The sequence below is a fragment of the Channa argus genome, chromosome 23 (assembly GCF_033026475.1).
Source record: "Channa argus isolate prfri chromosome 23, Channa argus male v1.0, whole genome shotgun sequence".
In the NCBI taxonomy this organism is placed as follows: Eukaryota; Metazoa; Chordata; class Actinopteri; order Anabantiformes; family Channidae; genus Channa; species Channa argus.
This window is the reverse complement of record NC_090219.1, coordinates 1100771-1230341: the sequence shown is the minus strand read 5'-3', so window position 1 is coordinate 1230341 and position 129571 is coordinate 1100771. Positions and strand designations below refer to the sequence as shown.

Sequence of the window (129571 nt, the reverse complement as noted above, 5' to 3'; positions counted from 1 at the left end):
TTTAACGTTTAACTTTTTCATTGACAACATCCTGCGGCCGGACTTCAGCAGCAGGAAGGAGCCGAACAGGAGCAAACGACAACCCGCACGCTGGCAGCCTCTGCCTGGACTCCAACTGCAGCAACAACAGCACCTCATCGTCACCCTCCCCCTCATCGTACACGTCCTCTTCGCCTTCAGGCTTTAGAGTATGTAGATCTTATTGAAACGCATATACCGAGCACTTCAAAGATAGCGCAATGTCTCACTGCTTCACTGGTTCTGAAAATGGATAAAAGCCATTAACATGAATGCTACATCTTATAATAACATAAGTGTACCCTGGACAAAACAATGTTTGCTCAGAAACTCCTATTTTTACTTTACTGTAGTTTTTTTACTTATTCTGTTATACATCATTACAACATACACGCTTATTCTGTTATCATGAAAAACTTGTTTTAACATCATTTCATCATGTATATAAGGTGTTCTCATTGTTTCATATACGTCCAACATACCGTATATCACTAGATATTACTTATTCTTCTACTTCTCTATATCATCACGCAAAGTCGATTTCCAAAAATGCTGAGATACTGTGGAAAATGGAAATAAAAAGAGGATGTAATGATTTGCAAATGACTTGAATGTTGTTTTTTATTTTAAATAGTGCATAGCTAACATGTCAAGTTGAAACTGAGAAACATAGCCCCATAAACAACAAGCTTGGCTGCACTGTGTGTCATCATTACATCTTCCTGATGCTGACCTCTGTGTATCAAATTTGAACCACAAGGTGCACTGGTTTATTGTTCAATAAATGAGAATTTATCATTCCTTTAATAGAATGTAGCCTCAAACAATCAGATGTGATTTTCTACAATACAACATACAAGATGATAATCTAGACAAGTTGTGTAATAAGGCTGTGGATCACTTTAATTCAGTCTGAGTGCTGGTGTGAAATCACTGAGTGTATATTTAGTATCACTATGACTCAGTACCAGTCAGTGCAGTGTTGGTATATCAGTTCACAAATTAATCAGACAATAATAATCATCTACTTTCATACCACCACCTCATCTTAAATGTTTATTACTATATGTCTGTTCACTTATGTGTTATGCTCGTGGAAAAGTGTTATAATAAAATTATAATTCCAGAAGTTTGTCATTTTACAGAATAAGGTGGTCTCTAACAAAAACACATAATAAATATCTTATTAATTAGATATTATGATAGCATAAAAATTAAATGGTAAATGGTCTACACTAATATAACGCTTTTCTACCTATTGGCACTCAAAGCGCTTTACACTGCTTCTTATTCACCCATTCACACTCACAATCTCACACACTCATTCACTGATGGAGGAGCTATGCAGCTGGCCAGCGCTGTCAGGATCACCAACTTCACTTCCCCATTCAAGACTTGACCACTTTCTGTTCTTGGTTCCGTCACATTTTTCCCCGCTTTACTAAACACCTGCTCTCACCACTCTGTTTATAACCCTCCTCAGTTCCCTCGCCAAGCTGCCACATCGTCTGCTTTCATCTAAATCATCTTTGCTATCCACGGTTTGGACCTTGCTACGTTTTTGACCTGACTTTTGTGATGTGAGTAACCTCTCCCATTGACTCTCTGTTGTCAACCTAATGAATGACCAGGATTATGAGTACTGTTATCTGCCCATGAGGGATCAAGTTATTCACAAGCCCTTGTAACCAAGGTGAAGACTAACCACATCATGTCTACGTTTTGATCATGCCATGTTACGTGTTTACCAAGTTATGTGATTATCCATTACTACGCTAATACGAAACTCAGAGGAGTATCCATCATATGTTCAATTTACCTGTATCAAGGACTTCACCAATGAATATCCACTGAAGGTTTTTCATGTGTACCATTTGTGGACCAAGACATTATCAAGTATCAAGGACTCGGCCAAGTAAATATCCACTGTAAGAATTCTTGTGTTAAGAACCATGTTTGTGTCATGTAAGAGATTTATGGAATCCAGAACTATGAGCTAGAACTAGAGCACTGTATCACTAAAGGTATTTTTGGAGTTTGCATATACTGTCAAGGATTGGATATTCACCAGGGCTATGTTCCAAACGCTCACTACCAGGCCTGCCTCTGTTAGGGAACCAGACCACTACATCTTCCACGCCGGTCCCTCCTCCCACCAGTTCCCTACCTTATCTTCAAGTTACTCAACCCCACCGTATTTCAAGATTTGTCTACTCTACCAGGACCACACTTCCCCCTTCCCCATAAGAACCTTGCGTCTCCTCTAGACTCCGCTCATCCTCCCACTGATTCTAGTAAGTTTTGTTGTCATGTTCAGACACCATATCCCACAAGTCACTGTCAAGATACTCATCTTCGTGTCCTCTCAGATTGGAGTTCAGTACCATCTAGCGAGTGGGAGGACTTGCTAAATCTCCATCATGTTTTGTCAACTATTATATTTTATAATAAACCTTATTTAAACTGAGTGATGGTGTCAAGCACCTTATCGGGTAGAACCCACAAACTAGTTTAATACAAACGGTCACAGAGACCAACTAAGTTGGGGTTCAGTGTCTTCCTCAAGGACACTGACATGTAATTGGAGGAGCTGGGGATTGAACCAACAATTGCTCTACCTTCCTGCACCACAGTCGCATCAAATTAAGAAATCTGATATTAGTTTTATTTGTGGTGGCGTTTGCAAAACACTATGTAGCCTTGCTGTCTAAAACATATTATCTGTTTATTTTCACAGTAATAAAAACAATATGAACCATGATGTTTTAATTCCCTATACACTTATACTGGTAAAATATTCAGCACAGTAGCTCCAGCAGCAGAAGGTTAATCAGATTAGGTTTTGTCTCAGGTTGAAAATTTACCTCTTCATATTTACTGAGACAGTTTAACGGGAACCTAATTTAACAGAACTACCAAGAAAGTTCGATAAGAAAACATGAGTGAGGTTTACACAATAGATCACTGACATGAACCTGACATAGATTTCTAAATTCAAACAACTAGTCAACTTGTTCAATAAACTAACTGATCTGAGTCAACCAAACTAAAGTTTAAAATGCAAGCACTATAAAAGGTCTGCACTTATATAGTGCTTTTCAACCTACTCAAAGCCCTTTACACTGCTTCTTATTTACCCATTCGCACTCACAATCACGCACTGATGGGGGAGCTGCTATGCAGCTGGCCAACACTCACTGCGAGCAACTAAGTTGGGGTTCAGAGTCTTGCTCAAGGACACTTGTCCCTGGCAAACATTCAACCCTATACTATTCAAGATGATATTAAACATTGTTCTGACTTGTCTTAAATTAATAGGGCAGCTCCACAATAAAACAAATGTAGACATTTTTCACACAATCCAGAGATTGTATAGAAAATTATTTCAGAAAATATAGATTCTTTTAAAAGGTTAGATCATCAGTAAATTATAAAAACAGTGAATGCCTCATAAACCAGTATTGTATGCAACACAAACACAGTTTGGACATCTTTCCTTGCTTCTTAACTTAAAAAAAATAAAAATTAGTGGACAAAGGAATGTTAGCTCACTTATTCTGTTACAGTCTTTAGCACATTCTTTATTGTCAGAGAACTGAAATATGTTCAGTCTGTCCATTACTAGAGTGGGGCTTTATATCCATGACAGCTTAGACAGTTTACTGTTGAACACCATTTAACATAAGACTCAACTCAAGACCTACATACTCACTTGACTGGGACTTTTGACCAAATCTCATACTCTGTTATACCAGATAATTATTACATTAATATAATTTTCATATTGACACAGTGGATAAAATGTTTCTTGTCACAATAATAATCAGACTACACAGCTTAGCAGATCTAAGATCAAATGACTAACCCTGGATGTTCTAATTCTAGATCAGGTTTTCCGTTTAAGTTGAATATTTTAAACCCTTTGAGAATCAGATTAGAAAAACTTGATCTTAACATTTGGGAGAACTGTGTGTTCTTGTGGTGGCTGACTAGACACTATGTAGACACTACATACCATGATCAGCACACTTAGCAATCGCTAATGTACGTGCTAATGATAAATGACAGAAAGAGAGAGAGAATAAAAAGAGAGCAGGTGAGGGGGAGAGGAGAGCTGAGAGAAAGATAGCGAGAGAGAGCCTTGTTATAGTAGCTATGAAGAATTTAAAGATTGTGCAAAAATGCAGAAAGACAGAGACAAAAAGTGTTTGACAAATTAAACAGGGATCTTTCCTGGCAGCACAATTGCATACCCACTGATCTGAGGGTGAATCATTTGTACAATTTATGCATTATATTCAGAGCAAGTAAGCACGACAAGAACAAGGTGAAAGTAGAGTTAGAAGAATATTTTTGTCGGATTATTTTAAATTTTGATATTCTTTTCATTTCCGAATTGTTTTCTCATCATTCCCTAATCCAGAAATGAAAAAATCTGTACACACACACACACACACACACACACACACACACACACACACACACACACAAATAGGGTTGGTGACAATTGTTGGATATCATTATTATTTGTATTAAATATAATCAGACTGCTGCCAGTGACAAAGTAACACATAAAAAAATTATTTAGACCCACATACTGTTGCATCATGCAGCACTTTATGAACTTTATAAACGTTATTGACTTCAATAGTTTACTGGTGTAAAAACAGCACATCCATCCTCGAGTGAACCTCCTGGTTCAACTCGGTAATATTTAAGAGGATATCTTGTTTTTTACTGATTAAACATGAGAGCAAATTCCTGCCCCTGAGTATGTTTGAGAATTTGGATCTGTTGCTGGGAAACAGGTCTGGGATCATGTTAAATCATCAACAAAATTATCTGACTGAACTGTTAATCCACATAAGAAGAATGGGGCCTAATCTCCCTTTCTGTATTTTCATCATGAACATCCTATATTACAGACTGCATATGAGCAATGAGAGACTCAACTTTAATCAATCACTTATCACTAAAAAGATCAACAGAATGATCAAGACTCTAATTTTCCTAAATCTATAGCTGAAAATGTCAGACTTGACATTCTGTATCAGCAGTTCACAGAACTGAGTCAACACAGTACTCGTACGTCATCAAGGCAGTTACATTTGTTCTTATAAGCAATTTGGTAGTGATTAAAATTCATTGCTTCAGAGGAACTATGGTGTTTCAAAGTTTATGAACCGTTGACAACTGTCTCTATTTCTGCATAAATTTGTTAGTGAAAAAGTAGCCATTGTGCTTTTTCAAGAGATGCCACTTGCCATAGGGGTGACGTATCAAGAGATAATCCTATGGGTCCTTCAAAGGGTGGGGATAAACAAGCTTTTTATTAAGAAATTTAGGAAGCAAATTGTAATAATTTTAATCACACATAAGAGACCGCATAAGTGCCCCTACTATATTTTATGTACTTTTCTGTTTTCTACAAAATTACTGCCTGAGGCACATGAGAGATGCCCATCAAGTTTGTAAAGGACAGATCATTTATATTCATCTTTAGTGGACGATGACTGTCAGATAATTATGCAGAAAATTGGTCATTAAATTTTTTTTTACATATTGCGAAAAAAAGGTTTGTGCTTAAGGTAAGCACAGAGTATCCAAAATGATCGTCCTCTAAAACAGCAAACACCTCTGTCAAAGTAATTATATATTAAAGTGATCTTGATTTTTTGTCATCATTGATGTACCTGACATAATACATCACTACATTGTAAATGTGCACAACTAGTAAAAGCACATTGTTACTTAATTCATACACCCTAATTCTTTTGAAAACTGTATTTCTAACATTGACCTCTCCATCCATCACTTATGTTTATCTCTGTCTCTCACCATCTCTCTGTCTCCCACCATCTCTACAGTAAAGGGCTTATGATGACTGCATTTTTTGTTTTGTCTCCCATTGGAAACTGATGCACAGCTACAGACACTTAGTCTTCAGATTTTTTCACATTATTAAAAATCTGTGTTAACTAGATAGTTTTAACCATAATGCAACCTTTAGTGTTGGTTATGAACACAATTCCCATTTCTCAATCTCTAGACTATAGTTGCCACGTTACTGTCACTGCATTTTGACACTGGAGGTTCAGAATAATGCATTATTTAAAAAAATCTGGATACTGAGCAATCAACTAGCAGCTACTCAGCTATTTTCATCTGGTTCTCTCTCTCTATATATATATACACACCCCTAAGTAATCAGTATGACAATGTGCCTCTTGTCTGTATTCCTCAGCCAAACTCTTATCTAATGAGAATATTTTTAGATGAAGTCCAAGAGTCATCAGTGAGTTTTGACACTGCTGTACCAGAGCAGCACAGACTCTCTCTGGCACACTGAGCTGAATGCAGATGCCCTTTCTTTCACTCATTTCTATTCCCCTGTGGATCTGACCTGAAAAGGTTAGGCCACTGTTCTGTAAAAGTCAAACCACCGCTCAGCGTTGTAGTTTTCTTTAAAAAATGACATTTTGCTTGACATTTTTTTTTTAACTCTAGCAGTTTATATAGCACAGTCTACATAACAGGAGAAGTGTCTGTGTGTGTGTGTGTGTGTGTGTGTGTGTGTGTGTGTGTGTTTGTGTGTTTGTGCTTGAATGTAAAGGAGGGTTTTTACTTCCACTTTGACATGAAAACCTTGTTAACAACAGAACAATTTGTGACATATTGTCTGCAAAGGGCAATTTGCTATCTAATTAACCGTCACATTACTGTATTTAAAATTAGTTATAAAACACTAAAACAGTGTTCGTTGTTTAGCTCAGATAAGTGTCACTTCAGTGTAAGGCTTCATAACAGCTTGAGAAAGACCCAAATTGTGGATAATTTCTTTTATAATTCAATATTACATTGATGTACACTTTCTGCACTAAAACACAATGTCCTGATTCATAACAATCATAAATGGAGCGGTTTACCTTCAGAACTCAACAGAAGTCTTATCCAATGATCTTCCAATAAAAAGTAATGAAGACATATCACGACTTAGAACAAAGTAAGTAAAATTTGGTAGCCTGCAGACAAGTATCACAGGCCTATAATGGGACGTGAGTTTAGGTACAGTAGCAATCTTTTATCCAGAATTTAGGCTTGTTAGACTGTTTCTGCATGGGGTTTTCATCTTGACCAATTTGTTTTCCTAACCCAAACCATTTGACCTAACACTTCCTGCCAAGATTAACTTTTGACCAAAATTAACCTCTTCTGGAAGTCTGCAATCTTCATCTGCAACCAGGTTGTCTACAGTACTGCAATTACAATTAGTCATTTAGCAAAGGCATTTATCCAAAGTGACATACAATTAAGCAGCAGACACTAGAGATAACTTTTTATTTTTTTATTTAACCTTTCTTAAACCAGAAAAAAACCATTGATATCAAGATCTCATTTACAAGGGCGAGCTGGCCAAGAGGTGAGTGGCACTGGTCTCCACTGGTTTCTGGTCTCCAGGTTTTTCAGTGCTCCATGAATATCAGCAATAGACACAGGAGTAAAGTTAACCTTGCAATTTTAACTTTAACTTAATTTTAACTTAGAGCATCTGCTCATTTCTAGAGCTTTAAAATTTAAAACTTAGGGTTTAAGTGTCTTGCCCAGGGACACAATGACTTTTGGCATTCAGTTTATATTACTCACAACAGATGAAGTAAAGTTTACCTGGCATAATGTGAAAAGAAAGGCTTTCAAAATCACACTGATGATATTCATGTGTCAATTCTGTGTCCTAAAAATGACATTTCTATACAAATCCTAAATAAAAAGTGTTTTGTAGGAAACATAATAACAACAGGAATACATTTTCTCATATCATAATGGGATGAAATGCCCCTTTTTATCCAGCACTGCAGTAGAACTTCTAGCTTGTCTGACTAAAACATTATCGCACTTTTTAAAATAATTATGTCTGGGGAACACAGCCCTTGTTAGACGTTAGATAAAGAATGTGGTCTGACTTAATAGAAATAAATGTAACAGTGACTTCAAACATGTGCTTCTAAGTGCTTTTTGTTGTCTAAACCTAACACACAAGGGAGTCTGACTCAGGTCCATGATGTGATGAGTATTCTACATCCACAATCCACTCTAAGAAAACGGCTAATACATGCATACATAAAAATATGTTGCTTCTGAACGCAATACAGCCACTGATCATGTTTACTAGTTATGAGACAGAATCGACTGTGTTGTTGTAGAGAACTGCTACTTCCCTCACAAATGATTTTTGTTATCATGCAGACTCCTTTTTGCTTTATTCAGAATACAAGTTGGCCTATACTGTTGACTTCATCTGCTCACTCAAAGAATAATCTTAATTACGTTAGCAATGGCTGATATGACCTGACGTGCAGTTTGTTTCAAATGGTGAAAGTGACAATCAGCACGGGCTAACAATAAAAAGCTGCTACCTGAAAATGCTGTACTCTGCTTGCTAACAAGAAAGAGAGCAGAGATAACAGCTTCATTAGTGTTGAATCCATGTATTTTGACAACCTGGCCAACAGAACTCACTCGCACCACTGCACTCAAATTACATTTTTTATTTACATACTCACAGCGAAATGCTTACAGCATGGAGCCTGACTATGAAAATGAGAGTTTAGGAAAGAAAAGACAGAATTGGCTTTAATATACCCATTATGGTCCATTAACATATTTATCTTTGGATTCTTTCAGTTACTAGGAGTCTCAGGGACATCTGTAGTCTAATCACATTGTGAAGGAAGACACAGACAAATTATTATGTGAGACTTGGGGAACTCATGACTTTGCCTGTAGTGTAAGTCAGACACAAAAGACATTTTGACTTGTCATAATAGGACACACATATTACCAATAACATTAGTGATAGCTCTGCTCTAAGAAGTAGTATCTAAATGCTCCAGGTAAAATCTTATCGTTTTATATATGTAGAACCCTATGACACATGTCAACATGTCTGCTGCGAAAAAGCGTCTTCATAAGACACATCTTCAGAATGTCATTTTGGGTGAACTGACACAATACTTAGGTCACTGTATCAACAACTATCCAGCCATGCACAGTTTACTGTGCAGCTTCTATTCATTTCTTCAAGGAGGTTGAGACAGCAGTCATTAGAAATCAGACAGCAGGAAAGGATGATGGTCTTTGTTTGTTATGTCTTTATGTTTGAAACATTACTGAGTAACATGCATACATTTGTCATGAGGGGGAGTGTTTGTACGTGTGCAGTCTCTCTGAGTGTGTGTTCGTGGGGGTATGCATTGCAGAGACTGTGTGAGCAAACTGAATTACATCTGATGCGTAGGTGCATCCAGCGAGCAGTTCTTAAGAGTGGAGCTTGGAGGCTTGGAAACGTGTAGTCCCACCTGTGGTCATGTGGGGGAGCAGTTGTTCTGTATCTGCTGCTCCTTGATCTGTTTGTTATTCAGCTCTCTAACACAATCCAAAGAACCTTGTTCTGAAATAGATGTGCTTCAGTCCCGTCAGCCACTGTAATACAATCACTTACCTAAGAGATGCTACCGATATCCATCTATGCAGTGGACGGGGGCTGATTTTGCAGGCGACATAAAACATACCATAGTCTCTGTTGCTTAAGCTTCTCAAACTGGAACCCTGCATGCTGGTGGAGCACACTTTGTGAAGGTGGATGAATTTGCCAACAACAAAATAGGTGTGTGGAAAAGGGCGGTCATGTCACAGCTGGTGGAGTAGAAGGTTGGAGCTTATCGGGCGGAAATGCTGCTGCTGCATAATCCTTATGATACTGTAAAAGAGGTTATCTTTCTTTTTTTTTGTTTTTTGGCTTCTATTTTCAGTCTTCCCCTCCAGATTGATTGGGGTAGTTATCACCCAGGGATTATACAGCAACTCGATCCATTATTCATGAATCAACAAAAGTAATAACACTTCCTCCTAGGGCAAACCAACCAATTCCTCTTTTTAGGGTGTTTATATTCCTAGAGGTCTCCATTATGAGTTATGAACCATAATGTACTGTAAAGTGGTGAAAGGTGGAGAGCTGTGCATGGCGTATTAAAGTGTGAATACCAGCCATTTGCTGTGGGGCTGTTGTGCTGAGTGTTGTGGTTAGCAATCAGTTCAAGTGTACAATGCAGGAACGTCTGCGTGGCTGTTTGATGTGCACTGTTGTGTGAAACAAGGTTTTACACCTTCAGGATCGAACGATAGATAAATCAGACTAGTAAGGCTGGTGCATTGTGCTTGACTGCATATTAATAACAAGTTCAAGATTAGCTGTCTGTGAGATGTTCAAGGAGAACTCAACATATTTTACACATAAAAGTCTGTTTACCCATAATGGCTATCACAACTGAGGCTGTGAAAACAGCTGTATAATTTCTTCTGAGTCTGTCACAATATGCAGAGATCATTGGGGTCAGCTCAGTTTCGAGAATAGTAAATTGGAAACCCATGAGGTTCATTTTACATTCCCTTGAGTACTTGTCTTTCCTCCCACAGTCCAAACACATGCAGGTGAATTGGTGTCTCTACTACTGTATGTTGTATGTAGGTGTGAATGTAGGTGTGAATTTCTCTGTCAGCCCAGTGACAGACTGGTGATCTGCTGAGGGTGTGCCCCCATCTCACCTACCGTCAGCTGATCCTTTTCAGGAAGGGCTCAGCAGTATACTTAATTGAGGGATCTGCAGCTCCAATTTGGACCAAATCAACCAATTTTAATCTGAAAAAACATCAGTGTGGATGTACAATGTGTGTTCTCAATAGACTTCAAGCTTTAGAATTCTGAGTTTTAACATTAACTTCATAAACCACACTGGTCAATAACTGTAGTTGGGTTTCCATCTCATACAGTGCACAAAGCACATTATACACTGATCAACCACGTTAAAACCTTCTGATGGTGGTAAATTTCTCCCATGCTGAACCCTGTCCAACATAATTTGTGCAGAAGTGTACCAGTAATCAGATTCCAATAAAAAACCAAAGACACACAAGGCCTTTGGAGTTTTTCAGGCCCCTGGAGAGCTGAGACTCAAGACTCAGTTTGCTCATTTTGCTCAGTTATTACTGTAGCCTTGCTGGGGCTTTTCAAATCTTAGATGTACTCGTACTTAAGTTTAGGGAGCAAGCCATGAAAAGGGACAGAAAGTCAGTGGAGCTCTTGTGGCTTGTTGAATAGCAGTCCTCCCAGACTTGAAACAAATATTTCTTTCAGGACTACCTGGCGAATAATAATACAAATACTATGATTAAAATAGCGTTGTGCACCTCTTCCATTTATATGATGAATTTATTTTTTTTATCTTATGGGCTTAATTAATGAGTTCAGGGTCACCACAGTGGATAATTTTGACATCAATGACTGAAGCAGATATTTAGGGGCTCTGACCTTCTATTTATTTGTTTGGTGCAGTAATATTTTGAAGGGGCCAAATTGATATGCACATTACAATATGCCATCAGCCCAACCAAACTCTACTCAATGCTGCTACTTAAGGACTTGGGTCAGGCTCAGCTCAGGTATCCAGCCATAAACAAAAATGATACAGCTAAATTTGTAACAATACATTCAATTGATAGCCAATTCTGCAGGCAATTCTGATCTTCTGATTTTAGTGTCTGCTTTTCAATTACAAGATTTAAAGTATTTGTGTTTTGCAGTAACTATATATATTCACTCAAAGACTATATATATACTGATTGTAATCAGATAGAAGATAGAATTATACAACCAGAGAATATGGCCAAAAAGAACCTAAAAAAGTGACTTGGCTTTAAAAAAAAATAACAAAGCAGGTGATCTTACCCTACCTAATCTGTGATTGTGGGCACCTGATCCATTTATAGATATATATGAATGTACCTTGTAGCCCTGTGAAAAATTGGCAACCTGTCCAACATGTATCCTGGCTATATCCTGCCTCAGTGACAATGAGGATTGCTTTTAGTACCCCAGTGTCCCTTAACAGGAGAAGCGGTGAATAATAACGTAATAAGTGATGAATAGATGGGGGGACGAGAAAGAAAAAAAAAAAATTGCCTCCAAAAAATTTAAACTTTATTAAATATTTGGGTAACAATTTGTAAGATATCTTGTTAGCCATGAAAACAATCATTATAAGGCTATTTATTTGCATTTCTTTTATGTTTGTTCACTGTTGGTATACTGTTGTATTTTACATTTTGAGGTCAAACCCAGTCTTCTGATCCACTATTATGTCCATTATTTTGGTCCTAAGAGTTTATATTTACGTGGATGTATATTGTCCTTAAACTATTTCGGATTTGTTAGATATTTGTAATAAAGCTTTTATCAATTGTTATTATAATTATCTTTTTTAATGTAATATTATTTGTACTTGAGATTTGTATAATCACTTAATTGTCCTAACATTGAAACATTCAATCAAAGTGGTCGTGGACATTTACCTTATTATTAATGTTTGCCCATTAAAGTTATTCAATTGAAGTTAGGTGACTTTTATTCTGTGACCTGTTTGACTGCTCAGCAAGATACCAGTTATCAGTCAGCATCTTCTGGTGCTCTGTGTATGGATTGGGCCTCTGCACAGATCTGTGATGCATAATGTTCTCATTAGCAGCAAGAGCTTGAAACCCACACATCACATTATTGAGCTGGAGAAAAGGTGACACTGGCATGCTAATTAGTAAAGAGAATGTGTTCTTTAAGCTATTATTCATGCTTTAATAATTGTTGCTGTGCTTTGATTTTGGACATTTTCTAAAAAAAAAAATGCTGCCAACGAAGTTTTTTTTTCCTCCCTCCCACTGAACACAAACACATTGCAGTGAGCAATGACTTAACCACTAATTCATGCAAGCTTTGCAATGTCCTCCCTTAATTACTCCAGTTTCAACAGTCAGGTGACTTCTGTTTGCCATGATATAATATTTTGCTCATTGTTACACTAACAAATCTGTGTACAGAAAGACACAGTGTGACATTCCGGCAGCAGAAGACAAGTGTGGTGCTTATGTTTTCCCCTTCAAGGCCCGTTTCCCCTAGTGTATCATGTAAATAGCAGACAAAAAGAACTGACAGTGAGGAATCACAGGCTAGTGTCAATAGAGAGCCTTCAGGGCTTCAACATATTAATAACAAAGCATGAGTTCCCGTAGCCACGTAGCTGGGCTCTATCTTGGGGGGAATCATTTAGACTCTAAATTTTAGAGGGTGGATGCTGGTGCCCTCAACAGTCCTTGTGCAAGATTCATATTATATTTTCAATAAGGTTGAGGTCAGGACTTTGAAAAAGCCTTTCAAAAAGCCTGCTATATCCATTCAACAACCAGCTTTGAAGTGGGATGTTTGGCTTAGTGTCCTGTTTGGACACCCAAGTATGTCCAAGTATCATCCATCTAGTCCTCTTTCTTCATTATTCCTTCCACTCTGTGTAATGCACAAGTCAACTGCTAGCAACAGCCTCAGATCATGATGCTACAGTAGTTACAGTGTTCTCAGGATGAATGTCTCACCTTTACTCCTCTAAACATACCGCTTGTCATTGTTACGAAACAACTCTTTTTCTCATCTGACCATAAGAATTTCCTCCAAAAGACATTTTTGTTCATGTGGTCAAGCTTTAAGACAAGGTAAGATATATAAACCTCCATTCATCCCACAGTCGGTTGGTACCTTTCAGTTCATTGTGATGCAAAACTGGCTAGACTGTAGACAGTGATGCTGGTGTTCCTGCAGTAACCAGTTTCCTGGGTTGTTCCTCACCATCTGCACCAATGTCCTCTCAGGGTGAGACAGTTTGTGTCATCTTCCAGACCTTAGAAAGTGGATCCATTCCCAATGACTTTAAAAAAGGTTTCCTAAATTTGATGACTGTCCAATTAATATGTAAAATATCACATGGGGTTAACTACATTTAACAATTTGATATTGATATAGTCTCTTGGATGTGAGGACTGCAATGTGTGATCATTTACAAATTGTGAATTTTGATTTATCTGAATGTGATAATTATTTGCGTTTAAGAAACTGATTTTTTCCATCTAGCCATAACATGCACAGTTGAAAGGTTTCTATTTAAAAATTAAAGCTAACTTAATTATGAGATAAAAATATAACAGAAATTAATGTGACTTGTTTACAAAAATGAAATAAACCAAAATAAAAATTACAAATAATATTTTTGACTAGAAAACTAAAATACCTAGATGAGGCACTAATGGGAAGAGGAAGTAGTCATCAGTCCAGTTCTGCAGAGCAGGGGAGGCTGTTTATCTCAGTTAGTCCGTGTGGAACTCAAGATGGTGGTGACTCTGTTTACCAAGCATTTGTAGAAAGAATACTCTCAATGTGTGGGTAGTTATCATCAGAGCAGAGTCACTACATCACTTGAACAACAAAAGTGTTTGTCAAAATCAACAAGAAAATTATGTCTGAATGAAGAAAAACATCTATGTTCTTTGCAGAGACAAAACGGGAACATCTGTATTGATTCGATGAGACATTTAACAAACTGAGGTAAATGTCTGTGGTAATATCCTGGTTCGGTGGTTGTAAGTACAAAGTGGGTATTTCTTCAACAGGCATGTCCCTGTGTACTTTTATACTCCTGTACTATAAGTTTACCTTCCTAGTTCTGATAAAATAATATGATAATAAATAATAGTTTTATTTCAAGAAAATTATGAGAGAAAATACAACAAATAAAAATCAGGAAACTAAACTACATAAACTCCCAAATTTATAACTAAAACGTACTAGAAATGTTTTAAGCTAAAAAAATTACTTTTTGGTCACCGTAATCATTCATCATATCTGTGCAGGCTGTGTGCGATGCCCTTATAATGCAACTCTATGAGTCATACTATTGGTGTCTTGGTTTCCTCCTTCAGTAATCTCCTTTTTGTATTTATACTCGGTTTTTGAGTAGGAACTGCTCTGGGCAAATTACATGTGCTAAATTCCATTTATTTCTAAATGATGAATTTACTGTAGGAACTATTTTGTATTGACTTCTGCTTTACAATAATCTTTTCAAAGAATTTATGTGAGTGTTCTTTTGTTTTCATGGCAAAGCCCCATACAGATTCACTAGTGACTGGGCCTTCCAGATATAAGTTTATTTATACTACATCCTTCAAACACACCCACCAAACTCAGGTGATCACGATTCAACTGATTGAGTGACTTTTTAAACCAATTAGCTGCACTAGTGAGTCACATTAAAGGAAAACATTGGGACCTTTAAAGCTGATCTTAATACAAATTAAAATTGAATGCTTTTTATACAAGTTTAACAATCTTGCTTAAAATCTTTAAAAAAATGTGCTTCAAAATGTTGTTGGGTTTTATCTACGGTGTTTTGAAAGAAACAAGCAATGCGTGAAAGTGTTCCATCCTGAGAGGAGCAGGTCAAGTGTGATAGAAATCAAAAGGGACATAAATCCACTGAGTGTTACATGTACGTGGAGTCTGAGAATAATGCTGTAAGAAAAAGTCCAAAGGCTGCAACATCACCATCTGACAACAGCTGACAGGGGGGGAACTGTAGGTAGATTTGTATATGCATATGGCAAATGACAGTCAGTTAGAGGCAGACAGACTGAGGGACACCCCTCACCCCACAACAGCAGCACTTGCTCTAATGTACCATAACATAAATCTAAACCTTTTATGTTACCCAGAGATAAATACACAAATCATATCAATTATCTTTTTATGCACTAAATGGCTTTGGATTGGGCTCGTTTGTCTGTCCTCAACCTCAGTGGGAAATTGTGAAACTACTGGCCATTTTTCCTTCTGTGTTGCTCAACTGAGAGGTAGACCTGACATGTTATGTACTGTGGTGAAATAGGAAAACAGGGATTGTTTGTGTAAATATGATGGCATCAGTCTCTGTGCTTGGCAGATAAATTGCTTTTTTTTTTTTTTTTTGCTGTAAACAAGGTGAAACAGAGCAGGCAGAGTTTACTTGTCATAGGGATCAGATGCCACTGGACTGGTGGCGAAACAGCCCAATAGACATGGCGTGTTTTGTTTAACACACTGCTGCTCCCATCACTTCTGTCACAGCGGAGTACCTGTGTTTATGAGCATCTGACCGGAAAAGTTGAAAGAAGGTAAGTTATATTGTATATTTTTTATCACTGACCCAAAAAACATTCCAAAACTTTTCAGTGACACAATGAATCACACACAACAGCTTAAACATCCTCACTGAGCACAAGAACACCCAAAAGTACCTCATGGATGTCGGTGATGGACACTTCCTACCCCTAAACATCCACTAGAACAACTAAGAAACCACAGTGATGACCCTAGACGGGTGTCTGAGGTCATCACAGAACCTCCTTAGGCCTAAAAAATACGAGCAAAAATGTAAAAATTCCACTAGAAAATTGCTTATGCTTGAAATTCTTCATTAGACATCAGAATGAAAATCTCTACCTTTAGATGATCTTTTTAAACTGTTTACACTCTGGGACCAAATGAAATTAAAAGTCAGCTTAAGTTCTATCAAGGTGTGCTACAACTTAACAGTCTCCATCATAGATTGTCCAAGTTTGTGCAGTTATTAAAAAGAGACCATGGATGTTCTTAGTAATCTTCGTCAGCTTTGTGTGAAATTATTTGTTTAATTACAACTAAAACTATAAAGCAGAAGAATTTGGCCTCCTAATTTCTACTTTTATTCAAGTAGATATTTAAGGCAGAGACATAATTTTGCATTATGTTATTTTGGCATCAATAAAAATATCTAATATTCTGACTTTACAGTAATGGCAGGATGATAACACATTTACAGTAAGTGTCTCTGTTCACAGAAGGAAGATAACATGGTAGTTAATGCCTTGACAGCAGTAAGGATAATACAAACAGGCATTTTTATAAGCTGTCATGTGGCCTTCAGCAGATAAAGGGTTTTAATGATCATATCTCAATGTTTGTTTAGCAAATGTACTATGTTATTTTTAGGCAGGTCCATTACTGGACTTTTTGGGTGCCAGACATTCCCTGCCCCCACAATAGGAGTTTTTCATCAGAATATTATATGACCATAAGAATTTTATAATGTTTTGTGTCATGTTAGCAACATTATTTGTCTTTGGTGCTTCTGCATTACAGACAATCTCTCATTTTTGTCATTTTTGTTTGTATGTAATTTGTGGTTAATTTAGTTTGGTAGCTGTTCTGTGGATGGAAACGTTGTTGAGAAAACTGTTTGTGTTTACCAAACTCATTAACATCAGACAAAATTGTTACAGACATCATGGTGACCATGGTGTTGTTAGCGTTCATATTCCATGTAGCAATAAAGAAAAATATACAGAGTCTTACCTGTATTAAATGCTGTTGAAATGATGCTACTCCACCACGTGAGTCGTTGTGTGGCTCCTGTTTTTTTGCTGGTTCAGTAACAGCTTTAGCTTGTATACAAATGCACGTGACTGTTCATGAGGACAACTGAAAGCATGAATATTATTTACAAAAGTAGCCTAAAAGTTAATTACCCTGAGCAACAGTGAGTGGAGCCTACATGCCAAATTCTGCCAAATGGGCTATAAGTTCAGGGACTAAATAAACATGGTTAGGTTCAGAAAGAATGTCATGATTTGTTTTAAAATCTCTGTTTATTTGACGATGTGCAATGTAAAAGTTGTATTATCATATAAAACCAAAACCAGACACACTATCCCTAGTGCCCTGTGGGAAAGTCATGTTTGTTATATACCCAAACACAAACCCCAACTACCAAGATTATTAAACTTGTACACTTTTGTTAGGTTTCCAGGGGTTTCATAAGTTTAAGTTATTTTCATGGACTTATTTATATTTAAATTTAGTTTCAGTTTTAGTTTTTGTTATTTTAGTTAAAATGTTGCCAAACACTGAAAAACTATACTTCATTTTAATAAAGGCTACATTGGTTTCAGAGTGGATAATCATCCATCTATCCATCATCTGTAACAGTTTGTCCTGTTTAAGTTAATGCTCACACTCACATTCACACCTAGGGGTAGGAGTACCTGGAAGAAATTCATGCAAGACCAGGGAGAACATGCAAACTGGCAGGCTGCAGCCTTTCCTTCTAGCTGTGAGGCAGCAGCTCTAACCATTCTTCCACCATGCCGCCCCTGTCAAATTTAACTTTGGGACCATGCAGGAAGGTGGAGCTGTTGTCAACCAATCCTGCAGTTGCTGGTTCGCTCCCATGTGACCAGAGGAGCCGGTGAATAAGAAGCAGTTTAAAGCCCTTTGAGTGCCAATAGGTAGAAAAGCGTTAGGTAAGTGCAGACCATTTACTTTAAGATTCACTAGAATTTCCCATGGATTGATTTCTTTTCTAAACCACAGACATTGTTACCTCAAATGATTATTGCATGACACAGACACTTGTAGATGATCAAATACGCCATTAATTTAAAATAGGATATCTGATCCTGATGTCACTTCTTCTCGAATACAGATACGTAGCCATCAAGCTTCTGTAGCGCTTGTGTTGAAGGAGTCTCCCTGTCCTGGAATTAACAACATTACATTTGTTCTGTTCATTTTTAAGCAACCTTTACTAATTTTATTTTGTTTTCCTTTTTCATTTTGTAACTTGTAACTGTATTTGTTAAGCGCTTTAAAACAACTAGGTTGACTAAAGTGCTGTACAGGTTAAAAAATAAGTATACAATAGCATAAAATGTGTGATAACAATAAATCAAACAGAATAATACAACAAACAGATAACATATTATCAACCGCTGTGTCAAAGGCCAATGACAACAAGTGGGTTTTAAGAAGGGATTTAAAAACAGGTAAGGATAAGGCCTGTCTAATGTGCAACGGCAGCTCGTGCCAAAGTTTTGGACCAGGAACTGCTAAAGCTCAGTCTCCTCTTAGCTTACGTTTATTTTTTGGTGCACTCAGAAGCAGGTCTGACTGAAAAGGACTGAAAACTGAGCAGCAGTGGAGGGATCAATAACATGAGAGCTGAGCCGGAGCGCGACTTTTAACAGCGTTACAAGGCAAAGAAATGTTAAAAGTCACAGGCATATGATCTGAGAACACTGCATCACAAACCTCCTGATTAAAAAACAGGGAGGCCATATGAAAAGACCAGATCAAGTGTGTGTCCACGCTTTTGCGTGGGTCCAGACACGGACTGCACCAAATTAAAAGAGTCAATAAGATTTAAAAAGTCATGAACCATAGGTTTGTCTGGGCAACGGGCATGAATATTAATCACCAACAAGAAGAACCCAATCATATTCGTGCATGACCTCAGCCAGGAAGTCAGCAAAGTCATTTATAAAATCCTTATAGTATTTTGGTGGTCTATTGATCACAGCACATAGCACAAGGTGAGAGCAGCCCAGCTCGAATAAACAAAGTTCGAAGCTGCTGAAAGAGATATACAGCAAAAGCTGTTTGCACTTATACACACTCCGGTAAACTGTTGCTATTCCTCCGCCTCGACCAGACGTGCACGGTGAGTTAAAGTAACAAAAATCGGGAGGCAAGAGTTCCATGAATACGCTGGACTCACCGGCATTTGGCCATGTCTCGGTCACACAGAAAAAGTCCAATCCACTGGATACAAAGTAATCTTTAAGGACAAGTTTTGTTTGCCAGCGATCTGGCATTCACTAGGCCAAACTTGGTAGGAGCCGGGGTGTTAACCGACCAAGGAGCCCACCCAAGAGATCGCAGGATCCACAGATTCACTCCATGCTGACGCGGCCGAGGAGAGAATGGGCGGCGGGGCTGAAACAGCTCATCAGAGACGACGATCAGTACCAACCAACCCTTGACAGGTTCCAGGGAGGGAAATAGGTGATGAACCATTCCACACTTAGCCAGAGAGGTAACAGAAGAATTAACCAAATAGGCCTTAAGCAGTCTCCAACCGCGCTTACAGCTGCAACATTAGCATTTCTTACATGGAGGGCCAAGGTTCACTGGAATTCCTGACAATAATGAGGGCAACGATTTATGTCCATCCTGCGTGACCCACACTCGATTGTTTGCAGATGGCATAAGATCTACTAACATTTGGCGACTGTACACCAACAGAGAGTTGACATTATGAAATACAAGAGTCAAAAACAGCACAAACAAAGTTAGGAGCGACAGAGGCGAGCCACACACCCCGGCGCCATTTTGTCAGTTGTCTTTCAACTTTGCTGTAGGTAAAACTATGCCAGTTTTAGTTAATTCCAAATGCATTGAACACTGTCTTGAAAACCTCAAAGGATTTTAAACAATGCTGACCCTTACATTACCCCAAGAATGTTTTTAGAATCATTGAAACAACCAGAACAGACAGTGTTAAAGCCATGTAGTCACAACTTCAGCTACTAAGTTAGTTAAGGTCACATTGGAGTGACAGAGATGAAAAAACCAATAAAAAGAAAATCAATACATGCCAAGGCTCCTAAGGTCTTTCCTGAATGGTCATAAACTACTGTCCAGATATTGTAATTATATAATTTGCTCTGCTAGTTTGCAATGAATTAAACTGTTTACACAGTCTATGTCCAGGTGCAAGGTGGGAGACATTTAGTTTTACCTGTGCCATCTATTATATGGATGTCAACATTACGTTTATCTTCCTTCAAAAAGACATTTAAGTTTTGCTCCTGCAGCCACTGACCAGTCAGGGTGCCCATGTTGACCCATTTCTACTACATTAGTGGTATTAATGTTGTGGCTGAATTGATTACTCAATATGATTCTTACATGGCAGTGTGACAATTAACTGTGGGGTCAGAAAAGCAGGAAAACTACAAATCATGAGCTTGTCAGCCACAGTCCTTTCACAGACTGTCTCCATGGCTGTTTTTGGCGCTGATGTCTGTTTAAATGTTTATTTATTTATTTATTTTTTTGAAGAACATGTCAAACAGTGTGAAAATTCACGTAGATATCAAAGCAGAAATGTGCCTTAGTCACATATGTCACTCTCTTACATAAAATCAGTTTGAGGGTCAGTGCATTCAAGGTTATATAATGATGTGATGTCATTTACCTGCTTTCTCCCAACTTGTTTATCACAGTGCTTCTGGCACATTAAACTCTATTTCCTCCCTGTGGATTAGATTAATTACTCTCTACCTTGTGATTACTGATGTTCTCTGCAAACTAGCAATGTATGAAATAGGAGTGATTTCAAACATGGACAGTCTCAGCACCACTGCCACCATGTCAATCCGTTACTCACTTTAGAGGTAGAGACATGGAGAAACATTATCAGCTACTGTACTGATTCAACTTCTTATTCTCAGTGTGTGTGTTTTGTGTGTGTGTGTGTGTGTGTGTGTGTGTGTGTGACAAACTCAAGTTCCACTTTGTAGCTTTTGCTCACAGCAGCAGCTGAAGCTCAGTGATATAACCTCTTTTCATAAGGTGGAATTTAACTAATTACATTTACTCAATACGCTATTTAATTATTATTAGGAGGAAACTATACTTTACTGAAGTACTTCCATTTTGTTTTACTACTACATACTACAATTCAGCACAAAATAATATCTTTTTCTTTTTACTACATTACATTTATCTGACCACTTTAGTTATTTTGCAGGAGATTCCTGATAAAAAATACAACTACAAATGCTGATGTATTATTATGTATGCAATCGTCAGTACATATAGTTTCTTAGTGTCTATATTGAAGCAGAACTTTGTCTTTTAATTAATAATAACTTTGCAAGGTTTTTTTTTTTTTGCAGTTTACAGCACAATGATGAAATTAGTTCACAGTAAATATTTCTTCTTTTTCAACAAGTTTCACTTAAAACCCAACAGTAGTTATTTAGCAATTGCTACTAAAAAGGAAATTTTTAATAGAAGAAATTAAATGAATGTTGATAATTTTTCAAAGTAAACATTTAGAAATCAGGTATCTATAGTGGTTCTCTCCTCAAACCTGTACATGAATTAAATTTTAGATTTGTGAAGACACCTTACTTATTAGGCTGATGTGGCAAAAAAAAAAAAATATTAAACTTGTACATTCAGTTTATCAACTTCAGTTTAGAAATTAGTGTTTAAAATACTTAGTAACTTTGTATTGCTTTTTAAGAACTCTTGGTGGAGTACTTATTTTATTTGTTCCACAACTGAACTTTAGAAAACATATTACAAAAAGGTCTAAACTATTAAATAAATAGGCAAATTAAAAACAGTTTGACTATGAATGCAGCTAAAATATTTACAATATTTATTTTAAACTTTGTAAACAAACTCAAAAAATTCTGGATAAAAATAACCCAATAATCCAGTATCATCAGTGTAGAGTACTAGAGAAACATCAACTTCTTAGCTTTGAGAATTTTATTATTACTATTATTATTATTAAATTACATTCAAAGTTATAAATGGCTTGGCTCCTCCTCCATTACATGACTTTGTTGTTTATTTTTTGCACAGAGTGCTCTGTGTAATCAAAGTACCACATTTGCCAATAATGCTCTACATTTTTTCTGTAGGAAGTTATTTTTACTTTTTATAAAAAAGATTTTAATAAATAAATAAAACATAGACTTGTTCATTTGTACTTACGGTACACACATCAAAGTGGATCAAAGACACCCCAAGGTTGTCCTGCTGTGTGCAAACGTGTGTTCTTAAGATCTAATTCGTGTCAGGTGCTAATATGCAAATGCATCATTTACAAGGCATCACAAAAACTTTCCTTTTTAATCTTTGTCAGATGTCAAAAATCACGGCACATGTCCTTATTTATTACACTGTTTTGGATCTTTTTAGGATGTCTACTTTAAGCCTATACTATCCCTAAGGTCACCAACTTGATGTAGTTTGGTTATTGTCTGTCATATGCTATATAGAGTAAGGAATAGTGATAGGCATCAGTACTATGACTGTGGCGCTAGAAGGTAGAGCGTTTGTCCATCAATCTCACAGTTGTTGGTTCAATCCCCGGCATGTCGCATGTCGAAGTGTCCTTGAGCAAGACACTGAACCCCAACTTAGTTGCTCCCGGTGAGTGTTGGCCAGCTGCATAGCAGCTGTATGAATGTGTGTGTGTAAATAAGAAGCAGTGTAAAGCGCTTTGAGTGCCAATAGGTAGAAAAGCGCTATATAAGTGCAGACCATTTACCAAAAATGGTGTATGACTGCACCTCTATTCATGTTTGTTGTTACAGAAATACTTCTATAGTCCTGTAGTGGGTTCTGTTGCTGCTTGGAATTGTTTAGTTTGTACAAAATTAGGCTATAATGATTACTGTGTTTCATATTAAAACATCAACAGCCACCAATCAAGGAAACCAAACTGCATCTATTATGGAAATGGAATGCATCATGTAGAGGTCTCGATCCATTGTTGTACTGTAGAGATATGTGCTTTCAGATAGCACACAGCAAGTGGAGGGATCACGTGATCACATGTGCATGTACATCTCATGTACATGCACAGCCCTTTATTGCTGCATTCTGAGTTACTGATGGCTTAGCTTTTTTAACACAGCTCTGCTGTGTGACCATGAAGACTATAGAAAATACAGTAGGAGAGAAATAATACAGGAGGTAAATTTACAGATACAGTATATGTGCATTCTTTAGCACAAAACAGACATATGATTAAAAAAAAATGGAAAAATTTATCAGTGCAACAGCAGTTTCCATGGAATCAAATTTCTTGAAATACAGCCAGACACAAACTAAGTCTAAATTATGGGTAAAGGTGCATATGAAAATGTCTTACAATGTTTTTACAATTTTGGTCACCACCTCCATCAACACAGAGAGGGAGGAGAATATGGAGGAGAAGCTGAATTCATTCAGTCAGAAGACCCATATAGATCTTTTGCCCCAGTGGAGTAAGAAATAGTCAAATCATTTACTAAAGTCACATTAACGCAGTGTAGAGGTACAGTTCCAAGCAAAATTCCAGCTTTCAAAATGTCACCTTTGTAGAAGCTTAAAAATGATTACTATTGTAGTATTATAATCTTGCATTTAGTAAAGATGTACCTTCTGCACTGTTTTAAGAATCACATTTTTATGCTAACAACTTTAATTTGATAAAATGTCAATAAAATCTTATTATAAGGGGTTTTGTGTTAATAATCTGACTGTGAAATGCAAGTAGTAACTATATGGTTGCTGAAATACACAGTTACTATACCATTTATTAAAATAGCACCCCAATATATGGAGGTGGAGGTGAGCATCTGTTGTAACTGCACCCCCATTTGGTGACAACAATAACTATATTTTGTTTCGCACTAGATCAGACTTTGGTATTTTAGCCATATTTTACAAGAGGACATACTCAAGGAATTCATGAAAGACTGTAGTTTGTGAGAAAAACAGTGAATAGGTTAATCTTCATAAACAACCAATAAACCAAAACAAACCAATAATAAACTACGTTACACTGTGTGCACTAATTAATAATAATGATTAATATCACCATAAATATGCTGTCAAAGGTAGAATTAACAGGAGGGTGATGTATGTTTGTGCAGCAACTGTTGGAATATCTGTGGGCTGGTTAAACTGTACCATATCTGATCATTGATATAATGTAAGTCTGTGTAATAAATGAAATCTGGGAGTGAACAGCATAATAAACACTACTGATTCCTCGTGGAAAAGACTGGAAACTTCTTCTCTCAATTGTTAAAAATGGTCAGCAGAAATACCTCATATTCACTATCAAATGATGATTATTGCTTTTAAAGATGGATCTAAAGGCTACTGAATCATTTGTTTTGGTGGTGAAAATGGTCTGCACTTATAATATATTTATATAACGCTTTTCCACCTACTGGCACTCAAAGTGCAGTCACAATCACAGGGAGCAGTGTCTTGCGCAAGGACAGTTCAACAAGTGATCTTCTATGATCAAAAGTTGTTAAATGCACACACGCAAAAAACAGAATTTAAAGAGGGGGTGCTAACTTTTACAAGACTGTAAACTAATCAGTCTTTACCACAGGCTCTTACAAAATATTTCTACAGGCTCTCTCAGCGAACTTTTTTACTCTTGGTCTGTTTTATCAGGAATCCATTTTCATTTACAGTATGTAATATATGTAAATTATAGGGCATGCAGCAGAAACTTATTTAACCACTGATTTCTTGTAAAAAAATGCCATATCTGTTTGGATTTTAAGTAAAATGTCTGGCCTATTTTCTCATTCTCAAGGTATTTTTTTAAGACATCACTGAACTAGTCAAATTAATTAAGAAATGTGATATTAAAGAGGCTATATTTTACTGCAAGCCACTGTGTTTCCTGAGTCATTAATAAACAGCTTCCTGTGTTTCTGGTGCGGTATACTGTCGAATATTTTTTTTATGCGCTCTGTATCTCAACTCACCATGAAATTGAGAATTCTGAAGATATGGAAGACATAATTCAGTTCCAGCTGTTAATTACAATGTGTGTAATGACTTCCTCCGGCATCTTTCACTTCAGTCCTGCCATTTCTACAAATTGCACTATCCAAGCAAGTTTTGTCCTAGATTCTCCTAATTGAACTCAACAAAGAGTAAAAATAACTGAAGGATTTTCAATAATTCTCAAAGTAATCCTTAGAGAGACCTTTGCCAGAGCCAAAGTGTCATAACTTAATTCCATGTTGGGCATATGAGTGCTTGTCCTGTCCACATGTAAATGTTGCTGTCTCCTTATCCTTTTGCTGTCCTTTGACTGTCCTGACCTCCTTGACCAATGAGCACTCCAGTAAAGCTGTGACACCTTCAGGTGTTTCTGTCCCCTGTGCTCAGCTGTCAGCTTGCATTTTTCAAGACAAGACTTCACTTGGTCTTTACAGCACTTCTTTTTCCCTCTTGCTTGCTGCTGTCCTTAATGCAGCACTTTTTATGGCAAGCTGCGTTCGGGCATCCTTATCACAATGAAGCTGGTGCTGTAGCTGGCGTCTCTTCAGTAGCCGTTAGTCGCTGCCAGGATCTCTGTAAGAAGCACACAATGACACCAGAAGAGGCCAAGCATGCACTGCAGGTCGCTCTAAGGTTATAACGTGCCAAGGTTTCACAGCCATATAAGAAAATGGGTACTCAGACAGCTCTGGAGGCAGTGATTTTAATGTTACAAATTGAGCATTTTGTTCTTGAAGACACCACATGACAACTTACCAAAAGGCAGGAAATCACTATTTAGTGCACTTTTACATTCCTGTCATACACTAGTTTGGTTCGTCACGTTAATTTATACTCCTCTTCATCTCCATTCCGTATTTGAAAGCATGTATTTTAAATATTTAAATACAAAAGATAGATGAAGTGTCAAAAAAGTATCATTCCTTATTTATAGATGGATCGGGCAGCATGGTGTTGGAGTGGTTAAGGCTGCCACTCAGCAAATAGAAGGTCCATCCATTATCTGTAACCCCTTATCCTGTGTGGGTCATTGGGAGGCTGGAGGCTATCCCAGCTGTCAGGGCGAGAGGCGAAGAGGTCGCCAGCTGACAACTGGAGAAAGCCAACACAGGCCATGTTTACTGTACAAGTAGAGGGGTCATGTATACGGGAAAGCTGGTTTTCCCAGGTAGATTTCTGTCAGGGAATGCAGATTACTCTGCCATGTATTGGCGTAACCAGATTTCTAATCGGCTTTAATCGGCGTTAACGGGGCAACGCTGCCTCATTTTAAAACTAAACATTTTTAATTTTAATTACATAAAGTGTCATGTGGAAGTCTAAAAAAGCCACTTTCCCTCATGGCTTTTTAATATTCACTCTGTTGTGTATCAGCGCCATATGGCTTTCCTTTGTCTTCCCTGTGCTGTCCCTCTGCTGACACGAACACACAAAGACAGGCACACATAGAAAGAGAGAAAACTCAAAAAGAAGCATTTCCCATCATTATACAGTTAAAGGCTGTGCGCCAGGCTTTTAAATAAGTCCAAGGTGGAGGAGAAGTCAGGTTACTCTTCTGCTGCATGCAGGGATTTCCCCTAACCAGGTTACTTAAGTGAGTGTAAACACTTTTCCCCAATTACCCGAGAAAGCTGATTTCTCTGAGTACCACGGTTACTTAAGTCCATGTAAAGATAATCACAGAGAAATACACACCTGCAAATCTTTGAACAGTAGGAGGAAACTGGAGTAACTCGAGGAAACCCAGGCAAGCACGGGGAGAATATGTAAACTCCACAAAGAAAGGGCACGGTCGGTCTGGGATGCAGATCTGCCACTTGCCACAGGTTTTGAGGTGTCAGCGCTACCCAATCCACCACGTTGCTGCTCCCAGCTAGAAGGTCCCTATTTTGAATCTACATGTTAGTTGCAGCCTTTCTATGTTAAGTGTGCTTGTTGTCCTCATGCTTGCATGGGTTTACTCCAGTTACTCTACTCTGGTTTCCACCACAGTCCAAAGACGTGCATGATAGGTTAATTGGTCACTCCAAGTTGCAGGATTAGCAGTCACAGATAATGGATGGCTGGAATATTAGAAATCTTGAATATACTACTCATATTTAAACAACAAATGCACTGTACCTGGAGTGAGTAAGATATGGGAAAAGTATCATGGAGTTTATTCTGGACAAAAGGAAAGCCATCGATCCATCCGTTCTCTTAACTGCTTATGGTAACGGGGCTGGAGCTGTTTCCACCTCCCACTGGCTGGGGAGTGTGTAAACACCCTGGAGAGATCACCAGTCTATTACAGGGTTACACATGAACACAATCCACTAAAATTAAGAAGGTGTTGCCTCCAAGTGTACAACAAGTGCATAAGTTCATTTTTTTATAATTTCTGTATTGTCTCTTGCCATTCAGTAGCATTTTCCGTGAGCTGCATTCACTGTGCAGCTGCAGCTCTGAGCCTGTATTTAATTATGGCTCAGATATTGTATTGGCAGGTCGAGTTGGGTCCAAAACCAATTTAGAGACAATTAAAACCAACAATTGCTGAGATTCTACTATATATATATACATATATATATATATATATACATATATACATATATATATATACATATATACATATATACATATATATATATATATATATATACATATATATACATATATACATACATATATATATATATATATATATATATATATATATATATATATATATATATATATATATATATATATATATATATATATATATGTATATATGTATATATGTATATATATATATATATAAAAACATGAGGCTGAATATGATTACAAGTAGAGGAGAACTCCAACAGCAGCAGACAGGCAGACATTTCGGTATACAAACTGCAGCAGTTCCAATGAATTACCCACCAGTTCCATCAGCTTCATTTTCACTTTTCCAATCCCCTCACAAGCAGTGATGTTACGGCCACAGCTCTAAAATCACTGATAATCTTAGGAGACCTAACTTTTGCCAGTGGCACAATTATATGACCTTATGTTGCCCTTGTTGCAACATTTGCTCAACATTCTGCACAATGATGACTTGTGCAGTGGAAAACATTTCGTATTTAATTTTACTAACTTTCTCTTCTCAGTCCAACTGGAAAACTCTTTCACTTTTGTCTTTCATAACTGTTACAACTGTCATGTCATTCCATACACTTAATAAATTATTTCTAAATTTCATGTTTTTTTTTTTTTTACATGAACAGCAATACCTTCTATAATTCCAATTTTCTACACTGAAGGAGACAAAGAGTCCAATCAGTACATTCTGGTCTGACTCAGAGTGGCTAAACGACATCCTTTGACCATAGTTTTACAGATGTTAACTGAACCTTATGCTATAGTAGTCAGATGATCCAAGGGGTGGTTGATCTTTACACATCTAAGGCTATATCAGACTACTACTCAAAACTCATTAAAAATCTAAAAACTCTTTTCAACCATCATCTACCTTCTCAAACCACAAATAATAATTACACAGCTTACTGCAATAGTTTCATTGACTTCTTCACATCCAAAATAGACAATATCTGTCTCTCCCATTATCATCAAACAGCCCCATTCCAATAAATGACAAACCTACTGAGGTCATTTCACATATTATCACACTTCTCCCTCACTATGCAGCAGGAGCTTGAGCACATCATCTGCAAATCCAAACCATCCACCTGCCCCCTAAACACCTTTTTCTCCCCCTTGTTCAAAGCTCACAATCATTCCATTAGTCCTCTAATGACAAACATCATAAATCTATCTCTACAAATTGGTCATGTCCCACCCTTCCTAAAAACAGTTCTCATCAGGCCTTATCTCAAGAATCCCACCCTTACTGTGATGACTTGCACTGAATAGAATCAGCCACCGATGCATAGTCGGGAGGCTATCTCGCTAGCATGCTAGAGTTTTGGAGCACTTGGTGCCGTTGTATGCATCCGTGGTGATCCATGTGTCCGAAAAAAAATCAGATGTCAGATTGGCTGCCCTGTACATCAATCAAGTGACAAATTACATAGTGAGGACGGGTGATCGGCTGACGTCTACTTTGTCAGTTCTATCATCAGCCATCATCAGCACTATGTCGGAATCTCCGAGACTGCCCACCTCTGGTTCCTCTCATATCTCACGGGAAGGACTGAGTTTGTAGTTCTGGGTGATGCTAAATCCCGGCCCCACTCAGTCACCTGTGGTTTCCCCCAGGGGTCAGTCCTTGGTCCAACCCTCTTGACCATTTTCATGCTCCCCTTGGTCGTATCATCAGGAGGCATGAAATCTTATTCCACTGCTATGCTGATAACACATCCTTATACATTAAGGTCACCCCATCCTCCACCCTTTCTGCCAGTGTCATATGGCTCACCTGCTACCTGGAGGAGATATATGCATGGATGAGGCAAAGCGTCCTGCTGCTTAATAGTTCTAAAACAGAAGCTCTTCAGGTAGGCACCCCCACCAGCTGCACTATTCCCCAATCATCCCCACATCCATAGATGATAACATAGATCCAAAGTCTTGTTAAAGCTAAAAATGTCCTAGTAGAGAAACACAGTCTCCACGAGATGTCCTCACTGAATCGCTGTCTCTGTCCACACACACACAGGAATCCAATGGATAAATCTAAATTACAATTAGCTGTCACACTTTCTCTAGTGTTTCTTTAATTTTGGTAGGACCCAAAAAAGGAGTAGACGGCAAGCGAAGGGTTTATAATAAATTAAGGTTTAGTTAAAGAAAAGGAAACAACAGAAAATCACTCCGTGAGGAGGACGGGAAAAAGTACAGTAAACAGAACATCAACTTAAACACTCTGGAGGGGTAATATAAGCTTAATAAAGGTGCAGGGAATAAACTCAGTAACTAAGGGACGGCAAACAGGGACAAACATAGGGCACTGCCAGACTAAAGGGACAGACAAACACTCAAACATTTCACAAGGGTCAAACACGCAGGGAGAACTAGGAACAACACTAAACACTGAAATAAACAGAAAACCAAACCTCAGACCGAAACTGAAGAAACAGGTGGGCACAAGAGGGCAAAGTCCAAAGGGGTAATCCACAGGTGTACAGGGTAAGCAGGAGAGGAAAGCTGGGTATAAATAGACTGGGGAACAGATGAAACCAATTATGACAAAACGAGGACGATAAAGACACTAAACAGACGCACAGAAAGGAAAACAGGAGGAGCAAAAAAATAAAAGCCAAAAACAGGAAATCAATTTATACAAAACAAGTCCAAAACCAGGGACTGTGACATTATCACCTGAAAATCAAGCTTCAGTATCTTTTTTGACAGTGTGGTTCATTATTCTTATTCTATACCTCCCCAGGATAACTAGGCAGTGGCACATCATTAGGTGATTAGAGACCTCTGGAGACTGCTGTAGCTCTGAGGTCCCTTAAGCATTTATCCTGGAGGCACTGGGTACCCGGTTAACATTTGGAGGCCTAACAGGACTCTTGGCAAAAGAAGAGGCTATGTACAGAACTTGTAAGGAAAACGGATGCACAAGGCTGCTTTCTGGTTTGTAGTAGAGTCACCAAGGACTCTCAAGGCAAAGTTTCATTTATCTCTCTGCACTGAATCTACTGAAAGCTTATGCCAAGTGGCCTACACTGTTGTGAGCATTTATACTGGTTTTTAGTGTTTCACTCACTGTACCTTTGAGTTTTTTGGTGTATTACAAATGATTGTCGATGACATTACAGTGTAGATGTGCAGCACATGATACCTACAGTATATTTAATACAAAAACATAAACCAAGCTTAACTAGTTCCTCACAGTTAATTGCCCTGGAAAGTATTCGGAGCCCTAACTTTTGTAAATTTAAACTGTGCTGTAAGTTTTATTTCAGATAGAAAAAATAACTCCTTATTACAAAGTAATTACAAAGTGAAAGTAACTTTTTCGCAAAAAGCATGGGGATCTAACTTTCCAAAGCAACTGCATATGAAGAAAGGACACTACACACTTTGTGAATATTTAGTATTTCATATAATTTCAGCAAGAGAATTGACAAGAAAAATGTGTCAGTGGCAAAAATGTACATTTCTTGTTCTGCACCACCAAACTGTACCCTTTTTTTAGCTGTTTACTTTGACAAAGTTAAGAAGTGCAATGAGTTGCATTGATTTGACATTTACAGACAGAAACTTTTACACAAACAAATTAACAACAGTTTTGAATTAAGAGAAACAATTACACACGGAGCTACAAATAATTGAGTATAGTCTTTTAAAATCTTCAAATGATAAGAGAGATGTCAGTTTCAGTTTTTTCTGCAACACTTAATAACTAAACCAAGTTTTTCCAAGCTCCGTCTGGTACATGTGATACCACTAATATGATGTTGTTATGAACATTATGTAAGGTGACTTTGTATCAGAGCAGGGTGCACGGATACATATAGAATACTGTTTATGTAAATATGAATATGTAAAACCCTTTATATCACGGAAAAAATCAGGTACTGACTAAAATTTGTAGTCATTTAATAAAACTAACCAGCATAATGTTAATTTCTTTGAAAATGTTGTTTCATTTCTCCAAATTTATGGAAATTTTATACTAAGTTACTAGTGTATTATGTGAATGAAGACAATAAGATGCAGAAAACAAGGTAATCTCTGGCTGAAATTGTTAAAATAATTCCATTGGTATATTTGTTTTAGTTGCTTGCTTCGTAAGATAAAACCCTATGACTTTGTAAAACTAGACATATGTCAAGTCTAGTGTGCAACACTGTGCTAACAGTAAAGGATCACTTATCTTTGGTGCACACGCCACTTATTGCTCCCCTGGAATAGTGTTAAACATTACACAACTCCAGGAGCTAATTTCCAGTAGAGATTGCAGTAGAAATTGCTGTGGCAGGGAGAGGTCATTCAATCTGCAGTGCTCTAAAACTCAAAGTAGTTCAGTGGAGGGAGAGAGAGGCGTTTTAGAAAAGACCCAGGATGCTCAAATGAAATGAGAACCTGGTGTCAGGTTTAAGTGGGCTAGTTTTAAAGTTAAGGTTGATGCAGCACATTTCAAAATTACCTCCTCACTGTACAGACAGCAATCAATGCTATGTCACTTACAAGTTAGCCGGTGGAAAAGATGCTCAAAGATCACCCACCCCAACCCCTAGTCAAGGTAATAACAGGTTGTGACATGCAGCACTTCCAAGGCCAAGAGCACATGAAAGCTATTTTACTCAAATGGAAAACAGATTGGATGCTTGGACAGCCACAATAAGAAAGAGCCAAGTCAGTCTTGGAGGATACCTAGAAGGGAAGACTGTATTGATTTCAACTTTCCTTCCACATGTCTAAATCAAATGGCAAAAAACACAATTGTATGTTAATAGGTGCACTATATTTGGCCGTGCTGGTGTGCTACTTGTTACGTAGAAGCAAGGCCAGGGAAATCTTCTATTCCCAAAGAGTGCTAGACCACCGTTATATCAAATGTGACATTCTTTTGTGGTCATTGTATACAGTGGTCAATAAATTAAGTGCTGAGCTAAACAGGACATTTATATTTCAATATCTTGTATTTAGATAATTTGTTGCTAAATTAGATACTGTACTGCATTAAGATTCATCAGCGGATTAAACAACAGTTTATAGTGTTATCTGGAAACAAAGAACACAGAAGTCACAAAGATGCTGAAGATAATTATCAAAGGTGCATGCTGTACTATACTGGTTTTGAATATAAAAGGAATTTCTATTAACCATTAATGTTGTTTGGAGGCAGTCTTTGTCAGATCTGTAGTGAAAATGTAGACACAAGAGATTCCAGAGTAAATGGAACTCTAAAAAAAGTAAATGGAGTAATTCTTAAAGGGAAAGAACACCACATGGAATAATTTAATTGATCTTACTTAACTGTCAGATGGGTTACATCTATTAATTATGGCCCAACCCTGTCTTTTCCAAATTCTGTTTACGCAGTACTTCTGTAAGTCATTTAGAGAAAATGTTTCTGCAAAGTCAGGAAATGTTCATTAACTGAATGATACAACATTTTCAGCAACAGAATATGACACTTTTTTCCTTTTTGTGACTGAAGGGCCAAAGAACATTGAACATAAGATTAACATTCTGTATTTTCTGATCCATCCACCCACCCAAAAATCAACTTTCTCACTCTATTACTGCATCAGCAATTATTCACTCGTGTCATTGTTGGAAATCCCAAAAACATGACTATACGAACTGTTGCTAAGAATTCCAGTTAAGAACAATTATGAGGTACCTTTACTCCACTACAATGAAATCAGAAATATTATACTTTTTACACAATTTTGTTTATTTTACAGGTTTAGTTAGTAGATATTTTTTTGCAGATGCCGATTTTTAGGGATTTTAGTAACAAAAGACCTTTGTCTCTTCTTTTATTTATATAATCTGAGATTTGCATTCCCTTTACTTCCCTCTTTAGGTCTTGTCCAGATTTCTTGGACACATTTTCAAACAGCATCATGAATTTGATGCTGTTTGAAAATGTGTCAAATGCAGTTGGAAATATACTGCTTTCTTACAGTGATACTGTTTGAATTTTTAAGTAAACTTTAACACTTTTTTTTTTTAAAATTGGAATAAAGAATTTGAAGTGGTACTTGTGCTGCTAGAGTTAGAAAATCATCATGGTTAAATGACCTCTGGTTTAAATTTCATCAAATTGGAAGGGGCTTTTCTGTGTGGAGCTCTCCCTTTGCTTGCATTGGTTTCCTCTGAGTATACCATCTTCCTCCCACAGTCTGAACACATGCTCTTAGGTTTAGTGATGAGTGTAAATAGTTGTATCTTTCTTTGAGTTAGAGATAGACTGGTTACCTGTACAGAGTGTATCCCGCTGTTCACCCAGTGAGAGCTGGGATCAGCTCGAGCACCCCTTTGACCTTTAAACAAGTCACTACAATAATTGATGGTTGGATGGATTTCTGCTTGAGTACTTTTTTAGGCAAGCATCTGCCTTTAATTGGTTTAACTTTAATTCGTGAACTTCCTTCACTTCTGCTAATGTGTAACACAGAAACACCATAACTTGCCAGTTGTGGTTAAAATAAACCAACAGTGACCCTAATAAAATTCTGACTTTTTTTGGAACATATAAGACGTTGAAACTAAGAAATTTTATAATTTCATGAAGAATAATAGCTCATTTTGAATTTGATGGCAGCAACAAAAAAGTTGGAAAAGGAGAAAGAAAAGGCTGAAAAAGTAATAAAATAAAACTAATTAGGTTAATTGGCAATAACATGACTGGGTATAAAAGGAGCATTTCAGAGAAACAAAGCCTCTTGAATGTAAAGACGACCAGAGGTTCACCAATCTGTGAAAAACTGTATCTAAAAATTGTAGAACAATTTCAAAAAAATGTTTTCCTCAGTGTACATTTGTGAAGATTTCACCATTTACAGTATATAATATTATATAAGAGATTATATATAAGATTCATCGATTCAGGAGGAATTTCTGTGCATAAGGGACAAGCCCGAAGGTCAAAACTGGATGCGTGTGATCTTCAGGCCCTCAGGCAGCACTGCATTAAAAAGAGTCATGACTCTCTTCTGGATATCACTGCATGGGCTCAGAAATACTTCCAGAAACCAATGCGGAAATGTAAGTCGAAGTTGTATTATGCAAAGAAGAAGCCTATGGCATGGGCAGCTTACACATCTGGAAAGTAAATAGAGGTTTTAGAGGAACATATTTCCCATTCAGACAACGGCTTTTTCAGGGAAGGACTTGCATATTTCAGCAGGACAATGCTAAACCTCATACTGCATCCATCAAAACAGCATGGGTTCACAAGAGAAGTGTCCAGGGGCTGAACTACCCTGCCTGCAGTCCAGACCTTTTACCAATAGAAAACATTTGGTGTATCACAAAACGAAGCAGCTAGAATCCTGCATCAGACAAGAATAAACAACATTCCTCTCCTAAACTCCAGCAACTGGTCTCCTCACTCCCCAGACATTTACAGAAAGTTTTTCAAAATGAGCTAAAATTATACATAAAATGTTAAAATGTCTCATTTCCAACATCTGATGTGTTGTTTATGTTCTATTGTGAATAAAATATAGTTTGATGCAATTTGCAAATCAATGAATTCTCTTTTTATTTTTGTTTTACACATCATCCCAATTTCTTTGGAGTCGTAATCCAATCGTTATTTGTGGAGAAAGTTAGAATAACTACTTCATCACTTTCCACAAACATACAGCACTTATAAGAGTATTTTGGAGTCTTATAGTATTAGTTGAGGGAGATCACTAATATCATGCTTGTATTACTTGCTGCTGATAATGGTTTCTCAGTCTCTTTCTAATCCATCTACCAATGTCCCATCATATAACATGATGACAAAAGCATTTTCTTGAAAACTGAGAAATTTGAGATGAAATGAAAAAGACTGAGGGATGATCCCAAAGTTCAAACATATACATTTATTTTATTTTTGTGGCCAGCTTTGTCAGGCACACCTTTGGCACCAATGGAAACAGGGTGGTAGCCCTGTAATAATAATCAGGGTGGTGCACCAGATTATTCATCACACAGGGAAGGCTGAGGCTGAGGGGCTATAAAACAAAAGCTTGGAAAAAGAAGTGAAGATGTGGGAAACAGAGACAAACTAAACTCAGGGACCAGGATCGTGACAACTACAGCATCAATGCTCCCTGTAATTAAATATATATCCAGTTCTTACTTTGGCTAAATGTCTTTCCACAAAGACAGAGCACACAGCTTTTGCCCCAGTTACCCAGTATTGTAGGTAACTGTGTGTTTTTGTATTTGTACTATTTCTCATTAGTATGTTAACATTTTAACAGAAGTTATGCAATTTTAAGGTATGTTATGGCAAATAGAACAAGTTAAAGTAAATAAGCTTCTAATGGCAGTGGACCTCATTAAAACACTAATTCTTGGCACCAGGATTGCTGTGTGCCACTGGATTCTCCTTTACAAAACTCTCACTTTGCTTCTCCTCCCAGGAAAACACCAGTTCACTGGTCAGCTACTGTGTGCTGGCACAAAAATACAATACAGTATCTCTATAGGTTACACTACTACCTATTGGCAACAGAGCTTTTAGCGGATACATACAGAACTAAATCCTTTCCAAGAAATAATGAGTAAACTTTCCAGAAAATCAACAAGATAACTGTTAACAAAGTGCCACTCAATAGTGTAAATATAAAACAATTACATGCTGGTATGGTAAAATTAGTATATAACATAACATTATATTCTAAGTGTTTGGGTAAAATTGTGAATCTTTCAGTAAATGTAAAATAGACAATTCTTAAATTTTAACAACAACAACAACAACAACAACAACTTTGTAACCTTCTTAACTTTAATTAAGGCCAGATATTCTCACATTTTGCAGGTTTGATTCTAACAGCATTGACCTGAGTGTGACCTCCATCTTAAGCTGAGTTTTGGCGCACCCTTTTTTTGCTTCGGTGCTTAATTTTATTAGGTTGTTTGCAATTGATTTGTCTGAGTGTGTTGCCCTTTAATAATACATTGCATTATTAAAAAAACCAAAAAAAACCTATATCTGTCTTTTCATGCTATCGAAGCTGAAGCAGTGCCTTCCTCACAGAGGATAAAAATAGATCTACACCTGTGTGTGAACATTTTAAGTACAGATAGACTAAAGTGGTCAGGCAAAAAGTGATCAACCAGGCTTTGGGGAACATCATAAAACACATGATTAAGGTCAGCAGCAGTGTCCTTTAAACTTCAGTATCCTGGTTTCTGGTGGTATTGCTTTTGGGTTGATTTAAATGCGCCATTATTGGCTGTTCTGTAAGCAGTCTTCCCTGCAGACTGCCTAAGTCTTCTGATGGATCATGTTTAAAGACCATGCAGCTCGTTATAAATATGATTTATCAGAAGTAAATGCAGCACAGAAAGCTTCTATTGTGCTGAATTATTCCTGAAGGAATAAGTACTGTAATCACAGTGCTTGTTCTACTTGCTCTAGTGGGCAACGCTCCGAGGACTTCATGCATTCCAATTTCTTCAGAATACATTAATACTGTCCTTTAGTTCTCCTGTGGTGACAGCTGAAATTATACATTTTTATGAGCAGATCAGAGAAGAAGCAGAGAAGGGAACATGCAGTATTACAGTGCAATGAATTTTCACACCATTTCAGATTAAAAGTTAATGGGAAGAGCTGAAGATGGGATGCGATGAGGTCGTGTTTGCCTGCAGTCCTCTTCACCACGGATGCTATTTTGACTTTGCTCTTCAAATGTGTGATTCATAGATTATGACTGCTCCTTCCATTTCTTCTTTGATCATCCAGTAGCAGATTCAAACCCTGACAGAGTTAATCAGAGAAATTTTTTCTGGGAAAAACTGTCCACATGTAAGACCTGCTATACACATGAGCACAATTTTTCAAAAAGACCTTAAGGCTTCTGAGGGTTAAAAGGTATCCTGGAGGCTCAGTGGTAGAGCATTGGGTTGGGATGCAGAAGGCCATGGGATCAAATCCCAGCTACCAAAGACAATCTTGGTGCCGATCTTGACCCCGGATGAAATGGGATCAAGAAAATATGGATGACACTTTGTATAGCCAATAATTAATAGTATTGTTTATGTAATGCAACTATATTTAAAATTGAATGTAGACCTGTTTATAGTTGTGCACTATTCTATCCTAAAAAAACGTTTTTAATATTAGAAAAATTAAATAAATATAATTTAATTATATTTTAAAATGATAATTTAATTATAATTTAAAAAATAATTTAATAATTAGTATGTAATTTGATATATTATATAATATAAAAGTATATAATTTAATGCTGAGACTCAGAAGATGTTTTTCATGTGTTGCCTAGTGAGCCTGTGATGCACACACCCACATGTTTACCTCAAAAAATGTATTCTGCATACACTCACTGGCCCCTTTATTAGGTACAACTGTACACTCTAATGCAGTCCAATACAGCAGCTCTGCCACAATTCTACTTTTACAATGTTATAACAGAAAGGCGATAATTTATTACTAAAGGTCATAGTGGGTGGTGGACTTGCACAGGAGCGCGTTATAAGAAAAGGCCACTCAACAAGTTCAACCTCATTAGTAAACGGAGTAGAATTTTCACCTTTCTGACAGTTACAACTTAAATACTTAAACATTGTATACCAAGAATTAATGGCAGAGCTGCTGTATTGGATTGCATTAGATTTTTACAGGTGAACCTAATAAAGTGGCCAGTGAGTATATATCGCCCACCTTTACATCAACCAGCCAATTTGGATGGAGAACACTGACCTTTACTATTACATCAGGTATTAACCTGTTCACACTTGTCCCGTTTTTTTTATGCTGATGACACCCAACTCTTACTGTTCTTTTCCTCAGTATGACTTTCTCAGTGTGTATTTTTGCCTGTCTGACAACTTTACTTAGAGGCTGGGATGAATCCTCAACTCACTCAGTTCAATCTCTCCAATGCAAAAGTTTCATTGTTTCCAGCCACATCCTCCATACGACGCAGCATCAGCATTGTTGCTATACCCAATGCAAATGTGGGGTCAGCAATACATAGGAATGCACTTACTAAGTTTTAATATGTCAGACAATAACAGTAGCAACACCTTTCTAAGAGCTTTAACACAGTGCATATAGGTTTTATTTATAGCTGACTTTGTGTAATCAGCAACCTCCTCCTGCTACATCTTAGCTGTTGGACAGCTTATCCACATGACTGACATATTGGAGCCTGGAGCCTGGCCAGATAGGTGGGAGGAGAGCAGAATGAACAATACACAGCTTCAAGGTGGAAAACTGGACATTATCAGCTTCAAATGCAAAAGATAGAAAGTTTTTAAGAGAGTGTGAAAAAGAAACCATATATTTCAGACAGTGTGAAATATACTGTTGATGTCCTGATGTGTTTTTGAAAAGCAACACATTGTGTGGGTGCTGTTGTTTATGAGAAACACGTAGAGCAAATTTATACAAGAATTTCACTAGTTACAACATGTGAGAATGGTTAAAGTCACTTTTGGCTTTCAGAATTTCAGGATGACCAAGATCTTTTTCAAATCTTAAAGTGAGTGTCCAATTACAATTATATATATCTGCTGTAGGAAAACAGATGCAAGGGCAGTTTGGGAAATATGTTCAGTATAAACATGTTACACAGCTTTACAGATATTCTGATTCAGTATATTTCCTCCTTCTGTCTGACAAAAATTGGTATTGTCATTAACAAACTATACATTCTGTGGTCAAAAGGTTATATAATGTTTAGATTTGTATGATTCATCACCTGATTTGCAACCAAAGTCCCTAAATAAGATTTTATAATGGAATCTTCTGACTTTTTGCAGAGGAGTATTTGAGTTACTACTGTATAGATTTGTACTCCCAGTCCTAAATTTTACAATTTCATTTCCTATGGAAATAAGTCTCTTGGGATAAACTTGGGGATGCACTATTAACTGCAACTCTTTTCCTATGAGCAAATGATGTGAATTAGTCCAATGGTATGTTAGATTTATATTATTTTATATGTTACTGGGCTGACTAAGATGTTGCCCTAACATGCTTTGAGGTTGTGTGTAATAATGCCGTAATGTGTTTTGTACTTTTCGAATTTGTACTAGTTTTCTAATCCAATGCATTAATCAAAGACATTTGAAGGCAAATGAATTGATAGATAAAAGTAGTAAGTAGTAAATAAATAAAAACAAAGCTGGAATTTATGTAAGTTTGTGACAACAGACTTTACTCACTTCAACTTATTCCAAAATAACATAGCAATAACATAGCCTACCCCCTTATCAATTCTGGTGAAATGTTGAACTTTCTGAATGTCCATCCTCTGTTGGATCATTTTTTATAGTTGTTTTCATGGTGGGTTCCAATTTAACATCCTGGAAGGTTGTAGATCCCAGAAACCTGAGGGTTTCCATCATTGACACAGTGCTGTTATGTATTGCATTGTGAAGGGGGCTGTTGGAGGTCTCTTCCTAAAACCCAAGATTATCTGAACAATCTTCAGCGTGTTTAGCTCTAGCGTTTTAATACTGTACCAGAGCGTCAACTGTTCAGCCTTCATCACTATCTAAGTTGAAGCCAGTGATGAAGTTGTGTCATCTGCAAATGTCCAGCGAACCCATCTGAGTTTGACAGATGGTTTTACTAGACCAAGGTTATTATAGTTCTACATATTAAATTCATTTCAATTTTGATATAGTTTGTTGATTTGGTTTAAATTTCTGTTTAGGTTTAGTTAATTTCAATAATGCTTTCATTGGTAGCAGTGGGACTCATTTTTATTTTGTTTTACTTTATTTTAGTTTAGGTTTTAGTTATTTTATGTGAGGATATAAGTTGCCAAATACCTAAAATGCTCTGAAAATCAACTATTGATTAGGAAGACTCAACATTTTTCACACTACACTTCATTACATATAGACTATGATATATTATAGAAATATTTCTGTCAAAGGCAAGGTATGGAATATTTGAACCATTTTGGTCACATTATGAATGGACATTATGTGTGTGGTTAACTAAAAATATCAACACTGACACTGAGTTGCATTGCGCTTTTTTCATTTCAATAATTAACATGAGTTTTAGATGAAGTGTTGTGGTAAATGGTCTGCACGTATATAGCGCTTTCCTACCTACTGGCACTCGAAGCGCTTTACACTGCTTCTCATTCACCCACTCACAATCACACACACACTCATACGCCGATGGGGGAGCTGCTATGCAGCTGGCAAACGCTCACTGGGAGCAACTATGCTGGGGTTCAGTGTGTTGCTCAAGGGCACTTCGACATGTGACCGGAGGAGGCGGGGATTAAACCTACGACTGCGAGATTGGTGGATAACCGCTCTACCTTCCGGCACCACAGTCACCCCATTGTGGTACATTTAACGTATTTAATTGCAGAAATATCTGACTTTTGTGTGCACAAAATAAATAGGCAGACTGTAGCTCAGCTAACACTTAACCCTGGTCCTTTTGGGTACATGCTAAAGTGTCCCTGGGCAAGACAATGAAACCCATAGTTGTCCCCAGTGTCTGGTACTTGCTTATAAGTCACTTTGGATAAAAGAGTCTGCTAAATGACTAATTGTAATTGTTATTTTCAGACTCTGTATAAGGTAAAGTAATGCACTGAGCTCCTTTCCTCCTCTTGACCCTCTCTCCTCTCCTCTCACCCCACAATTGTCACCACTGTATGTCATTAACTCTGTGTGTTCTCTCCTGTAGTTTTCTTTGTCCTCCTCTGTCCCCCTCTCTCTGTCCCTTTCTGCAGGTGTCCCCCGGCTTTGAAGCTGTGTGTCTTCCAGCGTGCAGCTACTGGTCCTGCCAATCTGCCCGATGTTTTGTTGTTGCTTTTTGTTGCTCTGTTCTTTTCTCTCTCCCCTTTCCACTCACCCCAACCGCTCGAGGCAGATGGCCGTCCACCCTGAGCCTGGTTCTGCTGGAGGTTTCTTCCGTTAAAGGGAGTTTTTCCTCTCCACTGTTGCCTATGGCTTGCTCCAGGGGGAATTGTTGGGTTCTCTTTATATATCTTTATAATCTTGACTTTATTCTGTAAAGTGCCCTGAGATGACTTTGTTGTGAATTGGCGCTATATATAAATAAAGTTGAAGTTGATAAACTTTATTAACAGGGACAGAAGAGGTGCACACAGTTGCATACAAGGCAAACAACAGATTGCATATAAGGCTATAGCACACATATGTATAACCATAAGGTCCTAGATAGGGCATAATGATTTGGAATAAATAAGTAAATAAATACATTTATATTCTATTACTCTAGTACTTAGTAACTAAATAATATTACAATAGAGTCAAAAAACAATAAAACAATGTCAAGAATAATTAAACCCAAGTATGTAAACAAGGCACTGCCATTATTGTGTGTTCATCTTAAAAATCAGACTCCTTTTACTAAAGCGTATTCATAACACATCTACAGTGGATGTCAAAGCTTAATTTCCACCTATTATTATCAGGAAATGGGGCTTCAAGAGAGATCTATTTGGACCCATTATCTCGATAATGATATCTCATCCAAGACTCTTTGCATTTACAGCTGGATTTAATGAGGTTTCTTCATGTCTCCGTTCTGGCCATGTGATGATAAAACCTTAAAATGCAACTGACCAAAAGGCCACCCCAAGTTTTATGGCTAGTTTCCCCTCCCTGAGGATTGGTTACAAAGCTCCTACTTATCCTCTGAGACCACTACTGGAAAGCATCTACTGGACATCGAAGGTTAATGAGTCATATTTATTTTACAATATTTTTAAGGAACACAGTAGCGATTTAAATGATATTATGAAAATCTTACTAGCTACAAGTTAGATTATAATGCAGTCTGAAGAGATGTGCAATTTTTTAACAAATATGCATGATCATCATCTCAAAACAAAGTAAATGACAGTATGTTTCCTTGACAGAATGTTATATGCATGTTCCATTGTTTAAATCAACTGCCTATATCGCTCCTTATAGACACTTAACCTCCAAATTGTTGCCATTCTTTACTTTTCTAATCATTGGTACACACTGACAAACAAAACTCTTTTGAGTTAAAGCGGGTTGTTACAGTTGTTGCTCTAGCATGTGCATTGATAATCTCATACTGTTGCTTTTTTGCTGGAGGGACTGGAACAATTTTGACTTGTAGTTCTATCCTTTATTAGTAAGGGTTATGGCACGATTTGCACATGACAGATATTTTTATTTAAAAGAAAGCTCTTTTTTGAATATTAACTTTTCTGTAGAGTCACCCTTCAACCATGCTACATGTCCAAACTTCCAAAATTCTGCAATATTTATAAATGCATGGTGGTACTTTGATATGTAAATTTTATTTAATTTTTTGTCCTTTCAGCTTATCCTGTGAGTTTAGGGTCGCCACAGCGGATCATTTTGTTCGCATGTTGATTTAGCACAGTTTTTTATGCTGGGGATGAGCGTCTTGTCCAGGAACATTTTGACATGTGGATGGGAAGAGCAGGGCACAAACCCCCTTTGGTTGGTAGGTGGCTACTCTACCAACTGAGCCCCTGCCACAACTCTACTTAGATATCGAAATAAAAATTTTCAAAAGTTGTATAAAATACATCAAAATAAAGCTGCTTTAGAGAATTAAAGAAGAACTGGAATAATATGAATCCTCCAGAGTCATAACAATATAATTAATACCATGATATGACAATTCTTACAGTTCTTCTCATTTGCTTTGCAAATATCAGCTATGTCTTAGTACACCAGAAGTCTTCTCTTGGAAAATGTGTTAAATGTGGCCCATTTAACAGGAGCAAATGGACTAAATGTAAAAACCTGAGCATTTAAACTTTTCATCTTGAATTTCCACCCATAAGTTCTATTTAGTTTTTTTTCCCTATATTTGTATACAAACTCAGCTTTTGTGTGTTTGAACAATATGGAAACCAGATAAAAATCTTGCAATAAGTGTTTGTGGAACTGCTCCAAGGTCAGTTATTGTCTAACAGCAGACTATCCCACACTGTATTGACCCAGAGTCACTCCACGCTTACAGGTGCTTATCAAAGTGCTGAAAAGGGAAAAGGTTTCCATAAAAGGAGAAAAGGGCTGGGGGCAGTAGCCTGAGGGTGGAGAATGTTCTTCCCAGCAACAGAAGGTGATAAAGTTTAGAACTGCGTAGGATGGAGGCTTCAAACTCCGTTGATGTACCTCTCTCTTCCAAGATAATAAAATAAAAGACATCCTGGATGTTGAAGCTTCTGATTACACTTGGTGTAATCAGACCAGATATTGTAATTTTTGCCAAGACAACAGACACACAAATCCAAGTACAGAAACATAAGTCTGAGTACGCAGACACAAATCTGAGTACGTAGACACAAATTTGAGTACTGTGATGGAAAATCAAGCATGTATACTTCAAATACTTATGATTTAGTCATTGAATGTGCTCAATATGCTTGTGCAGCATGTTTTATGAGGATGTTGTGACACTTGGTTTTGATATATATATATATTAGTTTCGAGGAGTGCCTGCAGAGGTGAACAAGGTCAGCTTTGTGCTTGTCTGCCCACACGTAGACATCTTCAGGTTGCACCAAGTACTTATGTGCTTAGCATATGTTGTAAAAGTTACCATAAAATCTGGAGGTAACAGCCTGGGGGGGTAAAGAGTATTCTGCCCACCAACATGTTTGACATGTTAAGACTTTAGAACTGCATGGACGGAGACTTGAGAGTCTGTTGATGAACATCTCTCTTTCAAGAAAATAAAACCCTTAAAGACATCCTGGATGTGGAAGCTTCTTTAGTGAATACACTTGAGATTACACGACAGTACACACACAGAGATTGAGACATACTAGTCTAAGTATGCACGCAAAAATCCCTGTACACATACAAATAATTTTGCTACTATTCTACTTCCATAGAACAGTTCCTGCACACAGGAATGAATGAAGTTTATTAGAAAATGATTTTTTTAGTATTACAGGCACAGTGCATCTGGGTTTCTTTTCTCTAGTAAAATCACCATTGGATATTGGGATATTGATAGCTTTATTTACTATTTTGTTTTCCATTGTGTAATGACTAATTGAAAGAATGTGATAGTCTGAGCACAAGTTATGTTGTGTGAGGGACAAATTTATTTTTGTTGCGTGTTTTTGATGTTTTGTTAGTAATGGACCATTTTCCAAACAAAATGTATTATTTTGACAGTCTTTTTCTGTTTTGTTTTGAAAATGTGACGTAAGAGTGGACAAAAGTGTTAAGTCCAATTGGATAAAGAAAAGAACAGACCATGGGTAGAAACTATCAGGATGTATTCTGCACAATTTGTTATGGCACAGCTGTACATCCGTCCAGCAATGCTGGACCCAGAGAAATAACACAAAAATGGTTTAAGTTAGTTCTGATGCTCTTTACAATATAACATTTTGTCAGTTAAACATCAAGCCACTGTGCTCTGACAAATAAAATACATATTTACAGTATCCCCCATGAAAATAATACATTAAAGCTTACTTTAGTTATGATCTTAATTAATTGCAGTTTCAGCAATAGCCATACAGACACTAAACAACATCACAAACAAAAAGCTAGTCAAGGTTGCAGATTGATGGATGTGAGTAGAAGCATTTCTTTGGTGCTTCAAATGTCTGTATGCAGATTGTTGAAAATACCAAAGTTGTCCTTTAATTAATACTGTACATTTGTCCTCATTGAATGCTGTGTGTCAGATGAATACAATAGTATAATATAATAAATTATTATAATTTAATTTTTTCTTCTCTTATTTTTTTATCCTCATGGACCCACCCACTTAGTCATTAAAATTATGCACTTGTGATCAAGACAATTACTCTTACTAATGAAAGATGCAGCAATGCGAATCTGACTTTGTAATTACTAATTAATGTAGTGTAAATATGTGGTGTAATGTGTAACAAGACTGATCCATTTCTCTTTGGGAAGCCTAATGAGGTAGACGTACATCAGGTTGACTTTGACTCTTAATCACTCAGCAGTGTCAGAGTAAGCTGTGAAAATCAAAGACAATGACATCGGCCCATACTGACATGCTGCAGATAAACTGTAACTTGTACTGATTAGTAAACTGGCACCAAGAGAATATTCAGTCCAACATGTTCTTTTTGTCTGGTAACATCTGAATAGTTTGATTTACAGTTATCACTGACATAAAAGTCACATGCATGAAAATGTAATTTGCAAATATCAACAAGTTTCCTCCAAGGCAAAGAAAACCCAAAAAGAGCCAAGACTAAGTTCTGCCTCAAAGCAACAAGTTCTGGAGCTGTTCCATTACCAATGAGTGAGATGGCAATCACAGTATCCAAGATATTTTCTGGGATATGTGCACATTTTCTCCTTCACAATTACAAATTACAATGAAATGAAGCTCATTTGGATACAATAATAAAGGACATTTTTCACAGTTAGCCATCAATTTGCCTCAGTGGAATGGTTCAGACATGGTAGACTAAAGGGAATAGTTCAACATTTTAAGATAAATGTTCATTTGCATTATTTTTCAGAATGACATAGACATCTCAGAGGCTTGACATAACATAAAGGCTGGAAACAGGGGGAAAAAACTGGCTTGGCTCCAAAGTTCAAACCTACCTAATAGTCACCAAGTTGTATTATCTTGAAATGTAAAAGGGAAAATTTGTAAATTGGATGAGTTGGAATTTTACCAACAACCGTGTATCCATCTGTTCAGGACTACTTTGTGTCACCAGTAACACTCAGAGCTCACTCACACAATTAGTCAGGCTTAACACTATTTTTTTATTAATATAAAAGCCTAGAAAAAGATAAACACATACGGTATCTACAATACCGATACCTTGTATAAAGAAATGGAGACACAACAATGGCTCTAGAATGAAACTTATAAAAGTCATGGCTGCTAGCTGAGCTGAAATGTGACTAAAATGTCTGTATAAGATTGTCATAAAAAGCTCACTTGCTTATATACTTGTAGGCTTTATGCTAACATAGGTTAATCGTGTTCTACTTACTTTATTTATCCCCAAAAACCTCAAAAATATAAAGAATAATCATACAGTTACTCTAGATAGCATAACTTTAGCCTCTGTGAGGAAGTTGCCAGCAACGCCCTCTTCCCCAGGACTGTGTTTTCACAAGGGGAACACGGATCTAAATGTATTTCTAGGCCATAGCTCTACACCCTAAAGAGAGTTATCAATGACAAAGATGTGGTTTTTAAATAATACTTAAAAAATCTTACTGTAAAAAAGTAGTGTAGTTTCAAGTCACAGATATGAGACTAATATCTGCGTATTTAAATTTGAACTCTTTTTATGAAGTTTTGGTTAATTTTATTTTAATGCACATTTTTCTCATTTGTGGTATGTGCCTTTAAAATATAAAAGTAGCATGAACTTCATCTGAGATCCCTGACTTTTAAAGGGATTCCCCTGAATTTCATGATGTAAACACAATGCATGGCACTGTCTCGAGGACTTGTTAGTCACATCCAGTTTATGCACATATCATTTCAAGATTTCCACATACTTCAGTTTACACAAATAATTATAGTTTTTCTAAAACCCTGAGTCTACAATGGTTTTTATCCACACAATGAGGCATTTTACAGGACGCTGCTTAGATTACTTTGGAAGCCAGTGTTTTCTGTAAATAGCAGGGAGGATGTGGAGAGTGGCAACGTGACTCGCACAGATATGAATATTTTATTGGGCTCCTCAGGGGTCACTTAACGTCAGCTGTGACAGCCACATAAATCAAGAGCCTTATCAAATAGGAAGATGTTCCTGAGGTGCAGCAGACTGTTAATACAGGGCTACTGTGACCCTTCCTGCTGGTGACAAACAAACACACAACAGGAGTCTAGATAATGGGCTTCATTTATCAAATACATTTTTTGTTTAGGTCTGCATAAAACAAATTAACTAAAACATCCAACTAGCTCCCACTGAGAGTCATGGAGTCAGTTAAAATCATGTAAATGATTAAAGAATTTTGTGCTGTTCCTGTTTAAACCCCTTTTTACTGCCAGGTTGCAACCATACGAGTTATTCCTTTAAAAGTCCTTTAGAAACACCTATTGAATGTCATCAAGTTAACATCTACTTCTGAATATTTAGGCTGGCTTAAACTGTCTCCTTGATTATGCTTCTACTTATTCATAATGTAATTTTTTGTAAAAGTTTGTCAGTTCTGTATGATAAAAGCAAAAGTAGCAGACGCATAACAATTAGCATCATGATCATATTCTAACATTTCTGTTAAAATTGTAGAAGTCACATCATTGGTTAAACTACTACTGCTAAGATTATTGTCTGAATTATGCAAGTTTAAAAATACAGCATAATCACAAGCTTCTGTTAATCTCCTCTATTTATGATCATGTTAATAATCTGTTCTGAATATATCCCCTTATCAGTTCTCTATTTTACCTGTTTTTGGTTGGTTGTCTGGTCTCAGCAGGAAAGAAACACCAGTATGCCTATAAACCTTCCTACAGCACTATTACACACACATTCCAAATACATATACTGTCACAGTCCTGTCCCCATGTTTAAGTTATCTAGCTTTATTTCCTGTTTTGGCTTTTATTTTGTCTGTGTCTCTTCCTGTGAGTCTGTTTGCTGTCTTTACCTTTCTCGTTTTGTCATTATTTGTTTTACCTGTTCCCCTGTCCTTTTATACCCTGCTCTCCCCACTGTTCTCTGCCGATTTGTATTATGTGTTAGCGTGTGTTAGTACTCTGTCTTCATTTGTCACAAGTTTGTATCCTGCCTGATCCCTGTCTGGACTGTCAAGGTTTTTGGTCTATGGTTTGGTCTCTCTTTGGTTATGTGTTTTGGTCTCTCCTTATGTGGTTTGGTTACTCCGTGGTATGAGGTTTGGTTATTTCTTGTTAAATGGTTTGGTTCTCCTTTGTTACATTTTGCATTAGTTTATCTTCCCATGTTCCCTGATTTAGTTACCCCTGTTTATTTCCCACTGCCTCTAGTTTAGTTTGTTTATGTTTTATTCCCATCTATCTATTTCAGTTTAGTTCATTAGTCCCTGTTAAGTTATCTTCTACCTGTGTATTAGAATTAGTTATGGTCTAGTCAGGTCCCTGTCTGTACCCTACCTTTTGTCAGTCTTGTATGTGTCCACCCCGTTGTTTGAATAGCTGTCCTAGTCTGTCGATTACCCTGTATGTGTTTAGTTAGTTGTTTTGTTACCTTTAGTTCAGCAAGTTCTTTACCCTCCTCCTGTGGAGTGATTTTTAGTTGTGTTAAACCCTCCTGTTTCTTTATAAATAAATACCCTTTTCTTTATACCTCCTCTTGCCGTCTCCTTACTTGGGTCCTTGCTAAAATACTTGTACTAACCGTAACATTTACAGTGGTGGAGGAAAAACTTTAAAACCACAACAAGATAAAAGTAAAAACGCACACAAAAATTTACTCTAGTAAAAGTGGAAGTGGCACACAAACATTTCTACTTAAGTAAAAGTAAATAAATATGATTTCTAATTTACTTTAGGTAATAAAAGTTGAGCTGACCTTGTCCCTTACTGTGGATTAATTAACTTTATGTTTGTTAAATACATGAAAATTATTGTTATTATTAAGTAAGACATTGAACCCCAATTCGCTCCCGGTGAGTGTTGGCCAGCTGCATAGCAGCTGCTCCATCAGTGTGTGTTATTGTGGGTGGGGTGCGGGAATGGGTGAATGAGAAGCAGTGTAAAGCAGTTGAAGTGCAAATAGGTAGAAAAGTGCTATATAAGTACAGACCATTTACCCAAATCCTTTGGAAACATATTTGTAAATCCTATTTAATTATCAATAAACACCCTACAGTATGATATTCTTTTAGTTTCCTGACAGTGTCTATGCTTTTACACTTTATCCATCTTTGCAGCTCAGATTAGAAAAAAAAAAAACAGACTTCGTTTCTATCTTACTATTAACCCTTAGAAGTCCGTGATCACGCCGACCTGATCAGGTCACATGATTTATTTGATGGTCATCTCATCAAAAGTTTTCAAAACCTATGGCAGATACCTAAGGGTTAAGAAGGTTTGTCAGTGACCACATTTACATGGACTTAAGTAACCGGGGTACTTGGAAAAAGAAATCAGCTTTCTCGGGTAACCGTGGAACAGTGATACATGGACCTACCAGAAATCTAACTGGGGAAACCCCGATTTTGGAAACCAGCTTTCCTGTGTACATACCACTTAAGAAATCAGCATTCCAGAGAAAGCTGACTGAACCCTGGTTACTTAAGTCCACGTAAAGGCAGTCAGTCTGTTACACTAACTTATAAGATTCAATGTAAAGTTCAGTTTTGTAATTTATATAAGTTGTAACTGTCAGAAAGGTGATAATTGTACTCTCTCTTTATTGTTGAGATCGAAGCGGTTAATGGAGTCATACTGGAGTGCATTATAAGAAGAGGTGGTTCTAATGTTTTGGCCAGCTCATTTATTTTAAACAGGGTTGCATTAGATTGTACAGGTGTATCTAATAAAGTGGCCTAATAGAGTGTAAGGTGGACCAGGGTTAAGAAAAAGCAAAATATCTCCAGGAGAACCAGTAGATAAACAGACACTTCCGAAGAGTTATACAAAAAATGAATAAGAAACCTGAATTGAAAACCTAACATAACATAACTTGGGGCGACTGTGGTGATGGAGGTACAGCAGTCGTCCACCAATCCCAGAGTTGTTGTTGCGATGTCTAGTCGAAGTGTCCTTAAAAGCAAGGCAGTGAACCCAAACTTAGTTGCTCCCCCATCGGTGTGGGATTGTGAGTACGAATGGGTAAATGAGAACCAGCTTATAGCGCTTTGGGTACAGATAGGTAGAAAAACACTATAAGTGCAGACCATTTACTGCAGTATGGTCTTGTGTCTATACCTCTTTTGAACCAAGTCCCAAGATATGGCCTTCTGTCATAACCTGCCACAAAGACTGCAAGTTAACTTCCTTCTTTTGATTTATCAACACTTAGAAACTTTATGTGATTGTACCACATTGAAAATCTAATGGGAATAAGTGTGCTATACATTTTGCTTTGTAATTCAGTTTCACTTAAAGCTTCAGCCTCCAAAAGAATATTAAAAATTAAATCAATACTTGTTTAACATAAACCTTTATGAAGGGAGGATTTATTGCAGCCTTCTAGAACACACGGAAGGTTTAGTCTAAGTCTGTTTTGTTAGTTATGTGTGACATGAATGAGTAAAAAACCTCACTTAAATGATATGCACACACAATATTAGTCTGTGTTCATTTTAGCCTAATAAACCAGTATATCAGTGGAAACTTTGTTGGTTCCATTAAACAATTTTAAGGTTCAGTGATCATTCAGGGCAAAACTCTTCCTTCCTGAGTCAAATGATGGTTATTGACACAGCACAGGTTCAATACAAGGTCATTAATCCTTTATAGCACAGTTACACATAGTTCATTTTAATGGTAAATGCTCTGCACTTATATAGCGCTTTTCTACCTATTGGCACTCAAAGCGCTTTACACTGCTTCTTATTCACCCATTCACACTCACAATCACACACACTCATACACCGATGGGGGAGCTGCTATGCAGCCGACCAACGCTCACCGGGAGGAACTAAGTTGGGGTTCAATGTCTTGCTCAAGGACACCTTAACATGTGACCGGAAGAGCCAGGGATTGAACCAACAACTGCAAGATTGGTGGACAAGCTCTACCTTCCTGTGCCACAGTCGCCCATTATTTTACTCTCCCTATGACTGTAAGCCAGATTGTTTTCATTTGTATATTGGGCAAAAGTTGGTGACAAACATTTGATATACTGATGAGCCCAAATGCTCCTCTCATGGCATAATTTCCTGCCGTTTTCAATGGAAAAGCTGTGCCCACGGTGCAGTACCTGCTCAGCAGCATAGCACACAGTGAGACAGAGTTAGAGACTCACTGGTCAGTACACTGGAACATTTGGCAGCTGATGAGCCAGATATCTCCTTCAGGTGCTGATGAAGACCAAAACAGATTAAAGCTACAAAATGCAACTTTTGCGAATAAAGCTATCTGTAGCATGAGGCTTAAAATCAATCCACCCAGAGTGTAAAATACTGCTGCCCAATCAAAGCCCATTCTATGTTATAAATATGCACAAGGTTTGCATCTGCATGTATCAGAGTTTGACCTTCTTTGATTGGTTAGAAGGGCAAGATTTGTTTAAACCTCCCCACTGCTGCCAGTGCGGTCCTATGCCTGTGTGGGTTTCCTCCCACAGTCCAAAGAAATGCATATTAGGTTAATTGATGAGTAAGTGTCAAGCTTTGTGTGTGAGGGTGGACCCAAGTAAGACAGTGAGAGGTATGTACCAAATAAAGGGTTTATTGAACACCAGAAGGTATAGAAAAAGGCCAACTAAAAAGAAATCACTCCAGCAGGGAGGATAGAACTGACCTGAACTAAAGACAAGACTATGAGATAAGCAAACACAATGCTTGAGCCAGAGTTAGATACAGCTAGGAGAAACAAAACAACAATCATGTCAAGTGAACAAGTGAACTAGAGAAACTAACATGAGCAAGGCAAGGGAAACTAGACTGAACACTAACAAAGCAACAAACCAAGGAAAACTAAACAGGGACCAAGGAGAAGGAATTGGAAGAACTAAATATGAGCAGGTGTATAAGAGATAAAAAAAATAAGACAAGCTAAAACTAACCCACACAATGCCAAAATATAAACATAAGGACATAACCAGGACTGAATGTTAAATTAACCAAGAAAGCGCATATACAGAAAAGGACTAGAAATGTGGATTGACTATAACTAAAAAGTGCGTAGGTGTGACAGAGGAGTTCAAGGTGGAGGTGGGTCTGCATCGAGGATCAGCTCTGAGCCCCTTCTTGTTTGCTCTGGTGATGGAAAGGTTGACAGATGAGGTTAGACAGGAATCTCCATGGACTATGATGTTTGCGGATGACTTTGTGATTTGTAGTGAGAGCAGGGAGCAGGTGGAGGAAAATCTAGGGAGAGGACAGATTGAGGTGGTTTGGACATGTTCAGAGGAGAAACTGTGAATATATTTGTGGAAGGATGCTGAGGTTGGAGCTGCCAGGCAGGAGGTCTAGAGGAAGACCAAAGAGGAGATTTATGGATGTAGTGAGCGAGGACATGAAGTTAAGTAGTGTGCGAGAAGAGGATGCAGAGGACAGGGTTAGATGGAGGCTGTGGCGACCCCTGAAAGGGAACAGCCGAAAGGAAAAGAAGAAGATTTACCATTATATGTATGTCTGAACAGGTACTTGGATAATAATTACCAGAGAGAACAAACCATTGACCAATACAACAAGAAACTGAGTCCAGAGGCTCATAATGAAGTAGACCAGGGCCACTGGAGGTTCTGCAGGAGCATAACGATAACAAAAATCTGAGCATGAACGTGGCTTAGGGTTTAAATAGACCAGGTGAAACAATTAGAACTAATGAGGTGTGTGAGGTTGCTGGAACGCACTATGGGAACAGGAAGTGGGGATGACTGGCTACAAAAGTAAAAGTCAGAGACAGGAAGTAAAGACAAGAGCAAATAAACTCCAGGATCATGAAATTAAATTGCCCAAAGGTTTGAATGTGAGTGTGAATGGTTGGCTGTCTGTGTATCTCTCTATGTGTTGGCCCTGAGATATGATGGAGACCTGTCCAGGGTGTACCCCACTTCTTGCCTATGGCATCTGGAATAGTCTCAAGTCCCCAACAACCAAAATTGGGGAAGTGGTTACAGATAATGGATGGATGGATAGTTAAATACTGTAGGTTTAATAAATGAATATTGGACTTGAAGAAGATGAACTCAACAGCTACTTTTGGTGGAAATAGGTGACTGTTAACATTATGAACATTATGAAAACTACAATTAACTGTAGGTAAATATTAGCAACAATGATTTTCATGGATGATTCATATATCCATTATTCCTTTAATAAATACAAATTAAAATATTAAATACTAGACAAAATGCTTCCTTCTGGATATTATTTTAAGTCATTTTGCCTTAGTTGTTCCTGCGATCCCAAGTAAAAAGCGATAAGCTTAAAGAGAAAAAATGCCCCATTCAAGGTAATCCTTAATATGTGCATTAACTATGGGAGATTAAGGAAAGTAAGGCTTTAAACTGGTGACATATGACGTATGCAAATTGCATGACCATATTGCCTATTGAATTGGGAATAGAATAAAGAAATCCATAAACCATGGCAATGTAAAATTCAGTTCATTTAGATTCCATTATTATTTTTTATCTAAACAATGAAACTGAGTTGAGAATTGAATTGCCATCTAGTACATTGAATTGCTAACTGCAAAATCAATTGCCATTTGAGTACAAAAAGCCACGGAAATTTGAAATGCAATTAATTTAGCTTTCATTTCAAATGTTAATCAAAAGATTTAAAACTAAATAGAATTGCCACTATTAATATTGAATTGTAATGGCAAAATTATATTTTGAAATGGCATGACCAAATTAAAAATATAGTGCATCCAGAAAGTATTCCCATTTTTTCCATATTTTGTTATCTTAAAGCCTTATTCCAAAATTGATTAAATTCATAATTGTCTTCAAAACTACACAAAAAATACCCCATAATGGCAATGTGAAAGAGGTTTGTTTAAAATTGTTGCAAATTTATTAAAAATAAAAAACTGAAAAAAAAGAAAGAAAAGAAAGAAAAAAAATCACATGTATATAGGTATTCATGGTCTTTGCCATGACACTCAAAGTTGAGCTCTGGTGCATCCTCTGCATCCTCTGAAACAGGATTTTATCAAGGCACAGATTTGGGGAAGGGAACAGAATTATTTCTACAGCAATATTATTCTCTAAGTTTGGAACATCCAGGACCCTTCCTAGCTGGCAGCTGGGCAAATTCAGCGATCGAGAGAGAAGGGGCTGCAGTAAAATGCACATGACAGCCCATCTGAAGGATTCTCAGAAACGAGAAACAAAATTCTCTGTGCTGATATACCAAAGACTAAACTCTTTGGCCTGAATGCCAAGTGTTATGTCTGGAGGAAACCAGGCACAACTGACCACCTGCCCAATACCATCCCTAAATAAAAGCATGGTGGTGGCAGCATCATGCTGTGGGCATGTTTTTCAATGGCAGGAATTGGGAGACTAGAATTGAGGGAAAGATGAAGGCAGCAATCTACAGAAACATCCTTGAAAACCTGCTACAGATCGCTGTGGACCTCAGACTGGGGTGACATCTTTCAACAGGACAACGTTGTTTTTTATTTTTTTATAAATTTGCAAATATTGTTTGTTGAACTTTGAGGAAAATAATGAATTTAATTCATTTTGAAATAAGGCTGTAACATAACAAACTGTGGAAAAGTGCTGGCAATACTTTCTGGATGCACTGTAGACATTCCCAAAATGGGTGCACACTGATTTACCAACAACGTACATCTGCCAGCCAATCAGAAAAGCTCTATTCAGTCATGTCATGTTAGTTTCTCTCTCTTTTCTAGTCAAAGAATGTCTTTCACTGAGTGCTCAAGGACAGGAGTTTCGTCAAGTACTCTGCTTTACTTCACTCCCCGGGGTAAACAGTATTGATCTTAGATGCTGAATTAGCATTTCATATCACCTTTCCTCATTTAAAATGGTGATTGCTGATATCTCACCCAGGACAAATGGTTGGCTGGGGAATTGCAGCTAAGAGCGGTACCGATCAGCCACAGAGAGTTAACAGGCTTATCATCACAATGTAAATAGCTGTGTGTGTGTGTGTGTGTGTGTGTGTGTGTGTGTGTGTGTGGTGTGTGAGCGAGAGAGAAGGGGGTGCACTTGTGTACTGATTGCTTAAGGGCTCGCCCCTCCTGTGGAATTGTCATGGTTAGTAATCAAAAGAAAAACTGGAGGAGAATTACAAATGGCTGTATCATCTGTTGATGTGACAGTCTGCTTTAACGGATGATCATCCCTGGATGTCTGTCAGATTTCAGGAAGATCAGATTTATCAACTGGGCCTTGGCTATTGTAGTAATAACACAGGATGCACTTATTGATCCTTGTCTCCCACAAAAAAAGTGGGGGAATTTAGCAGGAAGATCTGCTGGTCTATAGGTCTATCAACATTTTATTTTAAAATGGTAATAAACACAGGAGCTTCATTAATGGCTATTATTAATAGTTCGTCTACATTTGATATTCTCAGATACAAAGGGTATAAAGTGCTTTGGGTTCTGATGTCTGAAAATAGAGAGATAACCTTTGTAAATATATAACCCCAATTCCAACAAAGTTGGGAAGATGTGTAAAACATAAATAAATACAAAATGCAATGATTTGTAAATCTCATCAACCCATATTTTATTCACAATAAAACATAAAAACATAACTGATGTTGAAACTGAGAAATTGTACCATTTCATGGAAAATATTAGCTAATTTTGAATTTAATGGCAGCAACACACCTCAAAAAAGTTGGAAGTGTGATATTTAGCATTGTGTAGCATTCCCTCTTCCTTTAACAACTGTCTGTAAATGTCTGGGAAGTGAGGAGACCAGTTGCTGGACTTTTAGGAGAGGAACGTTGTGCCATTCTTGTCTGATGCAGGATTGTAGCTGTTCAACAGTCCTGGGCTTTTGCTGCATAATGTTTTTCATTGGTGAAAAATGGACTGCCAGCAGGCCAGTTCAGCACCCAGACTCTTTTCCTTGCTGTTGTGATGGATGCAGCATGTGGTCAAGCACTGTCTTGCTGAAATATGCAAGGCCTTCTTGTCTGTATTTTTCAGCATTGATGGTGCCTTCCAGATGTGTAAGCTTTCCCACACCATAGGCACTAATGCACCCCCAAACCATAAGAGATGCAGGCTTTTGAACTGTCTGCTGCTAACAAGCGGGATGGTCCTTCAGTCCATAGGACATGACGTCCATGTTATCCAAAAAGAATTTCACATTCTGTTTAATCTGAACACAGAACATTTTTCCATTTTGCATAAGATCATTTTAAATGAGCTTTGGCCCAGAGAACATGGCAATGTTTCTGGATTGTATTCACATATGGCTTCTTCTTTGCATGATACAACTTTAACTTAAATTTGTGGATTGCACAGAGAACTGTGTTCCCAGACAGTGATTTCTGGAAGGGTTCCTGAGCCCATGCAGTTATGTGCAGTGCAGAATCATGCCTTTTTTAATTCATTACCACCTGAGGGCCAAAAATTCCAAGGCATCCAGTTTTGACCTTTGTCCTTGTCACTTGCACACAGAGATTCCTCATGAAAATATCTCAGTTTCAACATCTAATATGTCGTTTATATTCTATTGTGAATAAAATATGGGTTGATGAGATTTGCAAATCATTGCATTCTGTTTTTATATACGTTTTCACATCTTCCCAACATTTTTGGCATTAGGGTCGTAACTGAAGGGTTACTGGAGTTTGTGTGTACAATTCTGACAGTCTCCCACGTCTGTAAGGGTCGGGGCAAAAAAACAATAGGAATAAGCAGTTACTTTTGTTTACTATGGTACTAGTGTATATCTGACACTCCAGAGCCATGTCTCTTTGTTTAGGCCCAGGTTAACATGCTTTAATAGTTGCTTGAACTTCACTAGTTAAACAAACATTACAGTTGCCGAATGTTACTTATTTCAAATGATTTTGGTAGAGATACAACAAGGTTAGTCAATTATGAGAGGTCCGGATAGAGAAAGCGTCCTTTTGTACAAATCCACAGCATTATCATGTTTAATTTAAAATTGAGTTATACATTACAATGATTTTATATATATTGTAGCCTTGTCATTGTATCAACATCTGCACTGTGTGAACCCAAAGACTTAAATCAAATGAAGAAAGCTGTAATTCAGTGCCATTTCAACAATAGTTATTTTCTGTGAAATTCTAGTTGGCTTTAAAATCTTATTTTGTCTAGCTGACTTACTGAATTTAGTGGGTAATTTTTTTGGAATGTAATTTTGTGGCAATGAGCACTGGCTAATCAGAGACAGGTAGGATGTCCCTGTTTTTGAGCAGTAGTGTCAACTAAATAAAAACTAAATTATTTGTCAGCTGGGTCCGGGAAGGATAGAGTCTAGGTCCGGACCTGGACCGTGCTCCACCTATTAATGGCTGGTGAGATACAGTATACTCCATGACTTACTTTATTGTGGGTAGATGCTCTCGATACCTCTCTTGTGACAGAACACCACTGGTAATAGTGCACAGATTTTTGAAGAGTTTTTGAGTGTGACTCAGCTATCTAACCAGTCAGAGAAGTTCTAACCTTGTGCATCACATGGTAATGCAAATAGGTACAAAGGCTTTAACACAGTGTCAGTATTGCTATATTTAGCTTGATTGCATATTGTATCTTTAAGTATTTATCATTCACATATTTAAGCAGATTTAACACTGAAATGTAACTGAAATTTACTGAAATTTATAAAAAAAAAAAATGTGTTTCCTTGGCAGGATGTGTGACCTATAAGAGGTTTTTTTTGTTGTTGTTCTTTCGGCTTATCCCGTGATTTCAGGGTCACCACAGCAGATCACCGTCCGCATGTTGATTTGGCAGAGTTTTTACACCGGATGCCCTTCATGATGCAACTCTCCCCAATTTCTACCGGCACTGCACAGCTGGGGAGTGGAATGGGCTGTTAGGGGTTCAGTGTCTTGCCCAGAGACACTTCGACATATAGCCAGGGCCGGGGATCAAACGACTGCCTTTACCAACTGAGCTACAGCCACCCCCCTTCTGACCTGTAAGAGTAATCAGTATAAAAAGTTTTGACATCTGTCAGTCTTCTGTCTTAAGGAATAGATACACTTCTATTTGATCAGATAATCCATCTAGTTTTATTGTAATTTCAGTGAGAATGACAGATGTTTAGATGGATTAAACTGAGCTTGACTGAGCTGGTAATATGACCAAAAATACTGATATTTCTACTGATACCTGGATGACTGACAAATTTCACAGATAGCAGGAAAACAGTTGCCTCATCTACAAACTGAACTAACTGCATCCTCAAGATCTTAAACTTCATTTTTAACTTCTTAAACTCAGACTCTCAACAATCCAATTTGAAACCAGTGTAAAGGTAAAATCCTTAATATAAGGACAAGTTACAGGTTAAATATGGGAGGTACAGTGGATGCATATAAAGAAGAAAAATAATATGTAATTTTTCTAAAACAACATATTACAACATAAACACTTCCATATTGTTCAGAAATAAAAGAATTGGTAAACCATTTTCATGTGTTGGCTTGCAATGAGTTGTTTGGGGGGAAAAAAGCCAAATTCGCCCACACATTTAAAACTGTCACATTGTGCCAGTGGCACTATGTGTCATACAGTACAGTATTCCCACATACAATGAATCAAAATTCAGCTGGGTGTACTTTCTCCAATCACATTGCTCAGAGTTAAGACTCACTCACTTTTTCTTTTAAGACATTTTCCCACAAACTAAAATCCACTTCTTTTCTGTTGTGTAAATTGACCATAATTTGCACAAAGGATATACTCCCAGTACTTCATTTCATCCTTTTAAAAATATATAGAGTATGTAATAATCCCACACTGGTGGACAAACTAAGCCATGACGAAATAACTTTAGGTTTAATAATTTTAAGATCTATTTTTAAATCAACTAGCTGGGTCTTATCCATCATGACATTGATGAAAAGCCAAAATGGTTCCTTTGGATGTCAGTGCAGTTAGCAAACAAAATGTTTTAAATATGAGCATCTCCCAGCCTAATGTAGCAGTATTTTTACAGCAGTCCCACTACAGAGGGAAATGTGAAAACTAACTAACTGTGTTTCTAGCTGTGATTTTACCACTCCGCTATTAATATCTACAGAGACGCTCTTTCAGTCAGACAGCAAAGTGTCGCTCCGGGCTAGCTTCATAGCAAACTCCTGCTACTTCTTCCAGACTGTCATCTTTTTTCTTGTTGCATTGATTTGCAGGATTGGAAGGATCATCAGGTTTCTACTCTGTTTTTTCTGTGTTGTTTCCTTTGCACTCATGCTGTAACAAAAAAACTTTTTCATCTTTTAAAAGTTAACATGAAACCAAAAAAATCTAAATATTTCATCCGAGGATTGCACTTACTTTTTGTGCTCCTCTTTTAAAACATGGGGTTCTTGCTCTGGCTTAGTTGTCCAGGTTCTCAGTCAATATTCGCAATTTTTTAACTATGCATTTTTGCAGAGAGCACACTTAAAAGGGCTCAAAGCCTCCATTCCATTGTCACCGTCCTCCAGTTAGACCTTAAATGTACATGCACATTAGCTTGCCCAGGTTACAGGGTTCTCTTATTCCCCTGACATCTCTTTCATACTAACAAGACAAACTCTGTTAATAGGGAGCTTCCAATTATTCAAAAACCTTTGGCTACTGGTGATAATATAGTGAACTGTCTTTTGTCAGGTCTGACAGTCTGTCTGTCATATTACATTTTTATATTTTTATATTGTTATTTTACCCCTGCAGCTACAAAATATAATAAATAAATAAATGAACACACACACACACACACACACACACACACACACACACAAGCACACACACACACACACACATATATATATATATATACATATATATATATATACATACATATACATATATATATATATATATGTATATATATATATTATACTAAATTTTAGCATTTGTAAAAGTAATATCCACCGTTTTTGTGGAATTACCCTTATGTGTATGTTTTGCTTCTGATTGCTCAGAAATCTCATAATTGTATAAACTTCACTTCCCAGTAGTCTTTGCGCTTGGGCGACTAAAAAGTATCCCCGGATACTCTAAAGTTTCGTTTTACACCAAACAATACATTAAAAAGCAGATATTTGTTGGTATCAACACAGTAGGTTTCTAAAATTAAGTTAAACTTAATTTGAGGCTGTTATCAGAAGTTATTGGCTCGTTTTTTTATTAGGGGACACATTTGTGTGTTAGGTTTTAAAATGTCCCTACAGGTTTTATTGCACACGGAACAAAAGCCACGACGCAAATATGTCTGTGTCCGGCTGCACTTTCAAACCCGTGAGCTATGTCATCTTCGATATGGATGGATTATTATTAGGTCTTGCTTGTGTTTTATATAATCAAATTTTAACATTTAATACAAAGTTGCATCTACGTTAAAGCTAAAGAAACGTTTTCATTCATTTTAATTTGCTAACCGCGTGTCGCTATAAGTTTACATGTCGAACTCCCCAGAAAAAGGTTTAAGTTTATGATTTTATTGGACGTGGCCAAAATAACGCACTGCACAGAACTTTACTTGTAGAATTCTGTTTCATTGTTATATTCGGCTAACATCGGCATGAATTTAAATTATAAACATTTGCTGGAAACCTCAGAAATATAAGGCTATGTGTTTCTAACCTGGGTAACAATTGGTTTAAGTTGGGGTTTGTTAGTTCCCCTAAGTATGTATTTTGGGAAGCAGACGTATCAGTGACCCCCAAATCGATTTTACTAACAGTTAAAGCTTCTTTATTATTGAGACATAGATCGCATTAAAGATATGTATCTAGTCATATCCACTGCTACTCCCAACCGATACGATAAACTCATAGGCGTTATAATAATAATGCCTTTTTGGGGACCCGTCCTAACCTTACTTTTATGCCTTTCTTTTCAAACGTGGCAACCACCTATTTTGATCTGTTATGTTAGGGTTGTGGCAGTGTAATGTTACTAATTACATTTGTTCTTATATCTTTTTCCTTTTTTCTTTGTTTTTGTATCTCATTCTAGACACCGAGCGACTTTACACAGTGTCCTTCCAGGAAATATGTGACCGGTTTGGAAAACAGTACACATGGGATGTAAAATCTTCAGTGATGGGTAAAAAGGCTCTGGATGCTGCTCAGATTATCCGGGACTCTTTGGAACTTCCTATGACAGCTGAGGAACTGCTCGCTGAAAGTAGAAAAATACAAGAAAGAATATTTCCCTCTGCCAAACTCATGCCAGGTATTCCTGATTTAATACTACTATCAAGTAGCTCTGTCCTGTGCCCTTCTTGTTGTCACAACATGATTTTTGAGCCATTTTATTCAAGTGTTGTTCTTTACCTACTGTACTGCCTAATACTAACTAGTACATTGAAACTAATCAGTCCAAGGCTAATAAATATCACGCTTTTCCATAAATAATAATATACAATCAGTGCATCAGGATGGTACATACAGTAAGGATGGTGATTCAGCAGGTCCAGGCCTGTTTTTCATCTTAACAATGCCATGTTATCATTGAATTAGAATGGGAACTATTTAATTTGCGCTACTGTGAAAGAAGATTGTCTGGGTCGGCTTAGCAGCACCATTATGCAGATATTTTTTGTTTTTTTCTACTTCTTCCTAAATGCATAGAAGCTGTTGTTCAGCAGCATTGTGCATTTGTCAGACAAACGGTGAAACATGGCTTAAGTGGGCAGACGTGACAAAGAGATAAGGCAAACAGCCAGGTAAACACACCCACTCTTCAAGCTGAGCAAGCCTTCACTGAGAACCTCACAGTGCATCCAGATACATCCACACAAACTCTCTGGCTCGCAAAACTATGAGAGAAAGAAAGAAAGAAAGAAAGAGAAAGAGAAAGAAAGGGAGTTGGAGTTTTTGTTAGAATCAATCAATAAGTAGGTTACTCCACATTAGAAAAACAAAGTATCAAAACACATTAGTCTTCAATATTCTTTTATTTTAATTTTGTCTCACATCTAAAGTTTAAATTTTGACTTGTCAGACCACATGACAGTTTTCCTCTCCACCTCAGTCCAAATGCAGAGACAAAATGTGTTCACTAACAGTGGTTTTCATTGCCTAAAGGCCTGACGATCACAGTAATGGTTTTTGGACTTGTCCCTTGTGTACAGAGATTTTATTGGATTCTATAATATAAATCCTGAAATTCTTGATAAATTACATTAAGAAGCATTGTTGTCAATGTGTTCAACACACATTTTTGATAAACCTGACCCAATTTTTACTTACTCTTCTAAAAGAGCTGCTTTGGGATGTCACTGGAATCAAATTAAAAATGACAACATTTTTAAAATAAGTATTTTAAAGTTTCAATATTTGTTTTTATACTATTTCCATTATGGAAAAGGTATTTGTACTGCAGTTTAAGTGATCTGTTTAAATGTGACTGATGACTCACCAAAATTTAAACAACATTAAACACACTTGTTGGCATTTCAAGCAGCATTTTGGAATGAGGTCAGCCACGTGAGCCATTTTTGTGGTCTGTAACATTCTCATCTAGGATGCAGCTGTAATGTATAATGAAGTGGCCCTGGCTACATAGTGTATTCACTGTCCATGGTCTGTTCATCTTACAGATAAGTTAAAGGAGTGTGTTCTTTGGGGGAGTTTTTATTACAGCTTTTATAGACTGTCATCCTTGAAGTTGTAGATTAAAACATCCCACAGCTCTCTGGTCTCTGGTTATCATTGAAATTGAAAACAAGAATAAAAACATATATACTAGATGGTGTTTAAGAAGAAGGTTCACATCAACAAGGGTTTTTTTATCGAAAACATTACGCTTGTATAGTGACAAATTGATATATTAGTATAACCTCAATACACACTTTGCAACATGTATACCACCAGGTGTGGATAAACTCATACGCCACCTGCAGAACCACAAAATCCCTATTGCAGTGGCAACCAGCTCAGCCGGGGTGACGTTCCAGCTGAAGACAAGCCAACACAAGGACTTTTTTAGTCTCTTCAACCACATTGTTGTGGGTGATGACCCTGAAGTGAAAAATGGCAAACCTCAACCAGACTCCTTCCTGGTCTGTGCCAGCAGATTCAACCCTCCTGCTCCTCCAGAGAAGGTAGGAACTGTAGGTTGCAACTGTAACATTTTTTTTCACATTCATTTATTTAATTCCTTCATCTGCTTGCTCTTTTATAGCAGTTGGAATGACTGGCTTGCCATTCAAAGAAGCTAAAAGGTTAAATTGTGTTAGAATATTTCTGTAAAGTTTAAAAACAATATACAGTAATAAATCACAGGTAATTTGGTGGCTGGTTTCATATGAGAATAAATATAATTTACCAAAAAAATTGGATGAAAAATGTGTCACAGCAAGTAGAAGTGATGCAATAAAGGTTGTTTAAAAGTATGTGAACCTGTGTCTTCGATAGTTGGTGTGACCACCTTTTCAGCAATGACTTAAACTACATTTTTGTGAACTGGTTATCAGCCCTCCACAACAGCTTGGACGGATTTTAGGTCATCACTTCTTACAGAACAGCTTTAGCTCAGGGATGATGTTTGGTTTCCTGCATGAACTGCCTTCTTCAGGTCTTTTCATTGTGTTTCTTTAGGATTAAGGACTTTGACTTGCTGAGCCATTCCAAAATATTACAGTTTTCTCTGCTTTAACCATTCTTTGGTAGAATGACTTGTGTTAATCATTTTGTGGAATCCAAACTAGAAATTCTTTTTTTTAACTCTTTCCAGACCAGTGAGCATCTAAGGTTTTAGAAATCTCCTTTTTTGTGTGCCATGACACACTTCCACAAACCTGTGTTCAACCTTAGACTTGGGTTGTGAAGACTCAAATTTTTGTCTTAAACAAGACAGGGCCTAGACTTACACTTGATGGTCATCCTATTGATTTAAAGAGCTGTGTCTCACATACTTTTGCCACTGCATGTACGATTGAATCATTCTCCTTTGTCAGTGAAGGCATTTTATTTAATTCTCTTTATCATGTTTTACGACTTGAGAGAAACTGTTCATGTTTTAGGTCACATTCATGCAGAAATTCCCTAACTTTTAAATAGCACACAATGCTGATCTAGTGACATGACTGATGGATGAGAGGTAGGTTAGTTCCTCATTAGATACCAGAGTTGTTATTTCAGCTTTTTCCACTGAGTCACTTGAAATTATTAGTATATATGCTTTTCAAATGTCATGTCTATTTAATCTGGCATGGGTCTGCCTAATGCAATGCACAAATACATTGAGAGGATATCAGACAAACCACAAGCTGTCAGTCATTTCCACCTGCTGAAATACTGCTCTCTTGCAGCTGTAGACTCATTATTTCTCACTAACTGCTGCTACCCTTTCTCTCCCTCTCTTTCTTTCTCCCATAATAAAAGAAATAACACTTTATCTTCCTAAAGGTAGAATTTATGGCTGAGCTATGGGATTGGATTGCATTAGATTTTAAAAGCATGCCTAATTAAGTGTCCACTCATCATCTGCATTGTATTTTTCTTCATGTATTTATTTGCCATCGCTTTTGTACACCCTACATCATCCAGACACCCTATTGTTTTCCAGTACAGCTTTCAGCCTGTATTTGTTTTTGTGTTGAAGTTGCAGATTTTAAATTGATTTAGAGATCATTATTGAAAACAAATTCATTTTCTCCCCAAGGTTTTGGAACATAGCTTTCTGAGTATGTTGGAATATAAATTGAAAACCATAGTTTTTTTAGTCAATTCTAAATATTGCACTACTACTTTTGGACACTATCTATACACTTGTACTAGTTGCCGTTTTTAATTCATGAGGTTCTTGCCTCGGCAATGAGTTGACATATACACAGCTGCACATAGTTCTTCCTCCTCTCACTCACACATAACAGTTAAGTAACCAGGTTACAGTCAATTTTCTCAGGAAAGCTAATTCTTAAGTCCATGTGATTCCACTGATTTTGAAAAGTAAACATGTGGCTGTTCATGCAGATGACTGACTGGGGAGGGCATCAGTCAACAAATCATGAGCGTGAAAGAAGTGAGAATGAGCAACAAAAACTAAATGAGCAATCACTGATTGCCATTGTTTATGACAGTAAAAGGTTCTCCTTCTTTTTGCTAAAGCTAAAAGTAATTTAAAAATGAGTTATGAGTTATTAGATTGGGTTCATTGCATTGTTTAGATTTATACTTATCATGATACTCCAACAACAGTCAACATTGTAAAAGTGAGAGGTAGATTTAGATGTCTGAGGAGCATTTCAGTTAACTTGACTCTGGTCCGATGTAAATTAATGTTATATGGAACATCCAGTAACCTACCATTAACTTTATTAATATCTAGGATTACTTAGATTACCAGAAAATGCGTTTTGTTTTTTTGTTTTTTAACTTTTATCAAAGCGGCTATAGCTCAGTTGGTTAGGCAGTCGTCCACGGACCACATGGTCAGTGGTTCGATCCCGGCTATATTTCAAAACACTGAACCCCTTACAGCCCATTTCCAGCAGTGCCAGTCCAAGCCAGGTAGGAATTGGGGAGGGTTGTGTCAGGAAGGGCATCCAAAACTGTGCCAAATAAAAATGTGGACAATGATCCACTGTGGCGAGCCTGAACTTACGTGATAAGCCGAAAGGACAAAAAACAATTGTAACAAAGTGAAGCTGAGAAAACTCGAGCTGCAATGAGGGATATTTTGCACACTGTATAAAAATCATAGAATAGATGTTGGAGCTTCAGTGGACCTAAATGTTGCATAAGATAGAGGAAAATAAAATTATATGTTGACGTGTGTCAAACAGTAGGGTATACTATTTGTCCTATATGGAGTTGGAGTTAGCTGCCTGTATGTCAGACAGCAGCTTCTTATTTGAAACTAATGTGTTCCATTTGTAGTAATGCAAAGGGCCTGATGTCAGCTGCTCTCTGCACTGACAGACACACATATCTACTGTGGCACTTTGATCAAAAGTAGTGAGCTTTCAGGGTTCATGGGCTGTTTAAGATATATTTTCAGACACTCTGGAAGCCTTTTGCAGTCTTGAGTCAGTCTAAAATAGCTGCCAAATATCTCACTAAAAGACGCAAAATAACAGTGTGAGCCCTGACCTACTTTCATGAAGAGGCTCACACAGATGCTCAATACATGTTAGAAAATTGTACTGTTTTTCTAATTCGAAGATCTAGTTTTGACCATTATTTGATGAAAGTGTTTCATCAAATAATGGTGAAATGCTTTAGTTAATATAATTTAGTTATCTGACATTCCTAATTGTGTGGCAATCTAGTATAATTTTAGTATTATGTATGTGGAGCACATAATGATAATCTGAGAATGTCTTTATGATTTATTGATTTCACAAATCTAATAAAAACAGGCAACCACATGAAACTGGAACATCTAAGTTTTATTCCACGGGAAGAAAAAACTGTGTGTGTCAACACAGATCTCTCATATAGTTAGTGCTGCAGGACACTGATTCATTCTGCAGTGCATTTAACAACATGGTCCATGTCCTTAGAAACATTGAAAACATAAAATAAAATCAAACAAAATAATGCACTGACTTACAGAAGCTGGAGGTGACATAAGGTCAGGTGAGTGACAAGAAGGTTGATCTTTTAATACTTAAAACTGTGGATTTTAGGATTAGTCAGACATAATGTGTTAGTTGGATTGGTTTGTATTGTGAAAGGAAGTGCTGTGCCAGAGAGGCAATCTGTCATCACAGCCAAGAAACATAGATCACTATGGATACTGATAGATGTCTTACTCATTCAGCTTTTATACTAAGTACCATTTTCCTGTAGATGTCCTCCAAACAATCAACATTTGCTATAAAATAGACGGTATGCCCTTGTTGAATTGAAAGCATTCACAGAGGGTGTTTTGGGCAAAGTGATGTTTGCTTTTTGTCAGACTGTCAAAGAAAATGGAAATATATTGACTGCACTGTGTTTAAAGACAATGTGAGACAGAACACAAAGTTTATTTTTCAGTTTAAATGATTCCATTCTCTCTTTGGGCCTCTGTAAACTAAATAATTATTTTTGTAAACACAATCAAGCCAACAAAAATGTATGTGGATTTGAAATTTTGGTTAAGCGGAATTTTTTTTTTTTAACAGTGACATGACATGCATATACATTCTTCTGAGATGGCAAAGCCTTTTTATATATTGTTTTTTTTTTTTTTTTGGTGAAGTGAAAGACATTGGTGTAAGGTCAGTAAAGCTGATTGCTATTTGGATCTAGATATGTAAAAGAACCTTACCTTGGAAGGTAGATGTTAGAAGGTTGCTGTTAGAAACGGATTATGCATAGCCATTACAACAATTTGGAATTTCCTGAATACACAGAATGGGTCAGTCAACGAAAACAGCTAATGGCAAAAGCATTGTAAGAGCTGTGAAGAAAAAACTCAGAAGTACAGACATGAGACACAAAAGCTCTGTAATAATGTTTTATAGACTGGTGAGAACAAGATGAACCTGATGGAAAGGCCAACGTGTGGAGGCAGATAGGATAGATGTGCTCGTAATCCAAACAATAGTATCATGATTCGGGATTCTGGAACACCATTACTGATCTCTATTGATGACGTAACTCATGATGGTAGCAGCATAATGAATTCAAGGGTGTACACAACCATTTCTTCCACAAAGTTGCAGAGTAATGCATAAAAAATAATTAGGAGCTTTACAAAGCATCAAAACTACGATCCATAACACTGCCAACTTAATAAAAGAGTTAATTCGAGGGTGAAGTGGAAGATTATGGGCCGGCCAGACCCTAACCCAACTGAACATGTATTTTAGCTGCTGGATAGGACATTAAAGGGGAACCCTCCAAAACAAACAACTGACAGAGACTGCAGTAAAAGCCTGGAAAACAATACCAATAGAAGAAAACAACAAATTAGTGATGGCAGTGAGTCACAGGTTTGATAGAATTATTTAATGTTAGGAAGACAACGTGTCACAGTAATGTGAGCTCTGTCCATGGTGATCATGTATACAGTTTGTCTAATCACTAAATGCTATGAATTTGCTAAAACAATAATGTTCAGTTTATTAGCTTTACCTATGCCGGTAAGAGAATTAAAACTTATTTATATATATATATATATATATATATATATATATATATATATGTGTGTTAGGGTTGTCAACATTATAATGATAACAATGCCTTACTGCAAAGCTACACTTTTTTCCGTTTTTTTTTTTTTTTAATGGAGAGGACATCCATTTTTAAGGTAGGGCTCCAAAGAGCGACTAACTTGGTGTAAGAAGACTGGCAAATTTACAGTATTTTAATTGCACATGAAGAGGGCACTGAGTGAATGTTTTTTTTTTCTTTTCCCACAGTGCCCTGCTGTTTTTCAGTGTAGGAGACATATCCCCAGCAGGTGTAATTTCTAGGTGGAAGTTGCATATTAAGCCACACAGCATATAATGTAAGCTACATTTGATTAGGCAGTAATAGTTGTAAGTTTACAACGAGGAAACATTAATTTATTTAAGGCAAGTTCATAGTAATGATTGCCCAGTTTGCAGAGGTGAAACAGGTTTCAGTCTATAAATCAGTCAGTCAAACATGCAATGTGTTAAAAGGCAACTTCACCAATTTTCATGTTGCTTTCAATGGCTGTAGTCTAGGGTTTAAATGTACATTCATTGCTATAGACACAACCATTTTCTACTACAGTGCTACTTTTCAATAGCAATTGTAAACTGAGGGTTTTAACCAGCCCACAGCAATATCAAATATCAAATGTTCATCTTTCAGCAGGTATGTTGGTCTGTTATGGTGGATTTATAGCCTCTTACCATATTGCAATGATAGAGATAAAAATGTATTATATTTTACTGTAAAACCTTGAATTTAAGATAATATATAAACTAAGCTGCAGTCAAAAGTCATTGACAAAGTAAGCAATGATGGCATTCTCCTTATACTGCATTTGGACAATTCCGGCTTAACTTAACAGTGAAATTTTAGACATCCAATAGCTAGATTTAAATATATTCTTACTAACTTATCACCTTACTTCTCACTTTAAAGGCTTTTTTTGCTGCAAATAGGTCTGCCTGTAGCACAGCACACCTAATTTTTTAATCTGGAGCCAACGACCGTTAGGGCTGGCATTTTTCTTGATGAGATATGAAACTGCGTCTCAGTGGGGGAACCGACAGAGTGTTCAGTGGAATAACGAATGATGATGCGTCACTCCCTGGCTCCCACTCCGTGACAGAGGAGAGGAGGAGGGGTGAGTGGCAGAGACATCCGACGGAGGCAAAGCTAGAGGGAGGAGGTTGGAGAGGAGGAGGGGGTAAAAAGAAGAAGCAGCTGTATGACAATAATACATATCCACTTGTCAGCTCTTCCTTCTCTAATTCAACCTGTGTTCATATATTCTTGTCTAAGAAAGAAACAGGCAGAAGGGCAGATGCATGTCATACATTCAAGTCCACACAGACAGACATGGTAATAAAAGGAATTCTGAAGAAAGTTACTCTTTTATTGCCATTGACATTTATTCTCTGGATTTAAACCATTTCCCTGACTTGGGTTGTAAACATCGAAATCAGATCTTGACAACACAGGTTTGTAGAAGTGTCATGTTAATCCTTACCAGGGTTACATAAAGGTTACAAAAGAGTTTGGTCTCCATTTCTACATGACTGATAATCGACAGGTGGAGAACATCAATATCAGTGTTACACTCCCCAGGAGTGGTCAACCAACAAAGATCACACCCAGAGCAAAGTCTGTAATAGTAAACTAGTCCCACTAGTCATTATTGAGCAGCCTCGAAGGTTAATTGGCAGATTGATTTTAGTTTTTCTTCTTGGCTTCAGTCAAACTTCCACTTTAATAATTTTTAGAGCAGACTTTACTGCACACTAATTTGTTTATTTCTGCAGTTTTGTGACAATAAAACATATTTTGATCAGCGATCAGGTTATCACTGATTTTATTAATGATAAACTTCATCATAATACAACAGTTTTTAATCTTTGCATGACAGTAAACTACTTGTAATGCTGAATACATTTAGAAAAACACTGAATACAGACTCCTCAACAGGATATTAGTTTGAGAGTGAAATGAACATGAAGTCAGTCATCTGCAGTGACATAAGAGGCATTCACAAAACAGTTTAGAATTTCTGCTCCTCTTCAATAAAGATTTTCGGGCCTAAAATGGTTATTTAGATGAAACCATCTAAAATGTTTAAACAGGAAATTATTCTTCTTAGTTGGTAATCACACCAACGCTCTCCTTTATTTGAAACCAGGCAGGCACTTCAGCTCATTGGTCTGATTTGTACATTCACTGCAGTTTTATACACACAGTAACAGTAAACAAATAACAAAGTCAGGTGTGATATTACCCCAGTGTTTAGAATTTGCAGTCTTATTCACAGTGGTATTTAATTAAATTGATTGGATCGGTGTAATGGTAGGTCTGATTGACAAGGGAAGCATAATGCAACTTTTATTATTCATCAGGAAGGTTTTCATTTTTATAAACCCTTGATAATTTTATCATCAGGATCAGCTGTTCTGTTTCAGCAGTAAAAACATTTTAATTAAATGCAAATTGTTATCCTTTTGCATCAGTTGAATGTTTTCTTATTTTGTTTCCATAAGCATACATGTATCCTTATTATTGTACACAAAATCACCTTTTCTTGACAAATATATGTCCAAGACATAAAAAGTTAACAACTGACATAGCTTTACTGTCGTCATCACGACCTGACAGTGCTTCGAAACTCTCCTCAGAAAAAAAGATCCCTCATTTCTCTATTCTTTTCTCCTTTCATCTTTGCCTGCATCTTTTCTCATCTTTCGTCTTCTGTGGAATTATTAGGGAATAAGATGGGAGGATAAGAAGCAAGTGAGGGAACACAAGAGGCTATTTAAGACAAAAGAGAGCACCCAATGTTAAAAAGCTTTCCCTAATCATCTACTGACTTCTTATTGACCCTGGAGCCCTTGTGAGGGCCTTGTCTATTTTGTTGTCTGTTGTTCAGTTAGTAGGGTCTGCTTGGATGTTACATTATAGGTTGGGATCTTCCCACAAGTAAAATGTAATGAAAATTCTTCAAGGCTTTCCTGTGGGTTTGCAATCATGAAAACTTTACAGACATGTTACAATCTGACGGGTACAGATTTTGGTCTTGGGCCACGCCTTTCACAAAAGCACGTTATACACTGTGAGAACAATTTCCGACAGTCACAAAACGGCTATTTGAATATGTTCACAGATGCAGAATCAGATATTTGGTTGGGGATGGTTACAAAAAGCTCTGATATATTAAACAGAAAAAAGTCGCTTCAACACATGGTGTCTCCCTTACCTAATTAATCACTAAAGGCTTTTAAAAGAAAATAATTCAGATGAAATAATTCAACACAAATTAGAACATTTAGAGCTTGCAATGTAAGATTCACATTATGAAAGATGTGATTTTACAAATAATGCAAAATATGAGGGTCAGATATAAAAGAGTGAAATGTCCCTCACTGTGAACTGTAGTTCAATTGCATCATAATGTGGTGTCGACAACTGCTGTCTGAACTAACTAAAAGTGAAAGATAATGCTTTTTTTCTTTTCGATGTTGAGCAGAGCCATTTCACAACTCCAAAGTAACACAGTTGATGAGACAGGAAATTTAACCAAGGCTGAATATGATTAATAAAACATGAAAGTGAGCTAGTTCATGCTCTCACTGATAGGGGTGGAGAGAGAAAACTAGTTCTTCCCGTCATTAATCATACACTCGTCATTATACCTGGTAAATGCTTTGTAATCAAGATATTCAAATCTGGTACAATTTAGACATAACCTTTTTAATCCTAAAATTAAACTGGGCCATTACAACCATTACAGAGCTTATGGGCCCTTACCTTTATCACTAAAGATAATAGGTGAGAATGGATTGTGCACAAGACCTTCTCTTCTGGTTTTGGATTTACAGATATAGCCATTGAAAGTGTCATGGTTTTTGTGTGCGGAATGTTTGCAATACCCTACTGGTGGCATTCTGTCAGGAATGCAGTTTATTTAATTCAGCAAAAGGTTCATAAAATCCAACCTGCAGTTCGTCTTTTTAGCCATCAGTGAGTGTTGGCCAGCTGCGTCGTAGCTCCCCCATCGGTGTGTGTGTGTTGTGAGTACGAATGGGTGAATAAGAAACAGTGTAAAGAGCTTTGAGTGCCAGGTAGAAAAGCGCTATATAAGTGCAGACCATTCACTAATTATTTATTAAAAAGAAGTTATGCTGTTATTGTCCTTATAGATTTTATTAGAATTTACTTAAAAGCACCTCTTTTCTCCTGAAGCGATCATGGTTTACATGTCAGTACATGTTCAGGCCAGACCTGCAGTTTTAGAGGCTAAGTTTGAGTGTATCAGTTTACAATCTCAGTCTATACTGTAAATTTGACACGATGTTTTCTTAAACGTGAGGTTATTTATTATTGAGGTTATTTATTTAGTTCAGTGTTGTTTAGAACAGTTTATTATAAACTAACCTAATCATAATAACTAATCTGAAGCTGTTTGTACAAAATGATCTCTGGTTAATAAACTACCAGCCTGATCCACTGCCTTTGTTTAATCATCATTTGTTAGTAACTAACCAGACACAGGAAAAGTGGGGGAGTCCCCACCTGTCATTATCCACAGCCTTTTAATTGTGAGATGGACGTGAACACTGATTTAATAGCTTTAAAAATCCTGTCCTTTCAGACATTTTTAATAATAATGAGCTCATTAATGAAGTTCCCACTGTTCTGTGTGGATCATAAGCTTTGCAGCAGTGTTTCAGTGTTTCTGCTTTGTTTAATGGTGAATTCCTCCAAACAAAATTTTCTACAAAGGGGCTGGGTAGGGTGATGGAGGGTAATCATGGAGATGGTCTTACACCTAAGAGGTTTGAATGACAACTTCATTTAAATATTAATTGAAAACCCCTCTGAAACCTCCGAAGGCATCGGCCTGTTAATACTGTTGTTCTACTTTTTCAACGTAATCAAATTGTGTGCTCTGCTTTGTTGTTGTGTCACAAACTCGTGACTATACAACAGACAGAGTTACTAAAAGTCAAAAGCAATTTAAAATTTGGACAAGAAGCAGATGTACCAAGTTTCTGCTTGTAAGTATTGGGTTAACTGGAATCAGCCCAGAAACCTCCCACACCTCACATTTGTTTGTCATAGCAGCTTCTGTTCGTGGCCGAGTAGATGATCAGGCGGTTCTCTGGTATGTACACAGAAAAATCATAAAGGGTTAAATCAACAGTTCCAAAATATAAGTAAATACACTCACAGTTAATTTAATACTGGTGGTTTTGTTGTGTAACTGCGTCCTTGGTTTGGTTTGATGAGACAAAGACTGTAACTGCTGTTTTTCAGGGAAAAAAATTTCACAAAATCAGGCTGAATGTGCACTGTCAATTACATCACTTTCCACTGGTCAAACTGAGTCACTGAAAACAGGGACACAGAGCTGTTAAAGCTTCTCTGTCCTTTAAGTTGGGGAAAAACACAAATACAGAAACTACTGTAGCTATGATACCACCCAGTCTCCAAAATATGGCTTCATAAAGAAAAACATTTTATTCTCTCTCCTCTTGTTTCTGTAACCACACAGTATTATTATTCATCTGTTGTACCAGTAAGGTGGTTTATCTTCTGTTTTCTCATCAAACGCTCTTGTTTAGGATGAATATAATGAGAGTGAAACATTGCTAAAACAATTCGCATTATCAATTTAATTTCGCCTTTGTCCTTTGTTTTTTTTCCATGGGTTGGAAAATATTTCCTGGCTCCACCCAGTCTCATCTAGCTGAATATTTCATGCGTTAACAAAATAACACAAGCAGGCTACAGTAATCTCCAGGTAAAACCAGTTTTTACTTGGGAATGAAAAATGACACAAACTGAACATCCTTAGATTGATGTGATCACATAAACTGATACAGTGATACAGCACCACAAATTAGCCTAATTTTTCTTTTATGGTAAGAAGCTTTTAAATAAAAAGTCACAGTAAAGTGCACATAGCCTCAAGTCTCCCATATAAAACGCAGAAAGCAGCCGTCATGTCTGAAAAGCCTTGAGGAAAGTTTGCCGTTCTCATGCTTCTTGAATAATACTGGATATGTCTGCTACTCTAGTAACTAGTTTGGGTACAAATACAGTATACTGGTATCGTACACTTTCAATGGCTACATCTGTAGGTGGCACTGTTTTTATACAGATCCCTTTTTAGTATTTGAAGTTCTACCTTAATAAACTGCAACCTTGGCAGCCCTCCTGCCTGTCTTTCTGCGGTGATTTTAACAGGAGTATGACACCCTGTCAATATAGGAGTACTGAATAGCTGCAGCTGCAGCTACAGATGCAAGGCTACAAACCCTCGTGCCAGAAAAGCTGGAAGGCTGTAAAAGAGAGAATGCAATGATTTGCAAGTCATTTGAAATTTTTTTTTCTTGCTTTAATCTTTAAATGTCATTTGTAATTGTGTTGCTATAATAAGGACGTCGTCTTTTGGTATTTAGTCTTACTTTTGTGTACAGAGATTTTCCAATTTTCTGAATGTTTTAATGATATTGTGATCCGTAGATGATGACAGTTTATGATGAGAAAACATTGTTCTCGGGGTGTGGAAAAAACACATATATTATAAAACTCATACCATTCTTACTTCTGAAAGACTTAGCTTCTCTGAGATGCTATTTTTACTCCCATTTATGATGCTGAAGTTACAAATTAACCTAATTTCTTGTTAGGTGTTCCACCTGGTGTTTTATGGTATTTTCCTCCTACCCCTACTTTTTTGCAAAACATCGCTAGCATCAAATTACTAGGTTTCAAAATTTTATCTGTTGTCTTTGAACTATTTATTATCTATAAATGAGGATCGAGGGGATCTCATGACTATTGTTACATACAAACCTTTAACTTTACTTGTACTTTTATTGGTTTATTTGAAGGGGACAGTGTACATTTCAGCAAATGTACCAGAATTTGCCAAAAAAAAAACTATTCTTTCATCTGCAGTCCCTGGACAGATGTTAACATTGTGTCACTAAAAAAGTAATAAAAAATAAAGTAAAACAGTATGGTGACAAACGCAGTGAGTAGAAACAGAAAAACACAACAGATGCCTAAAAGGTTTTAACAGTTAATAAAAGATATTCAAACATCCTTGACTATAATACCTCCAGAAAATTAGTCTGGTGATAGATGAGGTCATCATTAAGGGCACAATAGACTAATACATTTCCCAATCTTCCCCATGCCATTACCTTTGCTGGGAGTTACAATTCAAAGTAGCAAAGCTCTGTGCCCTAGTGCAGGAGAGCTCTGCTCTTTCAAATCCTGCTTTTACAAGTTTAAATGGTTTGGACCAAACTCAATCCTAAGGACTAAAATGATTTTTGACTTTTTGTCAATTACATGCTGCTACTACAACAACAATTCCCCTATTTCCACCACAACCACTGGTTCCTTCTAAACAGACCAGCATTGCTGCTGAAATTTTCATGGATCCTTGATTTTAAACAAAATATACCATAAACACTGAAGCTTAAATCACTTATCAATCTCTGAAATAACTTGACGCGCAAAAAACTGGTCTTCTCTTCTCAGCCTACTGTACAAATTCTAGGTGCACTTCTTACAGTATCTTGTTAACACTGCGAATATCCAGCAGGCCCCCACTCGTGCTCATTGGACTTACCGTAAAACTAATGTATCCTTTGCACATGCACACACAGCCGAACCTGCTATCATGGAGAAAAAAGTTTAGTGGATATTTTAATCCAAAGAATTTAATTGCATTCAAAGTCATTTTACAAAGCGCTGTTTTAACTGTTTCCTGTAACTGTTGATGCTTTATAATTTAGTTAGTTTGACAGTAACTCTACAGCTCCTGACATGTATCCATGCTGCATGTTAGGGTACAGCCTGATGCATTGTCAGATTTTTAAAATAGGGACGTTTCATATTTGATAATCCATGAAGAGAGAAGCATACAGGACACAAGTGGAGAAAATGAGAAAACCACAGAGGTCAAATCTCCTGTCTTGGCATCACATCATGGACTTTTCACTGCTCATTTTAACTACCCAGACTTTCTTTTCTTTTTACCAAACAAATCAGAAATTTAAAATAAATCATGTTCAGTTTGTTTAAGGAATTGCAGATTAACAACTATCAGAAAAGTGATTTTTTTTTCCTGAATTTTCTGCAGTATTTTTTTGATCAGGCTCATCTTGCACAGATGCAGTTACATTCCATTCTCAGACAAACAACATGTAAATCACCCCAAATGGAATAACTAGTAGGAATAACTACAACAATCACTGGATAGTGAACATTTTTGAAGTACAGATGTTTGAAATACAACAGGTCTCTCAGTCCCTTTCACCTGGAAAAAGTAAGATTTAAAAAAACTTGTCGTTGAACCTCTTTTAAAATTCCAAAACTGTCACTTTACTACATTTGATGGAATAGAAATGATGCGCAACAATGCTATTGTACATCAATTTTAGTCATAGCAGTACTAGGCAGTCCTTCAGTTTTAGTCATTTGGAGAGCTTTGGAGGGTTTGTGTACCAAATGGTTTACCTGCCCTAGCAGGCAATATACTGTAAGTATAAAAATATTCTGATTTCCATTACAAATGGGTTTCTGCATAAATACACTCTTCAGTCAATATTTAGTTTTCACCACCAATGTGAGTACCTTTGCCCAATGCCCATAAAAAACAGAGGGGGGGTCACAGGACTCTTGTATGTTCCTCGAAAGAGTTTTGAACCTGAACTCATAAACAGTCCCCTCTCAGTTATAGTTAATTTAATCATTAGGCCAGAATATAATAAAAGAAACCAAGACAGTGATTTTAGGCATTTCTGGCTGTATAAATATCTGGTTTGGTTGAGAAAGCAGTTAATCAAAATGTAAACTATAATAATAGAGTTCTGCTTTTCCTTTGGGTTTAAGCAATTCTGATGCTCATATTGTGATTTGGACATGGTTAGGAAGGTGGGACAGTCTCAAGTTTAAGAAGATACCCAACATGTTCAGATATGAAGGAGAAATTCTCTAGCCTTGTTTCAAATAAGTGCTCCTCATCTCAATAAACATCAGTTTTGATAACTCCACTATTAGAGTAAAAACACCTGCTGAGTATTAAGTCTGAATTCTGCCACAACACACCTAGATGATTCATAAACCTCACTGATGATTGAAAAATGTAACCATTTGGCTACATCTGTTGTAAACCAAAAACCGAATTCCGCAAACACCAAACTAATGGTAAGGCATGACGGTGCTGTTGTGATGCTGTGGGGACACTTTACTGCATCAGGGTCAGGGTGATTTGGGATTATTGAGGGAATCCTGAAGGAATCCTGAAGGAGAAATTAAGCTTATCAGTTGAAGTTGAAGCTCAATAGCTACTGGGCTATGCAGCAAGAAGATGATCAAAGCATGAAAGTAAATCAATCTCAGACACTCAGAATAAATCAAATTAAGGTTTTGGAGTTAACTAGTCAAAGTCCAGACATGTAGTTTAGGGGACAATTACTTTTTCCAAATTGGGGATTTAGATGTTGGATTTTGGCTTCTGTAAATAACCCATTGATTTCAAATGTGTGCTTTGTGCTAGTCCAGGTTGCATTTGTTTTATGTTACATTTATTTTAAAGATTTGGAGCAGTTTAATATGAGACGCACACAAAAAGAGAATAAATTAGCACTGTAGAAACATTTCTCTGATATTATGACTGTAGACCAGAAGGCAGAAGCATTTGAACACTGTATACTGTTTTGGAAAACTGCAAAATGGCATTATTGTTAGTATAAAGCACATAATAGCATATTAATTATGGCTTGTCTGAAAGCAGAATTGTTTAAGTATTACTGAATGTGTCCGGTGGTAATGAGGGATTACAATCTCAACACAAATCACTGAATCTCAAAAAACAATATTGAGCTCTAATGGTAAGAAAAACATAGTTATTACACTTGCACATAAAAATGGAGAAGAAGTGAATTTAGTAAAGTTTGCAATCAGAAATAGGTGTTGAAAAAAAGGTTCTCACACAGAGTGGATAGAGGCAATGAATTCCCTTCTTGCCGCATGAGGTTTAGATTTGCAGATAATGATGCTGCAACAACACGGCAACTATGATCCAGAACCTTCCCCAACCCAGGGCTTTTATTGGTTTTTATCCTACAAAATCTAACAGGGATTTAAAAGGATTCACATAATAAAGAATCAGCATTCTGATCTTAAACTATTTCTGCAAGTGCAACCTCCACTTTTGATTTCATTTGAGTCTGTAGAGAATGTAAAATAGTTTATAAAACTTAAGTGATACAATGTTACTTTTAGTTTAGTTAAAGGTTTCTGGACTGCCAATTTTGTGCCCTGGAGTTTCGCGGTCGGTTGGGGATGTGGTAGCACACAGTTCTCCATTATCAGTGGATGGATGCTGTTGCAACATATTTTTAATTTCTTTTTTGTCATTTTTCTAGTACTCACATTCAGTGAAATGCAATTAGTTCTCTGCATTTACTTAAGTAGGGAAGTAACTTCCCTACCTCCAACCTCTCAATTGCAAAGGTAAGTTGTCAATAGGATCAATCAGTGTTGGGATAAACATTGGTGTGACTGGTTTATGACTGACATTAATTGCTTCTAGTCTCATCTTAGTTTTTAATTATTAATTATTGTTATTAAACATCTTTGTTGTATACAGCTACCAGTGTTGCAGGGATTGTTCCCCCGGTTGGGAAATAAGTAGAAAAGCCTGTCAATAAATGCTATGCAATGTAACATTTATAGCGCCATTAAACCATTTGACTTACAGAATTATTGACATGCTGCTGCATTTTCATAGCTTGTCATAACTATTTTTGCATCTTGTCTAATAATTAACAAAAAAATTCAGTTCATAAACCTATTTACTGCAAGAAGCGGTACTGTAAGATAAGAGATGGGATGTAACAGTGATTCCACAGCTTAGTTTTTATTCTATGATAACGTCATAATTCTTTGTTTCAAATTTGTTTTTTGAATTTAGCTTTACTTAGGAGATTGGTTTAAAATGCATTCATCCCAAGTTGATTCAGAACCGTTTGGCATACCCTCCATCTGTCTTATCTCTTGTAGCTTAGGTTGCATTCTGAAATACAGCTCTGTCCCTTCCTCGCGTTTGTGCTTTTCTAGCTGAATACTTTTATCACCACATATTTGAAACGTGTGGGTTAAGCTGGCTTCAGAGTCCTCCTCAAATCACAAGCAAAGCAAATGCAGCCAGGCTGGATACTCATTTTTGCTTAATACTAGTGATTTAATTTTTTCATTAAGTCCTTGAGCTGCCCACAGGCTTTTCTTTGAGCCAATTGCAATCTATTTACACTCAGCAGCGGCAAGTTATCTTCTAATGAAAACATACTCAGTAATGGCTGCCTCTGGGAGTGCATTGTGTCAGTCAGTAAACATGTCAGGGTATGTTTCTCTTACAAAGAACCTTTTAAACTAACGGTCATACCAATCAACTCCAAGTTACAAACAGATTTATCTTTTAAATTATTTATTTTTATTGTAACTGAGTAATGAGATATAATCTTAATAATATTTTGCATGACTGAATTTATATAATTTGAAGTCCTGCAGAACCCTTACAGTTTATTCCACAATGTTAAAGTTCAAAAAGTAGAAATGGATGGCCAGTTTACGTTTAAGATATTGAGAATAGTAATCCAATTATCCACATGAATAATACCACCATCTCACTGTTTATCATTAGCAAATGTCAATGTACTCATTTCACAGTATAATATGGTATGAAAATGAATGGTTACAATAGCATGTACTTTATCTTACTAACAGAATATAAATTATGATTTGGAATTGGGCATCAGGGTAACTTGTTGGTTAAAGCGCTCGTTGTAGCTGGTGTCTCTATGCAGCCAAAGGCTGTTTGTGAATGAAGATATACAGACTATTTTTGTTATTACTACTTTATGTGATTACATTATAATGCATACAAGTTATTACAATTTGTGAAAATTGTGAGTTCAGTATGAGTTCATCATGGCCTGCATGAGTCACATTTCTGTGCAATAGCATAAACTGTGCACCATGTGGTAAGGGATGATATTTAGATGCAAAGCACGTTGTAATCTGAAAGAGATCAGTGACTGCAAAGTATTGGTAGGGGAGAGTGTAGCCAGACAACACAGGATGGTGGTGTGTAAAATGACTCTGGGTGTGAGGAAGATCAACAGGACTAAGGCAGAGCAGAAAAAAAGTGCAGGAAGTTGAAAATTGTCAGGGTGGAGACAGTCTCAGGGTGGTCAGAAGGTGCTTCCAAATGAGTGGATCACTACAGCTAATATGATCAGGGAGACAGGTAGGATGGTACTAGGTGTGTATCAGGAAAAAGGAAAGTGGACAAGGAGATTTGGTGGTGGAACGAGGAAGTTCAGGAGTGTATACAGGGAAAGAGGTTAGCTAAGAAGAAGTGGGACATCGAGAGGACTGGACAGGAGTACAGAGAGATGCAGCGTAAGGTGAAGGTAGAGGTGGCAAAGGCGAAACAAAGAGCATATGTGAACTTGTATGCTAGGTTGGACACTAAACAGGAAGAAGTGGATTCTCAACTCTCAGGTTGTACAGGCAAGGTAAAGAGATAGGGATGGTGTTTGAGCCAACCAGGGTTTCCTGTTTTTTTTGTTTTTTTTTGTTCGTGTTGTGTATTGTTAGGTTAATTGGATTAGGAGGTATACGTTGAAGCGTACTGATTATGTAATTAGTGACATGGCTTTGATTAGCATAATCAAAAGCCATATGCTTGTAATTAGCATATGGCTTTGATTACCATATTTTGATTATAGTTTGCCTTTGTAGTTTAGGCTTTTAAGTTTTATCTATTTGTCAAAGAAACAATGGTTTTGTTATAAGAGAATTCAGTTCAGCTCAGCTGTTGAAAGGACCAGACGTGGACTACAAGAGACACGGTAGCTGGAGAAGTGTGCTGGTGCCAATTTTTAAGAACAAGGAAGGTGTGCAGAGCTGTGGCAACTACAGAGGAGTAACGCTGAAGAGCCATACAATGAAGTTGTGGGAAATAGGTGTGGAAGCTAGGCTAAGGGCGTAGGTATGGTTCATGCCTAGAAAGAGTAAAACAGATGCAGTATTTTCTTTAAGAATGCTGATGGAGATGTACAGACAAGGTCATAGGGAGTTGCATTGTGTTTTCGTAAATTTAGAGAAAGTGTACGACAGGGTGCTGAGAGATGAACTGTGGTATTGTATGAGGAAGTCTAGAATGCCAGAGAAGTATGTTAGTGGTGCAGGACATGTATGAGAGCTGTAAGACCGTGGTGAGGTGTGCTGCAGGTGTGCATCAAGGATCAGCTCTGAGCCCCTTCTTGTTTGCTCTGGTGATGGACAGGCTGACAGATGAGGTTAGACAGGAATCTCTGTGGACTGTTTGCAAATAATGTTGTGATCTGTAGTGAGAGCAGGAAGCAGGTGTAGGAAAATGGTGGAGGTCTGCTCTAGAAAGGAATGAAGGTTTAGCCGCAGCAAGGAAGAATACGTGTGTGTACAGGGAAGAGAGGTGAAGAAGGTGCAGGACATTCAGGTCAACGCTTCAGAGCAACAGAGAGTGTAGAAAAGAAGTAAAAAGGCATGTGCAACCAGGTTGCAAGGGGTAGAGAAAAGTGTCAGGTGTGTTGTGTGATAAAAGAGTATCAGCGAGAATGAAAGGAAAGGTGTTCAAGACTGTGGTGAGACCAGCAATGTTGTTCAGTTTAGAGACAGTGGCACTGAAGAAAAGACAGAAGGCAAAGTTAGCAGAGCTTAAGATGTTGAGGTTCTCTTTGGGAGTAACGAGGATGGATAGGATCAGTAATGAGTACATCTGAGGGACAGCTCATGTTTGATGTTTGGGAGATAAAGTCAGAGAGGCCAGATTGAGGTGGTTGGGTTATGTTTGGAGGAGAGACTGTGAAAATATTGGTAGAAGAATGCTGAGGTTGGAGCTGCCAGGCTGGATGTCTAAAATTTGTACCACCACTTCAAAAACCACCAGTATAAAGAGGAGATTATGGCTGATGTTGAACCAACACTCATTTCAACACCATTAAGTGAAATGAAAGTGTACAACAATGTACAGAGACATCCATGGTATAAACCTGTTGCAGAGCATTCTGGACCTCAGACTGGTGCAACAGTTTTGCCTTTCAACAGGACCATGACTGAAAGCACACAGCCACGATAACAAAGGAGTTGCTACAGGACAACTCTGTGAATGTCCATGAGTGGCACAGCCATAGCCCAGACACGATTGACCATGTCTGGAGAGGTCTGAAAATGGCTATGCTGATACTTTACATCCAACCTTATGGGGCTTTAGAGGTAATGCAAAGAAGAATCGGAGAAAAATCTGTATGCCAAGCTTGTAGCATCCTACCTAAAAAGACTTGAAGCTGTAATTGGTGCCAAGATAATAAAGGAGTGGCTACGGGACAATTCTGTAAAAGTCCTTCTATGGCCCAACCATAGACTTAAACCAGAAGCTTGCCCCAACGTTTCCCATTCAACCTGATGCATCTTGAGAGGTACTGCAAAGAAGAATTAGAATTAAAGATTTGCCAAAACAATGTTGGACTCCGTAGTTTTCTCTGGACCCCTGACAAATCTGACCAGTGACTACAGCCAGTGGTCATTCAACCGCTGGCTGTCTAGGTTGTGTCCAGCAAATGATGTGGGCTACATAGATAATTGGAAACGATTTTGGGGAAAACGTAGGCGGATTAGGAGAGATGGCATCCATCCTATTTTAGACGGTGCAGCTTTCTTATCCAGAAATATGGTTGGTTTTATTAGACAACCAAAAGTATGACAATCCAGAGTTGAGCCTAGGATGCAGAGCTCCAGTCCTACAAGCCTTACATCCTTAGTATCCTTACATCCGTCACCCCCTAACAACTCCCACATACCTATAGAGACTGTGTCTGTTCCCCAACCCACTAAATTACATAAACCAAAAATTACCACAAGAGGAGTAATCATGATAACCTAATAAAAGTTAAGATTACACCTCTTACAGAACAAAACCCCAAAACTATTAAATGTGGATTATTAAATATCAGATCTCGCTCTTCTAAATCTGTTAATAAATGACTTAATAAGCGATCATCAATTTCATTTATTTTCTCTTACTGAAACTTGGTTGCAGCAGGAAGAATATGTCAGTCTTAATGAGTCAACCCCCCAAAGTCATATTATTTATCATGTTCCTAGACGCACAGGCCGAGGTGGAGGAGTAGCTTCATTTTTCACCAACGCTTACTAATAAACCCTAGACCTAAACATAGTTATAGCTCATTTGCGAGCCTTACTCTTCACCTTTCACACCCAAACTGGAAAACTCAAAAACCATTATAATTTTTTATCGTGTACCGTCCTCCAGTCCCTTATTCAGAGTTTTTGATAGAATTTTCTGATTTTCTATCTGATTTAGTGCTTAGTACAGATAAAGTCATTATAGTGGGTGACTTTAACATTCATGTAGATGCTGACAGTAACTGCCTCAGAACTTTGTTTAATTCATTATTAGATTCAATAGTTTTTTCCCAAAATGTAAATTAATCCACTCAATGTTTTAATCGGACCTTAGACCTTGTCCTTACATATGGCATTGAAGCGGATAATTTAACAATATTTCCTCAAAACTCTCTTCTGTCTGACCATTTTCTAATAACATTTAAATTTACAAAAACGGACTATAGGGAAAAAAACTGACTATAGAGAAAAATTCCATTATAGCAGTAGCTATAGCTTAAGTGGAAAAAGCTGTAAACAAATTTAAAGAAATTATTCTTTCATCATTTGCTTCACCATATGTTAATACAATGGAAAGTTGCCACCTTAATGTTACGTCTGCACAAGTTGATTATCTTGTTGACAATTCTGCACCCTCACTACTTTCAATAGTCATAGTGTTGGCCCTCTGAAAAAGAAGGCAGTAAACCAGAAGAGGCGATTTCCATGGTATAGGTCGCAAACACGCAACTTAAAACAGGCAACAAGAAAGTCCAGAAATTTAGAAGAATCTCATTTAGCCTGGAAAAACAGTTTAAAAATATACAAAATAGCTCTCTGTGGTGCCAGAACAACATAGTATTCATCATTAATACAAGAAAACAAGACACAAGATACTTGTGGTTCCCAGAATTTCCAAAGGTAGAATGGGAGACAGAGCCTTTAGCTATCAAGCTCCTCTCCTGTGGAACCAGCTCCCAGTTCTGATTCAGGAAGCAGACACCCTCTCTACTTTTAAGTCTAGGCTCAAAACCTTCCTCTTTGATAAAGCTTATAGTTATATAAGTTATAGTAATGCTGCTATAGGCTTAGATTGCTGAGGGGACCCCCCTCCTCCTTGTCACTCTTTCCTCTCCTCTCACCCACAATTGTCACTACTGTATGACATTAACTCTATGTTTTCTACCATAGTTGTCTTTCTCCTTCTCTGTCTCCCTCTCTCTGCAGGTGTTCCCGGGCTTTAAAGCTGTATTTTCTAGTGTGCAGCTACCCGTCCTACCAACCTGCCCAATGTTTTGTTGTTGCTTTTGTTGCTCTTTTAATTTTCTCTCTTTACGTTCCACTCACCCCAAATAGTCAAGACAGATGGCTGCCCACCCTGAGCCTGGTTATGCTGGAGGTTTCTTCCGTTAAAGGGAGTTTTTCCTCTTCACTGTTGCCTAGGGCTTGCTCAAGGGGGGATGGTTGGGTTCTCTCTATATGTCTTCATAGTCTTGACTTTATTCTGTAAAGTGCCTTGAAATGAAAACTTTGTTGTGAATTGGCGCTATATAAATAAAGTTGAATTGAATTGAATCGAAAGAATGGGGGAAAACTACCCCAAAAAAGGTGTGCCAAGCTTTTAGCATTATACTCAAAAAGACTTGATGCTGTATTGAGCAAAGGCGGTGAATAATTATCTACATGTGGGTTTTTTATTTTTAATAGATTTGCAAAGATTTCAAACAAACATCTTTCACGTTGTCATTATGGGCTATGTTTGTAGAATTTTGAGGAAAATAATGAATTTAATCAGTTTTGGAATAAGGCTGTAACATAACAAAATGTAGAAATAGTTTAGCACTGGGAATACTTTTTGGATGCACTGTAGTACAAACAGGAACCTTACATGGTGCGCATTTGCATAATAAATACACAACAAAAACTCATATTCGCTTAACATTCTGTTTAACATCAATATACTTCCTGTTTGTATAACTTTTAGTTGATCACAAAAACAATTTATAACATGTCTAACATATGCATCTGTGCAGTTACTTTCCAAATGCGAGTAAAAATAAGGGTTAAAAATTGAATATAAAGTGGCGTTTGTTGTGTTTTGTGTCGAGGACTGTTACCTCCTTGAGGTATCCACCTATACTTTTTGTAGCAATCTTTGGCTGATACTGCTTGTGTTTTCTTGAGTCCTGATTACTGCAATACTGTGGAGTGTTTATTATAGGGACTCTGCTCTGTGTGATGATTGGCTGGAAGGGCTGTGTGTGCATCATAGTTTGTTGTCATAAGAATTTGTGTGTCATGGGAAGGCTCGAAGCAAATTACATTTTAGCTAATTTAGTTTGTTTACTTTTCAAGTATCTTTCAACATGCCCTTTGGATAATAAATTAATCCTCATTTGTCAAGCTAGTTATCAAGTATGGTCAGAGTTCCATAACAGACATTTACAGTATATTTATCCTCAACATTGTAATTAGACCTGCCAGTCATTAAAACTCAAAGGCCTCACAATCAACCTGGAACCATTTACTCTGTATATATGACCTCTGAGATCGAATAAAAATACACATTTGCAGTTTCTGTTCTTGTCCTCCGCTGTAAGAGTCTATTATCAACACCGGCTTTATTTATGATGAAATGTTACATATTCTTTGCTCAAGCTGCCCCAAGCTCCAGGATCATTTAGAAGATGCAGTTAGGCAATCTGTCACTGTTGCTTTTTCACTCACCACTGCATGCAGAACACAAAAATGTGCAAGATGCAAACACAACCTCATACTTTTTCCCCTATTGCAGGAGTAGTAACCCTTATTGGTCAGTCATTTGACAGAGCTTGTTAAAAAGTTCACATCATGCACCAGACATGCATCTTAACTATAATAACACCCAGATTTTAGTGCCTCAGTTGTCTTGGGTATTCTTTTCATACCATTGCCGGGATCTAAAGCAGCAACAACATCCTTTACTACCTTTTTTTGTTTTTTTAAGTATAATCAATAGACAATAAATGCTCAAAACATGAGCAGCTTTAAGCATTAGATAGATGTTTATCGATTCTTTAAATATTTATGCTTTGTAATTTGGTCCCATTACCTCAACCTTTGCACAAATTTAAGTTACACACTGTGTTGTCCATGAACGTGTTATACACAGTGCACCACAGCTGCTGCTGTAGCAATGCTACACTGTGTTACTTTCGTATAGTAAGACTCAAACACAAAGGCAAGTGGTAGGTCCGCTTACTAAAGAAAGATACATAATATTTCTGGAAAGTTATATTAATTTGTATATATAATATTGTATATAAAAATTTAAGAGTCGTAGGAGACTTGAACTTCGAGGAGTGATGGGATGTCTGCAAAACCTACAGCTAAAGTCTGTGCACGACAACTCTCTGATCTTTTGCACACATGTACTTCATTTAAAGTTGTGGTACAAAAACACTACAAATTTAAAGTTCTTGATGTGGGTGTTTCCATTTTATGCTTTTTTTGCTTTTACCTCATCATGATACAGAGGATTATTGTACTATTTATTCAAAAAATTATTTGTTAGCTTTTGTTAATAGTTACTTTGTAGAATAATTTGTGAGTAGACAGTAATTTTTGTTTTCAAAGTACAGAGTCGGAGCCACTATATCCCAGGCCTGCACAGGGCCCTTACACTGGTTAGGATGTTCTAATTGAAGGGTGCACTGGATTTTGTGATATCTTCCACAGTGACTATGAATCTATGTTAAGTATATTGGTAAATTGTCTAGTTGTGTTTGGTTGATGATGTAATATCTAATTTTACTGATCCCATTTTTACTTTAAAGCTACAGGTCATAACTAGAGGTATTGATCTCTTCACAGAAATTTTGTTTTGATTTTAATAACTTGCAGAACTGACTTTGATTCAGTAAACATATGCAGTCAGTAAATTTAACTATGATAATCAACATTAAGACCAAAACTAGTCTAATGTTACAGTGTTAAAACATTTGGGTTATGGGAACATAATAAAGACTAAATCATTACTACTCTGGGCAGATCGAACTAGATTCTGAATATATTATGTACAAACATACGGCTGCTCTTTCATTAGATGTGAATGAGAGGTTTTGGCAGCTGCAACAAATAAAATAGATAGGATTTCGTGCCTGTATATACCTGGCTTAGGTTTTGTTTTTCCCCCTCTTCTTTCGGTTATCTTCATAAGCTCAGGTTCACCACCATTGATCCTGTGGACTGCACATTGATTTGACACTGGTTTTTACCACTGGATGTCTTTCTTGTTAGAACCCTCCCAATTTAACTGATCTATTATATTAGGTTTAGAGTTTCCTCATACTGAGGAGGATGCAAACCTAACCCTAAACATAACATAATATTAATGCAAATTCAGTTAGTAAAAATTCATTGTCAGAAGTAACTAAAATGGTAGTAATAATTTTATATTTTATAATTTTATAATGAAATAATTGTAGAAGCTGAATTCTTTGTCATACTGTTTCATATAATTTGAAATAAGCGGATGCAAACTTTTGCTTTACCTGGGTTATTATTGACCCATTAATAAACACCTGGATCCCACTCTGATTCCTGGGCATTATCTCAGGACATCGGTACAATTGTCAAAAAGTCATTTTATTACTTAAAACAGCTAAATCTAAAATGTAAGCCCACATTCTATCCAGCACAGACAAATTTCAACTGCAAACTCAAAATGCATATTTCAGCCATATGTTTAAAGCTGTGTCTACTCTCATTTAGATGTCTACTTATCTCTATAAATCAAACAGTGGACTCAGATGTCTGATCTTTGCCTATAAAGAAATGATCATTGTGATTATAAGGACCTGTGGATTCAGCTGAAATGTAGCAGTGCTGCGATTAACCAGGTTCCTCTCATAGGCAGCTCCTCACTGTCGAGATGTCTTCATGTCTTGATTGAACTGCTGTCCACAACCAGCATTGTTGTGTGCAGCCAAACAAGGTCTGGATTCTCTCCAAATCACAGCACACAGGCATCACTGCTGTCATCTCACCACAGCACACTTCGTTAAAGGGGTTGACTGTGTCTGTTAGTGGGCCAGTTGGGTTTAAGACAATAGCAAAGTTGTGTGCATGTATCTGTGCACACCAAACACACATTTTACAATGCTGGCCTCACCTCACATCCCCTTTGTCTTGTCTCATCTAGCAGCACTGACTTGGGTACACAGTAAATCCAGATTTTGCTGGCTCTGATGAATCTTGCATGTGTTTGGGTGCATGCCTGAAGACAGGTTGTAAATCTTCCATGATACCTTTTGAAGAGGTGGACCAGTGGGTAAAGCATCTACTCACTATTTCACATAGAAGGAAGTGAGCAGACGTCAGCATCACTGCGAACCAACCCTGGAGGCTTCATATTCTTTCTGAAACCTTGTTCAGTCCCATTTATAGAGAACTTAAAAAATCTGCCCTGAGTCACATCTTATATACTCCCTGTTTAAAAAAAATACATATTTGTTTTTTTGTTTTTTGTTTTATGGTTGCTATGTAGAACACATTTATTTCTTTTCTTACACTGCAAGTAACCCTTAAGACAATTTTTTTTATTGGCCCATTGTTTGTTTCTTCAAATAGCTTTTCTTGGCTTTAAAATAGCCCTTCAAGTTTTTATTGCTTGAATTTTCCTATGAGTAATGCCGGCATGCATTTGTGTAATTGCCTTTATTCAGCACAATCCAATGTATTTCAAGGGTGATGCAGGTCATGTGGTTGTAAAGTGCAGTCATAAAATTCAAAACTTGTGTTGTTAGTTTCCTCAGCAATCCAGCAGCACAAGACCACTAAAGACTCTAAACATTTCATCATAAGAGATGTGTCATCAAAAAAAGATAAAGATAAGGGATGATTGTCGACTGTGTCTGCAAAAAAATTATTGTGAATGAGGTGTGGGTTTTATTTAAATACGGCTTAGATACTGCTTTCAGTTCTTATGATAGTCAAGTGACGTAAAAATGCAACAGGGATGCAACAATACCAAAAAGTCACAGTATGATATTGCTACGATTAAAAAGTCCATTATACGCCCATTATATTATGCGGACAGTGATCTGCTGAGGCGAAACTGAACTCACAGGATAAGCCAAAAGGACAAGTCCATCATACATTGCATCTGATTATTACCTTGCCAAATTTGCAAATTGATTTGTGTTTGTCAGTTTCCTTTTTGTTCTCCTCATTTTTTGAAAAAGAAAAACTGAAATGCTGCCACACACAAGTTCTAAAAGTTGACAATGGAGTATGTGTCTTTGCTCTGTGCCGGAGATGGGGCTTGTGGTTCTGCATTGAAACTGTTAAACTTTGCAAGTGGTTGTCTACTTTGTGGGTAGTTTTCCTGCTAATATGCTAAGGGTTAATAGTTGTCCATCCATCCATTATCTGGATATTTGTGTGTGTTTAGTATTTTATATATATATATATATATATATATATATATATATATTGTGAAGTGCCCATAACAATTAAACTGACTGAATGTCTGTTTAATTGTAAATGCAGGTCTGCTGCTTCATGCAAGCTAGGTGCTATCAAGGACTCTTTGTGCGGCTGTGTTCACATTGTTAAGGCCAAGGCACCTCCTTATAACGATTACTATAGCAGAGATTATAACTATCACGTAAAAGGGTTTATTGCAGGGCTGTTGGCTTTAATCCACTTTTGGTGTACCTAATAAATTGTACGTACACCTTTCCAACACCTGGGTAGTACTATTAGATTCCAGTCCTTTGTTCGCCCAGTTGGTATAGACATAGTGTCATGCATTTAGCTGTGATTTTCTTTTTTTTTTTCCCCTTTCATTTCTGCAACTTCTGTCTGTAATCCGCCTGAACTGTCACTCCGCTGTGAGCCGCAATGCAACTGCATCTCTTTTTATTAATTTCAACAAAGCACATTGAAGGCAGATTAAAGGGTCATTTTACTAGCTCATTGGGTAATTACCAGTTTTAATTGCTCCCAATCAAGGGAATTAGCGAGGGCTCTCTGTTGTGCACTCTCAGTGTTTCTGCTGTCATTGTTGACATTCTCTAGTTTAGGCTTAGTGACATCAGAGAAGTCAATTAGAGTTTAAAGAAGCTCAAAGAGGCGTCTTTGTTCTACCTGTTTATCACAGTCAAGGCGAACCAAAGGTCCTTAAAGCTTTCTTTGAGACTATTGCAGAGTTTTACACTCATTGTACAGGTGTTTTCTTTAATCAAAATGAACTAGAGTTTCCAGCCTGAAATTTAGGACTGCGTTTTCACTTAGTAATGGATGCATTAATCCAGCTTTGTTAATAATGCAAGGAAACAAAAAGGCACTTCAAATTCAGGTTAAAGGGTACAATGTGTTATATATTACTGTGAAATGCAGCAGTATTAATTGAAGCAGTATTTGTTTGCCAAGATGCATGAAATATAGCTAATATATCTATTAACAGAGTTTGATTTTTCTGATTTATTATATTTTTTTCATGTGGCATTATATTGTGTACAGCAGGAAGAATGTGAATGTTTCTCTGTCTACAATACAGAGTGAAGGGCCTGGGATGCCTCAAATAAACAAATTTAAACTTTGTGTTGTCTGACTATGAATAAATCCAGTTTTAGTGTATAATGTAAATGTCGACACTAAAAGGTGGGCTGAAAATCCTGTTGTCATCGCCTCCTCTTGGTTGCAGCCCTCTCTTTCCCTGAAATAATTATTTGCAATCTTTATGCAATGATTTGTGAATTGTACATTTCTCCTCAGTGGTATTCATGGTGTTGCATATCATGTTTAGTTCTACAGAAAAATTAATGGATGTAGTAGATAAATAAAACTAATTTCACACCTCCATTCACTTGACCAGTGACTGTGTAGAGTGATGATTGTCAGGTCATCTCAGAACATAATCATATCTGCCAGATTCTGTAGGTGGAAAAGAGTTTGCGATCTTTGGATCTTTGTAAATGCATACTGAGGGGTGTCTATATCTCATGGCCAAAGGTATGCAGTTTTTCCAGTTACAGTTACCAGTCTCTAATGCTAAACAGACGCCCATGGTTCACCACCAGTCGGTTCACGTTTCTAATCAATTTTCCCTACTGAGCGACACACCCGCTGAGTAACCATTTCTGGTAATTGGCAGCTCTATAGTCAGAAACGTGAAGTTAGAAACTCCAGCGGCCATAGTCAAATGTCTTCCTGGGGCCAGAGCAGGCAACATATTTGAAACTCCTGGCTAAAGATAAACAAATACAGTAAGATTAATATTCACACGGTAGTTATTGACACCCGGTTAAGCAAATCGGAGGTCACTAGAATTAATGTTGAATTGATTGTCTTACTGAAATTTGGTTGCAGCGGGACGAATATCTCAGTCTAAATGAGTCAAGACCCCCAAGTCATATTAATTATCATGTTCCTAGATGCACAGGCCGAGGGGGAGAGGTAGCAGCAGTCTTCCACTCAAGCTTACCAATAAACCCTAGACCTAAACATATATATAACACATTTGAGAGCCTTACTCTTAGCCTTTTGGACCCAAACTGGAAAACTCAAAAACCACTACTGTTTGTTATTTTGTACTGTCCCCCAGTCCCTTATTCAGAGTTCCTGATTGAATTTTCAGATTTTCTATCCGATTTAGTGCTTAGTACAGATTATCACTACAGATTCATTCATATACAGATTCATTATAGTGGGTGTCTTTAACATTCATGTAAGACGCTGACAGTAACTGCTTCAACACTGCATTTAATTCATTATTAGATTCAATTGTTTTTTTCCCAAACTTACTGTTTTAGTCACACTTTAGACCCTGTCCTTACGTATAGCATTGAAACAGATAATTTAACAATATGTCCTCACAACTCTCTTCTTTCTGACCATTTTCTAATAACATTTGAATTTACAATGGACTAAACAGCAGTTAGGAAACAATTCCACTACAGCAGATGCTTAAGTGAAAAAAAAAGCTGTAAAACTGTAAACATGTTTAAAGAAACTATTGTTTTATCATTTGCTTCACTATATGTCAATACGACGGAAAGTAGCCACCTTAATTTTACTCCTGCACAAGTTGATTATCTTGTTTTACAGTTCTGCAGCCTCGCTACGTAAGATACTCGATAGTGTTGCCCCTCTGAAAAAGAAGGCAGTAAACCAGAAGAGGCGATCTCCATGGTATAATTCGCAAACATGCAACTTAAAACAGGAAACACGAAAGTTAGTAAGGAAGTGGCGTTCCAGAAATTTAGAAGAATCTCATTCAGCCTGGAAAAACAGTTTAAAATATACAAAAAAGCTCTCTGTGATGCCAGAACAACATATTATTCATCATTAATAGAGGAAAACAAGAACAACCCCCAGTTTCTTTTCTGCACCGTAGCCAGGCTGACAAAGAGGCATAGTTCTGTTGAGTCTAGTATTCCCTTAACTTTGAGCAGCAATGACTTCATGACCTTCTTTATGAATAAAATTGTAGCTATTAGAGAATGAATTCACCTAATCCTCCCCCCAAATATTACAGATAGATCGTCATGTACAACAGTGCTACAATAATCAATAAGGCCTCTATCCCTTTTTTAGGAATGCTTTTTACCCATAGATCTCGCTGAGCTAACTTCAATTATTACCTCATCTAAACCAACAACCTGTCTGCTAGACCCTATTCCAACTAAACTGCTCAAGGAAGCTTTACCCTTAATAGATATGTTTATATTAGATATCATTAATCCATCTTTAGAAACAGGATATGTACCACAGGCCTATAAGGTAGGTTTAATTAAACCACCACTTAAAAAAAAGCCTGTCTTGACCCAGGTGTTTTAGCCAATTACAGACAGATATCTAATCTCTTCTTTATTTCTAAAATCCTTGAAAAAGTAGTTGCAAAACAACTACTTGACCACCTGTACAGGAATACTTTGTATTAAGACTTTCAGTCATGATTTAGAGTTCATCATAGTACAGAAACACCTCTGGTAAAAGTCACCAACAATCTACTCTTGGCCTCAGATAATGGGCTAGTCTCTATACGTGTTCTGTTAAATCTTAGTTGTGCATTTGATGCCATTGATCACAACTATTTATTATAAAGACTGGAACATGAAATTGGGATTAAAGGAACTGCACTAGGTTGGTTTAAATCTTATCTATCTGATAGATTTCAATTTGTTCATGTTATGGATGAATCCTCCAAAGGTTGGATATGAAATTCCACAAGGTTCTGTGTTAGGACCAATACTTTTTACTTTATACAGTTTATGTCTTCTTTAGGCATCATTATTAGAAAACCCTCCATACATTTCCATTGCTAAGCTGATGATACCCTGCTATATCTTATCTATGAAAAACATAAATCAGTTATTCAAGCTTTAAGCATGCCTTCATAAAGGACTGGATGTCCCACCATTATTTACTTCTAAACTCAGATAAAACTGAAGTCATAGTATTTAAAATCTCAGAAATATGATGTCCAACCATATCGTTACTCTACATGCCATAAGTCTAGCTTCCAGTACTACTGTAAGGAACCTTGGAGTTATTTTTGACCAGGATTTGTCCTTTACCTCATATATAAAACAAATCTCTAGAACAGCCTTCTTCCACCTACGGAACATTGCCAAAATTAGGAGCATCCTGTCTCAAAGTGATGCCGAAAAACTGGTCCATGCATTTGTTACCTCTAGGTTGGACTACTGTAATTCCCTACTTTCAGGATGCCCCAGTAACTCCCTAAAGAGCCTGCAATTAATCCAAAATGCTGCAGCAAGAGTGCTGACTGGAACTAGCAAGAGAGATCATATTTTGCCCTTCACTAGCTTCTTTTCATTGGCTTCCCATAAAATCTAAAATAGAATTTAAAACCCTGCTTCTTGCATATAAAGCTCTGACGTCAGGCTCCATGATATATATAAGATCTCATCGACATCACGTAGAGACAGGATGTTCCTAATTGTGGCAATGTTCTGTAGGTGGAAGAAGGCTGTTCTAGAGATTTGTTTTATATGTGAGGTAAAAATAACCCAGAGGTTCCTTGCAGTAGTACTTACGGAGAGAGGTATGTCATCTAGAATAACGATATGGTTAGAAAGCATATTCCTGAGATTTTTAGGCCCCCAAAAATCATCAATTTAGAAGTAGGAAATTGTAGAACATCCAGGCCTTTATGTCTTAGGCATGCTTGAAGTTTGATTATTGTTTCATCTGGTTCCATAGATAGATATAGCTAGGTGTCATCAGCAATGGACATTTATGGTGTTTTCTAATAATGATACCTAAAGGAGATGTATATAAAGTAAAAGTATTGGTCCTCATACAGAGCCTTGATGAACTCCACAATTAACTTTTGTGTACCTGGAAGATTCATCATTAATATGAACAAATTGTAATTTCTATGATAAATAAGATTCAAACCAACCTAGTGCAATTACTTGTATCCCAATTACATGCTACAGTCTCTGTAATAAAATGTTGTGATCAATGGTGTCAAATGCAGCACTAAGAATTGGCTATTTGCAGGCAGTGGTGTTTTTCAGCTTTGTGCATTTTTGCTAGAAAATATTTAGCTTTGACAGTGAGTAAAATCACAAACTACTTAAGTCCATATTTAACCTTTTTGACCTTGAAAGTCGAATGATGTACAATAAGTACTATGAAATGTGATTTTTGAAATTTTCACTGGGAAGTATGGCTGTTACTTTTTTATAGTGGAAAATTATGTGAAACAGTTCATTATTTGAATCATAGTAATTTTATATGTTGTAATGCATGACTAGAGGTGACCTTTAAACTATACTATTTCAACATTTCTTGCAAGCATTTTAACTGTTTATTTTTGCCACCGTTGTTCTGAATGCTAGAACAAATGTTTCCTGATGATTAGGCATAATTACATTTACTGATAAAGCTCTTGGTAATGGGACAGAATAATTCGCTCTGCACTATACCGTCATGTGCCTCACATTTTGCCACCTATAGCCTCTGTCTATGGACAGTATATGGTCCATAAAATAACCTGCTACCTGGCAAAGCTTGACCGTTAGTCAAGCTGACGCCTCTCAATCCGACTCTATCGCAGCACCGGGTGACAAGCCAGTAAAATGGAAGAGGATGTTTTATTTTGCACAGAGAGCCTGGGAAACCCAGGGAGCAGAAACCAGGGGATCATCAGTGATGGAGAAATGAAACAGCTAACAGACTCAACTGTATTCAGATGTGGCCTCATTTGCAGGTTTGGTTGGGAAACATTAGTAAGTAATCAAATATTATGTACATGGTTTTATTGTGTGCTACATAAATTTTCGACTAAATGTTTAGTGCCATATTCACTATAGGGGAAACTCTTTGTAGACCATTACTGTTACATTCTGTTACTAGAGTCTCAAATGTAATCATACACTTGTTTTCATAAATGAGTAGTGTAAGTTGTTTTGTTAGCGTCAAATATCAGAGCCATATTCATAACAATATAAAGTGTAATAACTTCTTCAATTATCTTTTTTAAATGTTTATGAAAGATTAACAAGTCCATGCTCCAGCCTTCATCTAAACTGTAAGTTAATTCTGGCCTTTTGTTGCTGGGTTGAAAGATAATGTAACATCATTCAACTTACCTGTAAATAACTCATTATAGAATGGTTATTAATGAGAACTTTATGTTCAGATGAACTTTGAGAACCTTTTCTTCGTAAATGTCCCCATTCACTTGTAACTGTCTTTTTTAAATTACAGCATACACACAGATACAGTGTGTTCTTTCTCAAGTTTAATTATAATTTACACATGCTTTCAAACTTTTCTATAATATGACAAGTAGTCTGTCTGGTATATGCAGATATTATTTATACTATATAGTTCAGATTATTTCTAGGCAAGATATTTAACTCAACAGATCAGTGCAATTTTGCCTCAGTGTAATCATATACTTTTTTGTGTGATAATATCTTCTGATGATTAAAATGTTTCCTCTGACTTTGTTTCTAGCCTTGATGTGTATTATACTGGGTGAAGGCTCACAAGTACCCAACCTTCAGGTTGTCATTGACCTTAAATAGTTTGGTATGTTGCTTCTTGTCTGTTTGCAAAAAAGAGTTGTATAGACTTTTTTAGGCAAAGCATTATGTAATTCAGTCATCACATCAATGGTTCAACATCATACAGACTAAAAAGTAATTTCAAAGAATTCTATGCAGAACTTGTGAACATTGCACTGCATACCACATATGTACTGTGTATTTTTAACATAAGTAATGGTTTTCAGAGAAGGATGTTTATAATAATCTTCACTAAAACATGTCATGCAGATTCAAAATTAATATCAATTTTGGTTTTCTTTTGCAGACTCTGCTCCAGTTTCTCCGTCTTACTTTTGCCTGTGCAGGCTGAATAAAATCTTAAATTAACAGTTTGTTTTAATTGTAATTTGTAACTGTTTTTTCTAACTTTTTTACTGAAATAACACATTGCAATTGTAATTCTTGTTTTTTTTTATTTATTTTTGCTGTATTCTAACTTTTAGCAGATTTACCTGTAAAAATATATATATATTTTTGCATTTAATGCATCATTGTAGTGCTTTCAATTAAAAAAATATTGTAGGCTATTGTACATGTATAAAATTATTCTTCAAAAATCTTTCAAGCCAACAGCCATAAACACAACAAATATAGAGCAATTAAAGTGTGTCTATTTTTTATTAAAATATTTTAGCTGGGTAAAATTGCTTACTCTGAGTTAAATAATACAGGCTTTGCTGTCCATTATTTTTGTACAAAAATAATGTCAAACTCAACACATTTCTGCAAAGTATAAATGTAAATTAATTAAAAATATAAAAATGTTCACCTTCTTGAAAGTAACTCACCTAAATCCTGGTGCAGTCCATTGATTTTAAAAGTCACACTTAAATTAAGATCAATTTAGTGCAGTGAATGTGTTTAAAATGATTGCAGTATAATACATCCTAAAGTTGGTGCAGTTACTTGTCAATCTGGATATTGGCCATAGGTATAAAAATGTATTTTTTTCTAATCTTCCACAAGGTTTGATACGGTTTGGGGAACTAACTAATTCTTTTCTTAATTAAGGATTGAGGAAATTGATGCCTGATTAGAGAAGGGGTTAGGATTGCAGTTTGTTGTTTCAAGGTCCCATATTTCATGTCCATGCTTGCGTGTCTGCTTAAAGTCTTGTTGTATAGCTAGTAGAAAGTATTTCTCCTTACCCTCAAAGCACTGAGCCTGCACTTCATCCCTTTATCTGTCTACAAACACTTGAATGTGATAATTGGATACTAAAAACTGATTAACCTCATGGTCAAGGTTCAGCCATATTAATTTACTGCAGCTGTTGGAATTTCTTTGTTTAAAAATGTTGTTTAAAATAAAATGTTTAAAAATAAGTATTTCAAATGCCAATTAGCCTTCTGTTTTTCAAAATTTCACTTCGCTCGGCATGTCGCAGTGACAGATTTCCTTCTCATCCATTTTCAAAAATTGAAATAGACAGGCTTCAATAGCAGCAATTTCTAAAAATGCATCTACACACTAAGACAGTTCTCTTTGGCTTAAAGGGGGAAATGTAATTTGCCTATGTTTAAATGTCCAGTCATAACCTATTTTTGGTATCACTCTCATCCGCAAAAAACAATGTGTATTTATGTTATTGGTAGATCTTTTAACATGAGCAAAGTATTCCAAACCCATTAATACAAATTAGCAAATTTTAAATAGAAATTTGGCATGTTGTACATTTTATGCAGTGCAACCAGACTGGTTTATATGCAATAATAATGGTTTGAAGATCTAAAGTCCATATATTGTATCTTCCTGCTCCAGTGTTGCACCTTGGGTTGGTAAGACAGCTGTCGGATTGTTATCTCCTGATTCTCTTTGTAAACCGTGTTATGTGCAACGCCTGAAAAACTAGTGGACTTGTGATTTCTTTTTTGTGTTTATCTCATACTAAACTGTTTTAGGTAATCATAGTACATTTTACCATTAAATAGAGTGTAGTGATGCCAACCCAGCACCACACTGTAACATTGTATGTAGTAACAGCACAAGAACCTCTATGTAATCTCACATCATGTATATTTTTGTTTCTTATGTTTCAATTTCAATCTCATTTTTCAACCACCTGTGATGTGATAACAGAAAAATAGCCACATCGTCCCTGTTCAGTGTAGTGGATAGAGACACCAAGTAAACCCGTTAGTTCAGGTTCACCACAGCGGGTTATTGTCCGCATGTTGATTTGGCCCAGTTTTTATGCCGGATGCCCTTCCTGACCCCTCCCTCCCAAATTTCTATTGGGCTTGGACCGGCACAGCACAGCTGGGGAGGGGAATGGGCTGACCCTGTGGTCCGTGGACGTGGACTTATCAACTGAGCCACAGCCGCCTCCCAGAAGAACAGTTGCACATAATCATCTTTTTAATGAGTCTGGCCTGAACATTCACATTGTTAATTAGAATACAAGTAAATGTACGACTGAGGTAACTGTAATATGATATTATGTGATAGAACTCCCTGGAGGGACTGAATAATAATGTGTTATTTTTGATCAAACTCTGTATCCAAGTGTGGTTGAGGTGGACCAGGTCATATAAAAGCCATACAAATATTCCTGAATCACCTTTGCTGATGATTAATGTGTGGTACCTGACAATTTACTTAAAGGTGCTTGACTTTAACGTCAGAAACGTCTAAGAACAAAATAGGAATATAATGAGATGAACTTCAGAATAGGCTTAGAGATAACAGATGACATGTTGTTGAGCGTTACTTCTTTTTAAGAAAAAATAAATAAATACTGCAACAGAAGACAAAGAAGGAAGAAGTCATTATTATCAGAATGACATGGAATTCCATATTACCATCTAAGTGTTGTTTTGATTGACTCCAGCCTTATGATGTGCACAGTTTCTTGCATTACAAAAAAAAATAAATTAGAAATAAAGTCAACGAAGTAGACCCACAGCACACACTTTTCTCTTAAAGTTTAGACTAAACAAATGTTTCATCTAGCAGAGGTAAACAGCTCTGCTGTGTAATGTCGTCTACATCACATTGGAAATGGAAATGGCCCTTTTTCACGTTTGTTTTTGGCTTCAGTTCTGCAGTGTCTGCAAGGGTAAAATCCTGCAGACCTAATAGGCTTATGGGATAATATTGCTCTGTTTTCTTCTGTCTCATCCTTGCTTAGTGCTTGGTGTTTGAGGACGCTCCCAATGGCGTGAAGGCGGCACTGACTGCGGGGATGCAGGTCGTGATGATTCCTGACGACAACCTTGACCCCAGCCTTACCCAGGAGGCAACACTGCGGCTCAGGAGCATGATCGACTTTGAGCCACAGCTCTTTGGGCTGCCAGCATATGACTGAGCTAGAAACCAAATCTTGAAGCAAACCATGTAATTCAGTCTTTGTGTCTGACTCCATTCTTCATCTTGGAAAGAAACAGTGATGATTGAGAAAGAAAAATGTGCTGATTCTTTCCCTGCATACAACTACAATGTGGCTGAATACTGATGTTTTTCTGTTAATGCCTCAACTTTCTTGATGTGTTATGTATTTAATCTCTCAACCTTAGGGGTGTCAAGGTATTTAGATCCTGTATATGACATTTTTTATTATTTGACTCCTTATGATGTGCCACCATGTTCGGGAGACCAACAAAACTGAAGCTGGTTTGGTTAAAAATCTAAAACTGTTGTTGTTGTATGTTTTCAGTGAAATTACTTTGTTATACAAATCCAAACAAATGTAATTAAAGCTCAAATCTGTGATTTCTTGATTGGCTTGAATCTGTATTTGACTAAACTGCAAAGAACTTTCAGCAATTTTACCAACTCATTGTATTTTTGTAAACATGACCAAATGTAGAGTTTAATTCCCTCACCACACTGCAATAAGTTAAAACCATAGCTAAATATGACTAAAATGTTTATTAAATCTTTAAATAACACCAATCTGGGTGATTCAAAATTATCTAATTAACTGGTAACAGGTTAAGGGATCATGATTAGGTATATAAATAGCATCCACCAAAGGCTTAGTCTTGGGTTGTGGCTTAGTTCAAAAAGACTATTTCTCTTTGCAAAATTGAAAAGAATTTAGGTCTTTCACTACTGGCAAACAATTTTGCGACAGTGAACTCTACATGAGAAACTGTAATGTTACTGTGATGAATATGGCCATGTCTGCAATGTAGCCAGAAATGCAAATAAAAGACTGTCACTCATGAAAAGGCATAGACGGGGCTGCAAACATAACCCTCAACCTAATGTAATATTAATGCACGTTCAGCTATACAAATACAAATTCTTTCTAGAGTGTATAAATATTTCTGTAAAATATTAACAATTACATTGGTGCATTGGTAAAGTTTGCATCTCCTTTATTAAATTAATAAAAATTTGTATAAATTTCTGATAAAGAAACATTTGTACTAGCTGTTACTACTATGCAAACTAAAAGTATTGATTTCCAGATATCTGGTATATTTATTTACATTTAAAATGTGATTGAGCTTTGGGTAAAGTATAACATTTGTTTGTGGGTCTTTTAAAAATCTATATAAAAACATCGACGCCATGGATAACATTTGATCAAGAGCATTTAAGTAACTATTTCAGTGTGAAGTTTAGTTTGGTTACACATTGAAACACTAAAATATACACATAGAATTAGAAGAAAATACACCAAAATAGTGGTTTATGCACAGGTTATGGGTCCGTTCTCAAATTTGATGGTACTTGTTTAGGCTCGGTTGCTGACATTGGTGAGTTTTGCACCAGTCATTAGGAGTATGCTATGTAGGTTGAGCTATAGCACATGTGAGATTTCAGCCATGCAGATGAATTTTTTTTTGCAAATCTGCTATTCTGGTTGCGCTGTGTCAAGAATTACTGGTGCTTGTGATACAGTGCCACAGCAGCATTTCAGATTCGTAGTGTGACTGTCAATCTGAAGAAATTTTAAGTAGGCTGTTCTTGGTTTGTAATACTGTCCTACTGTCATTGTATGAAGGCTGTCCTCAACTGAAATGCCAGAGACACTAGTCCTCTCCTCAGTGTAATCCAGCAAAGAGGCTGTGAGTTGTTCTCATGCTTTCATCTCTGCTTATGACTACCACTGCACTTACTACAATTCAGTTTGCCCCCCCCTGCTGAGCAGGCTTTAACAGAGGGCCCACTGGATTCGGGTGCCATACCGCCTTAGGTTGCTGAAACAGGATTTCACTGCACTCACATCCACTTCCACTCCATGTCCGCCTGGCCTTTCATCTTCAAGGAGGGGGTAATCTCCTCAGGTGATTTTTTTTTTCTTTTGCAGCTCACACACTCACCACTGTAGTTTTACATATCTCTCCCCACATTATTTCTTTTTTGATAACAGTGTTAAAATGTCTGTTTTTAAATGTAGATACCAACAGATCAAATAAAAAAAAGACTTCCTGCCACATGGTGCAATAACATTTCTTATGTTGGGTAAATGTGTTAACTTTTTATTATCATATAAAGAATACATTAACAAAGCTTGATAAATCACATTTTGTTCATTTTTGTCTTGATTTGTATTTCAGATTTAATCATGTTATGGGTTATTTTCAGACTTATTGCATATTTTTGTCAGCTGTTCAGAGAATGTAATGTGTGTAAGTATAGAGAATGTGCTGTTCATGTTTAATTTATTTTATCCTTTGTGTCATGTATGAAGACCAGTTATAGAGTCTGTGTATGGTTGGGGTTGCTGCTCTAAGACTCTTTATGATGCTATGTATAAGAACTGCTATGTCTAAGAACTGTGACTTATAGACTTATAAGTCGTAAAATGAATAATAAATGCTTGAAATTATTATTCAGAAATAGAAGATAACAAACTATTAAAAGTAAATGAGATGAGATGAGAGGTGGGCAACCCTAGCTAGTCACTACAATACTGCTTTTTGTCCACTGCAGCTTAACAAATAAATTGTCTGGGGAAATACAAAGAAGAAACTGCATACTAAAATAACTATAAGTTAGAAAAATTACTTCTGTTTGTCCAAGACAAGTTTTACAGATGTTGTGATTGCATACATATGTTAAAGTGTTTGAAAAAGACTTGAGTGGAATCAGATTCACCCTGAGATGCACAAATTGAGGCGCATGTGTGAGTTGGAAGTGTGTGAGGCTAAACGAAAAATGTGAGCTCATTTTTTTCTTCATGAATCCACCTTTAATTAACATACAAAAGCAAGTGGAAACAAAAAAGACGAGAGAGATACAACTAAAGAGAGAGAAGAATCACAGAACCATGCGCATTATGATGGTTTAGTAGGCCACTTACTACCAATATGGCTATGTTTGTGATAACAATTGGTAAAAACCACTTAATGATGTCCTAACATCCACAGCATGAATGAAAGTACTTTAGATGAGAAATTAAATTTGCTAAAGGTAAAAATTTTCGTTGCATTCAGTCTGAACGTCCCTTACAATTTTTAAGTATTTTAATTACAAACATACTTTAAATAAATTTTCCTCTTTCATGTTTTTACTGTTTTATTTAAATATAGTAAGTCCAAAAGCTGTTGTGAAGGTTAATGAAGTGCTGCTAATTACTGTTGACTTTGTTTTTAACTGCATTTCAAATTTTCACTTTCCACTCTATAACTAAAAGGTGTTCAGCTATAGAGTAAGATCACAAATTGGACTGGACAGTACAGCAGCAAATACAGATGTGCTTTTCTCCTTTTTTTGATTTTTCTATAGCCAGTGGTACATTTATATATAAGTAAACCAATAGGACTACTGATGTTTCATTTTTGATACTGGTACTTTTCGTGTTTCTATTTTGTTATTTTTAATTCACTGCTTGAATCCGACAGCTTTAGTTATTTTGCAGAATTAAACAGAAGCTAATAGACTCAGAAATGCTGATGTAGTCCTGGTACTGTGGATGAGGCAGTTGTCACTACTTGAAGGTAAAAGTTAAATTCTGATTTTGTACTTTAAATATTTGTTTGCATGTGTAACCAATATTTGTTTTTTTTACTAACTAAGGGAAAGAAAAGAAAAGAATATTAATGATTTTTCAAAGTAAACTAAGAAATCTTTATTATTATTATTATTTATTAAAGTAGGCTACAGTACTTTACAATTTACAATTTAAAAGAGTACTGTGTGCAAAACAAAAAAACAAAGTGCTGGCTTCCTTTGCTACGGACATTTATTTGTATTAAACCACTTTAGGTCTGACTAAAAGCCATTGGCCTACTTTAAATACGGCAGATTATTAGGATTTAGAAAACATTACCCTGATAAATAAACACAGACTAGCTTCCTGTTGACGTCTGTCTTCTATTTACAATGAGACTCCTCCTCCATGTTGTCTGCAGAGTGAATACTGATAGATGCACACCTTCACTTATTTTACTTTTCTTATTCTTGCACTCTAAAAGGTAATTTGGGGGACCTGTTAGCACTAGTTGATTAAATGCATATTTCCAAGAAATACACAGTTACTTTTTTACTTCTAAATACTAATAAAAATAACAACTTTACGGATTTAATTACACTTTTTATTTGAAAACGTTCTTTCATGAATTGTGTTGAAATAATAATGTTGGTAATTACTATGTTTATCATATACACAAACTATAAATATCTGCATTCACCAATGAAAAATAAATTTTAGGTTGTGGGAACTTTTTGGCTTCACCTTCACTGCAGGATTTTAATTCCCCTCCTTTATCTACTTAACACAAAACAAATAGAGACAAGTCAGGTGTTATAGGACCTGCTGTACATGGTTCAGAGGCTGGGTTTATTTAGCTGTGTAGACTGACCATCTTTGCATTGTGTTGGTTTTTTGCTTCCACTTAATTTCACCAGACTTGCCAATAAGTGCTGTCTAACCATGCTAATGTAATCTGAATGATATTCTGCTTAACAACAATGTCACTGGTGATCTTTTTTGCATTATGTTTTCTTTTTAGAGGCTTGTGAAGAATATTGTGGTGTTCCTTTCCTCTTGTTTGTGCTTACTGTATGCTCAATGTAAGATAATGGTTTCCACCTGAGGGCTAATTTATTTTTTTCAGACTGTCTTTTTCCTTATACTTGAAACAGCTACTCTTGGGGGGTTTGACTGGTTGTCTGTACAGTGGGCCAGCTATCCAAATGCCCCAACATCACAGTGTGACTCTAAAGATACCTGTTATAAAATCCCTAACAGTTATAAAATCCATTATATATAATTTGCCATCTCAGTCACCCTTCTCTTTTATTCTCACCGCAAACATTTTCAATTGTAATTCTGCCTGTGAGTAAAGAAGACAGGCGGGAGAATGGTGGTGGCAGCAGAGATAGCTTGCTGACATGTCTCCCAAGCCCCTGTCCTCATCTGTGCTCATGACTGATAGGCGAGAGTGGCTGTGGGAAATATTCATCTTTGACGTCAGGTTTTATATCCGGATTTTATCAGTACTCAGACAAGAAGCTCTTCTACAGGCAAAGTTGAAAAACACTGGACATCAGAGAGACACTGTATATGGATGACCTCATTTTAAACATTAAAGCTTTTATTTTTTATTTTTTTTATCTTGAGGGGCTGCCAAATAGTCTAAACAGAGAGCAGGATGAGTAAGCTGATCAGATAATGCAGACAGGCCTACATTTTCTTCAGGCTTTTCTCAGGCATGCTATAAAAAAGACATGGATGGGGTGTCATATCTTTCAGGAAGCAGAATCAGGTTTTGCAGTTTTCTTCAGATGATTTGGAGAGAAAGAGTCCTCACCTTATTGAAGGGAATGAGAGATTAAATAAAGGATTAAATATACAAGTCAGGAAATCCACTAATCAATTTTTTAAGGACTTGTCTAAAGCATAGTTATAATGTGAAAGTTAGCTATCTATATATGTATATTCCAGAGCAGTTCTGTGTTTGATTTGCTTTTCTTAATAGTCTTTAAGTCCCATTTGACCAGAAAAGCTATGCATCTAAGGTGGCAGAACTTTGGAAAGAAGTCTTTATTCTCAACACCAAGCAAAAGCATATCTCAAGTCTGCATATGTCCCAAGCACTGGCCATGGCTGAATTGCCAAGATGGGTAGAGCACATAAGAATGCCAAGATCCAATGGAAGTAGCTCTGCTGGGTGCCATTTTGTATTCTGTTGCCAAAGTGTGCAACCTCGATTTGAACCAAAAGGGATTTTATGGAGATGAAGATTTCCAAGGCCTCTGACTGGGAGAAGCACTTTGTCTCTTATGAGATAGGATGCAGACATTGCACTTGCTCTGAGACTCAGTGCCTACTCAGCGATGCAAATAGACCTCATGTTTTATTCAGCTTTGACTGATGAGAGAATACATTTGATTACGGGGACAGGTGATAACGAGGATGATTTGAGGAAGAATATTTGTGAGCGCAAAGAGGAGTTTAATACACAACTAGGCCGGGCAATATCAGATTAAAATTTATTTCACAATAATTCTTTGTGGAATTTAACAATAACTTCTTTGTTATAATTTTGTACACATTTTGTTTGTTGTTTTTTGTGGAAAAGTAACTCGTTTACGTTTGACTCACATAAAGCCCCTTCTAAAAGTATTGGAACTGCAATTTTAATTAATTCGTTTTTGCACACTGAAGACAACAACTAAAGCACCTATTATATCAGATCATCCACATTATAAGCACTCAGAAGTACTGGAACATAAGTATATTTTTAAAGTGAATTAAAGTAAATAAAACATATTATTTGGTTGGAAATTCTTTATTTCCCATAACTGCATCAAGCCTATGAATTCACTGACATCCCCATAATTGGGGAAATTCATTTTCTAGCTGCTTGTTGACATTTTTTTCCATACACCTTTGAGTTCATTCTGCTGCTACGATCCTGAGTGAAATCAGTTAAGATCAGTGGATCTGCTCCAGAAGCAGCAATAAAGCCCAAGCCAGTGTCATGGCTTGGGCTTTATTTACTCCACTGTGCTTCACAGAGAGGTTTTTATGGTTTGGATCATGAGCACATCCTTTTCCTCCTACAGGCATTGCTTCCTTTTTACCCTGTGGATCAACTGCACTTTGTTGCAAATTACAACATCCTGATTGTTACAGCTGATGAGGGGTTTTAGTCTTATGTAATGGCCTGTGTATTTCTGTCCATGAAATTTACTCAAATGGTGGATTGTTATACTTTCATCCTGCTCTGGAGAAGTTGTTAGCAATGTCACTGACTGTTGTTTTGGGCGTTTTCAACATCAGCCATTGTTTTCCTGTTTACCTGTTCTGTGTATGTTGCTAAGTACACCAATGGTTTCTTTCTTTTTCAGGACATTCCAAGTTGATCTATTGGCTATGACCCATATTTGTGCAAGGTTTTTGTATGGTATTCCTCTTTTCTCAGGATCAGAATGGCTCTGTTTTGTTTTTTTTTTTACTTTTGTTTTAAAACTAGGAGTAGTCATCCAATCATCATTTTAACTGCTTATACTGTTCAAGGTGGTGGGGAGCTATAGCCTGTCACTGGACAAGACATGGGGTACACCCTGGACATGTCTCCAGTCTATTTGTGAAGGACACACCTGGGTGACAAGAATCCAGTACGTGTGCTAACTTCAACTGTGGGTCATCTAATACAAACAATGCTTTGTTCTATGTTGTTTAGTGTATAACGGTGTAAATATGATCAAATAAAAGCTGAAATCAACAACAAATGATTCAATTTGCATTTACCACCATCACAACTTCAAGTTGTACAGTTTGTACTGTAGATGGTTTAGGAATTCAAATATCTAGTGATGCCTTCCTTCCCATCACCATTAGCTGTACTTTGCATAGGAGCATCATCATTCTGAGCAGAGTCAAAATCCCCTAGTTCTGTTTTCTCCAAGCTACCCAGAAACCCAATTGTATTTATTTCTTTTGCTAAAATTAGCCTATTAAAGATTAATAATATTGCATGCTTTTAATTAGAGCCTACACTAGTCTGATTTATTATTTATCATAGAAATTGATATCTGACTTAATTTTTAATCACATCTATCTTTTCTGCCTTGCTTTCCAATTGTGCGATACATTTGCAAGAGAATAGTAATTTTATTATGCCTCAGCAGACCGTCAGCCTCAGTTGCAATATCACAATTTGGCACATCAATGCTGTTATTTTAAAGATTGTTTGCAGTGGGGAGCTTTGAGAGAGTCAATAGTGATCTAATGCAGAAAAAAAATGTAAAATGGGAGGCCATGAATACTTTACACAGGCTTCCCTGCAGAGAAAAACAATGACAAACGAGCTACAAGAGCAAAAGCATCTCATTTCCACGGTCTTCGCACTCTCCCAGAGCCTTCTCAGTTTTTTTTCTCTCCCTAGTAATATTTACCTCTTTTGTGGTGTACACTTTGGGGTCTAAAGCTTCCACTTTAGCCAATGAATATGTTGGAACAAGTGATCCGAAAACGCCTTCACCATCCCTTTGCATTAGCACTAAAAAGGAATCAAATAATGGAAAGCAATTGATGCATTAAAAAGTTCATCAAGTTTCAACAAATTTTGTTAAGTTAGTAGTATACAGTAGTAGTATTTGAACACTAAATATGTACTTTAAAGTGACTCAACGAAAAGCTGTACAGCTGTCAGTAGTCTGCTTGAAAATGAATAATGGAAGTTGAATTGGGTCCTTCAATGTTTGATTCTTTTTTAAAACACTGCAGTTTGTAATTCCTTAAACTTAAGGAATTTTTCTCCTTTCTATAGATCAAATAAGGTTTTGTCAAACCCTTTGGTGGTTACTGATTTTAAAAAGTACCCTCGGGCATCTGTATGAGATGCCTAAGGATTTCAACTGAGTTCAATAATGTTTTTGCATAAGGACGAGCTTGGTGTGCCTGGGTAGGTCAACAGGCACAAGAATTATGCATAAAAGACAAACGTTCAAGTCAACTGTGAAAGACTGTAGTCTTGGGACTTAAAACCAAACCAATTTTGATGCTTCAACAATTGTAACTGTGCATTGTTGTTTTCATGACAGGCATGACACAGCAGTCACACAGTAGGCCCATGGCATCAAATAGAGGCCCTTCTTAGTTATACAGATGCCAACGGGTCAATTTATTGTCATCATAAATAAGGAAAGGGGTTAGTAATTGGTGCCAAGGGAATAAGAATGGGCTTAGGGGTTGAGTTTACCTTGCAGGCAATTAAAAATGCTCTGTATGGTAAAGCTCACAAAATCACCAAATCAACACTAGCACCTTGTAGATATACCCCAATATGGCACAACCCAGACATTCAATTACATATTAGCCACTAATTACAATTAAGACCATATTTTAGTCACCTGTTGGCCTAAAGCTTCAGCTGGTTGCAGTTACAGAAAGCAAGATCACAACACAGAACACACAATTTTGACTTCCAACACTCCTCACTGATCAGGTCAGGGGTTGGGACTGGACTCCTCAACGCTGACACCTGGAAGTTTTCCCCAACAGCATTTATCAGATCACTTCTTCATTTAGCTCATACTCTTCATCCCTAGACCTTGGCATTCTCCTCCCACACTCGTAACACTCTGCCGTGACCTCAGGTCTCTAACTTTGTAGCAGTTCTCTTCACTGGTGTCTGCAACCCTGCCCCCATCACAGGACCTCTCCACCCTTGATACAGATGCAGCAAAGGACAGCCTCTGCAATACACTTTTATGATGTCTGGATAGTCTCTGCCCCATGTCTTCTAGACTTGCTCATCCCTCAGTTTCTAACCTGTGGCTCACCAACTGGATCTGTTAGAAGAAGTGGCACAAATCCAAGACTCCATCTCCTCATGCTGATCATCAGGGTCTGCTTGTGTCTTTTTCTCAAAGTGTCACCAGTGCAAAGATTGAATACTACCAGTACAAGCTCAGCAACACCATTGACACCAGAAAGCTAGATGATGACATCCTGCTAACTTCTTCCAACACTGCATCGCTATCCTCATTTTCAACTCTGAGGATGACGTGTCCACCTTCCTCCTCTCTAACCAACCTGCTCTCTAGATCTGATCTCTTCCCCTCTCCTCCAAGCAGTTGCACCCACACGCCTTCTCTTGACCCCTCCCTTGTGGGGAATTACAGACCCTTTCTCTCTTTTTCCATTTCTGGCCAAGCCCATGGAATGAGCAGCATTGAATCAACTCTCAGACTTTTTTCCAAGAACAATCTCCTCTATGTCAACCAGTCTGGCTTCAAGAGTGGTCACTCGACAGATACGGCACTCCTGACAGTCGTGGGATCTCTGCAGGCTGCAAAAGCCAAAGGTCAGTCTTCTGTCTTAATCCTATTCGATCTAGCTGCAGCCTTTGACACTAAACAATCAGATCGTCTTGTCCACACTCTCTGACTTTGGCATCTCTGGATCAGCTCTAGTCTGGCTTTGGTCTTATTTATTGGAATGAACCTTCAAGGTATCCTGGCAGGGGCTTGTTTCTAACCCTCTCTACTGTTGTGCTGCAGGGTTCAGTTCTTGGTCCTCTTCTTTTTTCTGTCTGTACTACATCCCTGGGTTCTATCATCCGCTCATGTTTTTTTCACCCAATGACTACACTATCTTATCTGTCGCATTTCTGCGGTCCCTCTGACATCTTTGCTTGGATGAGAGAGAGACATCATCAGCTCAACCTCTCCAAGACCAAAGTTCTTGTCTTTTCAGTCAGATCCTCGACTAAACACAACATCAGCATGAACAATGGATCTGCAGTGATTGTCCGTACCTTATGCACCACATCTCCTCAGTCTCTAGGGCATACAGATTTGCCCTCTACAACACCCCACCTCACGGAATATACAACCCAGCTCATTGTAAAGGCACCGGTTATATCTCGTAACCCTATTAAAAGGGCATTGCAGTACTCAAGACTGGATATCACCAGCTCCTTTAAAATGAGTTGGGTTGTATATTCTGTGAGGTAGGGTCTGATCTTTTTTATGTTGTAGAGGGCCATTGATGTTGAAAGAAGGCCATAAGAAGTTCCCACAAGCCATGTGGGGGACACAGCAAACATGTGGAATAAGGTGCTTTGTCAAGATTAGGCTGGTTCCACAGGAGAGGAGCTTGATAGCTAAAAGCTCTGCCTCCCATTCAACCACTGGAATTTTAGGGAACCACAAATAGGCCTGCATTCTGAGATTAATGTGGTCTACTGGGATGATATGGTACTGTGAGGTCTTTTAGATATGATGGAGCTTGACCGTTTAGAGCTTTGTATGTAAAGGGTTTTAAATTCTAATATAGGTATTATGGAAAGCAAATGGATAAAAGCTAGTGAAGGTGAAATATGATCTCTCTTGCTCCTTTCAGTCAGCACTCTGCAGCATTTTAGATTAATCATAGGCTTTTATGGAGTTACTTGGGCATCCCAAAAGTAACGAATTAAAGTAGTCCAGCCTAGAAGGAAGAAATGCATGGACTAGTTTTTCGACATTCATCATTTTAAGACAGGACGCTCTGGAGCCACTGTACCTGCCAGTCCTGCACCTATGTCCCCTTCATCTGGCCGTGAAGACTGATTTGACGTGAGTAGGCACATTGCAATTGTTCCACCGTTTAGAGAATCAGAGGTTGATTTATACTTCAATGCTTTCAAACGTATAGCGGCTACGCTAAAGTGGCCAAAGACTGTGTGGCCTCTGTTGCTTTAGTGTAAATTTGTGGGCAAAGCCCAGGAAGTATGAACTTCTTTGTCAATTGAAGATAGTTTGGATTATGGCAAAGTAAAAGGTACTCTTCTCCATGCATATGAGCTTCTTCCGAAGGCCTAAAGACAGAAAATTAGAAAATGTGAAAAAAACTGCCACACAGACATATGTAGAGTTTGCGGGAGAGAAAGGGATTCTGTTTGACAAATGGTGTCAGGCTTGTAAGGTTAAAACCTTAGATGATCTACGTGAACTCATATTGTTAGAACAGTTTAAAAATCAGCTCCCTGACAAAATTGTGTTATACCTAAATGAACAAAATGTCACTTCTCTTTCTGTGGCTGCTGTCTTTCCAGACGAGTTTGCGTTAAGCCATAAAAATGTGTTCACTTAACCAGTTCTTCGCGATTTGGTCTCTACTGAAAGAAAAATAAAAGGCGCTCTTTGTTCCCACATAGATGCTTCTGAAACAGGCAAGTGTTATTACTGTCATGAGCAGAGTCACCTCATTGCTGTCTGTCCTATCCTAAAAAGATCCAAAGCAGGTCACTCTCCACACCTTCAGTGGAGCCTAAAAATAACAAAATTGATGAACATTTTAAACCTTTTGTCTCTCATGGTTTTGTCCATCTGGTGGGAGAGAAAAATCAAGTGCCAATCACTGTGTTGAGAGATACCAGTGCAAAACAGTCCCTAATTCGTGGTGATGTTTTACCCTTCTCAGCTCAGTCTTACTGCGGTTCAGACATTTTGGTGTGGGGAGTGAATATGAGTGTAGTGCGCCTTTGCATTTTGTTTAGCTGTCATACAATTTTGTGACTGGCAAGTGTAAAATTGCAGGTCTAGATCTTACACTCGGAAATAATTTGGCTGGCAGAAAATCCATCTCTGGAGGTTACTGAAATTTCAAGCACTGATGTGTGTGTGTCTGATCCCGCTGCGCTAAACTCTCAGTAAACAGAGATCAGTTAATTGGAGGCGCAGCAATCTGATCCAACTTTATCTCACTGTTTGTCCCAAATGAAAAATGTAACATGTAAAAAGTTTGTGTCATACCTGCTAGATAATGGTGTTCTAATGTGCCGATAGTCTCTGAGCTCTGGTTCTACATATGACCCTGTGTGCCAAATTGTTGTCCCTCAGCCTTTTAGTCTCCAGGTTCTGAGTCTACCACATGGTTACAACATGTCCGTCCACTTAGGTATAAGAAAAACCTCCAATCATGTTCTTCATTATTTCTTCTGGCCTGGACTTAAATCCCATGTTGTAAAGTTCTGCCGTTCTTGCCACACCAGCCAAATGTCTGGTAAACCCAATCAGTTAATCCCTGACGCTCCACTACGACCGATCCCTGTTTTTGTCAGTTTTTTTTTCTCAACATTCAGCTTCCCAAAGCACATTCAAAGGAGCAAACTTTATGTCTAAAATATTTGCACAAGCTTCTGCCCATTGCTGGTTCTGGCCTTCAAGCTAAGTTTTCTGGTCCCTATGTGGTTGACTGTAAACTCAGTGAAACAAATTATGTAATTCAAACCCCCTGACCACAAGAAAAAAACTTGAGTGTGCCATATTAACATGCTTAAAAAGTAAAACCCTTGGTGAAATTTTCAGCCGTTTGCGTGCAGCTTCCCTTACTCTTAACCTGGCAAAATGAAAGTTTGGGAAAGCGGTCTCTACCTATTTGGGCTAAAAAGTAGGATAGGGCGAAGTATGCCCTGTTGCTGCCAAAGTTCAGGCCATCCTTGACTTCCCAGCTCCCCAGATGCACCGTGAGCTACGTCGCTTTTTCGGGCCTAACTGCCCACTGGAAAAACTTCTGTGACGTCGCTGCTCCATGGTCAGAGAAATGTCAGTCTGCTTTCCAGTCTGCCAAAGCTCTCCTCTCCAGTGACCCTGTGCTCTCTGCCCCAAACGTTACGCATCCATTTAAGTTGGAGGTGGGTGCCAGTGCTCTTGGCGCAGGTGCAGTACTCCTGCAGGAGGAAGATGCTGGCATAGACCAACCAATTTGCTACTTTTCTAAAAAGTTCATAAAACACCATTATAGCCATAGGTCAGCACCATTAAAAAGGAGGCATTAGCTTTGTTACTTTGTTACTTTGAAGTATATTTAGGTTCCAGTCCCATGCCAACCGTTGTTTACTCTGACCACAACCCCCTCATGTTTCTAACTCAGATGCAGAAAACAACAACCGTCTCATGCGCTGGTCTTTGGAGCTCCAGGATTTTAACACTGAAATTCGTTAAAAAAAGGGACTAGTGAAAATTTTTGATTTTTTTTTTTAGGGGGAGGTGTTATGACCTGAGTCATTATTTGTGTTATTATTCTTATGTCGTCTCTCTCCCTCCTCTTCCTCGTGTGTTTGTGTGGGTGTGTTTTGTGTGGTTGTGTCTGACGTGCTGAGCTACAGGTGGTGTTCACAGATTGGGCCATTTGAATTGATTGTCGCCACCTGATTGGACAGGATGGAGCATCTTTCTCCATATACCCTGGATGTCAACAGACCTCTCCCTCCACCACTCTCAAGCAACCTAGTATCTTGTTTGGACTTAGCTAGAAAGCTCTGTGAATTTTGTATAAACATAGCTGTAAATAAGAAAATATATAACTCGTGGTAAATATTGAGCACCAGGAAGCCACAGTAGGAGTGAGAAGCCCTTTTATTTTACTAATTTTTCTTTTTATTCTTTTTATCCTGTTATTTATTTGTGTATTTGTTTGGTTTGATTAGGTAAGGTAGGGTTTGTGCTATAGTTGTTGTTTGTTGTTTTGGGCACTGATCACATCCGAGGCAAATAAATTGCTATAATAATAACACCATCATATGGACATGTACATGCTACTTACTTTTTTCTCTTAATTCTTTTACTCCTTTTCCCACTACTTAATATTAGCCTATTGATTCAATTTCTGTCAATACTTTATCTTTATAAATAAAAGTTAGTATCTTTCTAGTACCCATTACTCCCTGCTTCCTCTTTTCCTTTTATTTATTTAATTATTTTTACTTTTGTGTATAAATGGTGGACCCAACTGAACAGATGACAACCAGAGGAGGTTGGATAATTAAGAATGAGTTTTATTCAGAGCCTAATAGAAAAGCAACTAACCAAAAATCACTTCTAAAAGGCAGACAGAAACCCTAACAAAAACAGCTAATCCGAACATAAACATGCGCAAGGGGGGATGCGAACATACAGAGAAAAAATTAGGTATTAACATAAAAACAAAGAGTGCATACATACAGAGACCGAACAGGGATAAACAATTAACCTATCCAAAGTCTGAAACTGTGCAAAGCACAGTCCATGGAGTAGGAGCCATGCACAGCAGGGAAGCTGGAGTTCTGCAAAGAGAAGATGGCAAGGATCTGGCAGGGAGTGAACGTTGTTGGGGGCCTATTAAGTGGAAAAGAAGCAGGCGAACGAATGCAGGAGTAGTAGAAAACAATCAGGTAAGTTAGAACACCTGTGGATAGCTGGAAAATGGGGTACAGAGAGTGAGAAACTGAGAGAGTGAGACAGAGAGGAAGGTAGAGCACAGGTATGAGAATGGACAGAGTCAGATTGTTGGTCAAACATAAACCCTGTAAAGCCAAGATTTTGCACTACCACCTTGGAAACAAACAATAACAGTATTACTCTTATACTCATATAAAAAACGTTTGTGGTTTTGTGTGGTGTGTGCTTGAAATTGTCAAATCAGCCTTCAAACATGCTCCCTAATAATGCAAACATAACAGGTGTCATTTTTATAGTCTCAGTTTAAATTCTGGCACAAGCAAATTAATACTTTATACATAGTGCAGCTGATGGAACATGATTACTTTTGCGGTTTTTTGTTTATCTATAAAAGTACTGGACTTGACTTGACTTGATCCTGCTGCTGCTGAAAAGCAAATTGATCACCAAAGTTATTACGGTTCACTCTGAGTGACATGCACGTGTGCCACATTTCTCTCAAAGCTAAATCTGTCAACATAAGGAGAGTCATTGTCATCAGCATTCATTCTCTGGGATCCATGAATGTTGTATAAATGGTGAAGGACATTGTGACATGCTGGTGGTACTATAGAAGAAAAATGATATTCAGCATCTTCACTGTTTTATGTTCCAATGATAAACATTAAGTAAACATAAAGTAGAGATTTTTCAGTTTGAGAGTAAATTGTGGTCAGACAGAGCAGCTGATTTAAATGTTTTATTGGAAAGTTATCGTTCGTTATCAGTCCAGAGAAAGGTCCCCTTCTACCGACTGGCATACAGTAGTTATTATGGACAGATAAGTGGTAAGCTGGTGACTTTGAGTTGCCTTGGCAAATACTACAGGAATAAAAGTGACATTCGGTAAAGCAATTTGTTGTCAACATCTTTGTGGGTAGGAGATCAGGGTGGGCAAGTGGCTGACTTTAAATTTACACATCAGTTTGTTTCCCGATTGTTAATCAGTGCTCTTACGTTAGTCAGTGTTGTTTATGTATTTTAATCAAACACGTGATCTTCCTTTAACCCAAATCTCCTAATTTTTACTCCTAAAAAACTTAACTATAAGTATGTATTTTCTATGCAAGGTGTGCATGGTAGGTGGCCACCTAAATAGGGCTTTTATCCAAAGCACTTTAAAATGCAACCGCAAGGACACACAAGCCAGTGTCTTCTTGTGCCAGTCCCAAGTCTGGATAAATGCAGAGGGTTGTGTCAGGAAGTGCATCCGACGTATAACACATCCCAAATTAATCATATCATAGATCATATCATAGCGAATCATAACAATGACTTCCATACCGGATCAATCGGGGCCTGGGTTAACAATGACCGCGACCATTGCTGTTGGAGTAGGAGTTATCCTGAAAGAGAAGTAAAAGGAGTATCAGACAGGTTGATAGTCTGAAGCTTGAAATTGAAGGCAAGATGTTCAATGTTGTTAGCGGTTATGCCCCACAGGTAGGATGTCAGTTAGAAGAGAAGGAGAAAATCTGGAGTGAGTTAGATGAAGCAATTCAGAGCATCCCCAGATGTGAGAGAGTGGTGATTGGAGCAGATTTTAATGGATATGTAGGTGAAGGGAACAGAGGTGATGAGAATGTAATGGGCAGATTTGGTCTTCAGGACAGGAACGCAGAAGGTCAGATGCTGGTAGACTTTGCTAAGAGGATGGAAATGGCTGTAGTGAACACTTTCTTCCAGAAGAGGCAGAAACATAGAGTGACGTATAAGAGCGGAGGTAGAAGCACTCAGGTGGACTACATCTTATGCTGACATTGTAATCTGAAAGAGATCAGTGACTGTAAAGTATTGGTAAGGGGGAGTGTAGCCACACAACACAGGATGGTCGTGTGTAAAATAACTCTGGTGGTGAGGAAGATGAAGAGGACAAAGGCACAGCAGAGGACGAAGTGGTGGAAGTTGAAAAAGGAAGAATGATGTGTAGTTTTCAGGGAGGAGCCGAGACAGGCTGTGGGAGGTCAGGAGGTGCTTCCAGATGACTGGACCACTACAGCTAATGTGATCAGGAAGACAGGTAAGAGGGTACTCGGTGTGTCATCTGGAAAGAGGAAGGCGGACAAGGAGACTTGGTGGTGGAACGAGGAAGTTCAGGAGTGTATACAGAGAAAGAGGTTAGCTAAGAAGAAGTGGGACACTAAAGGGACTAAAGAGAATAGACAGGAGTACAGGGAGATGCAGCGTAAGGTGAAGGTAGAGGTGGCAAAGGCCAAACAAAGAGCATATGAGGACTTGTATGCTAGGTTGGACACTAAAGAGGGAGAGGTGGATTTGGACAGGTTGGCCAGACAAAGAGATAGAGATGGGAAGGATGTGAAGCAGGTTAGGGTGATTAAAGATAAGGATGGAAATGTATTGACAGGTGGCAGGAGTGTGATGGGAAGATGGAAGGAGAACTTGGAGGAGTTGATGAATGAGGAACATGAAAGGGAACAAAGAGTAGAAGAGGTGACTGGTGTGGAGCAGGAAGTAGCAAAGATTAGTAAGAGTGAAGTGAGGAGGACGCTGAAGAGGATGAAGAGTTGAAAGGCAGTTGGTCCTGATGACATACTTGGAGGAGGTATGGAAGTGTCTAGGAGAGGTGGCAGTAGAGTTTCTGACTAGTTTGTTTAACAAGATCTTGGAGATTGAAAGGATGGCAACTACAGAGGAATAAAGCTGATGAGCCATACAATGAAGTTGTCATGCTGTTTCTAGGCATGGGTATGGTTTCATTCCTAGAAAGAGTACAACAGATGCAGTATTTGCTTTGAGGATGCTGATGGAGAAGTACAGAGAATGTCAGAGGGAGTTGCATTGTGTCTTTGTAGATTTAGAGAAAGTGTATGACAGGGTGCCGAGAGAGGAGCTATGGTATTGTATGAGGACGTCAGGAGTGGCAGAGAAGTATGTTAGAATGGTGCAGGACAACTTGAGCAACTTGTTTGCCCTGGTGTTGTGTGATAAAAGAACAAAGAGGAAATTTATGGATGTAGTGAGAGAGGACATGAAGTTAGTTGATGTCAGAGAAGAGGATGCAGAGGACAGGGTTAAATGGAGGCACATGATTCACTGTAGCGACCCCTGAAAGGGAACAGCCGAAAGGAAAAGAAGAATCCAAAGCACTTTACAGTGTTGCTTCTCATTTACCCATTCACACACACATGGTGGTGACACACGTGGTGACTACTATGCAAGGTGTCCATGTGACCCAGTGGGATCAACTTGGGTTCAGTGTCTGGCCCAGGGACACTTTGACACATAGCCAGGCGGGACCTGGAATAAAACCACTGAAGCTGTGGTCGGTAGACGACAGCTTTACCAAGCTGAGCTACATGAGCTAAAGCCATGCCTGAACCACACAGCACTGAAGATGCATGACATTGTATGATATTGACCTACCGAAGCTGGAGAGTTAGGGCTAGGGCAGAGGCTCAGATAGAAGAGTGGCCACCCACTCATCGTAGGGTTGGAGGCTCGCCCCCAGCTCTCCCAACCACATGTCAAATTGTCCCCGGGCCAGACATTGAAACTCAAACCACCCATCCCCATCCTCAGCCATCCAATGCAGGTCCCAAGCCCAGTAAAATTGGGGAGGGTTCTGTCAGGAAGGGCATCCAGCATATAAATTTGCTAAATCAATATGGCATCCGATGAATTTATGGGATATACCTGAATACATAAATGTGAGGTTTTCTCATATCAAAATCCTGTGATATTTTTTTTCCATGTTCTCTGTACTATTAGCAATATTTCCATTCAACAAGATATGGTACAGACCAGAAATAAGTATTTATAAGAACAATAGACAACTTTTCAGTTACTGTGATGAAATGTAAACAAAATTAACAACCATTTTATGTTGCTCATAACCCGCAAAGGCTTAAAAATGTTTACAGCAGGATTAATTCCAAATGATTTGACATGTGACTAATTCCCCTCCATTTACAAGCCCTTTTAATGACCTGCACTCCAGGCACCCTTCAAGATCCTAATGTACAGTGAGGGATCCCCCTTGTCCTTCCTTTTAAATTGCTGAATGAGCTCTCTGCTGACTGGCCAAGAAACGCCCCTCGGAGCTCTGTCAGCTGGTCTCAGGGAGCTGCTCTGATGAGGCACCAAGCGGTACGTCATCAATCTGGGGTCTGATGGGGTCGATCAAAGTGTTTCTCTTCCAGCCGGTCACCTGCCAAGAATTCAATACCACTCAAACCCCAGCAACAAGCCACATTAAATAGCCACAACTCCTCTATCAGTTCCCTTTCTGTAAAGCAGTAATGGCAGTTTATTTTTTTCCATATTTCCTATAGATTTATACAATGTGTAAGAAATATGGATCAAAAGTTATAGTTGGGCAGGGGAAGAAAAACTAAAAAAAAATGACAATACCAGAAAGAGCCATGTCTCCAGTGGTCTCAGGCTTTCCACATGAGGGAACTATTCAATGTGCTGACAAGCTTCTGGACTGAGAAATGGATGGAGGTGATGAGGCCTCTAATTGTCATAACCACTTTCTATCTTTTAAAGGCAGATTTTATTCTTTGTGTAATGATTTGAATAATTTGCGCACTTATTATTTCAAACCTTCTAAAGCTACCGAACCTTCTTGTTTGTTTTGTACACTTTGTGTTCTGTCAACTAGCAATTCATTTAATTTCATGCTGACCTATACACTACAACATAATAAAACAATTGGTTTGAATGTTTTGGCTGATTATTTTGAGTTTAAAAATAGACATACATTCTAATCAAAAGACGAATAAGCACTTTTGAGGTATTTGAACAACCATAGACATCTTAAACAAATGATGGATCTGTGTAAAAGCCCATCTCTTGATGTTTTTTTAAAATGAAAAGATATATATAGATATATTTAGATATATATCTATAGATAGTTAGATATAGATCATTGGAGAAGTTAGTCTATATACTATTTAGAATCAAAAAGTTCTTTACTGCCCCGGTAGGTGGCCACTCTAACAACTGAGCCACTGTTGCCCCTATGTCCCTACGCTCTCATATGACCTCATATGAAGATATGATGACAAATTGTGTGTGGATTATAGTTGGAGAAGCAAGAACTAAGTTTGAATTAGATTTAAAGGCTCTTTACCATGACAAATGTATGCATTAGCAGCCCTCTTAGACCATGGAATTAGCATATATATCCTTAACCATGCATTATTTATTAACATTCTACAGTGAATAGATACGCCCTTTGATGGACCTCTTTAAATGAGTCATATATGGTCCATCCATCTATTGTTAATGTAACAATATAATGTTAGTGTAGCATATTTTAGGCCAGGAGGGTCAGGTGTGAGCAGGAGGAGGTTCCAGCCAGAGTAGCAATGTAATGATGAAGCACTGCTAGAGACGTGGACAGAGCCGGGAAAGTTAAATGGAGACACTAAGGAGCACCTGCTGCTAATTAAGTTGTGTATATATTGTGTATGTCAGCATGTGTAAAATAAACGGTCGCAGACACCAGGTTGCAGCATGAGGTACTTGCTTAAAAACACTGTTCATTTAGACAAGACTGGATGATCCCCAGAGCAGGGGAAAGAGTTTCAGAACTGATGATACAGAACTGGCACACACTTTAAATTAATTATACAAAGTGTGCTTGCTCTGTGACAAATAAAACAAAGACAGAAATGGAAGCAAATCTCAAGTGTCCCTGTTACAATAAAAGCCTAAACATTTTAAACTTTATGTTGGACAGTCAGACTTTTAGTTCTATATTCCCAGCTGCCTGGAAAACACTGGGTGCTGGAAAACAATAAAACCCTCTTTCCTCAAACACAGCAACCAGTCTTCATTCGTCTTTTCAGAGCTCTTCTTTAATCTATGCGGGACATTAATAATATGCAAATAAATTCATTTCCATTTGTGAAATGCTTGTTCAGTGAAGTTGTGTAGATAAATTATTTGGAGGGATCTTGGTGGGCATGGGTTTGGATCATAATGGTGGCAAAATATTATGTTTTTTGGTCATCAGTGATTGTCTATTGTTCCAACCATATTGTGTATTGCTGCTGACATCACCTGTCAATCTCCTGCTCTGTTTTACCTTTAATTGGGAAAAAGCTGACGTTCTTTGAGGTTCTGTGACTTGCGCTTCTCTGGCAACTTAACAGGGATGAGTATTCCTTGTTTCCCTGGACAACAAAGCTCCTAAGCTCACAAGGAAACAGAACCCTCCACCATCTTGGTCTGACTTGAACCTTCAAGAGAGTCTACAATTTTTTACTTGATACTCCTGTGAATTCAACACTGGTGTCCATTTCTCTGTCAACGTTGATGTCTATTTTTGTCTTTATTTATACAGGGCCAATTCATTAAGTCATCTCAGTGCGCTTTACATAATAAAGACTTCAAAGAAATATAGAGAAAACCCATCCAATCTCCCTTGAGCAAGTTCTTGGTAACAGAGAGGAAAAACTCTCTTTAATGGAAGAAACCAAGCCTATAGCAGCATGACTATAACTAACTATAAGCGTTATTAAAGAGGGAGGTTTTAGGCCTAAACATAAGAGTAGAGAGGGTGTCTGCTTCCTGAATCTGAACTGGGTGCTGGTTCCACAGGAAAGGAGCTTGATAGCTAAAGGCTCTGCCTCCCATTCTGCCTTTGGAAATTTGGAAACCACAAGTAGGCCTGCATTCTGAGATCAAAGTAGTCTATTGGGATGATATGGTGCTATGAGGTCTTCTAGGAGCCTGACCGAAGCATTGTTTTAAATTCTATTCTAGATTTTTTGGGACGTCAATGAAGAGAAGCTAGTGAAGGTGAAATATGAGCTCTCTTCCTAGTTCCAGTCAGCACTCTTGCTGCAGCAATTTGGAATATATGCAGGCTATATAGGGAGTTACTGGGGCATCCTGAAAGTAGGGAATTACAGTAGTCCAACCTAGAAATAACAAATGGATGGACTAGCTTCTTGGTATCACTTTGAGACAGGATGCTCCTAATTTTGGCAATGTTCCGTAGGTGGAATAAGGCTGTTCTAGAGATTAGATGATCACAACATAACAATCTTACCCATTAATAACACTATTGTAGTTTTGAGTATCAGTTTTTTCTTATCCAGTGTGTTCTAGTAGTGTCCTCTATGCGTCTCTCTGTTCTGTTTGTAAACAAAACCCTTCTCATGCGTGAGTGAACAAATGCCCAAACACGTGCCTGGATGCACACAAACCCAAAATTAATATGGGACTGTATGTGTTGCGTGCACTATACTTTCTGTGTAGACATGGCATAAGAATACTGATGCTCCTTAAAGACCAAGCACATGATCCTCATGACAAATTCACTGAGCACTGTGGGGACAGTATTATTTACTGCAGCAACACTTTACCTATTAATTATTAAAATGATGAATAAAGCTGGTGCTTTAGAGCTAATTTATTGATTATAGGCTGGGAAATGCAGAACACGAATACACATGCGCACATTTATACTGTAGATCTAAAGTTTTTATTAGTTGTTCCAAATTTATTGAGGAATATGAGTAAAAATAAAATTGTTGCCTATTTATTCTTTTAATAATATTATTTTCTCAATAATTTTTTGTCATAAGATTTATTGAAGTGTCACCTGTAGTTTGGAGGAACACCGTGATCACTTTCACACCATCACACATTAAGAACCTTTCTCAAAGAGATGAGGAAGGAGACACTCACATTTCAGCCAGCTAGTCGAGTGATAATGTCATGAATCTTTTAACTGTCTTCAACTAAAAATGTCTCGTAGTAGAATATCAAAAAACTTTGTCTGCACTAACTTATAAACAAGGAAGTAGTGTGAACTGTATAAAGTAGAAATTTACAAGCTGGGATGTTATCTGGTGTTAAGCGTATCCTCTTGCCAGTTACTATGACTTATTCCCTCTCATAATTTTATTAATTATTAGCAATTTAAACTAGCACAAACATGAAATCCCAGGCCTAAAGACAAACATTCATACCCATTGGCAATTTGTTTTCATTGATTAACCAATCTGCATGTTTTTGGACTGTGGGGAAAAAAAAAACATCGGGAGAAAATGCACACTCCACACAGAAAGGCCATAGCTGGCAAGTGAATTCAAACTGGGGATCTTTTAGCGTTCTAACCACTCCACCACTGTGCTTCCACTTTGCTGATCCCTTGAGGAAATTCAAGACACTCTGATGATGGTGTAACTGTGGTTGGGGTTTAGGATGACCTGGGGGTTGAACCACTGCTCCTGATTACCGAATGGATGGTTTTCTATTTTTTTAAAACCAGGAAATCCCATTGAGATCAGGAATTTATTTTGCAAGGAAGACCTGGCCAAGATAGCAGCCATACAAAAATCAAGACATACAAAATACATTAATGAACAATAAAATCAAATGACAGCTATTCAAGCACATAGATCTCTCAAGGAAACCACTGGCATTTCTCCCTCAATGCATTCTTTATGATACTCCTAAAATAATTAATAGATACAAATGTATTTAGTTTAAGAGTTTATTTGAAAATTGTTCCATAACCATAGTGCATGATAGGAAAAGGATGTTTTGCCAATTTTTGCCCAAGTCCGAGGAACATTTAAGAGAAACCATTTAGAGGCACACAGGTTATAACAACTAGAACTGACAGAAAGGAGGGTCCTAAGGTATTCAAGAAGATTACCCCACAAAGCTTTATAGATGAATATATACCAGTGTTGACGTCCATGAATTCTTAGTGATATTCAGCCAACTAAATCATAGAAAATGCAGTGGTGAATCAGAGATGTTGCATTCAAAATAAAAAAGCAGCATGATACACTGAATCAAGGCACCTTCAAGTCGAGTATGCTGCAGGCATGTACAGTATATCACCATAATCAATCATTGACAGAAACATTTTACTTTGCAGAAAATGTGTAACACGATTTCTAAAATAAAAGCCAATCTTTGTTTTGAGTTTCTTAACCATTTAGAAATGTGTATATTAAATGAAAGCTTTACATCAATCCATATTCCCAAGAACTTGTAGGGGACCTTTTCAGTCACTGTACCTTCAGCTGTAAATGGTGCACAATTTTGCAAGGAAGCTTTTGATAAAACCATAAGCTGTTTACTGTGCATTTATAAACAACTTTAAAACCCTGCAGTTCTCTTTGTAATGATTGAAATGCAGACTTAAGTTCTTATCGTCTATGCTTCAAAGGGAGCATATGCATAGATTATTGTGTCATCTGCATAGAGATGCAAATTAGTTTAAATGCCTATACCTAGATAGTTTAGGAGCTAGAATTAAACCGTGAGGCACACCTCTAGTTATCTCAAGAAAGTCTGATTTGTCACCCTCTGCCTGGACACACTGAGTCCTACCTATTAAGGAAATGTTTGAAACAATTAAGAGCAGTAGTACCAAAGCCACCCTTTCTGAGCTTAACCAGAACTAGTTCATGATGCACTTAATATCCATTAAGATATTTTGTCACAACAATAGCAGCAGTGATAGTACAGTGCCCACTTCTAAAACCAGACTGAAAGTTTCATAAAAATATCAGATAAAAAAAAACAAAAAAAAAACAACAGTTTCAACTGTAAATTAACCTGAGATTAAATTGAAGAAGTATGAAATAGGCAAAATCAGATCAACGGCTTTTGGCTTGTCCCTTCAAGGGTTGCAACAGTGGAATATTGTTCGAACGATGCTTTGGCATGCGTTTTTATACCAGATCCTGCCGGACCCCTCCCATTTCTTATCCAGTCTCGGAACCGGTATCAGGGTGGCCCTTTGTAGCTAAGTGGCCCTTTGTAGCTAAGTGGGGGCGGGATTTTGGGCCGCTGCCTTCTGCATCTCAAACCAATGAGCGACCAGGTCCCCCCCCTACTCACAAAATCAGATGGCGTTGACAAACAACGCATGCAGAGGTGATGGGCACTGGGTTAGTCTGAACATTTGCAGAAAACAACACCTAAAATATGATCATACTTCGTAGTTTTGGTTTACTACAAAAATGTTTGTTAAAACCTCTGTTATCTACAAACTGCAAAAACAAATCATATGAAATGGTGAAATAATCCTTTAACAGCATCAGATGTTGAAGCCATCTAAGCCAATCCACTCTTGGGTGGCAAATCCTCAGCTGATGATGTAGTCTGGTTGACTGATAAGTGAACTTAGAAATTAATATTGAAGCGGCTGAGAGTTGTCTGTATTGTGGCAAGAAAGAAAAAAGAGGAAGCAGATGTCCTTGGAAAGACTTCCGCCAGGCAGGGCTGCAACCACGTGTCAAAAACAAGACAAAAATACAGTGGTTTGGAAACATAAACACAAAACCCCAAAAGACAGCAGAAAACTTGAGCGACAATTTACCAGACAGCACACTTTAGTCAGAGAGAAGCAGGTTGCTTGGGAAAAGCAGGACAACAATCTGTCAGAGAGAGAGCGGTGAATGAGGCATATATAGGGGAGCCAACAGGTGAACGGAGTGAGGCTGATTAGGTAGCAGGAGAGAAAAGAGAGGCGGGAGGAAATCAGAGCAGGGATGAGAGAATGCTGGTCACCAGGGCAACATGAGTCAGCCTCACAGCTGTGACAAATGTTGAGTTCTTTAAAGTAGTAGGAGTAGACAGATCAGCAGTTTAGCAGTGACATGTTTTGCATTGTTGTATTTGCAATAATTACAAATGCTCTTCTTTCTTCTTCTAACCAATGTCAGCTGCTGCTTTAAAATGTATTGTGTGCAGAGGCAGTCATAGCTGAAAGGCTTGGCTGAAACATTTCTCTCTCAAGGTATCAATGTGTTCTGATAACACTATATATTAAAACATTTGTATTGAAACTATATTAAAGTGCCTATTGGCACTCAAAGTGCTTTACACTGATTCTCATTCACCAATTTTCATAGACACCGATCGAGGAGCTGCTATTCAGCTGGCCAACAGTAACCGGGAGCAACTATGTTGGGTTTTAGTGTCTTGCTCAGGGACACTTTGACACGTGAGAAGAGGAGCTGGGGATCGAACCAACAACTGTAGGTGGATTGGTGGACAACTGCTCTACCTTCTTGCATCACAGTAGCTCCTGTAAGGATCCACTGTCCTACCCAGAAACTGTCCTAATTCTCAGCAGAATAAAGTACTTACGCTTGCTCGGTCCCATTTCTATTGAGCAGGGCAGTTATAGGAAAGGCCACTTCCAGAGTGCATTTTATCGAGACATCAAACAAATTAGGTTAGTAAAAATTTCCTGATTTCCCCCTCATTAATTAGAGCAGATCTTAGCTCATCAAAGGAATCCTGCAGCGAAGCCTAATGTAAGGAAGTTAGCAAGAAATGAGCGGAGGTGGTTCCAGGGCATCATCATCATAAATCTGCCAAAATATAAGAAGAATTTTGCACTTTAAAACTTGGTAAAAGCAGGCTAATAATGGGGTAATATTTTTAGAGTATGTATTTGTATTTGTATGTATTTGTATTTATTTATTTTTTGTATTTATAGAGTTATGTACCACAGTAATAAAACTGATGAGGTGTAATATGTCTGTAATGATGATGTAACTGAGTTGCTTTGTTTATAAAATGTATAAAGTAATTTAATAGTAAATAATGCAAATGTCATCAACCTATATTTTATTCACAAAAGATCATAAACAACATATAAGATGTTGAAACTGAGATTTTTTTATCAATATATATAATATATATAAATATATTATATATAAATATATAAAATAAAATAAAATATTAGTTCATTTTGTCACGATCTGGCTCCCAGTTACACTTCCTCCCTTTGGACTTTTACTTTGTAGCCCCTTTTCCCCACTTCCTGTTCCTAGTCCTGTTCTTTAGCTTTACCCTTCATTATCTCTCTTTATTGTTTGCACCTGTTCCCCTCAGTATTTAGTAAGTATTTAGACTCTAGTCTCAAGCAGCTTATGGTCTGAGGTTTTGGTTGTTAGTTTTCTTATTCGTATCCTTATCCTTATCCTGTGTGTTCATTCTGATTTAGTATATATTTCTCACCAATGTCTTTTTTTATTTGGTTTGTTAGTTTCCTTAGTCTTTTCTAGTGTGTTCCTTTTGGTTTTGCAATTCAGGTTTCAGATCCGTGTTTTATTTTATTTCTCAGCCATTTTTGGCTATTTTTCACTCCGGTTGTCGACATCAGGTCTGTCTTGTTTTCTTCAAGTTAGTTTCCCTAGTGTTTTAGTCAAGTTGATAGTTTCTGTTTAGCCTTTTGTTCAGCGTTCACTACCTGCCATTTGCATTTTTCTTGTACCCTCCTGTTAGGAGCGCTGTTAATCACTGAATTTTTACCAATAAATGAGTTTTGTTTAGTCAGTACCTCAGTCTCCTCACTTGGGTCTGCGTTTGCCATAAGTGTGATATTATCTGTTTGTCAGAACAGTGTCCCAGCTCGCTCTCTGCCCGGTTGCACATTGGTTACATTCATAAACGCAAATGCTTTTTGGAATGGCATTTAGAACTGCCTCCTGGTGATATAAAACTTAATCATAACAGGTTTTGAACAGCAAACGGAAGGAAACAAAAGTTAGTCATGAAGTGTCTGGCTTTTCTCTAATGTTACAGTCTGTAAATCAAAATTGGCTACTTAGAGGTAAGAGGAATCACTCTATTACACCTCTGGACAACCAGAGTGGACGGAGTGGTTCTCTCAATCCATTCAAATGTCATGTGGTACGTACTGACTGACTGAACACCTCTGGCAGCAACTCAGATATTTAAAATACTTTTTTACAGTTTACCCTACTGACCAATCAGAAAACCCCACATTTCTGTTTGATTAGTAAGTAACTTCTACAACTACATGAAGGACAATGCAGTGTGTATTGAAACAAACCTATATCAGAGAGGACATATTCAGAGTGTCATGTTTAAGTTGCACACCGTAGCTTTAATTAAGATGTGATTTCTTCTGTGGCCGTACTTGCAGTATATTTTTACTATGTATACTAACAAAGATTTCTTTGAGGATGAACTAAATCTGATCTGTCAGGTTGTAGCTGCAGCTTGTGAACATCAAATCTCTTCTTGATCTGGAGATTTATTCATAATTTTAACACATTTCAGAAGTTAAATAGTAAGCACAAAGAGGACTGAAAGCACTCTGGTAAATATGCAAATTAATTAATACTTGATTCAGGCTAGATAACTCGGCCTCAAATTTTCATTTATTTATCGACAGCAGTGCCACATAAAAAAAGTGCCAACTCAATGTCTTATGCTTTTCTTTTGCAGTATTTTGTGTTTTGCGCTGTTTTTTTGTTTGTTTGTTTTGTTTTTGGTTTGTTTTTATTTCTCATTTTCAGCGAGGAAAATTTTCACCTTTTTGGGCCTTTACCAGTTTGCAAAGATGGAATTCAGCGTATGATCACTGGGACAGTATTGTCAGCAGTATATCCCAACCTCAAAGCTGCTTTAACTAAAGTTTAAATAATGTCTGAAGAACTGTGTAGTGCAACTATTATATGCTACTATACTCTGTTTCAGTGTCAGTGAATAATAATCAGTGTCATTTCATCTGCAGCAAAAACCGAAAAGAAAAGGCGGCGTTACAACCAGAAGATGTCTAACACATACTCAATGACCATATGTCTTTCTTCTTACCCTCTGATATGACCCACAGAAGCATCTATGAAAAAAAGAATCCCCCCAGGCATTCAGGTGTTTGTTGATTTGCATCCAGGCACCATAATTAATACCCTCCACCTCTTGTACACAGGTTTGGGTAAGATACTGAAGTCAAGTTGCTCCCAGTGGCCAGTAAGTGACTTGCATGGCAGCTCTGCTGTTATGTGCGTGGGCATACTATGGTAATTTATAATATTTGTTGCAGATCTTTTGTAGACTCTGTATCACATCTGTACAATACAGTGCACACTCATCTACACAGTGTTGGTACATCTGTTTTACATTCCAGTTGTCCCAAAATATGTTAGGCACTGGATAGAATTTTGGAAAAATGGCATGCATAACATCATTTGCATAATGACCTTGTGGCCAAACTAACAACAGTTGTTTTACATTGAAATAAATCTCCAGTCTTCTCCTCTGCTTTGTATACCCAACCTCACACAATGGTAGTCAACATGCGCTTACTTTCCTGCAGAGCTGATCAAAATCTGTCTATAAGGTGATGGTAGAGGGTACTGAACTCTCTGAGCTTTTCCATGAGCACAGTACTAAACAAAGTGTCCGTAGGTCAGTATGTACCGCTGCAGGCTACTGCAGTAAATTGCAAAAAAGCAGTCTAGTATTTTCAGTCTTCCTGTCTAAATGAAAAGATGACAACGTATCGTGAATAAACTGTACCTATGTAGAAGCATACAACTACAACTTTGTGTATTTGGGAGTTGTTTTAAGCAAAAGTTAACCTGAACAGAAGCGG

General features: G+C 37.4%; 1 protein-coding gene across 4 annotated transcripts; it reads left to right on the top strand.

The window, feature by feature from the left end:
- Positions 1-60811: 60811 nt before the first annotated feature.
- On the top strand, positions 60812-100830 carry pudp (pseudouridine 5'-phosphatase). Of its 4 annotated transcripts, XR_010912231.1 has the most exons (5): positions 60812-60980; positions 61701-61919; positions 63563-63792; positions 96173-97102; positions 97385-100242. XR_010912231.1 is itself a non-coding variant. In XM_067493504.1 (4 exons), the coding sequence occupies exons 1-4, from the start codon at positions 60902-60904 to the stop codon at positions 85457-85459; spliced, it is 585 nt and encodes a 194-aa protein (XP_067349605.1). In that variant the 5' UTR covers positions 60812-60901; the 3' UTR covers positions 85460-85474. The 4 variants fall into 4 exon arrangements, 3 of the variants coding, with proteins under 3 accessions (XP_067349605.1, XP_067349603.1, XP_067349604.1); XM_067493504.1 differs by lacking the exons at positions 96173-97102; positions 97385-100242 and adding an exon at positions 85403-85474; XM_067493502.1 differs by lacking the exons at positions 96173-97102; positions 97385-100242 and adding an exon at positions 100250-100830 and having other exon boundaries at positions 60830-60980.
- The last annotated feature ends 28741 nt before the right edge of the window (positions 100831-129571 follow it).

Excerpts from the sequence above, each read along its gene's own strand:
- pudp (XM_067493502.1), top strand. The coding sequence starts at position 60,902 with ATGTCCCTACAGGTTTTATTGCACACGGAACAAAAGCCACGACGCAAA. Across the intron at positions 60,981-61,700 it reads CCGGCTGCACTTTCAAACCC|ACACCGAGCGACTTTACACA; the intron begins GTGAGCTATGTC and ends ATCTCATTCTAG. Across the intron at positions 63,793-100,249 it reads CTCCTGCTCCTCCAGAGAAG|TGCTTGGTGTTTGAGGACGC; the intron begins GTAGGAACTGTA and ends ATCCTTGCTTAG.